The sequence below is a fragment of the Rissa tridactyla genome, chromosome 1 (assembly GCF_028500815.1).
Source record: "Rissa tridactyla isolate bRisTri1 chromosome 1, bRisTri1.patW.cur.20221130, whole genome shotgun sequence".
Classification (NCBI taxonomy): Eukaryota; Metazoa; Chordata; class Aves; order Charadriiformes; family Laridae; genus Rissa; species Rissa tridactyla.
The window spans coordinates 3313272-3457450 of NC_071466.1; the positions used below are offsets into that span (position 1 = coordinate 3313272).

At 41.7% G+C, this 144179-nt stretch overlaps 2 protein-coding genes across 10 annotated transcripts; one reads left to right on the plus strand and one right to left on the minus strand.

Annotated features, from left to right (window-relative positions):
• Positions 1 to 1216: 1216 nt before the first annotated feature.
• Positions 1217 to 72149, minus strand: PICALM (phosphatidylinositol binding clathrin assembly protein). 9 transcript variants are annotated; one of them, XM_054188881.1, is made up of 24 exons: positions 71835 to 72149; positions 42222 to 42364; positions 39875 to 39950; positions 38505 to 38607; positions 36285 to 36378; positions 35647 to 35758; positions 33967 to 34073; positions 32711 to 32752; positions 31951 to 32036; positions 30594 to 30717; positions 30107 to 30243; positions 27589 to 27689; positions 22508 to 22657; positions 20829 to 20912; positions 20404 to 20484; positions 17694 to 17801; positions 16620 to 16751; positions 16500 to 16530; positions 15565 to 15664; positions 13999 to 14022; positions 11873 to 11932; positions 9254 to 9358; positions 3690 to 3792; positions 1217 to 2714 (listed from the first exon to the last, which is right to left on the minus strand). In XM_054188881.1, the coding sequence occupies exons 1-23, from the start codon at positions 71962 to 71964 to the stop codon at positions 3700 to 3702; spliced, it is 2223 nt and encodes a 740-aa protein (XP_054044856.1). In that variant the 5' UTR covers positions 71965 to 72149; the 3' UTR covers positions 1217 to 2714; positions 3690 to 3699. The 9 variants fall into 9 exon arrangements, with proteins under 9 accessions (XP_054044856.1, XP_054044847.1, XP_054044849.1 ...); XM_054188872.1 differs by lacking the exon at positions 20829 to 20912; XM_054188874.1 differs by lacking the exons at positions 13999 to 14022; positions 20829 to 20912.
• A 52396-nt stretch (positions 72150 to 124545) lies between these two features.
• On the plus strand, positions 124546 to 142490 carry EED (embryonic ectoderm development). The gene is made up of 12 exons (XM_054183354.1): positions 124546 to 124676; positions 127425 to 127577; positions 132983 to 133075; positions 133993 to 134058; positions 134799 to 134924; positions 135043 to 135124; positions 136684 to 136775; positions 137699 to 137832; positions 138996 to 139101; positions 140603 to 140761; positions 141208 to 141281; positions 142161 to 142490. Exons 1-12 carry the CDS (start codon positions 124548 to 124550, stop codon positions 142285 to 142287), a joined length of 1341 nt encoding a protein of 446 aa, XP_054039329.1. The 5' UTR covers positions 124546 to 124547; the 3' UTR covers positions 142288 to 142490.
• The last annotated feature ends 1689 nt before the right edge of the window (positions 142491 to 144179 follow it).

Here is a 144179-nt window from a genome sequence, read left to right on the forward strand (position 1 = left end):
TAATCCTCAAGAAAATTCTCGAGCCAGTTTGTCTCTGAAGAGCAAACCAAAGCAAGGTTTATTAGCAAGGCCTCCAGCGAGAAAGCTGAACCCGCGCAGCGGCCGTGGCGAAGAACACGGAGCAGCTACGAGCCAGCGGCAGAGGACAAGAGATGAATTCATCATCCCTGCAGAAGGGGTGAGTGTATTTGTTTGGGGACTTTTGGCACCCGCCTGATTTGCGGCCCCAAGGCCCCAGCCCCACCAACAGGGTGCCAGGGATCACAAATACCTAAGTGGGCGGATCCGTCCTCGGTCAGCAGCCCCCAACCAGAGACTGAAACCACCGGGCAGCAGCTCAGACCTAAGAAGATGACAAGGTTGGTGTCTGTTTTGATCCTCACCCAGCACACTGGGAAGAGGAAGGTCTGCCTTCACCTTTCACACAAGCTCTGCACTGCGTTTCAGAAGAGTTGGTACCCTGGTAGTCACCGATTCAGCTGACAGGACACGTCCACCTTTTTTCCAGCTGAACCCTGATCCGGACAATTCACATTTCTGATACTCTGAGTGCAAGCAAAAACTACAAAGAAGTTGTTCTCCGGCGGTACAGACCCAGACCCACACCCTCGCTCGGAGGAGGGGAAAGACTTCAGCGTATGGGAACCGAGTAAAGCGTGGATGAAACTCCCCCCATCCATCTGGGCACGTGCATTATATGCTCGAGAAGTAACAGTTTCCCATTTTTTTTAATTCACGTTTTTAGAACAAAATTGTAAATCTCCCTGTCTGTACTGATCATTCCATGATGTGCACCCTTCCAGCCAAGCCCGGGGTCACTGAGCAGAGGGAAGTTCCATTTCTATCCCAGCTCCCGGCGACCGAAACGAGCACCAAAGGCAGCCGACGGTCTGCGCGGGCTCTTCGCAGCTCCGCCAGCATTAATTACCTTCTGCTGGAAGACGAGGGAAGGTACCTGAATAATCACTTGGGCGTATTTATACTTCTCGCTCAGTTACAAACGGCACAAGTTTATTATTATTATGATGCCAGGAATATTCTGAAAAACTAGAAGATGGTGAAATACCGTCCTAAGTAGGGAATCCAGCTCTGAACGAGACGACTCGTCATAGGGGGACCAAGGCCGCCTCCTGCAGCACCACCGGGAAGGTGTTGTCCGGGTCCCGTCATCCACAGATTCCCGGAGCGGCCCTTCCTCTAATACAATATGCACGTATGAAATACATTTGGTATTTTATTAAGTAAACAAAGCAATTATCAGTGCACATTTTAAGCAGCAAAAAGAAAAGAAGCACCTCAGACTTTCATACCGTAACAAAAGTTCCGTGGAAGCTGCATTTTATTTGAAAATCCACCCATTTTTGCTAACGTACATTTTAATATTTTAAACAAAAATAGAATCTGCAGAGACAATGCAGCAAGTATGCTTAATTCATGGACAGAATTGCTTTCATGTCATTGACTATTCCTTCCGAAGGCCCCACTCCACCCAAAAGTTATGATGTATTTACACAAAGCACCGATCAACAGTGCAACTTTAATTCCTCGTTAACTAAATACCCACTAGACACACGTAAGGAAGCTGCTTCCCCTTTTTTTACTTTTAAAAGGTACGTGATCATAAACGTGGCACTAGCCAAATGAAAAGGCTTCCCCCCCAACGCACGACACCTCAGTTTATATTTTTTTTTTTTTTTTTTTTTTGTACAGAAAAGAAGGAAAGTCTTAAAGTGAAAGCAATTCCTCACATTCATTTTGGAAAGGCCTTATAATGTCAAATGTAAAAATAATGACATGCCAAGCACAAAGCAATAAAGTTCCTTCCCGATGCACTAATGCTGAATTCGAAGTGTAGTGCTGCTTCTAGTCAGTTCACTGTTCCCTTGCAAAATCCCAGGCACAGAATTGACTATAAGGATTAATGCGTTTTACAGCTCTTCCCTAATTCCCACAGACACCGAGAATTCATGAGATTCAGACCTTTAAAATATTTAGTGCTCTGTATGGCAGCTGAAAAGCATTCTGAATCAGATTCATTCTTTGCGGATAAAAATCAGACATACTGTATACATCCATACTCATTTTCATAAGGAGGTTTTGTTTTTTTGATACAATATTAATGTTAAATTGATAATCATAAATAAATACAAACAATAATACATAAGGAATGTCTACTGCAAACTGAATATATAATTTTTAAAAAAAGTTAATTTCCATTACTGCTGTGCCTACGTTTGTGAGGACTGAAGAAAAGGTAACTGCAGAATTAAAGTTAGGATTCGACCCCCCCCCGCCCAAAGTCTTGTTTCGAGTTACGGTAAAGGACACGTCTCCGTTCCAGACACCAATCTCAATTTCCAGAATAAAGGCTTCTCTTCGTGTGTTACCGACTATGGATATTAGAAGCTGGAAGTATCGACGTGTTAGTCGCCAGGACAAAAAAAAAAAAAAAAAAAAAAAAAATAGATCTTAGTCTTAATTCATGGCAATTCTTGGCTTTGTATTGTATATCGATGGTTTCTTATGGAGTCGTCCCAGGTTCCTTCCTTGGTCTTCATCATTTCACTGCATCATTTAATGGAAGAGGAGAGTGGGAGAGACTGAAGTTCATTTTTCTCCGGAGGCTGGGGCGGGGGGGGGATGTTACTGATGAGCACATCTTTCTGGAGACGTTCCTTTCTCTTCTGTCTAACACACAGTTACATAAATTGAATCTGGAAAGATTAAAAACCTCCGTGTTAACATCCGTCAGAAGCAGGACTTCAATATAAACCTCTGTTTTCTTTGAAAATTTCCATTCTTCAAACGCCCAAGCTACCCCAAGATCTGAAATTTCCAACAGAAATAAAAGTTTCATGAAATCCAGGCCAGAAAACAACCAAAAGGATTGTTTTTCCAGCCATACCGGCCTTTGGAACGACTCCCTGCGTTCAGATGGGCTGCCCAACAATGAAAAAAAGCCCCCCCCATTTATCCATGCAACGCTGTCACCAGCGGCTGCGTCGCACCCATCAACGACCTCGTGAAGAGAACTCCAGGTCACTTTTCAGGCTGAACCAGAGAAAGCGCACAAGGAAAAGCAGGTGCTGCGTGCAATAAAGCCTACTCTTTCTTTGTACTACACTCTTGAACTTTTTTCGTGTTTTCACTCATTTTAGTATTTAATTTCCACCCGCCTCCGACTGATAAAAGAAGACCAGAACTCCAGTGCACTCCCGTACCAAGATTTAACCCTCGCACGCCATGAAACCGAGCGCTGCCTTCTGCACGAAGCGAACTCTTTGGTCAAGGACCGTGGGGGAGCGCAGGAGCAGACGCCAGCAGCAGTCAGGGGTTTGCCGATAGCCACGAACCCTAAACGTTTGCCTGATGAAGGGGTAAAAACCAGGCAGCACCAGTTCCTTCTCCCCAGCTGCAAAGCACCGCGTGTCGTGGCTCTTGCAGTTCAGGAAGGAACTGGAAAACTTCTCTTTCCAAAGGAGTGAAGCCAAATGACTTGACCGGGCCTTTAAACTGCCGCAGTTACGTACAGCGAGCTGCCACGTCACTTCCACAATGCTTCCAACTCAACATGACTTGTTTTATTTTCTTCAGAAGCAGTTCTAGTCACGCCAATAAAACTCCAAGCAGAACTTTGCTTTGGTTTTATATCACCAAAACCAGCATCTCCCCAGAATAACGGACAATACCTAAGTTGTTCTACAAGAAATCCTGGAGAGAGAGCTCTGCAAAGGGATCCTTTCCTGAGGCTCTGTGAGGACTCTGACTGGAAGGGCTGGATGCTGCAGACAGCTAGTAGGAAAGACGACAGAGAAAGGGAAAGAAAAAGAAAAAAAAGTCTCAGAATGACAGAATATGAAAGCTGAACGTGTAATGAAAGGACAAGGGGAGGTTAAGAGGCAAACTTGGCAGAAATCAACTACTAAAACAAGGTGTTTGGTCACATGGGAAACAGAAAGCCTCTTCAATGGGCGGTGTAATGCAGAAACAAGCTGGACGTGACCCTCCAGAAAGGAAACTTCTACTGGAATTTGCCAAATAAGCAGACACCCTCAGCGCTTTCACAGTGGTTTTCTTCAAAAGAAGATACAAAACGTTAAGCCTGACGCTCGTGGGGAGCAGGCTGGCGCCCTCCCTGCTTTACTGGCAGCGCTGCGTAGCGGCAGGGGGAGACGAGGCCGGGGCCTGGCCAGGGCACGGCAGCTTCCCGGGGGCCTTCCCCGGAAGAAACAGCTCTCAGCATCTCTTCCTCTCAAAATGGAATGTGCATAAAAAGAAGCTGGAGAGCAGACATCGGCTAACTGCCAGTTTGGAGCCCAGGAGGACAACACGGGATGTGTTCTGGGGGCAGGAAAAAAAATAAATAGATGAGAGTTTGTCAACCGCTGCGGTTTTAGGGGAGAACTGAAGACTCAGACCGATCGTCTATACTATCTGTCCTAACAAAAGTCACATCCTATAGCCCTGGATTTAAAGCACCACGCTATAAATTCAGCCATATAAAGCACATAATTTACAAGTAGGTAATACTGGCATTCCAGCTGCTGCTGCTGGAAGGGACCAATACTCTGCAGGCTGCAGCTGCAGGAGTATCTCCTATTTGTCAATTTTTTTTTATTTTTTTTTTTTTAAGCCCTTTTCCTTCTCGATTAGTGCTTTCCCATTTATAAACGGGGCTTTATTAAAAGCTATTTGCCCTCCTCCCTCGCAGAGCTCGCATGCTTTTGCTGTTACAAATAAACCAGACGACTCTGGCCCGTCGCTTTAGCAGTTTCCTCACACCGGAGTCGCTGAGCACCAGCGCGCACTTGCACTTCATACCCACTGCGAAAAACATTGCATGAAGCCGTATTTCCTTTGGAAATCCGGAACGCCTGCCAACCTCTGCATGACAGGGAACATCCTCCTGGGAACCACGTGCAGAAGTGCCCGGAGTCTAAATATTGCCAGTGCAAATTCAAATTTTTCATTTTAACATCTCTCTCAGAAACCAAGCGTGGAGAAGGAGTTTCCTTCGAGATGAGCACTCTCTACCTGGGCTGGAATCTTCCCCTCCCTCCCGAAACCCCACCCCCCGTGGGGCACTGGGATCCAACCCCCATGGACAGATTATGGAAGAGTCATGAGACAGAATGGGAAGCGCTGGAGAAGCGGTTTCAGGATGTCAGAAGTTCCCATTTTAGACTGAGTTCTTCCCTATGGACAGCCGTAGCTCACATGCCGCCCCCACACCCCCCCCCACCCCCTCTCCAGGATTTGAGCCAGATTAAGGAGAAAGCCCGACAGAGTCATGGCTCCAGCGGGGCCTCTCTGCTGCGATGTGACTGCAGGAGACGTTCTCTTCTTCGCGGTCAGATGGCTTGGAGGCACACGTTAAAAGCCCCGTTAAATCGAGCTGGCAAACCTCCAATTGATATCAAGTCCAAAGTAATGTCCCAGTTTGAAAGCAGTGTGGAAGACTGGTAGGTTTAGAGCGCTCTCATTTGTGTAACATCGGCACGTAACCAAAACCAGGGGACGTTTCCAGGAAGCCTGTTCAGGTTAAATACCGAGGGGAAAAAAAACTTGATAGTGCTACTTCCTAAGTGCCCCAGCCAAATGCAGACAAGACACAGTACCTTACAATAAATACACATTTTTAATGACATTCCTCTAATTGTTAAAAAGAAGGCCCCCCAAAAATTTGGGGAAAGTATAGTTAGACAGTTTCCTACATTGCATCTATCCAGAATATCGCTTATAAATGTATCTGAAAAGCAGAACCTACCGCAGCAGTTTCTAAGGAGAAGTATTTAGAGCCATGGCTTTCCCTAGCGCTAACACCCCTCGAGCTGCGGATTTAGTCTCTCCTCACCGCCCAGCGCTTGCGCGATCTGAAATGTAACGTTCTGCGCCGGATCGGACCCAAAGCCTTGTCTCACCTCCACCAGCCGTCACTCCGCGCTGCTTCCAGCAAAGACAAAGCCTCTCCGAAGTCACAGTAACACAGAAGAACCCATCCACAAGTGAGCGTTGTGCCGATTCCCACCGTTACCTAGACGCTGGTTTCCCATTAAGCAAGTCTGTCAGGCCGTTTTAGCGTGTATTTTGAGATTCACAGGCCAAAAGGAGCACCTGTCAAGTCTGCTTTCTGGCACGAGTCTGTCCTGAACTTCATAGCCCGTTCTTCCCCAGTTCCAAACAAAAACAACCCCAAACAAACGAAAGCAACACAAAAAACCCCAAACCGAATAAAGACCCCACAAAACCAGCTAACTTATTTGCATATTTACCTATTCTCCCTCATCACCAGCCGGTCACTTCTACTTTTCCATACAATTCGGTGCCGTTAACAACCGCAGTGTTACAGTTCACACGGATGCTGGCAGTAGGCACAGTAATTCCTTTATTTTATTTTAAATCTTGAAATTTCCACTACCCGGCAGCTTCCCCTCCTAAGGCTATGTCCTTTTGGGGTTAATCACACCGCAACTGGTAACACTTAGAGGCACAGCAGTGATCGGGCAGTGCTGCACCCTTTTATGTGAGCCAGCACGGCCGTGGGTTTGGTGCGGTGAACACTGGAGCGCTGCTGCCGTGCTGTACGACACTCAGGTCTTACCACGGGCAGTCACATTCCGGTTACCTGTCCGTCGTTCCAGTCCCGCCTGTCTGAAGTATTCCTTTGCTGTGCTGCGTCCCTCCTCTCTGCCAGCTAAAAGTCCATCACCCGACTCCAACCGTTCTCGCTGCTCTGGCTAGCACGATGTAATATTTTGCAGTGAGAAAAGCCCACGATTTTATCACGATGAAAACTACTATTTTCTCTTTCTCAAGCAGGGAAATACCGACCCTAACGCAAGATAATGGATTTCAAAGAAAAAAAGGTATACACCAGTTTCTTTTAAAACTAACTATAATTTCTGCACCTTTCAAAGAAGCAACTCTTCTAGTCTCATTCTCAATTGTTTCAAATTATTCTGCCCTTAAAAAAAACCGAACTACCCTTGCTTTTGCTAGCACCAATTAGAAATACAGCTGCAAACAGAACACTGGAAAGAGGCAAAACAGGTATGTTTACAGGTAGGAAAAGTCTATTTAAGACAAATCCTTAAGAGTATCAGGTTAGGAACTCCAGTTTAAATTCTAAAGAAACCGGACAACCTTGAGATACCCACTTTACCAGCGCGTGTACAAAGCAGGGGGAGCTCCCAACACACTACGACTCAGCAATACAATTTTTTGGCAACAACTTCTTATCTGTCATTATGCTTTTAGGTACCTTCACGTTTCTTTCCTGCAGACAGAAACCAAGATCTATGAGCAGACTAGAGGTCAGTGAGATGATCTGGTGCTTTAAACGTAAATATGAAAAACAATTTTGGTTTTTGGCAGCGATGACAGCATGGACAAACCCTGTGTTAGAATTATGGCGCTCAGTGATCCTTGTGGGATGCAGACAGTTTGAACCGTGTGCCTTTCAGATAGCCATTAGTCACTGAGATTTGTCTACTTACACCAAGAACACACATTTTTATTTCTTTATTTTCCTATTTCTAGCACAACAGGAGTATTTACTAAACCTAACCAGACAAATCTGCTCTCCGAAGAACCTCACGACTAAACGTACAGGAAGTTTAGTGCAATAACGCTGTAATTCCCCTCCGTGGCTATCGGTTAGTAAATGCCATCTCCACTGTGCCTGGGGAGGCAGCTCTCGCCCGCAGCCTTTGTTCCATTAAAGCTGCATTACTGATGGCAGACTTCTGAAAACCCAACGCCTGCAAACACCACAGACTGTGTCTCGGGGAAATCCTTCCTGGTCACACAGCAACTGCTGATTCAACGGGTGTGTTTTCTGTCAAACTAATTCTCATGGGAGCCAAACATGTTGTCAGATAAGCACAATAAACACAGCTCTACACACCTGACTTGTGACTAATCCCTCTTTCTCCTGTTCTGACAGCGGCTGGGATTCGACCCAGACCAAGCCCTGCAGCGCAAGCGAAGCAGAAAGGCTCACCCAGCTATTCAGACCCACCTACCTGTTTATAACCGACTTAGACAGGTATTCATTTATTTACTTTTTTTAAAGTGACATTGGCAACTGCAGAAAACCTCTTATCCTTGAGGATCCTTTAACTAGTTCTCTATTTAAGAAGTCTTGCAAAGACATTTTTTTCCCCTTGAAACAGTATAAAACCCACGTGAAAGACACTAAATCACTTGTCTGAAGTGACAGTCAATATGCAAAGCAACTCTCAGGAGTCCAAGAAAAGTCAGTTGAAAACTGCATTTCTAGCTAAAGAAGTCTAACAGAGGCCCTTCCAGATAATGCCTTTAAAAAAAATTTAAAATATCAATTTTAGTGAAGAAAATGGACATAGTGCCCTCTGGCAGCACACAACAAAGGTGTGCTCTGATAAAGGAGCAGATTCAGGCACTGGAACAATTTTGGAGGTTCTTTTCCTTTCCAACCCACTGCTGAATTCTTTTCCCTCCACACTCTAGTCCCAAAAATCACACTGACACCAGCATAGGCTTAAGTGAGGTTAGACACGCATGTCTTTAAGCAGTCACCCATAGAGACAGAGCTCTGTATAATAAGATCAAAAAACAGTCCCAAGACATTCCATTTTTCTAACAGAGACGCGATGTACAGTGTGAACTCTGCCACAGCAACATTTGACTGGTCATTAAAACCACACTGTAAATACCGGAGGTCCAATCTGCCAGCCAAATGTGGCTCTGCCTCTGACTACAGGTCACGAACGCAACAAGGACTTAACGATCCCAATATTTTCTGAAAACAGTATGAAGGTGTTCAAGGTTGTCCATCCTCCCTCACCATTTTTTTTTCATGTTTCTCTACTGCAAAAATTTATCGTCAGATGTACGGATATACGTATTTATAGCTGTTGAGTATCTTTGCTCTGCTGTACTTACTGCCTTCTGCAAAAACGTGGAGGGATACAGAGCTTTAGAGAAGATGACGGTTAAAACGAGCTGAACGTGCCACGTGCCTCCCAGGGAGAGCGGTCCACACTGATGACCCCCTGCGCGGCTGAAGCTTCACCAGGTTTGATACCGTGCTCTTTTCGAACCCCTCTGTAATTCAAATCTCTCTGTGAGCGGAGACTTCAAAGGCTCCACGCACCCTGTCTGTCCCCTGCGAAACACTGTCACATACGCATACAGCTTACGCTTAATAATTGTAAAGAAACTGACCCAGCTGTAATTTGTTCCCGGCACCGGTTATTCTGAATGCACTCACCTGTGCTCCCGGTACAGGGCCAAAAGGGTTTGGTGGTCTCATGACTGGCTGACTGTATATTAGAGTTGGCTGTGTCATTACTGGTATGCCTCCCATCTGCGATGGCTAAAAAAAAATAATATAAATATCCAGACAATATCAAATCACACACAGCAGTAATACAGTGCGAGTATTTAAAGAAAGGAAAATGGTAAATGGGCGAAAAGTCTTGGTAATCTTTGATACCTGCAATCACCTGAGAGCTTTCTACATGACTCTGCAAATAAAGGTTGCTGGAAAGGAACGTTAGAGCCTTTTCAAAAATACTCTCAACAACTGAGTCTATTTAATCTCTTGCTGCAAAGATCGGAAACACTCAAATAAACTTGTTTTAGCACAAGCATGTGTGCTGGCTCCTCTTGCTCCCAAAAGGGAGGTCTGACAGCGCTCCCCTCCCTGCCGCCGAACGCAGATACCAACGCAGAGCTGACAGGGTGCAAGAAAAATCAAAACCTGAGAACTCTACGTACAATTAATGTTAAGTAACGATGCAGTCCAAGTCTACAGTGTTACTGACACTCTGGCTGAGCCAAATTAAGAGTTTAACATATATTCATGGTCTTAAAAGTGAGGTTTTATTTATTGGAGGTAGATGCCCAGCCCCGGCGCTGCTGTTGGCACTGCCCTCGGGCTTGCGCTGACACGCAGCAGCGGTCCCACTGCACCCAGCCCCGTTCCGAGCAGCTTTTCCTGCACTAATCCCGGTTCTCTTCCTAGCAAGCCAAGCAGCTGTTTGGGCAGTCACATGGTGAACCTGTTCAAGAAACCCTCATGAAAACACCCTACAAAAAAAGTACGTTACAAATAACTGCTGGCACAATGAAGCCAAAGGAAGCAGCAGGCAGGGAATAGCTCAGGTACTACGGACATTGCCTGTCCCGGAGGGAAAAGCCTGCCGCTAGACTGACACTTCAAAACGACCACGCTCACAACTGCGGTACCTACTACTGCTCTTAGGAAAACTTAAACACAAGGGTTGTAAAATGGGTCAATATTTTGGAGGTTCCCAGCACCAAACGTCCCGAGAAAGGCTGAACGAGCCAGGCCAGTTTTCAGCCTCCTGGTGATTCTGAAATGGCCCATCTCACCCAGCTGCTCAGGCGTCGCACGCTTCTGAACAAGCAACAGCAACTCAGGGCAACAGAGCTGTGGCTCCTTGTAATTCCAGTTTCCATTTCACATTGGCATTTAAACCCCATGATGAAAGCCACTTTACAAAACACGCAAGATTACTTTCTATACACTAAATAAGTTACCTTCCCCACCTGCTGAATCAAAATAACTAAGAAAATGCTTCCAGTACCGTCAGTGCAAAGCTGCGTAGATCCAGTTTGAACCAACGCCAACGGTAGTTTAACCACAACGACTTTGCACAGAACATGCTACAGGAGGTCACGGGTGGGTAACGGGGAAGATGATTCTCTCCCAAAAGACCCTCAAGAACACAGCGGGCCACTCTGCAGTTCGTGTACTGAGCATATACAAGTTATAAACCATTAATCTAATTTGATTTCCCTCCAGTCCCTAAAGGGGCTACAGGAAGGATGGGGAGGGACTCTGGATCAGGGGGTGTAATGATAGGACACGGGGTAACGGCCTCAAACTGCAAGAGGGGAGATTTAGATTGGATATCAGGAAGAAATTCTTTCCTGTGAGGGTGGTGAGCCCCTGGCCCAGGTTGCCCAGAGAAGCTGTGGCTGCCCCATCCCTGGAGGGGTTCAGGACCAGGTTGGACGGGGCTTGGAGCAGCCTGGTCTGGTGGGAGGTGTCCCTGCCCAGGGCAGTGGGTGGAACTGGATGATCTTTAAGGTCCCTTCCAACCTGAACCATTCTCTGATTATATGATGAAACATGTAGCTTATTTTTATTATACTAATCTACGAGCCATTAAACAGAGTAATTGTTCTAAGGAAGTTCTCTCTCCTTTTATTCACCCAGTAAAGCTGTGCTACATAAACCCCATACTAATAACGAAGAGTTAAGGCACATCATTTCAGAAATACTTGAAATTTGAGATAAGAACAAGAGTTTGAACAATTTTTCAGAGCAACAAGCAGCAAGGTCAGGTTGATGTCAAAAGCCCTCGGGTACCGGTGTGTCACTAAGAGATTCAACTCTTGATGACACCACAGCACACGGCGGTGTCACAAACTTGCAGGTTTGCAGCATCCATCATTGTAGATACCTTTTGCTGAAGTCGGGAGCAAGTATTTAAGGAAGGTTTCCCTTCACCCATAAAACATTCCTGTTGTGAATGTCGCTATCTACACCCACACGATACACTTATTTCTATGGTACGCTTCTTTCTACACCAATCAAGCCCACCAAGAACAGACACTGTCTTTATTTTAAAAGGTTTATAAAAAACTAAGCGAGGTAAGAAAGGTCAGATTTAACTTCAGACAAAACCCACTGAAGTAGTTCAGAAAACCAGGAGTCAGTGAATTGGTGAAGAATAAATGAACAGGAGCTGAAACTCAGTCTCCAGTAAAATAGTTCAGAAAAATGACCACTACCAAACTATAAGCAATGAAACGATACACAGCATCTGCCTTCTCTGAGCTGCAGGATTCCACTTACCATGCCGTAGCCCATCATGCCCGTCGGCGTTGTGGCGGGATATGCCATTACAGGTGGCGCCTGGTGTGAAAAACAGGGGTGAGCTGAGAGGAGACGAGGTCAGCTGCGCACGGGTAAGACACCACTTGCTAAGGGTCAACTGCAGCACTTAGCTCGTTATGGATACAGCAAAGAATAAACAGGATTTGCAGCCTTGTTTAAGAGCGCATCCAAATGATTTCAGATGGAATATAACACCTCAGCTAAGGTTTCTAGGCAAATCTATAATTATGTATTTGCTTTTAACCTGTTGGGATTCTGGCTGACTAAACGCAACTGCGGTTCCCATTCTCTCAGCATCCTGCTCAAAGAACACAGCAGGAGACACAGAGAAGTTTGAGAGAAAATATTAAGGAAGCAGAAGCATTTTTTTTAAACCCATGAAATATATACTTATATTTCAAAATCAGAAGTAACGGTACACAAGGAGTCTTAAGAGAGAATGTTAAGGACTGGAGACCAAATTCCCATTGGTTCTGCTGACATTATAGGAGTTCTCTTTAGCCAGAGTGTGCACCCGATGGGGATTCTCCTGCCGTGCTTCGATATAAATTTGGCTCTAATACAAACATCCAACTTGCATTCCCCCTCCCTCAGCCACTTAGTGCAGCAAATTTGAACAGGTTAAAAGTCCTCTTCGTACTTTACAGATAGGTTTATACTACCCTTAACCTAAGTTAACTTTTAGGAAGTTACAGTCAACAGACAAAGCCTGGGGTGAAGCTATGTTTTGTAAACAACTTGGCAACATGTAAGTAAAAAACCAGCTGATAACTTAGAAAGAAAAATATAGTAAAGACAGGTCTTCATATCCTAACCATATTCTTTGTTCTACAGTTTCATTGTCCGCTTTCTAAATTGCTATTAACCCTTACAAGGATAAAGAACGTCGGATTTCTTCCCGACTCTAAATTGCTGCTTATAAATATTCCGATAGCTTGCTGTCTATGCACTCCACCTCCCACCAGTCTCTCCTTCAAGAAAAAACAGTCTATTTTCCGTGCTATTGCTGTGGGGTTTACTATTCATGACAAGACAAAGACCACATGCATTTCTCGATACACAGAAATTACTGCCACAGAAAAGAGGGAAATGACAAAATATTAATTATATTGGTTTAATTAAAGCAGATCAATTGTAATATCAAGAATAGGACATGAACAAAGCTGCTTCTGAATTCAGTTCTAAGGTATCAGCTGCCTTTTCATAGACAGCAGCCAGCATCACTGGCATTTCAGTTGCCATCAGAACAGATTTCCCCAATCGAGAATTAGCTGGACTGTGTACTGTCCGTATATGTCACACAGCTGGCAAAGCTAGCCTGAAAATTACTTTTTTGTTTGTTTTGCTTGTGTATCCACACCTACACACACAAACGCATGCTGACTGAATTCATTTTTGAGTGCTCAAGTATGGACCTACCATCCTTTAGTTACAGTTACCCTGCAATAAAACCAGAATGCAGGGAAAGACCAATATCACCGTTGCCATAAAGGGGAAAAAAAAAATTTCCTTTGAAATGAAAGGCTGCATTCCTCAAGACAGCAAGCACAGGTTATTGCTTGCCCTTTGTAAACTGTCAGCATGGATTTTCTTTTTTTCATGAGTATTAATGACATATTGGTCTCTCCCCACTAAGAAAATAAAATAAAAAAAAATAATAATCAAGATCTATCATAAACGTGGATAAAGTGCCAAGTATGACAGAAGCCCGTGAGGTTTCATGCAGTTATTTAAACACAGACATTTTTATCTTCATTCAAAATTCACCAAGTGCATTAGAGGCAGCACAGACACACACCCCAGCTCTCCGGCAGCAAATGGTACAGTTTAAAGCAAGGAAAAATAATCTCGGTATTTCCCCATGCCATCATTCGAGTCAAGTGCCTGCAGACCACCTATGAAGTTTGTGTATGCTAGGAAAAGCTCAATTTTTGGCACACCAAAGATTTTTGGGTTTGTTTTTTTTTTTTTTTTTGAAAATGAGAAATGTGTAAATAGCAAGAAGGTTATGAGATTCTGCAACAGCAGTGGTTAATATCAGCATGCCAGTCGATTGCAAAAAGGCTGTGGGTTGTTTCACTTACGTATTGTGGAAAATGCATGCCATTCTGTATTTCCCAGGGAGAACAATTACATAATGCAATAACACTGGATTAGAAGCAAATACTTACACAACGGAATATACACAGATAGCATTTTAGTTCACAAATACATTAAATGTTTACCCCAACACATTCTTGTAATTCAAGTCATTTACTGAGACAACATACACCTGCAACACTGTCATCGTTATAAGGTTTGTAATTGTTTTGCATAGTCCATTTATTTGGTATATGCCTTTTTTCCAAAGACGAGAAAGCCTTATTTTCAAAAGCATATTTATTTAGCAAGCAGCAGCAACTCCACAATAAATAGACCAGCAGAGGAAAATGGAATTTTTTTCCCCCCATGGATTATTTCCGTTTCAAGATTTTTACGTTAATAGAACAGTTTCACAGGAAGAGCAGTGTCTCAACGGCATCTCTAAATAATAAAAGCTCTTAAATGTATGACTTATCACAAGAAGATGTAAATACAAGACATGAGTTATTAAACAGATTCGAGCACACAAATAAACTCCAACCACCGGTCAATAAAGCAGGTGAGTAGTTACGGTTTCTTTAACATCTACCCCCCCCACCCCAGGTAGGGCCCACGGACATTTCTCCCTACGTAAGCACTGTGAGTCGGAACCGGACCCAGCAGGGAAGAGGCGGTGGATCCAGGGAGAGAAGCTCTCTCTTTCCAGATCCCCACCGCTCTACTACCGCACTGTGGATCCAGCCTCCCCCGGCCAGTTATAGTCAGATGCGATTAATCCTCGGGGGCTGTTTGCTACTTGTTCTGCCCACGTACAGTTCTGCGGGTCATCGGTGAAAGGGTGAGTAGGATTCACAGGCAAAAGCATTCTGTTAGCAGTGTGAAAACTACTCAGACACTCTTGACCTCTTTGGGCTTTTTTTTTTTTTTTGGCTTGTAATTAAGAACCCTCACTCTACACACTACCCACACATCCTTGCCAATGCCACCTGCTACAATAGACACTATGAAGTTGATCACCAAAACTGACATGCGTTAAAAACAACTGCATGCCATCGGGGCAAGAAAGCAGTAGTTACCGACGTTAAGAAAGCTATAAGCCCCCATCACAGACACCTCTACAAGGAATCAAGAGGATAAATCTCTCAGCCCCCGGAGCGGGCTGAGTGGAAGTGTTACACATACCTGACGTAGCACTGCATCTGAAGAACATACTTTTTCACACTTCTTACTTTTCTAGGTTGTAAAGTGCCCCCAACCTGCCCTGCAATTCCCCGTTTTACATCAGTTGAGTAAGAACACGAAGGCTGCTGTCTTGCCATGAGAAAGGCTGGTCGAACGCTCCTGAAGTTTATGCTAATCCTGCACATGTCACGTCACAAACTATTTACTAGAACCCCTCAGCTAAGAAAAACAAATCCAAGCAGCAGACATCTCAACCTGACCACTTCTTCAATTTTCTACCACCCTTTTACTGCAGCTATCCATCACTTTCAGATGCCTCCGTTATACATCAGCCTGCGCATCTAAGTTGCGGGGAACTCGCTATTTTAAAAAGAGTATTTGCTTACCAACGTTGGAGCGTTCCACGCGGTTGTAGGTGCAATCTTGGGTTGCCAGTTGGAACCACCTGTTAGTTTCTTTTCACCTGGCTGAGTCCAGTTTACATCACTTCAAATAAATTTTTTTAAGAATCGTTAGAAAACATTGAATTTTCTTACAAAACTCACTGAGTTAAGCAATAGTTCCTCTTGGAAACGTGACTTCTTTTGTTAGTGAAGCAGCTCATTTAGCAAAGATGATAAAAGGTCTCACAATGGCTTGTTCTGGCCAGGAAAAGTAGCATAAGATGTTCAACATGTGCCACCTCAGCGTTATTTAACCTCAGTCAAGTTCACCCGTAAAGTTAGTCCAGCTGACTTTCCTTGGGGCAAGATAGTTTAGTTAGGAGCAACTTAAAAGTTTAAGATTATTTAAAAGCAAACTGAAGTCTTTTACAGTTATGCAAAGTTATGTACAGTTATGCTCCTGCGAGGAGCAGGGAGTTGGATTCAATGATCTTATGGGTCCCTTCCAACTCAAGATATTCTATGAACTGCGTGCTACATTTCTGAATAATTTTGGAATTAGTATAGATGGCCCCGATAAACCTGGAATTTGCTCATCACATTCTCAGCTTTGCTGCTAGAGCAGATGTTCACCCTGCTTCAAAATTCACCTCTCCAAAGGTCAACAACACGTCAGAGGTCGTAGTTCACAATCTTTAGTACAGCTCTGCGCACCCTCAGCTCACACAAAGCATTTAAGGTGTGCTGAGATTACCTACAGTCACCTTCCAACAGCTCTCAACAACTCACTACACCTTGTATGAAAAAAACAAAGTACAATCCCAAACATGTTCTGAAGGTTAATATTATGTTGTTACGCACAGGTTTGAACCTGTACTTTCATAAAATTTTACTATCAAGAAAATCAAGAGGCTCAACTTTTGATTAAGCATACTCACTTTTTAGTAGTTCCATTCCCAATGCCCAAATCTGTCACAAAGTAGAAAAAGACAGTACTGAAATTCTATTCATTTAAAAGGATTAAATAAGTATTTTTATGGTAGTGGTTCAATACTTACTGCCTACAAGATTGGCTAAAGACGAATCCAGATCATCTGACACTAATTTGTTAGGCGGTACTTTGGCAACTGGAAGACTCTGGTTTTGAGAGGCCACTGTTGGTTTTAGGAGACCACCTAGTTCATCAAAGCCTTGGAACGATAAACAGAAAAAGTGATTAGAATCACAGGCCTCCCACAGATGTCGTGGCATTCAGTCACATAGACAGCAAGTTCAACTCAATGGCTAGAATACACAATACAACCTAGTGGTGCTACGCTAGACAAGAAGGAGAAAGCTTATTATGCCTCTAGATAAAGGAGACATTTGCTCGAGAAAGGAGATTTCACTTTACTAGTTTAACCTACATGACATCAATTTTACATAGAATGGATTCACAGTGACTGCAACGCAATCAAAATGTAAAACAAAATAAAGAATAAATATCTAAAGTATTTCAATCTTATAAAAAAGTGTATGTATTTCCTTTTAGCGGATCACTGGTTGGCCCCAAAAGAATCCAGTATCAAGAGTCCAATGTCAAAAGACCAGAAAGTATTTACTTTCCAGATGCAAAAATGAACAGAAAGAGTCCTAACTATGGCTACAATCCAAATTAACTGTCTATGTTTTGATAATTTATTATTTTCTGAAATAATCTTAACATCAAAAAGAGTAACGTGTAGGCAAAGGGCCAAAAATGCATTGCACAGATATATAAAATTAAGATGCGGCTTTAACTCTACCTCTTCTGACCACGCTCTGCAAATACCAACTTCATTTCACCTGACAGCACGTAAAACCAGAGGCTGCTCACTGTCTGAAGGTTTAACGAACAGAATACTTAAGTGAAGGAAATCAATGTAAACACTTCATCAGAGCCCGCGCAGAAATAGCGTGTAAGGAAAAATTTATTTGATTATCAAAGAAAAACTGGATGAGGAATGCTGCTACTGGCCTTTTAAAGTCAGCCTGCTTTCCTTCAGCTGGAACACCGTCACAGCAGTATCAGTAAATACAGATTAAGAGATTTATACCTCGAGAATAACAAAGAGTTGCAGGACATACGTCATCTATCTCAGTAAGTGCCTTACCACCAGAATCTAGGACAACATTAGAAGATTTGTTTCCAAACACAGACTCAAAGTCAACATTAAGGCCAGCTGATGGCTGCGGCTGAGCAACAGGAGATGGCGTGAACCCTGCGGGGAAAAAGAAATTGAATGTTTTTACACCGCATTTCCCGTGAATCCACCTTCTTTATGCAAGACAAGCCAAATGAATAAGTAGATTGTTCAAGTACTGCAGAAAGACTAGCAATACCTCAAGAGTCCAGATTACACCCTGACACCAACAAGCATTTGAGAGAAAGAGCTGGAAGCAGTTTATTTGAAGCTTAGGTGAAGTTACTCCTCCAAAGAAAGGTTTTGTCTCAAAAACTGGGCAGACCGGCCATAAAAGACACTCCTCTGCCCCTCAACTGCTAAATCTCTGGATACTCAGATACAGTTCCTGTAACTGCTCTCCTTTTATTAAATAATTACAACCAATTTATTGAGGAAGCAATCACTGCGCTTCCCCAGGCAAAGAAGGTGTTTCAGGATTACCTGCCTGAAGGCTATTCCCACCACGGTTTACATTATGAGCAGCTCCCATATACAACTGGAGCAAGATCCGTATTGTCCTAAGATGACTAGTAATGCCTCCGATGATAAAAAATGATTAGTAGTAAGAGCGTCTAATGTTTACTTTATTATTTTTGTTGCGGGAGACCATGTTTTGCAGTTAAGTTTCTAGTAATTATGGCAAGATACAGGGAGTTAAAGCCAAGTTTTAATTCCCATTCCTGTCCGGACTTAACTCCATTTGTCTCCTCCTATCTGTCTGTAAAGCAGATGTAATCTGCTTGTAACCGTTCTCCAATAAAAAATTATTGCAGTATAAAGCATTGTGTAAAATTTTAGGCAGTACTAAGTTGACGGTTCAGTAATATGGAAGTGAATATCGATTTGTTTCTAAAATAATACTTTTGAATGTTATATCTAATCATGCTCACAGGCCTATGCATACACGCGTGCATGGCATGTACAGCATCTTGATATTCAGGCAATTACAGAAGTAATTACTCCTTTATATGAAAAGCACCCCAAAGAAATGCAGTGCCACCTTGAGAACTAGCTCTTCTGGTTTCTAACATAAATTTTGATGCTACGGAGAAATAAAAGAGAAGGATCACAAATACTTCATCAGTAAAAGCATCGCAGTGAGCAGAAATAACCAAGAATACTTCTTGGATTTCATTTAGCTTGCTGTGACAGCACCTCATTTCTATCAATGTTTACCTGAAACAAGCCACATTTCACCTAGAAAATGAATAACTGTAGGATGCTATCCTTGAACATAAACTTATCAGAAAAAAACGAATTTGGATTACCTGTTCCTTCCTATTTGCCTTAAAGGACTATACAACTCATAACTCAAAAGCATCCATCTTTAAGAATTTAAACAAGGTACTTTTCATTACAAAGAGATCAAAGGAAACAGCATAGAGCAAGACATAGGAAGCAATAATGTGGGGAACGATAGGGAGTAACTAAACAACGAAACAAAATGAGTATCTTTATGACAATTATACCATCAAGTTGTAACAAGCCATTTCAGAGACTCTGCACTGCGGATAGGAATTCCTGTGATGGGATGTCCTGCAACTCTTAAAACTGTGCCTGTACCAACAGAAAAACTTGACTTAAAATAGCTCATCTTTTGCTTTAGAAAACAGCCTTAATGAAACAAGCTGAGTTTCCTGCTCTCCCATTTTAGGAAGTTTCAAGCTTTATGCAGCTAACGAGATGAGACGAGCCAGAAGACAAAACAATAAGTAGGGACTCCTTTGGGTCAGCCTCTGGAAAAGATTAAATCCTACTCCTGCTATCAGCCACCAGCCCGAGGCGTTGTGTCTCACACCAACGTTCTGAAAGGTGCAAAGGTCACTTTTAATGGAGCTCCTTCAAGAGAATAAAGCAACAAGACTTGACAGAAACTAATCATCCTGCTTTTGGATACGGAGTCATACATAGCACTTAACCTTTTGTTAAATGGCTCTAGCTAATTTCTATTCGAAGACGCTAAGCCAAAAATGTGGCTTTATGGTGATTTTAAGAACTAACTCTTTCACAAACCATTTATTGAAAGGATTCCTAAGCCTTGCGCAGGAATAACACTCCCCGTTCAATCTGGTTCAGACAGATTATCCTCTGCCAGTCCCCAGCCTGTCTAGCAAGCGCCAGGACGGGATTCCAGAACCAGTATGGCGTTACCAGACAGACATTACAGCTGCACAGATGATTAGCCAGTGATTTAATGCAGGGGATACCTCTTTCTCATGTTCTGTTGCAAAGCTTTGTACTAGTTTAGTGCACTGTTTAAGAGTAATGTATCAACAAAAATGCCTTAAGCAGCAAGAACATCCCAATCCCTTTATCTTAAAAGCAATGAGGTAGAGTAAGATGAGAAGATACTTAGAACATGCAAGTCTTTTGTGTGGTATGTTGCAACATGTAAACTACAAGAGATCCTGAAATGGAGAGATACTCATTTCATGTTTAGGCTAAATAAACCTTAGTTTAGCACAAACTGAAAAAAAATATACACCGTTTGTGACAACACACCTAGCACAAGCACATGAATAAAAGTTGGAGCTGCTATAATAATGCGCTTCTGTAGCCAATAACACACCTAGAGGTTCCAGGCACACAACACATTCAGATTTCCGTGTTTGTGGTGCAGCTGCATCCCGTTACCTACCTCCGAATAGACCAGCTACAGAAGAAGGCTCATTGCGGAAATGAGAAGCATTAGGGTAAGCTTGAGGACCACAAAAAGAATCTGATCAGGCATATCACACAAGAGAGAAAGCCAGGAAAGGAGAAGAGGGAGAGTTACAGAAAGAGAACCAAGATATACTGTTTATCTGCTATTCAAAAATTTAACTTCAGGTCACTCTATAAATCCACATATACTCTAATAACACAAAACCAATGGAATGAAATCAATACACATCAGACATACAGTAAGAAACAAGTTTACATTATCTCTAACACAAAAGGGGAAAGCATGGTTTCAAACTTACAGCTACACTAGGAATAATATTAAATTTTTTTCAAGCAAATGCCTTGTTTTACACTCTTAGAAGAAACGAGCATAAAAGCTTCAAGGCATTTTTCTTATACCTGAAGTATAAGGATACAGCCCAATAGTGGATTCATATTTGATTGCCACAAAAGGATTTAGTTCAGTAAATGGATTGTAATGATCTAAAGAACCAGAAAGAGTTATTTTAAATCCACGTTCACATTACCGTAGCACCGGGTTTGTACTACAGCTAGAACTGCATTTACATTTTGCATATCAATCTGTCGGGAGGTCACGCTTTGGTTTGAGCTATATCTTTAGAGAATGAGACACTGGAAGGGGATGCAACGCATCAATGCCATCCGCCTCCAGCGCCTTCAGGGCCGTCGCGTGATGATGTTACAGAAACCGGCGACTGCCGCAAAACCCCACCAGGCTCCTTGTTCACAGCCCCGCGCTGCCGTAGCTTTTTGTATGACTGCAGAAGAAATTATACAGAAGAAAGGTATCCGATTGAGTAACACCATAAAAAAATGCTGTATTTCAAGTGATCGTTCTCCATTCACATGCAGCCATACAAGTTTTATTGGAAGTGTTGGAAAGACTGATTGGAAGCATCAGACAGGTTATTGTGCAGCTGAAAGGGGTTGTCTATTGCCGCCTCAGCCAGCTCATCCTCCCTGGGAACTGCAGAGAGAAGTTCACAGCGAGAGTTCTTGCCCCTGAAGATCTCGCTGGCTTTCCCTCCCCACTAACCAAAGACAAACTGGGAAACCAGTTAAGCCAAGATTACATGGATGGACGGGGCTTGGAGCAGCCTGGTCGAGTGGGAGGTGTCCCTGCCCAGGGCAGGGGGGTTGGAACTGGATGATCTTTAAGGTCCCTTCCAACCCGAACCATTCTGTGATTCTATGACAAAGTGCAGGCGGTATGAATATCTTTAAAGAAACCCCTTTGTTTTATCTCTGTTAACAATTATCAAAGATATCAAATCTCTCTTTGTTCTAAGAGTCTGGATTAATTTGTTATCGATTCTAGTGGGGTTCAACCTGCAAAAAGAACGGCCTGTTATCTTTAAACCCAGCCTTGCTTAAGAACAGAACTGACACATAATTAATTGATTTTTAGTCTATGAAAGCAAACTTAATTCTTCATATTGAAAAGTAATCAAATTACTGCGTAGCTGTGCCAACAGAAATGTTAGAAGGATTTCCAATATGACAGTCATGCTGAATCATCTCCAAAGTAAGATTTCAACAGTTTTGATAAGGTGAGTCGTTAGTTAGTTGCCTGGGAGGTAAACAGTTGGAGCAGACCGTGCACCAGTGAGTGCATGGCTTTACCAGTTTTGTTAATGCCAACACGACTGGGGGAAAACGCCCACTACCAAAAAAATTAGATTAAGCTCCTATGTTTAAAAAGAACATTTCAACCTGAGGAACAAAAAAGTAGCATTTTCTTTTCATTCTCAGGCATACATAGTATTTGACCTTAAAATTCCTAAGCATAAGAGACTTGGTGTAAAACCGCGCTCAAACAACTGCTCTAACTATAACTAAGTTCCTTTACAACAGGTAGAATCCCAACTAGGTAGCCAAGAGAGAACCTTAACACCATTTTCACGGTACCATTGCTAAATCAAGCTCTAACATAGCACAAAATGAGCCCCAAATGACCAGCTTTTAGTTTCTGAAAGGCCCCAACAAATATATTTTAGAAACTGAAATAACGTTAAAATGTTTAGGAAATAGGAAATTAGTTTAAAATGGTACTTTACCAACAAACATTTCATGTGTGGGTGTCCTACTGGTGAAAGTAGATACATCAGAAGACACAGACAGATGAGCAGCATCGTTAGTTTTTGTAAGGAAAGGATTTAGGTTTGGAATGGCATCATCAACACTATCAACAGTAGCAGAAAAAGGATCTGTTCAGTTCCAGAGAGCAAGAGAAAGAAGAAAAGGGAGATGGATTTAGTTACATGCTGCTTCCTAGGCATAGGAGAGTAAGAGTTCAGAAGAGTCCCAGGAGTATAGTTTTCTCCTGCTATCTAGGGATGACCTAGCTAATTGTTTAATTTTCAAATTGTCCAGAATTATGCGTTCTCTGCTCAAGAAAAATACTACAGACACAAGCTACACATTTACTTTTTTTTTTTTTAATTAATACCATCTTGGTAGAGTGTGCTTCTTCCATAGTGTGTTTTATACTGAAAGTTAGTATGTTATTCCTCTTTAACCACAATCACTTTTTGCTTCACTCAGTCGTGTCCTGACACTTTCAACAAATCCTCGGGGGCAGAGGGTGCCTCTCAGCGTAACAAACCCCAGGTGCCCACAAGGATTCGACACAGAACCATCTGGAAGGTAGCTTTAAAAACCCGGACAAACAAAACCAACAGAGCTGTACTGTTCCTTCTTCTTCAAACTCTTCTTTATGGATATTTTTATTTTTTTTCTTACCAGGCATCGTGAAATTTTCAAGAGCCACAAATACACCACGGTAGCGCAGAGGATAAAAGCACTTTCCTTACTACCTGGGGCATGAGGAGCAACAAGCTGGTCATGGATACGCCATTAGCTGCAAGCAAGCAAAAACCTGCTCTGCTTTGAGGGTCAACAGCCAGTGAGCAGCGACGAGGAAAACGTTCCATATTAAAAAAACCTGTCAGACCCTACTGGTGAATGAAGGAAACCTGGATCTATGTGAGTCACTTCCCAAGGCGTATAGGAGAGTTTTGAGGTTTCCTGAGGATGGATCCAACTGCCAAGCTAAAATACTCCTGCACTCCAGAATGCAACAGATAAACAGGAGGGGAAAGGCAGCTACGATACTTGTTGACAGAAGGAGCTGTGGTTTAGCTGCCTGGCTTCAAAGCACACGAATCCCTGATGGAAAACTCAAGAACTCGCTAGTGAGATCAGCATGAGTCCCATCTAGCCCGATGAGATTTATCGCAGCGCCTAGAGCCGCAACTTACTCTTCACAGCAAACCCACTACAGAGAAATGTCTGAATAACAATTATGAGAGAGATTTCGCGAGTACTTCTTGAGTAGGTCAGTTTCTGGCCTTTTTTTTTTTTTAAAACTTGGTTAGATTACAGATTTATCTACAGCTCTTGTAAATACCACCATGATGTGTGCAGCAGCTTCAAACTGTAAGTTATTTCCTCTCCCCGAATCTGACCTCCCAGTTCTTAGCTATAAATCCCACACAGCATGGTAACATGTAGATTTCAATCATATGCAAGGACTGAAGAAAATGAAACTTTAAAACCATAACTGCATTATTCTTTGCAGGCTTAATAAACCCTTTGATTTCTGGCAAGCTCAAGGTATCTTATTCAGTAAGACCCGACTTCTCTCCCAAATTGCTTGGCTAAGTTGCAAGAATGAGTGAAGTACCTTAAAAAGCCTTTTTCTAAATCTTTCCGCCAGCAAAATGGCAGTGTCAAACACTGAATAAAGGACAGACAGAATAAGCTAATGTAGTATTTGTAATATGTTAACAGCAACACAAAGCTTTGTATTGTCTCATGTATGTTTCAGACAATATTATTACCACCTAATGCACTTGCGGACATGCCAATCAGCCACTCCAAACCGAGTCCTTGCTTTCAGGTACTGCTTAAAAAACTGTTGTCTGCATCGAACGCTTTCCTAGAAGCTGCAGAACAAACACATCTGACAAGAGAACAGGTCAGGTCATCCTTTAATCAGCTCCTGCGTGCTTTTGCTGCTGCTGCTTCACATTCTTCTGATTCTATTGGTTCTGCTTGTAATTGGAAAGAAATCCAGGTAAGTGAAACTGATTATTTCCACACTGATCCATTTGCCTTGCTTCTGAAGTTTAGGTACAAATTGATAGCTGGCAAATACACCAAACACAGCCAAACAGCCTCCGAACAATCCCAATGAACAGGTCAGGTGAAACAATATGAAAGAAGCTAAGAAGGACAAGAAGTTTTTAAACCATATTTGTTTGAAACTGCTGTCCACTGGAATGTACACATGCGCTCAGCAGGAAAATTACTACCTAATACTTCCCGTTTCCAAACCCCAAGGTTGTATATGGAATTTTATGTGTTTTGACTAGTAAGACAATGCAACGCAATTTATATTATCACGATTTTCTCAGAAATGCAATCTGTTCCCAGACCCTTCATTCGTCTGCCTCATTCTAATTCTAGCCAGCGCGTTCGACCCCGTCTGAGTCTCAAAACGTGCCAAATGCTAGTGACAAAGGTAACTAAAAATTAATTAGGTTTGGGTAATTTATATCCTCGCATATTCAGATTTTCAGAATTGCTGTCTCTCCTGACAGCAACACCTACACGTTTCTAAAGCCCAGTTTCATTCCTGAATCCACACGGCATCTGTTTGTGTCAATGCTCTCTGCACCTTCAGGCTATCATTAGGCATTAATGATTCAGGTGCATTTAAAAGTAATTTGAATTTTGCAAACTTCTACCTTTAAGTTATCCAACTAGAAGTATTTTACCTGAGAGAACAGTGACGATGGTTTTTCAGTGGCACCTCTTACAGTTAGAAAAAGTTAACTGAAAACATGCAATTACAGAACCCATTGGGAGTTTTTAACCTTGTTAGCTTTAACATTTTTGGAAGTGCAAAACAAAAGGCAGCAACCCAAACAATAGTTTGCAATAAGTTATCCTTTTATTACATACTTAACAGTTGCTGCATAAGATTTTTAACAGCAACTGATTTTAGTCCATTGCAACTTGTAGCTGGTTCAATTCTCTCCTCAAAGCCACCATATACACCAAATACAAGCCTCAGCACGTCAGAGAATGACCTAAGGGAGGGACGCTGCGCAGTGGTTAGAGCACAGGACTGCAAATAGATCAGGTTCCATTCTTGGCTCTGCCACTGCCTTGCCGTATGACTTCGGACAAGTCAGTTAATTGCTCACATTTCCCCATTGTAAAATGTGGAAAGCACTTCTTACCTACCCCGCCTACGGGAGGTGAGTGTTCATGGCTGTAAAACTGAAGAGATTTTTTTTTTTTGGGATAAAAAGTAACACAAAAAATGGTGATCCCAGAATTTTAGCCTACACTTTTAGCAGACAATCCAAAATCTTCACAGTTAATTAAATCTTAGAAGTATTTAGAAATCTGCCAACAGTAAGGAGATGTATCAATGACTATCACTGAAGGCTCTTACCAGGAGTAACACAACATTGAACAAGCACAAACAGACTTTCAGGCTCAATTCTCAGATTAATAAAGAATGCTAGATTGTGACGTGACCTTCAAGAGGAAGATAGTTTCCCCTTCTATCTCTCACCTGTGACTCAAATAGGGCAAGCTCAAACAGAAGATATTTTCTGGAAAGCAAACTAGATGAGCCAAAACATTTTTCTCCATTTCTAAACTCTGAGCCTATTAAACATTGAAATTTGTATGTATGACTCAATCCTCATGCTCCTCACTGCATCTTTCGCAAAAGATGCTCTGCTCAGCAAAACTCCAGGACAAATGAACTACTTTTATTCGGTTTTGAAGCTACCACATATAATAGTATTGCCTCTGTCACTCAAAACTGTGTGTTATTTCCCTACAAACAAACGTGAGAAGGTACATGAAACACAAAGCACACAGCAAAAAGTAAAAAGGGAAGTAGAATACATACACTGCTTATAATAAAGACATGTTAGATAATTGGAAAGATGTTTAGGAAAAGCGACAGCTCATAAAAAGAAACAGTCAAGTAAAATTTCAGAACAGGGTTACTCCGATGCCTACAAAACTTTCTGAAGCAGTAAGTCCCAAGTTTTCACATCATAAATGAAAGCGTTTTTGCAAGCATCCAATTTATAAGAAAAATATTCTGGAAATAGTCACATAGTTCAGGAGTTTACTATTTTATTAAGTGTCATTTATGTAGAAAAGTAAAAAGAAACCTTTTTATAAGAGACTTTTAATCCTCCACCAATATAACCACGGGTGCAAGCAGGCAATGCGTTACCTGTATCAGCAATACTCTAGAACACTGCAAAGCAGCATAAAGAAAAAAGGCTTTCAGTAAATGACTAAACACTCTAACACTCACGCTGATCTTGAATCCCAACATTCACAAATTTCTAGAACGCTCTCGCTTGCCTCCTGGGTTTAAGGACTTGCCAGTATCAATAAGGTAACCTAACATCTCATCCAGTCCCTCCTAGCAACTGGGCAGAATGATAGTTTGGATGTTCTGAAGTAAATTTCAGAGGGAAGAATTCCTTCTAAAGTTTCCCTCTTCCCTTAACAAGATCTAACCACAGCTTTTTTTTTCTAATTTGCCTTTGTAGTTAAGCGAAATACAGCAGAGAATTTGTAAAGAGGTGCCTTTTTTTGTTTCCAATAATTAACTCTGGATTTTCTTGCTTTCTGTACATATTCGTCACAACTGCCTCCTTTCAGGCCTCATCCAGGTTCTGCCCTATTATCACCTGCAATTTTGATTTAATTTTAGTCAAAATTTAAAAAGCATATTTAAATTCTATACGCAACTCCCCGTGTACGCAACACGGGCTGTCTGGCAGACACCTTCACAGAACTGACTTCTCACAGCTAACTCTGCAGCTCGCTACGTGACTCAATGGCAGCAGCTGAGGTTGACAGAGCTCGTCAACAATTGAAGTAACTTTATCAAAACATCCAAATTCTTTGTTATCACCACATTATTTTAATCCATACCCGGATTTGACTTTTTCTGCTCCCTTTGTCCACTTTTAGCTTGTTCTTGCAAAATATCTGTTTTTGTGGAATAAAACAAACCCACAGAGTATGGAAACATGTACAGGATCACCACCACAGCAATGAGAACTTTAATCCGATTCAGAATTCTTACCTCCCCAGGTACTTCCTACTTGTGGAGGAGCTGATATAGGATGTACAGATGGATGGAAAGTTGGCTGCAAATCAAGCAGATCGTTTGGCAGCTTTGAAGTGCTAGAAGACAAATTAATACAACCGTTTGAACTACATCACGGTTCTCAACACAAGGCAAACGTCAGCGACTGTCAGCAGTAAGGAAAGCTTTGTTACAAAGCGGTTGTTACAACATGTACAGAACTAAGCCCAAAATCAGAAAGTCTGGTGAACTTCACATTTTCGGTTTTGTAGAGAAGTGTTAATTTAGCACCATGAGTTCTATGTTACGCCAAGGGACTTTTGTCAGAGCTGTCTAAGGCAGAACGACACCCAGCCTTCTCATCTTCCTCCCAGTCCAACACCAGGGCTACAGCACCTTACGTTCTGCAATCTTCAGCAGCTTTGGAAATAACCTCATGAAAGCCCTACGGTATGACAAAAGCAGACTGACAGAACGAATTCTAATGGGCTGCATCACCAAAACGTTACATCTAAATTCCACAGCTTTATCTTTCCACTATCAACCACTGCCGAGAAACTGGCTAACACCTGTGAGCTCCTGAAGAACTCTGGGGAAAGCAAAATACAAGCAGCTTTGGAACACCTTGTCGCACATCAGCCGTGTGAATGAAAACTCATTCAAATGCACATTTTAGACTATCCAAAACCAAATTGAGACCTAAGAACATCGCATGGAAATGAAGAGTGAAGTCTTGAACACAACCGATGCAATGATTTCAAACAGGAACAGTAAAATTCATCCTCCTGCACAGTTCATTTCACACTTTAAATTACTCCTGGAAAAAAAAAAAAAAAGGAGTACTGGTGTTCACCCAGAACTTTTTAGCACACAAAATAAACCAAAAATTGCACGTACAGCTGCTACTATGAATAGCAGCTAAGTCACTGTGGCATCCAAGCACCTTCCAAAATGAGACTGGCACACGAGTTTAAAGGCTAGTAGCCACATCCTAGCTCCTTGTGTATTCTCTTGCTGACCCAATCACTTGTATCATTTAGTTTTTAGTATTTCAACTCTGACTGAAGTCCCATTCTGCCACTACCGCTCCTATGAAAAAGCAGCGTGGTCTGGCACAGCCCTGTACTGTGAGCAGCAGAACCAAGATTGTTTTCAAGGTAAATTTCAAGTTAGTGATAGGGATTAATCAGACGTTGCATCTAATAGCAAACAACTGAACTTATGACCCAACATACCCCCTTCATGGCACTACCTGCTGTAAAATCTGTTCTTTGCTCATCGCAGTCATGCTGCCAACAACTGAATTTAAACATGAAGACAAAATAGCATTTGGGGTTGGTTTTTGTTTGTTTTTTTTTTTTTTTTTTTTTTTTTTTTTTTTTTTTTTTTTTTTTTTAAAGAGGAAAACGGTCTTGCCTTCTCTGTGTAGCATTTCTGGCTGTTTGAAGAAGCTTTATCAGATGTTTCTATGTTTCAGACCCCTTAAGCAGCAAGCTCAGATATTCAGAGTTACTACTTCAAAGGATCTGCCCACTTCAAATATTCTGGCCTCTAAAAAGTAATTTTTGAAAAAATAAATATCCTTTTTCAAGGAACTCTTTTGGTTACTAACACTAACAGATTCTCTAGCTCCTTATACGCGATTCAGCTATTTTCCACATATCAGCCGTCAAGTGATTTCCTACAATAGCTTGCTAATAGGGAAAGAAGGCCGTCAAAGTGCTGACTGCTTTTAAAGAACAGCAGAAAACTAAAGGAGACAAGTAGATTCTTATGTGAGCTCTAACAGAACAACTAAGCAATCCTTCAGGTTTAGGATCACACCCAAAGCAAAAATACGCCTTTAAAGAGCTATTTCCTGCTGTACTGACAAAAGCACTGTACCTTCTGCTACTGCTTGATTTGACAGGTATTTTACAGACTGAAGATCACGCACTTACTCATACCGACAGTTCCTGCTAGTCAAAAATAGGGATTAGTGTGCAGTGACTACTCGTGCACTATCTTTGCAAGTCCCTGCAGACAGAGATACAACTCCAGACTCCAAAACCTGCCCCTCTTCTTTCAAACCCTGCTTCGGGCTTTCCTTTTTCTGAAAAATCTACCGAGAACGTTTGTTACCACTCAACTTTTAAAGATCTAGAAATGCAACATTTAATTCGGTATTATCTTTATGACCTCACAAACTGAATTTTTATTTGATTTTCCCCAAATTAACTTGTAAGGTTCTTTGGAGGCAAAGCACGCGTGTTTTATAGTTCCAACCGCCTGGCTCACCGACTAAGAACGGCAGTCGATTCTTATCGGAAACTATTCTGCAGACGGATGATGAAAACACACTTTTTATGTTATTTATGGCGATAGGTTACTTTTTCCCCCCCTCAATGTTACCCAAAACGTCATTTCTTATCACACCATTAACGTACTCTACACCCAACCAACCTTGCGCAGCAGAAGTTCAGAGGAAACCCTAGCTGCAGCGCATCTGACGGTGAAGCAATACCATTAAACGTACCTGTTTGAAGAGCTAGGGGTAGAAAAAATATCAATGGCTGGTGTCGTCATTATGCTTCCTGCTGCAGTCGACACAGGAGAAGCTGCAGTTGTTAAAGAGGTATGAGGTTTCTTTGCAAGTTCTTTTAGACGTTGTTCCTGTTGGGAAAGCGAGCTGGCATAAGAAATCCAGAAACAACATTCATGTGTATGACTTTGGAGAGAAGTAAAGCAGAACTTAACGAATTCTTTTTATTTATTCCACGCACTAGTGTCAGCTACTTATAGTTACAAGAATCAGTGGCACCACAAATTCTTCAGACACTATTTTAACAAGCCATCCACAAGTTGTATGGCACGTGTACATAAGAGTCTACTTCCAACGCTTTGCCAACAGCACACGCTCAGTATTAATAACTGTTTTTTCCCTTTGCTTCATTAAGACTCCTAATGAACGATCAACAGGAACGTAGGAAAAGCATTTTTGATTAAAAATTCCGCACGCCTACCTTTAAAGCTTTTAAGCGAGCCTGTTCTTCCTCTAGCGCAGCTTGCTTTTCCCTTTCATCAACTTTTGTGAGGGACAGGCCAGTGCTTGCAAGGGAAGAGACTGCATTGGAAAGGGTGGTAGCCCTAAAGTAATTGGACAGGAGAAAAAGCTGGCTGTTAATAGGTGACACGTCATAGGAAGATCTAAAGAACTCTTTACTTGTATCCACCCAGTCTTGTGAACTCTTTATAATGTTGTTATATCTCACACTATGCAATACAAAGGGATAACTTTAAATAAGATACACTGTATGAACTGCAAAATGAAGATTCCTACACATCATGTTATCTACTCTTATACACTGGATTTTCCCCCTTAAATGCTTTCCCTCCACATTCATATTTGAAGCCTTTCCTCTTTTCCATTTGCTTAAGATGGCATTATCTCTACATACATGTGAATCTCCAATAATCTGGGCTCCAATTCAAATTGTTGCTAATTTAACAGGTTTAGATAAGAAACTATCAATGCAACTAGTATATCCCAGAGGAAAAGTTTACAATTTATCACCACGTTTAAGAGTGTGCAAAAAATTTAAAACAAAAACTTTAAAAAAAACTGAAGTAACTTTACAAAAGAAAGCAAATATTCTAAGTAGCAGCTAATAAAATGGTGCTAAATCCTAAGATTGTCACTACTGTAAAAAAAGAACATATAAAATATGACTGCCTTATGTTTTGAAAATGCAACCGAGCAATGGAATTCAATTTTGCAATATTAAGCTCTTTTTTTTTTTTAAATTTAAACAATTAAGTTAGTTGCCTAGAGGGCTTCTCTGGATTGCCCTTTGTGTTTAGCAAGCACTTAAAATCAGCAACTGTCTTTCACCATATACAGTAGAGCTTTAATCCCCAATTACTTTAAAAATTCATTCTTAATTTAAGGAGTTCTGGAAGCATTTTCTTGCTTTTGACAAAAAAAGGGATTACAGTTGAGATGTAAGAGTCTAAGAACATTAATGTTGCATACCTTATAGAAGTCTAATTATTAACAGAAAATGAACACTTGCAGGCAGTAAGTGAAAAAACCCTTAGTTTCTCTTCAGAAGTTCAAGATCAGATGTTAAAAGCATAACTACTACATGAGGGATGCTACAGCAAGTGCCTGCAGCTCCTTAGAGTCCCGTTCTGTTGACCTGGAAGAAGCTGTCTTAAATACTCAGCAAACAATAGGATAACTTGCGATTCTACCAATGCTAATATAATAGAGTTTTGTCTTGAACATAACCGTCACAAACCTTAATTCATAATGAAATGGAAAATAATGGATTTAACATTCGATTCAACAATTGTATCAAAGGACAAGGCCATAAGCACCTGCTTGCAGCTGTGGAATCTTTAATTTTCTTCCCTTCTAGAGAAGCTAAATGTTGTTCCAAAGCATCAAGAAGGCTACTCGGTGCCTATAAAAAGAGATTGAAGAATCTAAGGTGAAGCAAATCAGTGGTTAAAAGACTTTCAGAGAACGCAACTGCAGGGCAACTGGTACAACAGCTCAGAATATTTATACCACATCTTGGCATCCTGTACCTATTTAATTACTTAAAATATCAAGTGATGTACATTACCCTGTCGTAATGACTCACCAGTAAGTACTGAAATATGTCAAGAGTGTTAAAATTAACAGCTAGAGAACAGCAAGCAGACAGTCGGAAGCAGTCAGTATTTCAAGAGACACTAAGAAGAAGGCTTTAGGTAAAGTCATTTCTATGCGCACGCTCTGCAAGCCTTCACAATGATTTACACGGGCATACAGCTAAAAGCAAGCCTGCTAAAAACTGCTGCTTCATAATATCATTTAGAAGTTTCGTTAGGTGAACTCACAGATACAAACTGTGTCTTCAAGCATGACAGAAATCAGGTTGTCTTAAAACTCAATTACAGTACGACAGAAATGATCTGTAAACAATCTATAAAATCTGTAAAAGCCAGACTCTGACAGAGGTTGGATTTAATCACAAAACTTGGTGACAATATACGCAAGAAAGCATAAGCGTGTGCCATAATGCCAAGTTTTCCTGATTATGCAAGCCCAAAACCAGACATGTACTGGCAAACACATAATAGGTTTATCTACCTGTGAGAGATCTGGTATGTCTCCTCTGTCAATTCCAACTTGCTGTAAGAAAGCAAACGAGCTTTAGAACCTGTTTGCATTTGTTCAAGGCAGAGATGCTCAAAAAGCAAACAACTTTAAGATGAAGTCACATAAAGAGCACAAACCTGTCCATATACATTTAAATCTCCACAATGTCAACTCTATAATGGTCGGTTATAATAAATTCTGCTGTTAAATGTATACACGTTTGAAGTGGGCACGTTAGAGGTATTTTAACAGATACAGCATTAGAAATAAAACAGAGTAAGAATCAAGTGTTTCAGAATTTTAAGGCTGGAAAAGTTTGCCTATCCCACAATTTATGTGGCAAATTCTCAGACCTACTGATATCGAGCATATATTTGCTAAAACAAAGCACCTTCATAATTCTGTAAAGAAGCTTTTTTCTAAAATGCAGATCAAACTTAAGATGCTCTGCAGCAGGATACACACTGTCGCAACAGAAAGATTCATTCTCTCAACCTGAGCTGATAGTGCCATCAACTGAAGAGGGCTGAAGGCAGTACCTCCGACAGAGAGATTCTGTCAGGACAGACAGTGAGCCAGGCTTTACTGCTTAATTTTTTGGTAAGAGTTCTGAATAACGAAGGAAAGCAAAACAAGAACAGGAGCACATCTCAACTGAGGAATTCCGTAATTCTAGGACATCAATTCAGCAATGCTTCAGAAACAAGAATGCAACAGATTAAATATATTTAAAAAAGCACACCAACAAAACATTTTGCAAGGTAACTGCTTTTTCCTCTACAAACACACCTATAGCCAAGACATCTTTAAAAAAAATAATTACATGTTCACCTACTTGTCTCAGTTTCTTGTTTGTGAAGCTGTTATTTAATTTAAATAAAATATGGCAGAATTGTGGATTTCAAACTAGAATACGGCTAGAATCATAGAAAGCAGCAGATCACCGTGAAGTTCCTTTCTTTGTTTTAAGCAAGGCTCCTCTTCAAAGCTCACAATTATTATGGAACCAAAAAAATTTTAAACGGCATATTTACACACCCTCCTTAAGTAAAAGATAAGCCAATAAATATTTTGTAGTCAGGTTTTTCAATGCAGTCCTCAAAGGAACTAATCACCAGGGTAGAGACTGACAAGATGACCCTTGAACCGCAATTAGGCTGGAAGGAAGAACTATCTGCTTTACAAGAAAATAGGCATTTTATAAGTTGTTTCAAATAAAGGGCAAAGTTTGGCTGACTAAAATTTACCTCTGCAACTTTAAGGAACTCCGAGATCCGCGTCATTCTAGTGAGGAACTTCTTGTATATATCAAGGCCTTCTTTGCACTGGTTCTTTTTCATATCGAAGTATTTTTCTATCAAGAGTAAGAATATTTGCACTAAATGAGAAGTCAAGCATTCTGCAAAGGATACGCGAAGTAAAAGTGTCTAGAACAAGACAAACAGAAAACGCCTGCAGATCTGTTTTATTACATGAAGTGCAGAAGTTACTACGCCTAACTTGTAGCAAATGACAAAAACTCGATCTGAACGCGAGCTAATAGCCACCAGCATGCAATTACACCTTACCTTGCAGGTACTAGATCTCATAAAAGCATAAGCACCCTGAAGAGGACAATCAGGTTTGAGAATGGGTCACCCAAAGAAATGTAAATCCATGCTTTTGGGGGGGAAAAAAGAGTGATTTTACAATCTGGCAGTCAAACAGCTACTCTATTCCAGTGGCCACAAACCAGATTTTGATATTCTCTGCCAGACTGATGTCTCTTGTTACAGCGTGGTCTACAATGAGGTGCAACTGATTGCAAGACACTGGTGCTGGAAGTAACAGCGTGTCAACTCCCTTCTTGAAATAACTTTCAGGCCCTGTGTTTCTGTACTAAGCTTCACTCAAAACATGAGCGAAAGCAACCGTATGCTTGTTCTTCTGGATGAGGTAAAAGAAGTAGAGACTTCAGTCCGGAAGCCTGACTGTCCTTCACTGACTAATTCAGCATTCTGCTTTCCATTTTGCAAGCACTGGGTAATAACAGCAGTCAGATAGCTTGACCTGATCGCAGAATACAACTAAATCAGGCATATCAACAGACCCTTCTTGACTTATTTTCTAGATTTAGGCTCTGCTGCATCTCCAGCGTGTGCAAGTGAAAGGGCTTGAAGCCTGAGTTTATAATTCCCCTTAAAAAAGCCAACCAATCATTAAATTATCAGAATGGCCAGGGTTGGAAGGGACCTCTGGAGATCATCTAGTCCAACCCCCTGCCAGAGCAGGGTCACCCAGAGCAGGTGGCACAGGAACGCGTCCCAGCGGGTTTGGAATGTCTCCAGAGACAGAGACTCCATGACCTCTCTGGGCAGCCTGTGCCAGGGCTCTGCCACCCTCACAGCAAAGAAGTTCCTCCTCATGTTTAGGTGGAACTTCCTATGCTCAAGTTTGTGCCCGTTACCTCTTGTCCTGTCCCCGGGCACCACTGAAGAGAGCCTGGCCCCATCCTCCTGACACCCACCCTTTAAGTATTTCTAAGTGTTGATAAGATCCTCCCTCAGTCGTCTTTTTTCCAGACTGAAAAACTTAAAAAGAAACAAAACCTGGTCTTGTTTCTTAAATATGAAACATCAATATCATGATTTGGGTTTGCCATGCAGTTCAATGAGACAAAAACACAGAAAAAATCCCAACAAAAAACAACCCCAGAACAAAGTGCGAGAACAAAATCAAGTGAAAAAAAATCTTGCATTGGCTTTGTGTTCAGAAGTTTACCCGTATCTGTATTTAATGCAATAGAAAATGCAGTTAGACAGAAAAAACCTTGGAAATAAATCTGTCTTGGAAATAACAGTAATAATTTAATGCTTTACAGTATGACTATTTTAATTTCTCAGAAAAGAGCACCTCTTTGTTGTATGTATGTAAGCAGTTGTATTTACCCAAGAGGTTAATAATCCCTTCGTTATATGCAGCAAACAGTCTAATGGCATCTTTGAAGAGGAGCATGAAGGCAGCATTAATTACACCATTTGTAAGCTCATTGCTATTGACCTAGGAAGAGCAGAAATAAGTTAATTTAACTGAATTGATCCCTTATTGAAAAACTCCTAGTTGAACTCCGGGTACTCTATCCCAAGGCACGCTTTCCCATCATCTCACTGGCTACTAGTGGAAAGTGGCAGCACAGCAAATCAACACAGATCTCTCAGCACGGAATTAAATCAAATCATTTTGGCAGACATTTTTTGTTAACTGATGTCAATGTTAACAAACGTAACTAAAAGACAGAGGGCAGAAATAACCACTTAAATGAACAAATAATTCTTAGATAAGGTAGACAATAAACAACACTAACTTAGCACAAAGCATTCTCCCCAGTGAGCACCTTATTTCTTTTATCTGGTTTCTTAGGACTGTATCAATGACCAAAATGATTTGTACTCTAAGCTGTGAGGATAACATGGACACAAGAGGATGAACATGGAACTAAGTTTAAGATCTTGCCCTATTTTACAAGTCTGGGCAGGTTTGTACAAAGTCAATAGCACTTTAGACGGGTACATGCTGCTACACTTACATTGAAGTCAAGAAGTGCATCCATCTGATTTTGTATAATTGGTACAGTTTTTAGGAGTTTTTCTGTGCTCATTGTTCTCATCACTCCATCAGCCCTGTTGTGCAAAACAAAAGAAAATCCTTCACCTGAATTTTGAAGGTAATTTTTAGTGAGAAACAGAACATAGAAAAGTAAAAGAGGTCATCAGAAAACATTTCAGTCATGGCCATTCAAAGCAGGCATTTCCATGTTTAGGAATGATCTCTAGCCAATACAACTGTAATAACTGCAATGCACAAAAGCAACAACTTTTATACGGCCAAAAGATGACTCCAAGATCAATTTTTATTCAGAGGAAGTGAAACTGATAGTGCTCAGAGACACAGCAGAGCTACAACGCATCAGGTCATCAAAAGAAAAATGCTCTGAAGGTTATTTCTGAAGCAGAATTGTTTACTGTTTTGTGTCAGATTGCGTGATTTTCTTTTCAACTAAAAGCAGTAAGAAAGAATAAACAAGTGTGGCAATACATTTTTCAAGCTTTTTCAGACGGATTATAGAGGCTACATGACACTTCCTTTTAATGGCTGACTACCAACATTTGGTTATTATTTGTTCAGATTAAAGGGACAAATTATTCAAGAAAAGCAACAACTGAGGAAGAGATTAAGTCACCTGAGCAACAAGAAACAACTGCTTTCTGTGTGATAAATCAGGCAGCCTTACAGTCTCTCAGCGCACACACAGCAAACCAAACGTTTCCTGCAAGGGCAAATCTCTCAGTGCATCTGTAGAGAGAAGGCTGTGGCTGTTCTCCAGGCTGGAAACCCACGGGGAACATGCTGCTCCCAGCTTTCTACTCCTGCTCTGGACTCCCTCCTTACAGCAACTGCACCAAACCTGACGTGGCAGGGCACGGCTCCCAGCCCCTGAGAAAAACCGAGGGGTGGAAAAGGGAGATTGCTGCCACCCAGAACAGTTATTCCTGCTGGCTCACGGATGCTGTGGGCTAAAGAATTCCCCTCGTTTGGCCTAAAACACCTGATTACAAAGCAACTGTGTGACACCCTAGTGCATCTGCAGCCACCTGACCATGCACGTACCCTGTAGGTGGAAAAGGCTGAGTGCTTTCTGTTGTTGGGACTCCAGCCATCTCTAAAGGCAGAAACAGTGACAGGAGCCCCAAAGCTCCCCTTTTACATCACCACCACATTTGAAAACAAAGTTGGCTGTACAGTATTAGCAAAGAGGCATAAGGGATCTGGACAGTCTTCTCAGGCCAACTGAGATGGCTTTTTAACACCAACGCAAGACATCGTTAGGCAGCCCATTACTGCAGTTAACTCATTCATCGGTTTCAGGTTGAGATTTTTATGGGTTTGTTAACAATTAACTTTTAAGCATCAAGGTAAATTATCCTGTGTATGGATGGTAAAGGATGCCCAAATGTAAAACTAAAATTATGTTTTTAAACTTTAATAACCACTGCATACAGAGGAAGTGAACAAAGATGGAAAGACTTTCGACCATGACCTGTACATCCTCTCCCACCTTCCCAATAGAGATCTCCAGATTAATTCCATCATTAACTATAACGTGCAATTTACCCAATGACTGGTGCTCTGCTCTGTGTTATTTTACATGTAAACAGGTACCTAATCTCAAACAACCAATCTCTCTCAAAGGAGTTCACTTTCCAGGAAAAATTTTAATTCCTGTAGACAAACTCAGAACAGCACCTACTACGATGTTCCATTACAAGTATGAACTGCACTACCTTTATGAAGGTAGTAAGCTTCATCAGACATTTTGGGACATGAACAGAGAAACACCAGGGAGGACTGCAAGGTGTTTCACGAAACACCTGTCACTTAAACATTCCAGAGCTAGAAACACAAGCAAATTGTATAGTCCCATATACTACATGCAAGACAAAGGAACTTTGTGATGTATCATGGAAGATTTGTCCAAACTTCTACTTTTTTTGATATTTACTTTGGTGTTTCATTTCTTTAAACATTAACAGTTTAATACAAAGAAGCAAAATTACAACAACCGAAGCAAAACGATTTTGCAATATACGTTAACTGTTGAGCCTTTGTGCGTCGCAGGAGATACTCAACTGAGAAAAGCAGACACTGCTGTCTGTAGAAAGCTGGAGCCAACATTGGTATTTTCCACTTGAATTACAGGACATAAGACAAAACCTCAAGATAAGCAAAACAAAAATACAGTCCTTACCCTCTTTTTACTTTTGTGAAGTCAAAAGCCACTTGCCTATAGGAAACCGCCTTTTCATTCAGATATCTACTATACCGTCTGATAAACGTTGACATGTCATAGCCTAAAAAACAAGTTTCAGAAGCTTATTACTTACCTAGTCAGTTAAAGAACAAGAACCTTACTCTAAATAAAGTGCAAGATACTAACACAAGACAGCTTCAGTATATTTTTGCCTGATTTTGTATAGTTAATCTGTGTTATGAAGAACTACGTACGTCATTGCATTCACCATGTAAATCAAACAGGCAACACCAAATATCTAGAAGACCTAAATTACACAGAAGTTTACATTTCACTTCCTAAGGGAATTACTTCCACAAGCAAACCAAAGTATTTTTACGCAATTTCTCTCATATTATCATTACTACCAAAAAAATTACACGGAGCATTCTTGAAGATGTTTGCATCAACTCCACAACACACACTCTAATTTACAACTGAATAGGAAAAAAGAAAAAAAAAAGCGTTGAAGGAAACATTAAGACACAACAGAATTTTTTTGTTATGTTAAATCAGTGATGACAGGAAATATTTTGACAACTGTCAGTCTAAGGATACAGGCCAAGAAAAAGATCTGTCTGTAATCAATACTGAGACCATGGAAGTTAAAACTCAATAAAATGAGGCAATTTGGTAGACCCTTCGTTATCACTGAGAAGGTTTCTGTGCCCAGGCAACCACTCTGTGTGCCTGTTTTAGTACCCTTGTAGCACAAATTAGAAGCAGCTATATAAAAATTAATGCAGAAAGTAAGAAACCACCTCAGGAGGAAAAAAAAAGACAGCAGCGACATGTATGATCAGAACTGCACTCCCAACTGGAGCATAACAGTTGGGAAGGGTATTTCAGTTGAGAAGTCTGAACCAGAGAGAAATTTATTTTCCCATAGGATTAGTCTCAAGGATGGATGGAACGGTCTTCAGACAATTTCCCAAAAAGTTAATTTAATTTTTTATTTTTAGACACAGTTCTTGTCTCACTGACATGATATATCCGATGTATATATGATGCATTGTTTTGAAGTTTAATGTAGTAGTCAAAATATACCTCTCCAAATGGAGAAATCTTTTCAGAAATATGAGGAATACTAAAGTCAGGTCTGCTTAGCTAAGAAAGTTAGAAGCATTTCTAAGTAAGCCTGTCCTAAAAGATGCCACAAATTCCTCCAGCTTCTGCCACGCCACAACAGCATTTTAAACTAAGAAATGCGGTCTAGGGTAAAACAGACAGAAAAATTCCTTCTTAAATTACACTGTCCATTAGAGTTACCAAGTTGTATTTAATGTCCCCCAGCACACTACTAACTTTTAATGAAAAAAACCCCTTACCTTGCAATCCACTTTTGTCTAGGAAATTGCTCAAATTAAACAACGTGTTTCTGGACGCCAGATACTGGATAAAACGCTAGATGAAAGGGAAAAATTGAATGCTTTTACTATATTACCAATAAGCTGGAAGTGAGGTAACAGTACTAGAAACCCTCCAACTTATGCAATTCAGCTTTCATTCTTTAAGATCGATTTCAAATCCAGAAACTATTACAAAAACTCAGATAAATTTTCAAAACTCAGATAAATTTTCAAATGAAGCTATTTGGTTTTTATGTAAGAATCTGTGAACAAATCAGCCATGCAGATATTACACGATGGCCTCTGACTGAAAGACTTTGTTTCTTTTAAAACTGTGGAACTGGAAACTTCTGAAAAAATCCCCCCAAATACGTTCTCATTTTACACACTCACAATTGTTTCACCAACTTCAATTTTATAACACTTGATTTCACTTTACCAATTAGCCAAGGCATCTTTGCTCAGCATATAATTGTAATGGTACTTAGCTTAAATATGAAAAGAAGGTGATATAAAGGTTAGTTTGCTCATAAATCACACGTTAAATAAACACAAGAGTCCATATAAAACACTATCACGCTCAGTGCATTTCACTAGTTACACCAGAATTCCATATTATGTTTCACAAAATGAATTATACTATTTTCACCTTGTAAAGACACATTTCAGATCACTGGCATCACACCTTAATTTAGTAGGAAAAATAATTGAGCCATTGTATCGAGAGCTCCTACAAAAATAAACCAACCATTCGCTTGCAATAACATTTTGACAGAGGAACAAATAGTTCTGATTAGCGTAACGTACTACTGAATTATTTTCATTAGCATAAATACACAGGTTATACAGTAAAAGAATGGAGAAGAGTAAAGGCACCCAGTACTTAGCTATAAATTGATTAAGCAAAAGCTGGAGGACTAAACACTTTTCAGGGGGTTTTTTGCAAAGGGATTTACAGATTCTCGATAAATTTTGAGACATGTTCATGAGCACTTGATTCCCATGCTCACTGTTCAAGAAGTATTTCTAGCTGTGAAAAGTTTCGTCTTGAACAGCAATCTTACCCTCGTCACTTCTGTAACACATTTGGCAAGTAAAATTTGTTTGGCAGTTTTATTCTTAAAATGGAAAGTATTTCAGACAGTGGTCCCATGAAATACCTTTAATTCCTACGAAGTGTATTGGTATCGGTTTAAAACGCGTATGACTGAGAAAGCGCAAGCACAGCAAAAGTGTATAGACCTTATTTTGGAAAGCATCAGTTATCCCAGTGACAATGCTTAAAGTCAACATGAGAAGTTTGCCCTCTTGTGGCTTACTTCGCTTCAAGGAATAGATTTTCACGCAGACCAGAAATACTCTGCAGGTAACCCGCAAGAGAAACCAGTGTACATATATTAAAAAAAACCAAACAAACACAAAAAAACCCAAAAACACAACTACAAACAGCCACCACACAAAAAAACCTCCCCACAACTTAACCCCCTGCCTCAACCCAGACACTCAGCCAGAGGAAGCAGTTACACAACTCTGAATGCAACCCGAAATGAAAAATTTTGGTCCTCTCTACAAAATTATACTTGCAATTTTCTGATGCTATCCCTCTTAATTCCAAAATTCATATAGCTTACATTACACTGACTGCGGTAATAAGGAATGTTTACAATCGCTTTCTAAGAAAGCCTTGGAAGTATAGTTTTGGGGTTTTAAATCCCGAAAGTTCAAGCCGCTGCTATGCTTGGTTTAGTATTTCCAAAAATAAGGCCCCACAGGAATTCAAGTTGTGGAACAAAACAAGCTTATTCCTTTTTGTGTAAATTGAGGTTTTGTTTGTTTAATTGTTCTACAGTGTTCGGTGTTACGTAGATGCTCACACTCAGAGCCAGCTCACGGGAGTATACTTGTCTTAAAAGATTAGGGAGTGATGGGGGAAACCAGTTCAGAATCGAGTTACGTGGCAGAAGAGACCACGTGGATTAGCTTGAGCATGAACCTAAAACTGCTTCCACTTTCAGCCTTCAGAATCCCATTCAAGATAATTTCTGTTGGTGTTGTTTGGTTGATTTTTTTATTGTTAGAATAACACCACAAGAAAGAGGTACCTGCAGCATTCAGGACAGTTACTTCTGATTCTAGAATTACAAACTTTAAAGTAGAAACAAACTAAGCAGAAAAACACATAAAGAGTTCTGTGTTCACGCAGAGTTAGACACAAAAAAGTACAAATAAAGATTTTGTTACAAAGATAATTAGTGGAAGCATTTAGCTGACACTTAGGGGAATGAAGTGCTATAACTGTTCTCAGACATATCATTTTTTGTATTACCTCGTTTCCATACACCATTAGATGATGGGTTGTGATGAGAGATTTGAAGACCACTACCCAGCTACTGTTGGTTGTTCTTTCAAACAAACTGTCCGCCAGCTGTGGGATGTTCACATTCATCTCATTTGTGCACTGGATTAAATCTGCAATACAGAAATTTTTGTTGTTATTATTATGAGTTCCAAGAAGGAAGATCAAGAACATAAAAAAACCATCAGTACACTCATTTTACATAGCAGTATTTTCTATGAAAAATATTTTTCAAGTAAAATAATTACTTTCTTGAAAAGAACCATGGCATGGGTCTACCAGAACCCCGTAACACAAACTCCACTCTGCTCACTGCCAAGATTCCAGGTCCTCAATTGCTTTTGCAGTAGCCTTAGAAGATCCTGGAATAGAAGTACCATAATGACTTACACTATCTCTGACTAACTCAACCCAGCTTTCAAACATCTAAAGCATTAAATAGCAAAATAATTCTTACATCATGCTACCATTTAATGAAGTTTTACTGGAAGATTATGACTAGAATTAACTGTAACCTCAGATTTCTGGCCTCTTAATAGACCAGTAAGCCCTTCTAGACATTGGTTCAATGTGAGTAATAAAAGATTCAAATACTGCTTAGTCTTGATACAAGGCAATCAACACCTCCAAAGGGGCAGAGGAAATGTTAAGTGAAAAAATGAGCCTCTAGCTACAACGCCAGAAGTTGACAGATTAATTTAGTTAAAACAAAGTGGGCTGGTAACTGAAAAGATGGTTAGGAGCACAGCAAAACCCGAGGTTGGCTAGCTAACTCAACACTATCCAATTCTTGTTCCACCTGGACTTCTAGTAGACAAGATCTAGAGATTCTTCAAACAGCTGTTTAAAAAGCTACCTTGTCCATCTTTCTTCCAGATTTGCTACCGTCACAACTGTATAACCACGAGGAGCCATGCTTGACTTAAGATCATGATGCTACAGTGACAAATACAACAGGAGCAACTATATCAGCCTCCAAATGTGATATAACACAGCTTGCTAGCATTTAATATGAAGCTTAAGTTAATGCAACATAGTACTGATGACACTTTACTACCACTACCACCCTGAAAATAAAACAGTAGTTTTCAGTCAAACTGCCAGCCCTGCCGAAAGCCATAGCTCCGTAAGGACCAAGACTCAGGTAAGCCCTATGTCTGCCTGTCTACGGGCAACTAAGGCTAACTGGAAACGTCCGTTTAATCTGAAGGCAAACGTTTAACCTTTGAAGACAGTTTTATATCCTGCTATGAACAACCATTCATCACAAAGGACTCCTGAAAGACAGGACCCTCCTTCAGCCAGAGAAGCAGGTAAACAGAGCTACCACAAACTCAGAACCAGTATGGTCAGAACAGAAAAAGCTGCTATTTATAAGTTTAAGTATTAAAGGAAGCAAGCAGGAAATGATTTCCACATTCAAAACGTAATGAGATGGAGAGATTAGCCATTCCTTTATCTACAAGTAAAACTGTGATGACTACAGGCAGTCATGACCTCATTTTTAAGTCATGGTTATCCATTATTGGAGGATGATTTGGGGCTGTTAAGACAATGGTAGGATATTACTCAGCAAGAGACATGCTCTGAACTGGATCATTAAAACCAAGCCCTGCAGCTTCTTGATCTTCAGGTCTTCCCATCTAAGCAATAACACTAGCAGTTTTGTGCGAGGCTATCTGGCAGGAGCACACATTAAATACAAAGGTATATGCATCACTGGATGTCAGGTCATCCGTTTTGGCATAAGATGTGCAAGCGCTATTAGCAAGTGAGAAATTCGATTCTTAAATGCAACATTTGCCAACTAGTCAAGAGTAACAAAGAAATAAGTGCCACTTGAAAACCCACTATCTAAAAATCACTAAAAAAGTTATATCCACTCTAGATGGTATTTTGTGCTGGAAGAAATGTTTTCTGAAACGCCATTGGACTTTCAAATCATGTTTTGGTATCTGTTGCAGTGTGTAAAAGAAAACAGGCTCTGTAACCCAGCAGAAAATCATCCCTCACAGAACTGATGAGTGGTTATGTGAAAAGCATATGAATGAAGTCGGGGGGCGGGGGAGAGAGGGCAGGCACATCAGGAAGGAGAACCAGTAGCCAACTGGGAGAGAACATAAGCAAGAACAGAAGTACGCAGGGCAGTCTAGCCTTGAAGGGGAGGAAGCAAACTGGCAAAGGCAAACAAGGGAAAGCGTCACTGCAATACCACAGTTACTACAGACTGCGTTGAGCAAAACATGAAGTTTCTTTCTCTACCAAATGCAGGTTGAACACCACAGATGCTTAATAATCTGGTATGTCCCGATAGCCCAAAGTGCATCATACACATTTCAGAAAAGCTACATCTGTCTAAAAGCTTCTTTGAAAGTATTCGCATGAGCAATGCTAATTTAAGTAAAAAAATATTTGTACAGTTAAACCCAAACGAGTTCAGCAATTTTTGTGCTAACCATAGCGTAAGCAGCATAGTACTGACACAGCAGAAGAGAAGACAGCACCCTGCATCCCACACGGCCTGTTCGAGACGACTGTCACACACCGTCGTCTTACTTATTTATCCTATTCCCACAGACACCCTTCATTAAGGGAGAGGAACAAATATATAATTATTTTCACATCCTACACCTTACACAACTCGTCTCCCACCCACCTATGAAAATACTAGCTATATATTTTGAAACGTGCCCAAAGCAACATATCTCAAGACTGCTAGTTACGGGGTGTGGTATGAGCAATACAGCAGGCAGGTGTATAACCAAAGGGCAAGGCACTAAGGGGAATAGCTTTAACCTTAGAAAAGAACAAAAAAAGATATAAACAAACAAAAATATCAAGCAAACTAAAAAGGATAACCCTTGGTGAAATCGTGATGGCTGCTTCATCTTTGAACTTCTTGCCATAGGAGAGCAGGAGAAGGACTGAATACTTAACCCCGCTGATACTACAGAAAGGGAAGTCACTCTCTCTGCTGACCTTCTGCATTAATGCCCACATCACCTCTCCTGGGGGGTACAAACCACCTTCCCAACTCTAAAAGCTGCTGCAGCTTCCATAGCATAAGACACGCAGCATAAAGATATCAAATAATAAATGTTGATCGTTGTTTCAAAGAAGGCAGCAATTAGGAATGAGAATTTTAAGTTAAGCTGGCAGCTGGCTGGGAGAGTTGTATGAGGGAAGCTCAGAGAGGAATGAATGCAGAGAGACATCCACGGATGTAGCTGGAGACATCCCAGAGAAAGGCCACCAGGATGGCCAGGGCTTAGAGCACGTGATGCACAAGAAGCAGTTGGGTTTATTCCATCTGCAGAACAGAAGGGTAAAGGCAGGGAAGGGGAATATAAACACTGTCTTCACAGTCAGACGATTCTTAGAAGTTCACAGCAAAAGGACGAGAGGCAGCAGACGTGCTGCAACAAGGGAAATTCTTATCAGATGAAGAAATTAAAAAAAAAATTCACAATGAAAGTGGTCAGGCACCAGAGCCCGTAAGCAACAAGGTCTTTTAAAGTTTGACATGGTTTAAGCAGGAGGTAGATTAGAGGACTTTCAGAGGTCCCTTCCAACCTAAAGTAATCTACAATTTTATGTTCTGCCTATGGAAAGAGAATGAGAAAATGGAGACAGATGAAACCAGAGAATTGACTTACAAAGCAAGTTAAAGTCAAAACAGTAGTCCAACAGGAGTACCTTTCTAAAGATTTCAAAACCTTAGACCTATTTGAGTGATCGATAAGACTTATGTTTTGAAGAACTCTATTTACCTACCTACGCTAAACCATACACCGAATTTCAGCAGAGATGTCAAAACTAGATTTTCCTAGAAAACAGTTCTTGTTTATTTTTAAGTAGAAGAAACTACACCATATTTTTGTTATAACAGTTAAAATTTTAGCGCTAAATGACCTTCACTTAACTCAGGTCTGTCAGGGTTTGTGGCTTTTTTCCAAAGCAAAGGGTTTGCAAGGAAATATAACAAAGGTCTGGCCTACAGATATTTCAGCAACATTGAAGATTTGCGATTGCACCTGTACAAAGGCATTCTGTTGCCTAATCCTGCTGAAGTTAACCACTATGAAATGTGCAATAAAATACCGTGTAGTACTCTGGCTCAGAAAAATAATATATTTGCACTCCCAACCAAGATATGTACAGTCTTTACAACTGCTCAGGCTTCATTACAGGAAAGAACCAAATGATTTGTTGCTTTACACAACTGATAGTTATTAGGTGAGAGAAGTATAAAGGCAAGCAATGCAGCAAGACTGAAGATTCATAACCAAGAAACAAGAAGCAATCACGTACACAAACCAGCTACTACAAGGCTAAGATGCCGATTTGAAGTACAGCTTCTACTCCACGCTAGGCGTGTCGATGGGGATTAGCCAACCCATGGTACGTGATCATACGATTCTTGAGCCACGGCACACAGGAGGCGGCCAGGCCAGACAGTAACATGCCAAAGGCATCTGCCACGAGTCATCCTAGAGAACGCGTGGGCTTTCAACAGGTGCCCATGACCCAGCTCCTTGAGCAGAACCTCATTCTGCACTAAGCAGCCTCCTAAGACAAAGCTACGAAAAAGCAGTTTACTTCCCCACAAAAAGAACCATCAGAACACATTTTTATTAATTTCTTTCCAGAATCTCACCCATATTAATTTGCAGTAAGAGTATAAAAATTTAGCTTGAAAATAGGGTTTGCTAACTCAGACTCTATCGTTTGCAGTAAGTTGAATAGTAAACTGAACATAATCCAGAATGATGTATTTCATGTACTGATCGCTTCCAATGGTTTAGCTATATCTCTCACTTTGAGCAACATTTCTATTCATAAATATCAACCTGAAAATATTTACAAGAACCAGATCTTTCAAGGCCAGAAATTGTGCCTCACATCTGTAGTTACTCCAAAATAGGTCAAGCAACTGTGACAGATTCCCATCTTGCTAACTGTTGCTTTTTCATCTATTATACCAAAGATGCTATCTATAAGTGAACGCATAATTGGTTATCGTCTCCCACATGCTAACAGGTGGTTTTGTTTGTTTTTTATAATGCAAGAGACAGCGTCCATCCAGTAAGCAAGTAACTGAAATACTGATCATTCAACATTAGTAGGCACACATAGTGTGAAGAGTTAAACACACTATATTCTTCACTAAAAAAACCCATCAAAATCGTAAAGCTTGAAAGTGCTGAACTGCTTTGCCCAGGAAGTCACCTGCCCATTTGCGACATCTCATCGAATCTGGGTTCATGTTTGCAAAAACTAAAACACATAAGGTGATTCTGGTGGAAGATACAGCAGCTGAGCTTGCCCAGGACAAACTGCTGCAAAATAAGGGGTTTTTTTTAAACACTTAAGTGGAAATTACTTGGGAACAGAAATTATTCTAGACAACATACTGCCTTCCTAAATTGGGAAGCTAGAGTAGAATGAGCGACCCATGGAACAGCAGCTCCAAGTGACAGTTGCAATGAAGGAGCTCGTTGCCCCAGTGTTGATGAAAACAGTGAAGCAAAAAAAAAAAAAAAAAAAAAAAAAAGGTAATACATAGTTCTTCCAGACTGGCTAAATTTGGTCTAAAACAGGATCAAAAAAAAAATCTTTAGAGTAAGAGCACTTTGCTCTTTGCTCACACATGTATGTGGATATTGCAGTTTTACGAAGTTGACCGGAAAATGACGAGGAAGCAAATACTACAGTCCTGGGAAGCAGCTCATATACAATATTTAGACCAACTACAACAAGAAAGTAAAATAAGTCACAGGTCCTGCCAGAAACTCAAGAAGTTTGCGTTGTAAGGATTATCCCAATTTTTTTTTTTTTAAAGAGATATTAAAAAAAAAAAAAAAAAGAGCTCCAAAAGAGCTCCAAAAGACAAGCAGATCAGTTTAAAGGACCCACTTTTCACACTGAAGCTATCCAATGCACAAGAGGCTTTGCTTGGATGGCATCTTTCCTCTTGCTCTCTGCTAGAGATACTACTGTTACAAAAACTTAGCGTCCCCCAAAACAGCTTCCGACACGAGTCAGGTCTAGATTTGACATCCACCCATGGTCCCAGAAATTGGTGTCACAAATGCAGCACTGCACCTTAGTGCAAAATTCAATATGGAAATGGCTATCTGAACAACAAAAGGGGCAAAATTTGCCTTAATGTATATCTTAACTTCAGAAACTAACACGAGAAGTCCAAGGCACAACTAAAGACAGGCATGCATACCTTCACCACATTAAATTTTTTATTTCTCCCAAGCCAACATAAAATCAACATACAAAAGAGACTATGGTTGATTAATCAAGTAAACTACAAGTTAACAGCCTGAGCTGATATATTCAGAATAGGGACATACTTAGCTCCAGGTTCAACAGGAGCCTCCAATTTATTCTGCAATCTTCCACAAAAACACATTTACACAGCAATGCCCAATAACAAGTCCGATATATTACTATTTATTTATTTAAGATTATTAAAGTACCACCCTATTAAATTAAGCAAATAGCTAATTCCTTCGTACCATTACCTTTGGGTAGATGTGCACGTTGCGTATCTCTGCCTACTACAAGGTATGGTCAAAGCTTAAAGCTCATTCTAAATAAACTGCGCACTTTTCAAATAGTACATGCTGGTTTATTTCAGATAAACTCAATGCCCAGACAAGAAAAATACTATGATAAAAGATATATAGATACATATAAAAATAAAAGTCACACACAAATTAAAACTTTCTTGAAGAATTCTTAATACCCTATTCTTGCAGAATAGTCAGAATCTAAATACTCTAAAACTACCAAGTTCGGCATGCCAGGAGGAGCAAAGTTACCCAATAAACTCTATGAAGTTGTCAGGAAGCTCTTATTTGTCTTAAGACTTCATCTTTTCTTAACAGGATGAAAGCCAAAAACTATTATGAGACTTTAAATACATATTGATGGATCCAAACTATAAGTATACATCTGATCAAGTTTACCTAATTGATAAATTTATAACAGAAGCCAAAACACACAGCAAAGCCATTTCTTTTTTAAATATAAAAGGAAATACAAAAAACTTTTCTTGAATGAGTTGAGTAATTATTCTCATGAAATTACATCCACACAGCGGAATTCAATAGAACACAACCCATTTAGCATATGGATTAGCTTTCAAACTGAAGAGGTAACGTGCTAGTGACTGTCACTCCACTTGCACGAGGAACACTTGCGGCTAATCACCAATGGTGGAATACGGGACAGTGTCTACACTTAAGACAATTCTACTCAAGAGCGTGCGTTTGCGGATGAGCAATTTCCCTTTCACCGAAGGCCACACAAAATGACTTTAATAAAGTGCTTGAGCTAAAGATTTAAAAGGCTATTTATACAGGATTATTTTTTTCCTCCTCTAGGGGAGCAGTTTCTTCACAAGATATAACATTCAAAGCTGAAACACTTTCATTTTATCACACTTTTGAAAATCACATACAGTGGGGAACATTTTGGTGTCTCCGCTTAAGAGATACAGGTATCCGCTCTGCTAAGACTCAAGTACAACTCCCTTCTCTAGCTGTCTACATTTCCATTCATATCATAACTCCCAAATTATACCACTTACCAACTATGTTAGGGTCTCAATTTTCTTATGTTAATACTTCTTGCTCTACACAAATATTTGATCACTGGAGTAGAGCAGTAAGTGTGAAGTGTTCCCTCAATTTGGTCAGCAATTTAACTGAAATTCAAATGCTGAATATAAACATTTGTTACACAGTTCCAGAGGTAAGGTATTACCCAGGGGTGGATGAGAACATCAGAGACACGGCTGTTTCCCACATAATGACATGCAGCGTAGCAGCAGCTAACGCCGGCAGCTTTCGTTAAGGATTCGGTGACAAATTTCAAAGATCAGAAGTCAGCAAATTCAAGCCAAACTTGTTAACGATCCCAAGTGATGGGGTTTATACCGATAGGAAGTTTGCCACCAGACAAAAAATTCCCTCTTTCGATTTTGTGTTAGGAATAGTTACAGCAGGCACTAGTGGCAGTGTAAAGTTTAATTTACTATTTCTAAAGATATTTTATGGGTTCGGGATGAACTTCTCCCCACTGCCCCAGCACAGCTAACATGATCTATGTACCCATGTTGATTTTAAATAGTCCCATCACAGGTTCTGGCAAGGCACGCACGTGGGCCACGTCTTTCCTTTCCTGTAGCAGAGGAAAACTGTTATGCAATAGGTCAAATAGGTGTTATTGACAAAAAAAACCCCAACCAACCAAACAGTCACTCTGGTTAAGGTAACGGAACATTTGACAGTGAATCTCCAATGATGCAGAAACTGAATTTAGGCACACATTCCAGCAGCTGCAAAGTTTTCCATGGTCAGTTTTTATTCTGTCATTTGCTGAACTAAAAATTTCATTGTGGCCTGGGCGGTTCGCATGAAGTTTAACACGAAAGATTCGAATTACCTAATCTCTCTATCATAGATTTTTTTTCTAGTTGCACTGTTTTCTTCAAATGTCCGTAACAGATCATCTTCCTACCCTGAACAGAAGGCAAGTCAAGACAGCCCCTTGTTTTCATGTGTCCAATATAAAGTACAAGGAAAAGAGCTTTTCAACTTGCTGCTGCTGACAAATATTTTGGATTACAGTGCGGGGGGGGTTTCCCGCACTCACCTTGACAAACTGATTATGAAGATAAGAGATCTTAAGTGCTTGTTATTCTAGTTTGATCCAGTTTCAATAAAATATTTAGAAAAAAAAGACCCAAAACTTGAAATTACTTCACAAATACATACCAGTTTTATTTGAAAAGTTTATGAACTGTTGCAAAAGCCCTTGAAAACATTTATAGAACATTTAACATGTACTCTTCTTCAATATTTAAACACTGGAGGATCTGGCTGTGCCTTGAAAAAATTTCTGACACTTATAAAGACCACAAGAAAAAAGAAATACTAGAATAAGAACAAAATACAGAGGTTGTCTGTAAAATCTATTATTAAAATCTGCTTCTACAGATTAACAGTTCTGATGACTGTGAACCCTGACACATTCAAATCTGATTATACATATTCCAACTGACGTTCTAAACCCAGATAACTTAGTGCATACACTAAGTTAAATTTCTAAATAATTTCCCACCTCTTCCATAGGCGTCTTACTTAGGTGTCCTTATTTAAATATGGAAAATAGGATTAGAAAGTTCCTGGATGTAAATAAATAAATTTTCACTAGAGAACCAAACAACCTGTCTAAAACCAATAATCAAAAGTAGTTCTGAACATGAATTCAAGCACGCAAAATCGACTTCTTCCTCAGAGATACATTTGGTAACTGCAAACGAAGCCTGTGCCAAAACAAAGAAACCCCAAATGGCACAGTTAAGTGATCAAGCTAGAAAAAGAAAGTGATGTTACATTTCTGTCTGAGCCAACAAACGACATTTAATCTGACGAAAGAATATCTTAACCAGCATGTATCTGAAAACTGAGTGATACTTCAGTGTTTTCACAAGTACCAGAAAATACCTCCATTTGCAGTTTAAAACAAAATATGCCATAAGCAATATTTGTCCTAAATTTAGTTTTGTTTCTCTTCTGAATAAACCCATTTGTACCCAACTGCTTTCCTAGGAGGAGTTTCTATACTGGACTTCCCAATGGCTTCACCTAAGTGGCCTCGAGGAGGGGACAAGGAAACCTGGACCACACGCTTCTTATACTGAACAATAAGAATTCCAATTGAAAATTCTTCCTCTGCATATAACTTTATTCTAAGAGCTAGATACACTGATTCAGGAACTAATTTATGGAAGAGTTAAAGAAATCTGAGAAGACGCACTCTGTTCAGGGTTTTCCATGTTTAAAAAGGAATGTGATTTAATCTTATTTATATTAGATGAGCGGGATAAAAAAGGCAGATTTAATATGATGTAGAATAACTTGTTGTACAGCCAACAATTTATATTTTTGTTTCATCAAGTTGCATCTTGTCTTTTTCTTCCAATTCAAATAAGACTATCATGTTCTTGTTCTTACCTAAAACTGCAATTTCTAATTGCAGCTCTTACAAACTACTTTAAATCTCTATCGGTAACCCTGTGAACTCAGCATTATTGCCTCGGGTATCGCTAACTGTCTAGGTTTACTGTTACGACTAACCTTTACTTCTTATGGTTGAGAACTGTAAAAAATTATTAAGATACTTCCTGTGAGAAATAAGAGTAAAAACAGGTTCAGCTGGACAACTGCTTCAATGAAGACTTCTCTGAGTAACATTAGGATTGTCTACCAAAACTCATCAGCAAACAAAGCATCAACAAATGAAACAACAGAAAGAGATAAAAATAAGGGGCAGCACAACGCAAAACCCAATAAGTAAAATAACCTGACAAAATGACAAACCAGATTTTTTTTTTTATTTTTTATTTATTTTTCATCTTACTTCCCACATACAGGTAGGTGCCAAATTACCATTTTGACCCACCATTCATAATGATTATTCAAAGTTCTCCACAGTTACAAATACTGGGGAAATGACAAGTCCGGCTAAGCTACCTTTACAGACTCAATTTTTCAAGACATAGTAGAATGTTGCTTCCCAAATCCTTTCTTATCTTTAAGCTTGCCGACTACCCTCATCCTACTTTAAAGGTTAACATTAAAATACTGCTAAATTTTGCCTCAACAGCTGCAGCCACAAATTGTAAATACAATACTCTAATTTCAGCTACGTTTTGTCTCACTAATCCAGAAACAGTTACAGGCACAATTACACACGCGTAAGCGTACCATGACGGCACATAAACAAGTTAGAGAAGTTTAGAAACTGAATATACCAACACCACAATCCTTCCTCTTATCTGCTCATTTAATCAGATTCATTTCTCCTTGGAAAAAATGACAATTTAAAACTGTTTCGTTCATCCTGCAAACATCATCACGTTATGCTTCCAGACAAGAGAAGTTGTGGTATTCTGCTAAACTCAATTTGAGAAAATAACCTGAATTGCCGGATCATCGTAGTAGAATAAACAAGTTATACGTACTTAGGAACACATAGTTATAAAATAATTTATGATGTCCAGAAGCTCTGGAGGTCATCTCCTCTAATCCCACATCTGAAACAGGTCCATTTAGACCCACTAGGTTTGCTAAATTCCACTCAGCTCCTGCAGAGTCTTGACTACACTTACAGGTTGTTGGAGCCTGGATCCCTCTGAGGAATGAGCTCTCAAAGACACCTGGCTGTGGAACTGGTATCAGTGACAACTAGTTTTGTTCAGTTTTATGGCTGCTCTTCTCCCTTTTTATATAAGGTAAAGGCTATCAAGCACACAACTGAACAGGCTTGGAGCTAACAGATCTGGCTGATGTGGCTACTGCTACAAGCTAACTCATGCCTTCAATCCCCCCATGTTTCTATTCTTCAAGTTGAATACAAACCATAGCTTAATTCATCTAGAACTTGATGCAAGTTTAACACATCACATGAGTTAGTTTTTCAGACCAACACAAATTCATAAGAACAGGTCAGGATGGTTATACGTACAATTAGACTAGGAGAACCATCAATGGGAAAACAAGAGTGTGCCTTAAATTACACTTTCCTTCTGAGTCCCTCAACTATTACCCTTTATATTATTTCAAACACCAGCTACTTTATCTTCAGAGCCCCTCATAACTTAGGTTCAGCCTATCTCAACCACTATCCAATCACAGAAATCAATAAAGTTTGGAACGGACCTCAGTTAACATGTAACTCCCCTGCTTCACCTTCGACGTAACTACCCATAGGATATGTTTTCATGACAGCTGACACAAAACAGGGTGGTCCCATTCCTATCTCTACCTTCTAACAGCCACATACTTCCATTGCTTATGTTATGCCAGCACTGGTGTACTTCTCTCCAAATCATATTAATTTCTCAGAAAAGAAAAAAACATCCTAATTTGAGTGGTGGTGGGAAGATGGGGGACGACACACAGGGGGACACAACCCTGCATAGTTTTTTCGATAGTCCTGCAAGACCAAAAATGGCAAAAGCCACTACAGAAGAGGAGATGACAACATGCAAAAGTAAGAAGAGGGAAAAGGAAAGCAGACAGGTCATCCCATTTCAGCAACAATGCGCGATTATACGCCACTGTCTAATTACAGTCATCCGCTGTTCTCCAAAGATGTCTGCTGTGGCCTTCACTGGTTACTCCACATCTCCATAATTCCAAGTTTCCTTAGACCTATCTTATATCCCAGAAGCCTGATGTTCTGGTGCAGATTAAAAAAAGGAACTACTTATCCTCCTCAGTGGAGACAGAATATCCGCCCTCTGCATAAAAGCCATCAGCACAATGGAAAAACATTATTCTCTATCTACTTTCTTAATAAAATACCTATTTTTCTTTCAATGTTTCCTAATTTTCCAGTCTTCTTTCTTCAGCTGGTCTCCTCTGGATTCTCTACAGTTTTACTAATTTTATTTTTTTTTTTTTTAAATATAGTACACCAAGCTGGATACTGAAGCTCTCCACCACCAAATATAATGGAAACAACTTTCTGTCTCATAATACATTCTTCTACAGACATAAAAGAAGGATGTCCATTTTTCCTGCAGCCTCACATTAGTGGTTTACAACAAAAATGAAACAACCCAAAGCCTCTTGTAGTACTCCTGCACTTTCAGATAATCCTTTATACTCAACTTTGACACCTTCCTTACCCATTTAGAACTTTGCACTTGAGAGCATTCACGGAGTACTACTCCAATTTATCAGCATAACTTTGCCTTCTAATCTTGGTCTGAAGAGCAGCTGCAAACATTCCCACTACCATACTACTCTCTTTTAACACGTGGTGTATTCCAACATATCGGCTAGTAATAAAAAGCATCATCAGAACCAGATACGGACATATTCTCCACTTTAAATAACCTCCAATTGGATGGCAAAGTGATGTAGGCAGCCTGTATTGAAGCAGATCTCCCATGCGCTACTTAGTTTAAGAGTCATGCAGGAAAAAAATATGCCCAAACACATGCTTGTTACCTGCACCCATCAAGATCAGTTGTTGTTAACAGGAGAGAACTCTCTTTGTTAAAAACATTAATCAATATAAAAGCATCTAAAAGATATTAGTTATCTTTCTAAAGATTAATTTTCCAGGTCCTCTCTTCTCCCTACAATTCCTTTTAGTCTGCTGTTGTTCAGTATTCATATTTTCTTACAGACAGACACCAAAATTTTACAAGATTATTTAGGCTAGAATCAGAAATTTCGTTTCAGAAGATGTTTACCAGGTCCTTACAATATGAACTCAACTAACATAAATAAACATTCGTCAGCATAGCCTTCTGGAGGAAGAAAAAAAAAAGAAAAAAAAGCATTTAACTGTACTAAATACCTGGTCACAATTTTCTCTCTTGTGAAGCTTAAAGAAAAACGCCTGTTAATATTTAAACCATGTCAGCATCATTTTCTCTGCTTTTAGACAGGTATGTTGTCAAGTTAATTATTATGAAATTAACTTCTTATGAAAATAATTAATGGATATCTGGAGTAGATGCAGCATACCAGCAAAAAATTCTTTAGATGAATAACCATCAGTAATTCCACGTCCTTCTGCAAAAGAACTGTTCTGACACAATGAACTACGTCCCCACAAGGGATTTTTGCTGGTATTGTTTGGTTGGTTTTTTTTCATCACAGCTCTCTTAGTATGCCATTTTAAAGAGTGAGTTATAAGCTCTTTTTCAGCACAAAAATACACACGTTTTTATTACAAATCCAACACTCAGAGACAGCTTTAAGCACACATATACAGTAGTGTCGTTTATATACAGTGTAGTCATGCTAAATGAACGCAAGCTAAAAAGTCCGAAGACGAGGAGTCCGCAGCTATACTGGGAACAAAATGCGAACAGCAATTCCCAACTCACGTTCATAGCAGCAGCGGTTTCTGTCAGCTCAGCCTAAAGCAAATAATCCATGGCTCGCTAGAACTGTCTTGGCCGAGGATGTGAAAGCCTGACTTTGAATCCTTTCATACTTCAAAGTGATAATATTGCTCTCCTTCTACATACCATGGTAGCAGTCTCAAAGACCTCAAAAATCCAGCCTCCCACATGCAACACTTATTTAACCGAAACACGTATACAAAGTTTAACAAATTTAAAGTAGGGAGAGGCCTATCAGCATAAGTGATCCAGATCAAAAATAAAAATAAAAAAATAATTCTACCAGACACTCTTGTCAAACTTTTCCTGCACACCATTTATACGTTGTCTGTAATTTTCAAGAAGTTTGTGGACTTTCAATTGCCTGTATTTCATATAAAGAAGAGATGGATGTATAAGATTGCTTACACAGGTAAGATTTTTCTCCCCCTCTAATTTAAGTAACACTTCTCGTGACAGCTTTTCAGATATTCAAGCGTTTTTCTTCTGCTAAAGCATTATCCTTGCAAAGTTCCAAGTTTTATCAATATTGCATTACTCTTAGAAACTCTAAGTTCTTCCTCTAAACAAGACAAATCAGCACCCCAAGGCTGAGAAATATGCAAGATACGCTAAAACTACTGAAGACTTTTGCTCTATATTCGATTCCTACAGTACCTTTTAAAAGCATTTTATCATGAAATCTAATCCAAAATAAGTACTAGCTCCCACACATACACTAGCACATTATTCCCACTGAAAAATACCTGTAAACTTAGAGCCTTGATCCTATCTTTACAAACATGCTTAGTAATGAGCCTATGAATCACATTCTAAAGGTGATTCTTGATTACAAGATGAAAAATGCCTGTATCGGCCAACTAACATGACAATTCTTGCATAAGCAGTACGTTCAATCTCAGTATTTAAGAGGGAGGAGAAACAAATATTCTTTTTCACGGATCACGTGCTAGTTTCAATGCATTCATGAATAAAATTATGAATACTTGTTTGTTCAGCATTAAGTCAGTATTTTCAGAGCACATAACTGCAAACACTTGAGGATGCATCCACTTTTTTAGGTTCTGATGAGCTAGAAAGCAGATACATACCTTAAGGGTTCTGTATGAGTAGTGCTGTTGGAGAATATATTAGGACAGGTGGCCAGGCAGGCTTTGCTTTTGAATGGCAGCCATTTGATTCAATATTGAAATAAATATTTAAGTTTAGTATATTAGAGTATAATATTAAATTACTATATTAAATATTATAATAAATATTTAAGTATCCAATATAATAGTTACAGTGTGGATAGTCATACACAGTGGATGGATGGAAGCACCATGAATTGCATTAGGTGGAACATTTTTATTTTGATGAAGACTAATTACTTTGAAAATTGTGCAGCTTTAACACTACTTTTATGTCCTACTGCAAACAGGAAGCTATTTCAAGCAAACTGTCTACATACGTGCAAGTTTATCCATCGATTTTACCTTAAGATACACGAAGAAGGCACATTACATGGTTTACAGATAGTTGAGAGATCAGTACATGATGCTAAAGATATTAACCCTCAGGTCTCTTCATCACCAAGTACATATTGAATACATTATCATGTTGTTCTCTATATCGTTCTCCCTGACAAGAATAGTGCCCAAGCCATCTGCCTTCACATACTCTAAATTTTTGGCTATAGTACGCACTTATAGCCCTTTTCTTCTGCTCCAAAGGAATTTATTCTGTAAGTATTCCATAGCTATTACACCTCCATACAATAAAAAAGCTGGGCTAATGGAAGAGCGTTAAAAACAAGACTTGTGAAACACACGGATGAGCTGCTGTTGTACTGCCAATAGTAACAAGCCCTTGCAGACTGCTCTCAAATATCTCCTAGACTTACACAAAGTACTAACCATGTGCCTTTACCTGGCAGCTTCCTAGCAGCACTGCAGCAACACGATCATAGCCCAGCCTACTGAAACGGAGAAGCCATTTTTGTTAACAGCAGACACTGCAGAACAAAAAGTCCTCAATAAGTACAACTCTATAGTTGTTTTGCAGCAAGACAACTTTTTTTTTCCAAGAAGGTGGGCCTTTAACGTAACTGGGATTTACCTCAGTATTTAACCTTCTTCAATCCTTCCTGATCTCAATTTGTGGGAGTGAGTCCCACAGTTGTTCATGCCACCATCTGTGATCAAGTTCAATGTTCTCTCTTTAAAATTTCCAGTCCCAGAGCTCACCTGGCCCATATGGGATTCAGATCAAACCTGCTAAAAAGCATACCCTAAGGCAGCCAAAGTAGCCCGGCCACCTTCCAACATCTGTGACTTCCTTAATCCTGCATTACAGAAAAACAGAGAAAACACACCTGACTTCATGCACAGCACATTTTGTCAGTAAACATCTCTAGCACAGTTTCTAAATCTAAATATACGTGTCTTCTAAATACACAAAGTATTCACAGAAGTGTAATTTAAGTGTTTTAGATATTTAACTTCCACATCACTTTATTCTAAAAGATGCATTGGAGAGTAATTTTGCAGTAGTGGTGTACATTCCATAGCGTAGCGAAACCAAAACCGTCACTGAGCGTTAACGCCAGCCTGACCTCCTGCCACATCTCACTGAACAGATTTTCAAGCCAAAAATTTCTCCTGATCTTTGTTATTTTAGAACTATTCACACACACGTGTAGTTCGCGTTCTTCCCCTTTGAATGGCAGTGCTGCATCTTTAATTAGACAGTTTAGTAGACAAAGATAAAACAACCAAACCCATCTGATCTGAGTTTTTCCTACTGCAATACTTGTCTCATTTCACTAGCTCAAAAGTCTTACTCGCTCTAGCAAAGTTGTTTGGGATACATGGCATTCCCTCCCATTTTAAAAAAGACTCTGGAAGTTAGATTTCCTTCTAAATAGGATCTATTTCAGAGCAAGAATAGCACGTTTCACCTGAATGCCTTTGGGAGCTGTCAGGCAACATGTATTTGAGTTAAAGGAGTTATGCCTCTGTATTTGCCTACCTCCATCAGCGCTGAAACTGCGGATAAAGATGTGTATATCCCCCTCCGCAGAACAAAGCTTTTTGGTCAGACTATGACCTTCTCTAATCAAAGGTTTTCCAGTTTCTGGAAAGCGCTCATGCCAAAACACGTCTTCTACTATGCAGCCTCCCAGACTGCGTAACGCCTGCAGCACACCAAGCGTACTGGTGTCCTCAGCAAACCGGAAATTATACAGCACAATTAGTTCAATGTAATTAAAGCTGTGCATTGTAAAAAGATTTAAACACATGGCAAGACATATTTCTTGGCAGATACTATCCCCTACAGCTTCACCTTCAGTATAGGGTTATCCAGTTAATTACTGGCAAAAAAAAAAAAAAAAAACAACCCTGACATATCATTTTGTGGAAATATGCCTTCTTTGGTCAAAAGTTCATGCTAGTTTGTTGTGCAAAATAAGCTGTATTGTCAAGAGGTTCTTGATAATACATTTAACTGCTTTTCACGTACTTGCACAGACTAGCAAAATTGAGAGTTTAACCTGATAAAGGGAAAAATCTGGGAAACTTCTGTACCTAGCACCAAAGAAGTTTAAGCCATACCCTAAAATGGTATGATTATGAAATCATGTTCTTCCAACATCATAAAGATGCAAAAATGACTTAAAGTAATTTAGGTTCATTTTAATATAGGAATATCAAAAGCTCAGTACATAAAATTACTGAAAGTGGTGCACTTTCTGGTATATAAGAAACAGAAGTCACATTGATTCAGATTTTTTTTTTTATATTAATAGTACTTATTGCAAGACTGTGCTATATGTTTTTCCTGATAAATAGCACAATGCTGACCTATTGGAGCAGAATTCCTCAGACAGCGAGAATCCGGGCTGAAGCCTACTATGAATAAACTTTACACACATCATGCTACAATCCAGTTATGCAGCATTTCCTATTTTGTATGGAAAATCTGTATATCTTACTTTTCTGTTGATCTCTCAGGAAATACCTATAGCAGTGCCCTGTCAGATGATCACTCGCTGCTTTAGCTGACTAAACGGAGCTTAACAGTTCTTAATGAAAACTGTAGCTCTGACTTAAGAGCTTATAAACCATGACATAAGTAGCAGCCTAACAAAAGTGGAAAAAGGGGAAAAGTAGGAAAAATAAGGCAAAGTCAGGAAAATCACACTGCTAATAAGCCACAAAACAAAACACAGATTTCATGAGGGAGTTTTGCTGAGGAATACATTTTTTTACTGTAATTTCTATAAAAGAAGCTGGTCAACCCCAAAGCAGTAACCCCCAAGATTTTACCATAAGAGCTCTCTCTCCACCGACAGTGCAGGGGCAATAAAAACACTTACCCGAAGCTTGCTGCAAAGCTTTCCTTACCAAATCTCAGTTAACAGACCAAGGAGGAAAGCAATTTAAATTATTTGCCTATTATATCCTATGATGCTTTTCCTTAAAGGAAAAAAAAATATCCTGACAGATGATTTGAATGTGCAAAGCAGGAAATCCTCAAACTTCAAATACTTATCATTCAATTAAAATCAAACACTAACCTTCTCCTACAAAGCGACTGGCAGAAAAATCACACAAGACAGCACGGATTTACACAGTTGGGTACTTGGGCTAATATCTCAGAGATCAAACAGGCTAAGTTTTGTACTCCCCGATGTTATACAAAACAGTCTGAATACACAGTTTTGCAGAAAGTGTCTGAGATTTTTCTTTCTCTATGCTGAAAAACTGAAAGAAAAAAATCGGCTTCGTAACAAGCATGGGGACTGAGATGACAGTATAAAGTCTGAAATTAATTCTAGACATGAAATTGTGTTGCTTTCCCTCTATTCCTTGCTCCTTCCCCTAGATCTCACAAGTGATTTCTTCATGTGAAAGGCCATCTACATACCAGCCATCTCTATATGACTTCTGTCTACTCCTCAGTGGGACTAATCTTCACTTTTCCCAGCAGAATAGGAGAAAGAAGCGGAACAAAAAGCATGAAGCTGCTGCTTCCATGCTAACATATCTGGTGACGTGCAACATTCTAGTAGTTTTGGTTAAAAGTGTCACTACTTTCTAAATTATAATTTTTAAAGCAACTAAAATTCAAGGTACCTGGATCTAGAGTACTTCTTTCAGCCATTTTAATGCAAGCGCCATCAATTCCATACCATCTGTTTCACATTTTGCACTTAAAGCAGGTGAACTCCTTAAAGGATGTTTGCCACTGACAGCCACTTTCATACCTTTTCTTTCGGCCAATACACGAACTGTTAGCAAACTGGACAAAACAAAGCACCAGAGCTTAAAGAAATAAAAAAAAGTTACCTTTCCCCCATCAAAACACAGGTATCTTCACAAAACTGTTTCAACTGACACTCATGTACCGTAAGCGTGCAGCTCTCCCATGAAGGGAGGCAGCTGAAGTAAAGGAACAGCTAAAATCCTCCATGCTATTAATAAAAATGTTGGAAATGCCTGCCTAATTTAGCTTTTACTTCCTTCTTCAATCTAGACTAACATCTCCCATGAGATATTTGGAGCTCCCTGAGCAAACAAAACTCATCCTGGCTCATCCAAGTAACGCTTCAATGCCCATTTGACCAGCACCCTTTTATAAGGGCACAACAGCTGAAGGATCAAAACCATCCTTTACGGCCCACATCGAAGCTGCTCAGAGCGAAAGTTTTAAAATATACCACGATACAGGTAGGGTGAAGCAGAAATGGTTTTCATTGAACAGGGAGAGAGAAAAGGAAGACGTATTGTCCAGCATCGTACATAAAGCTTTACTGATTTTCAGTAGATAAAGCCAAGCATCTTACAAAGGGGAACCCACCCTCCTACAACAATGCTGTTATGTCATTTTCATAAACCCAGATCAGCTCTTTCCTTCACCCCCCAATTTTAAGGATCATTCGTGGGCACATTCTTAGTGACTGTGTGGTTACTGAGTTTCACAAAGTTTTAGAGAAAATACAGAGTTTCAAACCCTTAAGTTTGAAACTAGATGAGTAAGGGAAGTTGAACACAGGAAGAACTCTGTATCCCACAGCTTTCAGACAGGAATTTCTCTATTTACCATGCACAAAGACACATCCCTATCACAAACAGCCTCTAAGATAAACTAAAGCCAAGAGCAGAAGTAAATATAATCTGCTTTTGGTTCTCAGTGAAAGAAAGATGAGTTCAGCCAGATTCTATCTTTAAAATGGAATTGTTCCGTAAAGAAAAGCTCTAATAATGCTTTCGCACTGTGATTTCATTTGCTTCAAAGTAAGACTTGTTCACTGGTTAAAAAGTCAGAGAGCTAAAAAGAATACGGAGCTGCAGTAAAACTAGGTGTTATAACATCTCGTGTCAGCCCCGCTACATACCAAGAGGCTGACCACATTCCTGTCTACAAAGGCTCCTCATTAACAGTTTAAAATAAGGACGGAAGTATCTCCTCTGTTGCACTGTAGTTTACTTACAGATAATTAAATCTGAAGAAAGTCTCCTCGTAAAATAACTGTGTGTAAACAAAAAGCAAAACCCAACAAAACAGAATATCAGCCCCTGGAAACGTAAGGGCTTCAAATTCATAACAATGCAATTCCATACATCAGAGGTTGAACTCACTGTGCTGTTCCTTGGCATCTGAGAACTAACGCAAAAGCTTCTCTGGATTTCCATCCATTCACATGCCAAATTTGGCACTGAAACAAACTGCACATATATTAGTAATGCAAAGTAATCTGCTAGGAAGTTTACTTAATTTATGGTTTAGCTTTAATTACATTTGGTAGGCTTAATGATGCTACTGTTGTGGCAAAGCATTCCAACTGAGCAGGTCAGGAAGAAAGTCTGAGCTAGCTCGCTATTAACTACCAAAAACTTAAAAACAAAAGTCTGGGTCCAGACCATCATCTTTCCCCAAAGCACAACATAGTGTGCTAGTCCCTGTGTTTCCAACAGTTTACACCTCGGAGTTGTGCATCCTGAGTTTTTCCATCAGACAGCTAATCAAATACAGCAACTTACTATGCATTTCATATCCTTATTATAAATAACTACAGCCCAGGAACGCAGAAGCATTCCTACTTGGTTTCCGTTGACTTTTCTTTCATTCCTGTGATTAAAATCCACTTCACGTATGTTTTTGATACTTAAATTTTATTCTGCAATGCTGTACTGTGACACTCATGACTGAAATGCAAGCACTCCAGGGAGACATAGCTCCTATTAAATTTATCACAGGTTATTAATCTATTATAGAAAATTTTATTAAAAGGATAATACAACTAAATTTGGTAATTTGAATAAAACCCAGCTAATTAGAGCATGTCTACATCAATGAAAGCAGAGTGACATGGACTGTCACCATGCGAATTAATTCAAAATTAAAATCTACCGAAGGGTTACAGTATATTTCTAAATAGTAAACAAACTCAGTTTGTCAAGAGGAAAAAAGGACACAGGGACATTGTCCAGAAAGGCCTTTTTTCCTGTTTAACTGCAACTACGATTTGAACAGTACTAGTTGTAGCTCATGATGAATAAACAGTAATTGCAAGTAAAATACCTGAACTTCGCCCTTAAAACTTACAAACCGACAGATCAATTATGTAAATATTAAACTGAATTACTCCTTGTAAGACAGAAAAAAGGATAAAGGCATTTCATAAAATAGACTCTATGAAGCGGGCTTTACATCAACACAGAAAAGAACTGCTTCTGCAGCTGTATGTAGGTGCTATATACATAATGAAGTAAATATTCCAGACTGATTTTTAAATGAAAGTTATTTTTATTCTCTTCATAACAGTGTATTTGCTGAATTAGGAGCACCAATGGTTTCTGGCAAATAGAAAAAGAGACAGACAATTAAATCCAATCAAATTGCATCACCATTCTCAGCATGGCGGCCTAACCATCACAATAGTTTAAACAACTTTTAACATTTCACATCAAAAATTAGGTCAGGTCAAGAATATACAGAGTTGCAGATCAGAAAAATTCATAAAGTTTGAAATAGGCTGCAATAATGGCTGCAACTATGATGGCAATACTGGGGGGTAAGGAAGGGGATAAATCAAATTCAAGTGTGACCTGATTTCCAATTAAATATCGACCCATTTGTCAGCAAGAGCAGAGATACCAGCCAAATAAATCAAGTGCAACTGTAAACAAATGTAGGTAAAATGCTGATGTGATTTCTGAACATATGCGGAGAAAGGGGGGGCGGGGGGGAAGAGGGACGCACCGCTACATAACAAAACTAAACCCAAAACAAAAAGCACACACCTGAAAAAAGGAAGAGGCAGGTACAGAAACATCACAATATCACATTACAGCTCATTACCCACCCCAGAGGAATCCAAACATCGCCAACAGCAAAGCAAGTTACAAGCAGCCCAGAAGAATGCCAAAGAACACGAAGACACCCACTTCTACCTTTTGATAGCCAAGACACCCAACCTTCTGATCTGGCAGACAGAGCAACAAATCACAGAGCTGCTCTCAGTGGATTTACTACCAGATTAAAGGCATAGAGAAATCTAAAAAAATAATAAAAAAATATTTAAAACATGTTTACTTCTGTTTGTAACCTGAGTTTAGTTTAGAATTCTGAATTCTGGGTCTTGAAATCCAGTTTACTACTGTACCTTTAGAAACTCAGGCCACGCAGCTGAATGCCAGTGGCTTGGTTTTGGTTTGTTGGTGTGTTTTTTTTGTTTATTTTTGAACAGAACTAATTGAGGAACGATATGAATTTCATTATCACCTTTTTCAATAGGATTTTTAAAAAATCAGTTTTTACAAGCTATTAAAGTGGAACTTTTTTTAGACACTAAATATTTGACTAGGAAACAGTGCTATTAAGGACTCAAATTAATACAATTTAAAGCACAAATTATAAGTATTAACACCTGATGAAGGTTATAAACAATAGAGATACTTTGTTGATGTCATAGTACACGTCTGGCAACTGAGCTCCATGCTACTGCAAGTACCACGTTTAGAGTAAATATGTGAAATACCAGAGTAATTTCAACCCGTGCAAACTTGTCATTTCCTACATAAGCAAAAGAATCTGTGCTGCGAGACAGGCACCGCTGCTTGAGCGTACAGATGTTGTGACTGAAGAACTGCTTGCTTGGGAGGAAGCAATAAAGAACATTAAGTGAAGATTTCAAGAGTGCCTTCTGAGGAGAAAGGGAAAAAGAAGGGGTTGATGTGGAGAGCTCTTCCTCAGTAAATTAACATAGGTCTGAAGGAAATTATATGGGAGAGCTCAGAATGACTATAACAGACACCTTTTGTATTTTTTATTTTACAGACCCTGTATAGGTCATGACATGAATTAAAATGAAGCCACAGGATTCCCCTTTATGCCACCACTGGTCACTTCAGTAAATTTTCTTATGCTTGATGCTAGGAATTGGCACTCCCAAGTTTGGTGTACACTCTCTGCTTCAAGATAAAACTTATAAAATCCTAATTTACTCATGCTTAATATTGCAACTGATCCAGATAAGCATTACTTTAATAAAGCTCCTTTAGCAAAATAGCACAGAAGATGTTTAGTCACAATAAGAAAATCCAGTGTATTTGTGAAGTCTTTATGAAATGCTTAACTTCATTAAGTTATTTTCACACAGTTAAATACAGCTTAGTTCCGTAATTTCTCAAATCTCAATACCCGATTTGTCACATATTACTCATAACTTGGATTTGCCATTAGTAGACTTGAGTACCACAAGATTGCACTGAATTTACTAACATTATTTTAAGGTTTAGAAACGACTGGCTAATTAATAAAGTTCTGATGTAAAGCTAGGAGTGAAATACAAACCCACAAATTTTTGTATCAACATCAGCTTCTTTCCTTTCCACTTGGTTGCAGCTTTTTGGTCAGTTATTTCTTCTTTGCTTCTAATCTGGTGCAGATGTAATCAGTAATAAAATCTCTCCTACCTAAGCCTTTGCAAGATAACATTCAGCTCCAAGTTACAACTACTTCTAGCATTAACCACTGAGATTTCCTGCTGGTTGAAGCCTTAAGCTCGCATAGCTATGTACAAAAAAAACTCCAGTTTGACACAAAGCAGTTTTCATTGCTGCAGCAGTTGAGTTTGCTAAAATACTCAGAAGTAAGAACACATACTTGAGATTATTCCTTTAAACTTGTATTATCAACTATTTAGAACTGTTTAGTAACTTTCCCACTACAGGACTTCAAGATTTCATAAATAAGTCATTTACAATACTTACCTGATTTCTTCTAACATGCTTGAGGAACAGCTTCTGCACCGTTTACAGAAAATACATGTGTGCATACCCAACCAGTAGTAGACAGGTGAGCTACTTTTAAAGAATCGATGTTTGAGAATTAGTGAGTGAAAAGATTTTAAAGATACTGAGAAAATTAAGAAGGCTGTTAAAAAAAAAATAAGCTTTCAAATACAAAAGGTGTCTCTGCTTCAAAAAAGGTCCTGCGTTTTCCATGGAGAAGATGATGTCAGTAACATTTTATAAGTGAACTTTCCCAGCATTCTACCATCATCAGTAGTTTACTGATCATGTACTTCACATAAGGCAGGATACACAAAGCAAAAAAGGGAAGCTTTAAATTCCATGTTGGATAAGTCATCTCTTTTGTATTATTATGCAAACTAGTGTTACTTTGTGAGCCAAGTCACTAGGAACAGCTTAAAACTTTCACATCTACAGATCAAAAACCGATGTTAAGATTAGGAACTAAAGACCGAAATAGATCATTAGGTCACAGGCTGAACTGCAAAAGAATGCCTCTTCCAAGCATCACTTTTAGAAGACACAAGAGATGACCACACCATTTAAAAAAAAAAAAAAAAAAAAAAAAATCACCATTAGAGCCATAGCCCAAAGTTGCACGACACCTGAATAACCACAGCTGATGGGAAACAATGGCAGCATGAAGATTCATAGTAAGCTGATTGCATGTGTCCTACAGCTTCTCCTCCTTAGATCCTGCCTCTTACTTCATCCGAAGTAGAATACTGCTTCAGGCTAAGTAAAATAAAACAACAGCTGCAGAACTAAATGGCGATTCTTTCTGCAAATGAGCAGCTGTGGTAGAAAATTGGCCCTCTAGCAGTTTAGAGGAGTACAATAGTTCTCGTACTCTACTAAAAGGCACAACCAAATATTCCAAAGGAATTCTACTAAAAGGTTAGGAAAAGTTGGCTAAGGAAGAAGTGATAAAGGAATCACGGAAGAACTCAGAGAAAAATGAATACTTCAAAAGAAAGTTGTAATAATGCAATTATCTGTATTTAAAATAATTACAGTTAGGCAGAACAGTTCTAAGCAAAAAATAACAAAGGACTGCCTCCAGAAACTGAAGTCAACAATAAAATGGGAAGCAAAGCCATGAGAAGCTTCAGGTAATCCTGCCAAAACCAGAAAGAAAATATGGATTTGGTGAAGTACTACAGTACCATAAAAGGAACGCAGATAGTCTACTGGAGAACACAGTAGTATCCACAGACAGCAGGAGTTAACTCGCCACATCGCCGAAATAACCCAGTTACGCTTTAGTATGTAAAGGCAGGTGCTCACCTAAGGGGCTGTTTTTTCCCAGCTTTACTACAAGTTTTGTGAGATAGAGGGAAAAGCAATGATCCTTGTCCCTCAGTTCTACAATATACCCTCTGCGTACCATCTCATTTGGAAACAGAAGCTGTCCCTAGCACAGATAGAGAGCAAGTCTTTAGCTGGACTTTCTTTTGTACTAGTGGCCTCTAGACAAAACCAAAACAGCTGACACTAGGGACTTGGGAAATAAGTTCCGAACAGGCTCAATTAAGTTTACTTTCACTTACATAGCTTCTCACAAACATCTACGCAACACAATGCAGGGTGCTGGTTTACTGTCTTCCTTAAAAATACAGATTTTTCTTCACAATAAGAAGTCAAGGAAGTTACACTACACTCTGGCATAACTAGAGAGAGATTTCCTGTTAAGAATGGATAATTACAGCATTGCTACTTCCTTCCAAGCCATCCATCCACATTCTCCTTTAAAGAGCACTACTCCATTAGCTACAAGCTATACCATTCTCATTCAAGAGCCCAACCCTAAACGTGTTTCACATCAGAGCTGTTTTAACCACGCTCCACAACACACACCGGTACACAAACGTTTTTATGCTACTGAGATATCACTGCTACAGCAGTTTCACTGAACTGACCTAGTGAAACCTACTTGGCATTAACTATGTATCTTCTGGTTTTCTTAATATGAATTATCCACCATGCATATATATGCAAGCACACACACTTCCCCCCCCATTAGAGTCACATGAAAAAAGAGTGAATCCTGGCAACAAGTTTTCCAGCAACATTTACATTCAAACTACCTAAAACACTTGTTCCTAGCATCACCATAAAGCACTGAACAGAGCAACCAAAAACTAAAAAAGAAAGTGCTGCGTAAATCACAGCAGACAAGTTAAACCCACAAACCAGTTTTGAGCTATCACTGTGCAGAGAGGTGTGAAAACTAGGACAGAGTCCTAGTGAAACTAGGTTTTCTGTAAAAGAAGTTTCATGAACTATTCTTGGAGGGTTTCAAGGCTATTAAACCTGTCTGATGACTGTAAAAGAAGTAATCCATCATTACAAAAGCAGCACCTACCTTACAAAACAGGGAATCCTCCATCCCAGCTATAAAAGTGGACCTCCAAAACAGGAGAAAAAAAACATATCCTGAGTGCAAGTATATGACCGTAAAATGATTGTTGCTACCTATCGTAGGCCAAGTCCACTTGTAAATCAGAATTCTAATTATTTCTCCCTCAAAACAAAGAAGCAACTAAGCTTTGTAATGGGAGAGAAAGAACATTCTTTGGAGTAGATTAGATTTTTATCATTATGGGCTAAGAATGCCTTTTTTTGTTTTTTTTAACATTCTTTGATTATTAAGGTAATGGTCACTGAGGGAAATACATAGGGAATATACAAGCCTAGGGTGGGGAGCACTTCAGTTTTGGAACTCCATAGACAGCAAGATAAATAAGGGTAGGAGTAATCATGCACACAGCTACCTATGTTGGATTTTACCCATTTGTATTAGTTAATGTGAGGGTGAGCTACTTAAGTGTGTTCATGATGGCTCAAGCTTAATTAAAAAAAGAATTTCAGAAACAGGACAATCAAAGATTTTGACACCTGTACAAGCAATACAAATACCAGATTAACAAGAATATATGTCATGGTCACAGAAAATGCTACAAAACCAAGACTTTATCCCAGGACAGTATTAGAAAACTCAGCTTATCAACTCATCCAGGATACAACCTTTAACAAAGTAATTTTTAACTGTCATAATCGCAATAAACACTAATTAGAAAAATATTTAAGAAGCATGCCACCTACGAAGACTGGTATCTTAATTGTCATTCACAGTGAGATGTCAGTTCATAGGACTTATCTAGTAGTTAAATTGTCTGTTGTAAAAGGAAGACGTGCAAGTAATTCAGAGGTGGGGCTTGAGTCACAGTTTGTGCAAAAAGTCTTCACTTTTAAACACACAACCATAAACGGCATGAAAAAAGAAAATTTTCAAAATACAAAACTGTGTGTCATTTCCTGATCTCAGGAACAGAGACTCCCAACAAACTTATTACAGCATACAAAGCTTATCTACCCATGATCTATTTTAAACACTAAAAAAAAAAGTGACTAGTAGTAAAACTAACAAAAAATAAGATTGCTTGGCTCTGATACAAAAATACTCTGAGAAAGAGGCAGGAACTGGAACCTAGAGTAGACAAGGGAAATTCAGAAATGAGCTTCTCCTGCAGCAACTACCAGATAGCTTTCTAAGGAAGTTCAAGCACCCTTCTACAGCAGCATCCTATAGGTCTCAGTTAGGATGTCCCCTATACACAGTTCAGAACACCGCCCTTTATGCACACGTCAGTCTGAAGAGCAGTTGTCTGATCAGTTTGACATTCCTTTCTGATGTTCTTTTTCATAAAACTTACACCATGAAATAACTTGGCTGCTAAATGCCCTATTACTGTAACTGTACTTTTCGCACTATTCCAAGCTAAACCTGACAAAGTTTTTTTCCAGAAAGCCTCCCTTCTGTTGTGTGAAATCCAGTAACACCACGACTTCATACAGAAGCCATATGTCAAGGTGTTTTCTCTACCTGTGACTAAGTTATTTAAAGCCCAAAGATTTCCTCAGCCTTCTGACACCCTGGGCTGACCAAAAATAACAAAGCCACTCAGTTACTACTCAGCCTTCAGGCAAGAAATGAAATGGAAGAGGGAATACCAGAAGGAAACTAAGGCAGCTGTGCAGGGGCTACCCTAAAAAAATTGATCGCATCCCTCTCAGGTACTCACAGAACAAGAATTCCTTAAACCTTTTAAGTCAGACTTATTTTGGCAGAAAGAAGAAATAACCAAAATACAATTAATCCTAGTACTGTTATCTAGTATATAGAGCAACTCAGAAGGCACAAATTCCAGACACATGAAGACCCAACCTTCTCCTCACAGATGTGGGTGGGGGGAAAGGAGAAAGCACACATACACAAGGCACAGCCACTCATCTCTCTCCTGTATCTTTTGTTACTTATTGGGGGAAGGAGGGCAGGAGGGAGAAGCATCCTTAAGAGGCCTAAAATAAATAGATGCAAGATAATCAGGTATTCAAGCCAAGAACATCGTCAGTCCTGTGACCTTACAGCTTAGTGGAAGACACACTAATATGAACTTCAGTGCTCATCATTCTCTTCAGAATCACCTGGATGGAACAGAGTTGATAGGAAACCTTTTAAGCCTTCCCATCTTGGATCTATTTTTAATAGAAGGTGAAAAACGGCCAGTCCTATATGGGATGTTAAGCTCAGGTACTGAAGGTATAAAGAAGTCCTCTTAGGCCCATCTTCCCAAGCGAAGGAGAAAGACTAGGAAGGATAAGACTAGGAAAAACATCCTTACTGACAGAGATTAGTTCCTCAGGCTCTCATTCACATCTTCTTCAACACGGAAGGGTTACAAGAATGATAAAGAAACAATATTTTTTTTGTCTAGTAGACTACCTGGGAAAGAATTAAGATAACCGATCTGCTATTTGTTCTTAAAACTCCTGCACCTCCTCTACAGAACAGGCGAGTGCTGCCGTAGCAAAACACAAATGAGATCAATTAGTAAGGAAATTACAGCCCACTCCTCTGCTTGGCCTCTGTGGTTCCCTCTCTTCAAGGAAGGGGTACGAGGACAGTCCTGTCCTTCAGGAGCTCACATTGTCCAGGGCCCTGTGCACAGGGAAGAGCTAGTAAGGCCCCTTCTGGAGAGCAGATACGCTGAACAGCCTCTCCCGAGCTCTCCATCGCCACGTCCCCGATCCTACACCCCCCCACCCCCCACGCCATGAGACCGTCCTATGCTGAAACACACAGAGCTCCTCCGCCTGAGGAGGCTCCACGTCCCCGCGAGGCCGGTGGGAAAGGCGGCAGCCCTACAGCGGGAACTCTGCTCCACAGGACCCCGGGACAGGCCGGGCGATCCCCCCCGCGCTGCGCAGCCCGGCGGGACGGCGCGGAGAAAGCCCCTCGAGCGCCATCCCTCCTCCCCCGGTACTCACAGTCCAGGTGCTTCTTCTTGGGCCCCATGACCTCGTGGGTGGTGGCCTTGCAGACGGTCTTCGAGACCGCCGAGCCGGTCACGCTGTGCTGCGCCGCCGTGATGCGGTCGGTGAGGCTTTGGCCGGACATGGCGGGTTTGCTGGCGGCGCTGGCAGCGAGAGCGGCTCCGCTCCCTCCTCAGGGGCCGGGGACGGGAGGACTAGCCGGGGGATGGAGCTGTACCGACTCCTCACCCCGCCGTGCCGCAGGCGGCCCCCGCTCCGCCCTCAGGGACGGACCTGTCACCCGAGCAGGGACCCCTCCTCCTCCCACCCCCCTCCCCCAGCCGCCGTCCCCTCCCCCTGCGCGCCTTCCGCTCGGCCGGGGACAGGGGGGACACACACTGGGCGCCGCAGGAAAATGGCGCCCGGCAGAGCTCCTCCTCGGATCTTTCCGGGGCCGCCCGCATCACGTGATCCCACACACCCGGCGCCCCGCCCACGTGACACCGGCCCGCCGCGAGGCTCCTCGGTGCAACAAAGCGGGGCGGGGGGACACGAAGGGGGAATGTCACGTGGGGCCGCGCGCGCCCCTGCGCGGGCGCGGCTGTTGCGGGGCGACCGTTGGGGCGGGGGGGCGGTGGCGGCTCCGTCCCCTCAGCGCTGAGCGCGGAGACGGGGCGACAGGGACAGCGACAGCCCGCCAAAGCCAGGCCGTGCCTGAGGGGGGGCGGCATCCCCTCCCCTTCTCGAGTGGGTGGGAGCGATGGTGGGCCGCTGCTGGGGTTAAGCGCTGTGTAAAAATCGGGTGGAGCGACTGGCGTGTCTCCGGCCCTGAAGGAAGTTTTGGGGTTTTTTTTTTGTTTGGGGTTTTTTTTTTTTCTTTATTTCTCAGCTTGGAAAGTTTTGTGGAAACTCCTTCAAGTGTCACCTCAGACAATGGAAGTGTAAAGGGAAAATCTGCTCGCAAGCAGTGAGGAGTTTGGAGCTGTGCGGCTGCTGCCATGGTGCTTCTCCTCAGAATCATAGAATGGTTTAGGTTTGTAGGGACCTTAAAGATTATCTACTTCTAACCCCCCTGCCATGGGCAGGGACACCTCCCACTAGAACAGGAATTATTTTTATTTGAAAGCTTGCCAAAGATTTCTCGAATGCACATTACAACAAGCATTAAAAAAAAAAATAATGGTTGTTTTGAGGTCTTTCATGATCAGCCTCCTGCTGTTCTGCTACTCAGCTAATGCTTCTCAGGGGTCTTGGGCTTAGTCAGTGGCTTTGTCCTTGGCTTGCTGGGATTTTGTACAAAGTTACTTAATGTTTCTGTTCATAAAAGTTAGCTAACTGTTCCTTAAGGTGCCTTCTGTAAGCCTGGTACTTATATGACCCAGACGCAGTGGCAGACAATGAGGAACAGTGACTGGAGTTGTTACCTCCTCCTGTGCATTGCCAAAGTGCAGGCATTGCAGATAGTCCCAGCTATCTGCAACTTTCATTACTTGTTACAACAGGGCTCTTCTCCTCCTTCCTCAACACACAGCAGCGAATAATACAGTGAAACCACAGGATTCCAACAGACAAATGTTCTTCCTCTCCCAGAAGTGCCTCCTGATGAGTTGTCTTGGAACTGTCCCTCATCCATGAAGGCACTGAAATATTTATTAGGCAACTTAAACAGATGCAGTATACAAACGATACTCAGCTCTGTCTGCTTGACAGGATATATAAGTAGGATTATCTGTTTATAACGCATAAGGAAAATCGGTGTCAGAGGAAGGGCATCTGGTGAAAGCTGAACCCAAATAATGCCATTGCTGTGTGTGTGGAAGGAGCGCTTGCACATGTAGAACTTGCTTCCTTCATAATGCCAGGCTCTTTGAAGATACTGTTGTGTTTGTATTTCTTGGCTCCTTCTGAACTGCTTCTGGAGTCCCAAATATCCATGCCGGGGAAATAAATCACTGACATACACAGCAGCGGACTCTGAGATAAGACAGCTTTAGCATAAACCCTCGCACCATGAAAACACTGAGACTGCTATAGGCTATTGATACGACAACATGTATCACTGTGAATACATCGTATTTTTGTATTGTTTCCAAATTATACTGTAAATCAGAGATATAAATAATTTTGATGCTGCTGGTATTTTTTTATGTGGTCTTCAGCTAGGACCAGGATTTCAACACCCCTCTTTGAGTAGCTATTTGGAGAAGTTCCATGGATTTGGCCAAAGTAATTTAGGCTCCATCAGTTCTTCTCTGATTACGCCTGTCGCTTTCTCCAGGAACACTGAAACTACCCAAACAGAGGAAGCTTGCAACTCTAGGAGTTACTGAGACCAGATTTGGACAAAATATCTCATTCCTAAGGGGACAAAAAGTGACCTCAGTCTTAAAGGTCCAAAACCAAAAATAAATTTAGCCTTTTTACAGCTCTTCATACGCACAGAAACCTCATAGTTTTACCCACTCAGTTAAAAATTCTGCTCGTTATTTTTGTTCATAAGCAGAAATGGGAGAGAGAATTGATGGGAGAACTTATTTTTGTAATTGTTTGTTGCTTTTTAATTGCTTGGGAGCCACTTGACACCATTACAGTGAGGAGCTTAAAGCACTGTGATAGATAATATCTGAGCACCTCCCAAAGATTTGGAAATTGAAATCAAAATATTATCTCTTTTCCTTTCCAACCTGAAGAAAACAAGTTTGATTAGTTTACAACTCATTTGGTTTTGTTTGTATGCCTGGGTGTGCTTGAGAATGAAAGGAGAAAGGAGTATGTATCTGAAGGGAAACTAATGCAAAGATAGGAGTCCTATATTTAGCGAAGTGGCAAATCTAAACAACATTCTTTTCTCTTGTGAAAAGTTCTTCCAGAGTCTGGATCCAGCTCCTGCGAAAATGTTCTATCTTGCATTCACAAGCTCCCCAAAGTGTCAGTGTTTCACTGGCATCCAGCTATCCTGGAAGGACAGACAAGCTGACAGGGCTCTTTCTCCCCATGTGTATTGTATATGTATTGTATAGAGCTGAAACCCTTGCCTCAGCCTGACCCCTGTAATTTATTATGTATATCACTTTCTTGCAACAGTGTCATTTCTACTCTGTGTGGTGCCTGCCGCGCTGCAATGCCTGCAATCTGACTGGGTGCTTTGGTGTTCACAGTGCTGCTGGCATCCGCGCCTTCCTCTGCCCATCATACTATCGCAAAGGATGAGGAAAGCTGTGGGTTCGGGGGCACTCTTAATTGGATGTAGCTTCAGATTTAGAACAGGTGTTTTGGCTGAATTTCAGGTCTATTGGAAAACAGCTCTTCTGGGGCACAAAACTGGTGAGGCGCAAAGCCGAGCACAGGCGAATAAACTGTAGCAGGCTCATTACCAAGGATTTGCTGGCGTATCTGGAAAAAGCAACAAAAAACCCCAGCAACCATAATCTGGGAAGTGAAGGAGGCTGATGAAGAAAAGTTGCAGAGAGCCAAAAAATATGAAATAAGGCTGGGCCGATGGCACGCTGAAGGGAATGGTAAGAGGAACAGCGATGGGGCAAGGAGACAAGGGGGAGGAAAGGCAGAGGCAGCGAAGCCGCCTGAATAAGGTTGGGAAACACTTTCAGTGTTGTATAAATGATTTGGAAACATGCTACAATCCAGATGTTTCCCGTGACCCATTTCAGGGATCACCATAGTTTCATTTGCTGTTAAGGAAAGGTGGATTTGATGTCAGCCCCAGGAATTTAGCACCTGTTTGAGTTAGAGACGTAAGATATAGAAAAGAATAGACTGTAGGAAACAGAAAACACCAGCTCTTAGGCTTCTGGAATGTAGTTAGCTATGACTTTTCCCCTGTCCATGGCCTCTTAGGACTACATATATGGTTCATTTCTCATGTACCTCTGGCAATGTGGAGCTCCAGAGCAGCTGCACGGCTATAACCAGGCCACGCACTGACTGTATACAGCAATCTAAGGTTATTGATGGACTTCTGCGTAGCCTAATTTTGCCCAGCCTAGTAGAACTCTGCCCATTTAATAATTTCAAAACCATTTTCAAAACGGTTTGGCAAAGATTTACCCAATGTTGCTTTTCTATGAAAGACATTTAGTCATACTCCAGCTTGACTATAATAAGAATTCAATATAATTTGCATCACCATAGCAACTTCATCAAAGAATTTTATGGACAATAATTAATTTGATCTTGTAACACCTCTAAGAAGATAAAGATAAAGAAGCAGATCAGGCAGGCAGCAGAAGTATGCAAAGATGGCAGATTCCATGTCGGGGGAGGAGGAGGCATGACCAGGACTGCTGGAGTATCACAAAAAAGCCACAACACGCAATGGAGTTGGGATGCTTTTTTCATTGATACCTCTTTCCACCACTCCAGATGTGCTTTTTTACACCTCCAACAGTCCTCTTGCCCACACGTAATATGATGACACACCAGATTTTACTTTTGCTTCTCTCGTATCCAATCTGTATGAAATGATGTTTCTGATCCTTCAAATTTTAGGTACTCAGCTCCTTCCTCTCCTAATGATAGTTATTCCATGCTCAGTTCATTCCTGCTCCAAATCCATCACCCTCTTCCATCTAAATACCCACCTTGAGCCTACCCAGAATGGTGCTGCTGAAATCACCTATTGCTCTGCATTCCTCTCACAGCACCTGCTTTTCTTCTAGCTCCTTGCTGTCCTCATATCTAGTCCAGATCTTGTCCTTGCAGACAAAGCCAACTTCCTCAAGTCCATGTTGAAGCAGGCATCTCTTCTTGAATGTTCTTCCCTCTTTCTGGAAATGGTGACAGGTTTGATGTTTCTTTTGTTCCTCTCACATTTCCTCTTTTGTGCCTCTATGTAAGAACAATATCCACCATCCTTCCTCATACGTAGTGTTCTGAGCTCTGCAGCTTGTGTCACCTTCTCATGCAGCTCCTGTAGCTCTTGTCCCTTGCCGTTCTGTTCCCCAAAAGGAAGCTGACTTTGTCAAGGAAGAAAGCAGCTGCCCGAGAGCTAATGTAACACTGACATGAGAAAAGCAGGTAGGAAGGGAGAAAAGAGAGTCAGTACCGTTTCACAGGAGGGGAGCAATCAGAACTAATTTTACTGCCTTCACTTAGGAGCAGGATATCTGGGTAGGAGCTCCCATGCCATAGGGAAGATCTAAGTAGAGGTGGAAAACAAATATGGTGCTTCTGAATTCTGTTGTGTGTTATAACACCTTTCTCTCCTTACCTTGACATGAAACTTGCACGTTGCAAAACTAATCGTGTCATTAATGCTGTAAGCAAATGCCTTCAAACCCAGGATTGCTACCTGGCAGACAAATGCGCGTAACAAATGCCTTTCCGTGCATGAGAGAGAAAGGAAACAAGCTCCCCTACATTTTGTTCACACTTACCGGTGGATGTGTCAAACGCTGACACCTCTGAAGAGCGAGAGGTGTGCGGTCCCCTGTGTCTGCCATACGTTGCCCATCAGCAACCATTCCTAATGCACTCCTGCTGCTTTTTCCTAAGGACTTCTTTTTACACATCCTTTCTCGGCATCGGGCACTCTCAGAGTAACTCGCTCAGATGCTCCAAGGGGAAAAATAAACCTTGCAACACAGCCTTACCAGCATGATAAGCACACCAATATACTTCCCCAAAATTTCGGGATACCATCTTTCATACAGGAAAAACAAGTGGCCCGGTCCCAACTAGTGACACTGTCTCCATCCCTTCCCCCTTGTTTCATCTTGACAACCTCGGCCCTTGCTGCCAAACACTTCTCCCTGTCGTTCCAGGCTGGCAGTGTTCGTGAGAGTTGGCAGGAGATAGCGTTTGATAAGAATCCTTCTCTGGGCACTTCTGAGAGGGCACTGTCATTCATTTCACTCCCCTGCCAGTTCACAAGCACCAAGCCAGCAGGGCGAGCGCAGCAGGAACCGCATTCCTTTCGGGCTCCTGTAACTCCGAAGCAGCTCCTATCATTTCTGTCGGTCACCTTTGAGCTAAAAGCAAGGATAACACACTTCAGCCCCAAAGGAATATTTTTAAGGAAAGTTATAAGCAAACGCAAGTGCAGGGTATGAATGGAACAGCCACTTCAGCCTGCTGCCAAGCTGTAATTGGTACTTATGCTCACACTCTTGCACACGCATACGTGCAGCAGAGCTTAATAGAGTCCCTCATTAATGGTGAGGCTCATGTGCTCGTGCTCTATGTCTGGGAAAGCTTTACACCCACATGAATTTTGATGTGGAACTGAAACAAAAATGTTGATGCTGGCAATGCCAACTATAGAGAGTAAATAGCTGGGTCCAGTCCTGCCAATGCTGACTTGAATGGGGCTTCTCACCCAGAAGAAAACCTATGTGTGAAAAGTATTCTCACGACCGGGTCCGTGCAGCAAAAGTAAATCCTGGTTCCCTTCCTCAAATGAATAAATCCATTTATGCCAATGAGCTGGTTCCAAGCCTTGTATCGGTAGGTCCCGCTCCCTGGTCTTTATGTGAGATCGGAATCTTGCCCGCCGGAGTGAGTCAGGCTATCAGTGTTTGGCTCGGTGCTTCAGGGGTCAGTGACTGCATTTACATGTGGGCAGACTTCATGCTGATTAAATCAAACTGCTGCACTGAAAAGGACATTAACTAAATGCCTCCCAACATTCTGATGGTGTATAAGCTATTCTGAATCTTAAAATCAATAGCGGATTTGTCCTAATTCGTTCTAGTGCACACGAGTCCATAAATGAAAGTGCTTTCCATTCCGTGAAGTGGAGGAAATGCATAAAACCCAGAAATGAACTAGATATTTAAAATCGTTTTGTTTTTCAGGATCTGAGAAGCAAAGAATTACAAGGAATATCGGAGAGACTGTTCTCACCTTCTCTGTCATCCTGTGTCTCCTAGTTTTATTTCTTAGAGCTCAAAAAGCAATACTTTCTGAGTAGCAGTGGTGCAGGCTTGTCTTGATAATGTGCTTCAGCCACAACCCCTGTCTAGAAGTGATCGGATTAGATGTTCTGCTTGTTTCCTCCGCTGAGGCCAGGGACAGATGCAGGCCAGATGTGAATGGCAGGGACACAGCGCTGCCTTTCACAACCATACGTCAGGCAACCCACCTTTCTGCCAGCTCATCGGCCTCGGGGAGATCTGCCAGCGGAGGGCCAAATGCAGGAGAATATGTACTCGCCGTTCTGCCCCAGGTCGTGGCTCCTCTCTGGCTCCCCACTGCTTGCAGATGGACTTGAGGTACGGGAGAGAGGATGGGGTGATACGCTGGGAACAAGTGAATTGCCAGCATTGCAGCAGTGGAGTGGGGGAGGGGCTACAAAAAGGCTAAAATTCCCTTGGTAACCTCCTGGTAAATCCATATTGGTTTAAAGCTTCAAGTGAATCTGGCAATAAACTTCTCTGACTTTGGATCAGAAGACACCTACTGTGTTGGAGGCTGTGGGATGCAGACCTTTCCACTGGGAACTGGCTGCAGGCCAACACATTCGCTTTCCATGGATCGCAAAATCACCAGAATTTTTACTGGTCATTTTTATCTGAATTTAGGAGCAAAGAGTGGTAAAGGATGTGTATCTCCTTTCTAATGCCTCCACCTATCCACTTCTTCTCTTCGGACCACTTCTGTGTGGTTTTGCTAATCAATTAAGCCCTCCCTTGCCTTTTCATAGTGTCCCTTTTCATTGGAAAGCCAGACATGTTGGCAGTGCTTGCTACCAAAGGAATAAAGAAGGAAGAATGATCCAAAAGAAAGGATTATAGTCTCTCAAATTGCACTGGGATATTCTCAAGTCAGACACTAACCCTGCATGCGTTGCTATTCACTTTTAACATTCTCCAAGAATGTTAAAGACTTCATTGCTAAAGACCGTGCAACAGTAGCTGAAACCCAGGAAGAACTACAAAAGCAAGATGCTGAGGAACATTCTGCACACCTGTGTTTTTTTAGCCCTCACAACGCAAAAAACAGCGGAAGATAAAGAACAAAAAATGGTTATCAGCTGCATTGAACTGATGCAGACCACATAAGCCAGTTGGAGGAAACGGGAGAAGATAAGTAGTTTGCGCAACAGCTTGTTGACCTGAAAGATCAGGTGCCTAAAAGAACATTTAACTAAGAGCACTACAGAAAGCAGTAGCGTAGGCAGGTAAAACCAGAGATCAAATACTTTGCAGGTCCATATTTCATCACAGGCAGTATGCTTTCAGATGCCAAATTCTGTTCCTACCGAATCTATGGCAAAATGCCCACCGACTTCAAACAGAATAGGTTTTGTCCCTGTAAGCTAAGAGTACGGCCAGCAATACCAACGCAGTAGAGAAATGGGTTGTGTAGGTGAGGAGGAGGGAGTTGGTCCTGCAAATTCCGTGCCTGCCTGATCTCAACACTTTTATTTTCAAATTAACAAAGCTCTTTCACTCTTGGAACATTATATGAATCAATTTCTTTTTTTTAGAACCCCTATATTTTAAAGTCTGTTGGCTGGAGTGCTTAAGGCTAATAACATCATTTAGTAAATATTTTTTAAATGGTTAAAGAAAGTGTTCAGAAACATTAGAAACATTCTTTTTGAAACAGAACTTTTTGGTATCGTAGCAAGTTTTGTTCAGTAAAGGTCTTTAAACCTTGGCATTGCTGTTCTCTTTCTTTTACCTTTTCCTCTATCCCATGGCACTCTGTTTACTGAAGTTTATCCAACTCTATATTCTTCAGCCTTAGCCTGAAAGTGGATTTGATAAATCTTTATAATTGTTAGCATTATGTTATCTCTTAGCATTATGGCGTATATCTATCTGAGCCTGGGTCTGTGCATGGATGTGAAAAGGAATAGCAGAAAACTACTGAACTTTTGGCGCAATTAACTAATTTTCCATCAGAACAAGTAAAATTGCCAGCAGTGTATTTGTAGTACTTTAAAATCAGATAAAAATAGGATTGCTCTATTCTTTAATTAGCATAGCTGAAAGTTTGCCAAATCAACTTCGGACACAGCAGGAGACGTACAGTTTGTCCTGATTTTGTAGGGAATGGAAAAATGTAATACTTGGCACGTGAACTAACTATGCTAACCGAAAATGTTAAAACATATTCAACTAAATCAAATATGGTGGTTTACCAGAGACTAGTCTACATATTTTAACAGAACAGAAGAGCAGTTTTGAAGTTGTTGAAAGGCACAAAATCTAGAGAAGTGATTATCAGTGACATGAAAATTTTGAGGAAAACTACTTACATATTGAAATGGGCAAGCTCCTTTTGCCAAACCCTGGCATTCTTACTGGCACCGAGTCACACCATCGCCTACGAATAGTTTCGTTTATTTGGGAATCCAGTCTTTTATCGCAAATGAAATTGCAACATTTTCAAATGTTAAGATGTTAAAAGCCACCACTTTTTCATTTCTGTGTGCCCACTTGCATAAGATGGGTTTTGGTGAGGTTAGAGGTAGAATATTAACATGGGATAAATTGTTTATTAAACAGGAACAAACATCGACTGAGTAAACATCTTATTAGTGCTTACAACGTCTAGCCTAGATGTATTCCCTCCCTGGGCATGAGGGAACTGCAGTGTCTTACTATGTAGATACTTTCCTGTGCAAATTTAAGGGCAGAATTCTGTCATTCTCAAACACAAATCCTTAAGCAAAGATACTCTCAAGAGTCATGAAAAACTTCGGCAAAATCCAATAAGAAAGCCTCTGATGAAATCAGATGCGGGCTTCAAACCGGTCCTGTTACAAAAAGGTAAAACTGATTCTTCCTGAGGCAGCGAGGACTGAATCCAGAGAAAATCCTTGAGGGGGGACATTACTACCCTCCCTGCAAAGTTTTACTGTTTTAAATTGCCATTTGAATTCCTGCCAGTAAGGTTATGAAGGATATGGAATAAATCAGTGCATGTGGCAGCTGCTCTCACCATTCACTTCTCTGTAGACAGCCCAGCTCCGTTTGGGAGCAACACCGGCCCCTATACGAGAAGGCTACGTGCAGGCAGCTACAAATTTACATTTATGGCCTTTTCTATCTTTAGCAATGCTTGCTTTTCTTTTCTTTTTATTTTTTTTTTCAAGAACTTAATTATGAAAATTGCCTCATTCCCAGATGTGACATTTCACTGCTTCAGAAGAAACAGTTACCTGAAGAACTTTTCCAAATTGCATCACAGAACATACTTTGAGTACTGCGTTCAGTTTTGGGCCCCTCGCTACAAGAGGGACATTGAGGTGTTGGAGCGTGTCCAGAGAAGGGCTACAAAGCTGACGAGGGGTCTGGAGGACAAACCTTATGAAGAACGACTGAGGGAGCTGGGGTTGTTTAGCCTGGAGAAGAGGAGGCTGAGGGGAGACCTTATCACCCTCTACAACTACCTGAAAGGAGGTTGTAGAGAGATGCGGGCTGACCTCTTCTCCCTGGTGACAAGTGATAGGACGAGGGGAAACGGGTTCAAGTTATGTCAGGGGAGGTTTAGATTGGATATTAGGAAACATTTTTTCACTGAAAGGGTTATTAAACATTGGAATAGGCTGCCCAGGGAGGTGGTGGATTCACCATCCCTGGAGGTGTTTAAAAAAAGGGTAGATGGGGCACTTAGGGACATGGTTTAGAAGTGGCTTTTGTCAGGGTAGGTTAGCGGTTGGACTTGATGATCTTAAAGGTCCCTTCCAACCCCAGCGATTCTATGATTCTATGATTCTATGATTCTATACCTCTTGGTGTTTCTCTAATCCAGATCACTTTGTTTCCTAGCAAGGACAGCTCATCGTTTCATAGGACTGACTTTCCCCTGCACAGATGGTTTGCCTGTTAAAAGCTATCCTTCAGAAACCACAGTAGAACATGAACCCTGTTGGGCAGTAGTTCCTAAATTTGGGTTTCTGACCCTTCAGGAGGTTGTAGCAGTCCTGAGTGAGATGGTGATTATAGCCAGAATTAAATAATTTCGGTAGTTCTGGGGCTGTGAGCCAGATTGAAGGGGAACTTGCAATGAGGAGAGGAGTTACTCAAAAGCCAGCTGGACCACATCTTACTCTTGTTCCATCTTCTGAGACTGTGATGATTATACACATCAGACTGTCTATAAGATGTATCCGATAGTCACAGTGGGTGAAGATTATTGTAGCCCATCCATTTTACAGACAATAAACAACAAGACAGGAGGCACAAAGACAAGAAAGGCCCCAAAGACTTGAGGATGAGACAGAAATCTTGGCTTTCCTGAAGCCGATGCCACTGATTCCCTTTGCAGGACACTCTACAGAGCCGTGACCTCTTTAGGTGACAGACATTTGTTGGGCATCCTTCTTCAAAGATCCTCAGATCCCTTTTCTACCCCCAACCCCATATCCCGTTGGTGGGGGTAGGTAGGATGGCTCAGTCACCCCACAGGCTCTCTGTCACTTCTCCCTGATAACGTACTCTCAACAAAAGCAGAATGCATCCAGGTTCTTTGGTAAACAAAGGGATGTGTGGGAGCATTTGTCCCCTTAGAGACTTGCTAAACATCTCATGGGTAGATGGAGCATAGCTGAAAACAAAGACCTAATTCCAGTGCTCTTGCAAAAACTTCTGGCCAGCACTGTCTCTTAAAAAAAACCAGACTGGAGGAATGTAAACATGTGTTTGGCCAGTAAAGGAGTCGTTATATAAATGTTAATTACCAAGAGGATTTCCCATGAGTACAGGGCTTTTGACACAACTTTGATCCCATGCAGGACACGAGTCACATGCTCTGCCTTGGAACTGTGCTGACACTTCCCTGAGGCCCAAGAAACTGCAAGGGCATTTGTTGTAGCACAGGAACAGAAGAAGCTTTGACGATTGAAACTGAAGCTTGCACAGCATCATGCTGAAGCAACCCTCTGTTTAATTAAAAAGTTCCATTGGTCAGAACATGTGAGTATCTAGCTATGATCTCTGGGTGGCCCACGCATGACAAAATACAGGAAAAAATTTCCTAATGAGCCTCCCAAACTCTCTCGTTCCCCGTAATCTAGCTGAAACCAGCCATAAAATCCAAGTATCTCATCTGCTCAGCCAGCTATTTTCTTCTCCCCAGGTTTCAGTGCCTTCCTTTGGTCTCCCCTCACCTCCCGCATCTTTCCGGAGGTCTTTATTTTTCTTTCCAAGGTCAATACAATCCAGGCTACACCTACAGAGCAGCCTATAGCAGCCCACTGAGCAGGTAGGTGTAGCCATGAGACGGATTGCTGAGCTAGAATACCTACTCTGTGTGCTGCAACCCAGCTAGTTCATTCATTCCATGGAGCAAATGTACCCTTAGGTCTTCTCTGTCTCCTTCCTGACATTTCTTCTGTCTTGTCCTTGCTTTCCACGCCCTTCTCTTCCTTCCCTCTCCCCCCTTCCCTTCCTCCCAAAACTGTTTGCCCCTGGGTCTTCCTGTGCCCCCAATCCTGTTCTACACTCTGTTGCTCTCTTCTTGGCACACACTTTTTAAAGTAGGATGCATTGAAAGCTGCTTTTCCCTTAATGAACAGCAAACAAAATAGCTAATATAAAAGAATTAAATAAAAGCCATACATTTGGCGTAGCGTGGGCTATGGAATGGTTACATTTTTTCTGTTATGGGTATGAGATTATTCTCTCTGCTTTCAGCTTTTTGAGCTGTTAAGGTATCACTTTCATGCTTTTTTCCTCCACAGCCAGGAGGGACGCAAGCTGAACTGACCTTTCCAAAGGGATGCTGAGAACCTCACATGAGTAACATGACTCCAGGCTCCCACAAAAATCACAAGAACTGGGGACAACCTTAGGGTTTCTTTGCTGTGAATAGTGCCATTTAGTGACAGGACTGACTCACCATGTCTAAAGCGAAGCCTGTCCACAGACCATCGGGGTGAAGGCTCCAGACGACTCATTTAAGAATCAGCCTGTCGGCATTGCTGGTGGCTTAAGCGGACACTGTGACACTCCTCTCCTCCTCCCACGATGGCCATCCCTTCCTCGTGCCCTGCCCTTGTGCATGCAGCATTTGCGCTGCTGGGTGATGAATGCGACCGAGGAACTTACCTGACCAAAAAATACCACTGGCCCTTTTTGGCAGGGTTATTTTTGCAGTTGGATCAGAGTTTCCTGATCCAATTTGTGATGTGGCTCCAAAGTGTGTCAGTGCAGAGGAAAGGCGATGAGAGGTGGGAACGCGCAGGAAAGGGTGGGAGTTTGGGGATATGCAAATTGTGCCAGTGGTCTTTGGCAGTCCAGTGACTGAATATTGAACCACGCTTCAGGACCGAAACCTTCTGTCTGCCCTGCCGGTTAAACTTTTGTTGCGTGTGGTGCTCTATAAAGAATGTCTTTTGAAACTATTGCAAAGCTATTGAAAAAGAGAGATGCAGTTACTGAATTTCCACTGTGATTTATCTTCCAGCCGTCCTCCCTTCCCAGTCCCCTGCGGCTGATCATCTCATTTATGTATTTAACAAACGCGAAACAGAATACGCCACTGCTTTTCTCCCCATTCTTAAATAAAACGGTGAGAATTCGGCCTTTCAAAATGACTAAGCAAGGCACCAGGACTTCTGTTGCTGAGAAAGAAAGACAGAGATCTTCATTTGAGGCTTTAGAGGGTTTCAAATAGCGAGAAAGAGTTGAAGCATTTAAAAACCAGAACTCTTAAGTGACCTTTTAATCGAAGGAGTGTTTTATATATCAGAATTCCTGCCCGTATCCAAAGGGCTGTACAGGAGTTCTGTACTGGCATTGGAGAGAGTTTGTAGTCACAAGGTAAAGTGGTAGTTACGATATTAATGTTGAAAATAGCATTTTTATTCCAAGGAATAAAACGTGAGTTACAGTTCTGAAGATGACAGAATTGGAAGCGTATTTATTTGCAGTAAAAATCTGCCTCTGAAGGAGGAAATAATGGTTTGTTGATAATATTGATTCTGAAATAAAGACACTCAGCGGTGTCAGAGGCCCAGCTTTTCCAAGAAGGCGATTCTGTGCGTGCCATCGGTACCCACAGAGCAGGTGATAAATTATGCATCCCTGATCTATGGCTTCTAACCAGGTTACCTTTTCTTCTAGTGATGTAATAACAAGCTCCAAAAGGGAGTCAAAGCCTCAGCTGTATTTAATATTGACTCACAGGCTTTTGTCACAGGCGAGCATGACTTCCTGATGCCTTTGACACCCAGGAAAGAAGGATGACTGAGAGACCCATAAATCTCAAAGTCCTGTTTTAGACATAACAGAGCGAAGGAGAGAAAATTATGACGACGTAGCATTTACATGGTCAAAGTACTACAGTTGTAATAACAGCCCCAATACCCTTGTAAAGCTTAAGGAGTAAACACTATTATCTCCGTACAGAAGCTTGCCAAAGGTGATATGCCCTGGAATTTATTTTAAGTAAGATTGAACTCTTCAGTTCCTCTCTAGAAACTAATAAGCAGCTGCAAAGCAAGCCTGTAGCAGAAGTAAGAATAGATCCTGGGACCTGCTGGGTTTCAAGCCCACGCCACCTCACAACCATCCAAATTCCCTGTACAAGAGGTAGCTGGAAGCTATATTAAAACCTGGGGTTTATTGTCTTCTTGCTGCAGAGTGGACCGGTTGTCTGGAATTTGGCTCCTGCAAATAGTCCTTCATTTGACGTGTCCCTGAAAAGAAGCAATCCTTGTTTCCACTTCTGATGACAAACCACAAGTTAAAACAAGCAGGTTGGTTTTTGTTTTTTTTTTTTTTTCTTGAATGCCAACGAGCTATTATTATACGATTTGTTATCAGATCAAAGCAAACATGACCTTAGCCCTCGGACAGTGCATGATAGCGCCATACCTTTCCCATGGAAAGGAGGAAGGGGGAGGAGAATCCATACCCTGCTTGGCTCTGCAGATGTGACTGCAGGTATTTTAAAACGTAATTATGGAACCGGCTAAGCTCTTTGGCTTTCAGACTGATTGGGTGTCTCGCCTCCTCAGTCTGTTTCTGGGTGCTGTAAATATTGCTGTTCATGTAGCAGGAAAGCAACTGAGCCCACAGCCTTGCTGGCTAACGGCTCAAAAATGTGAGGACAGATAGAAGCCATACCTGTTTCTGAAGTCACTTGCTCAGCAAATCAGTACAAATCTCTGCAGCCTTTATACCTTAGCAATAGTCCTCGCCGGGTAGAGCTGATTTTACATGGGAGGGACCGTGTTGTGAGAGGTGTCCTTCCCTCAACCTGCCCTTTTCTGTGCCTTACGAGAAGCAGACAGAACCAGAGCCCAAACTTGCCACCTGTAGGAAGCTTTTGCCAAGAACAGGGGATACTTGGCCAAGCTGTTAGCTCTGCTCTTGACATTTCTAATTCTTTGCATTTTACGTTAAACCCCAGCTTCTGGAATTGAGTGGTTACGTGAGAAATACTTTTGTTTATTTCCTGGGAAGGTTTCTCCTGTTCAGAGTTGAAAAGAAAGGACTGACGAATGCAGGGCTGAGGAGTTAGAAGGAAGGGGAACCCCTCTCCACAATTGCTACCTATAGGAAATGTCGAGATTTTTAAGCAAATTTCATGGTAATGGAATCTGAGTCATGATGTTTCCAGATCTGGGCTGCTGATAGTGCCTCTTTTAGTGTCCTTTGCATAGTCCCACAGACTCCTTCACATCTGGTCGCCGGCCAAGCGCACGCTTAGTGCTGCGTAATAGCGGTACAGCAGGTTTCCTGATACCTCCTTACCTCTCAAGTCACGGCAGTTAGGCACCTCTTGCGCCTCCACAACTAGTTATTTTCCTTCTGAGCAAAGGATGAGCTTTAGGCCAACGCGGACGGCTCTTCCCGCAGGCGGTGGCTTTTCCCCACTTCCATCAGGACAATGTTTTCGGCAGCGTTAGGAGTGGGCTCAGTATCCAGCGCTGCTGTTCTTAAAATGGCCCTTTCTGTAAGGCGTCACTGGGGCTCTGAAGGTGATCCCTTTTTCACATGCTGCTCACACTTCTCGTTACAGCATTTTGAGCAATTACAGAACGCTTTACAGGCATTAACTAATTTATCCTTCACAACAGACGCAGATGTGCAGAGGTGTTTTATTACCCTTCTTTTACTGATGGGGAAAGCAAGACCTGCAGATTCAAGGCGATATTCTCTCCTTTGTTTCCACTCTTGGAAAAGAGCCAAATTTATTAAATTCTGGCTGAAGTTGAGGGTGGGAGGAGAAAGTCAGGGTGTGGGGGCTGGTCTGGGGCAAACTCCGACCGTTCCTTGGAGCCTGTTAAAAGCAGCGCTGCCGCAGCCTTCGGAGGTCAGGTCTCTGTGAGGTCCTGGGGATGACAAAAGGAGGGAAGAGGGAGTTTTGCGATGGCATAAATTTTCCATCAGGCTGAGCTGAAGGTTGCAGTTTGTCACTGCAGAGACAGGAGGCAGCCAGTCAGTGACACAGAGTTTATAAGGAGCCTGTATTTACGGGGGCAGCGAGGTGGCCGTAAGAAGTGACAGGGCTTCTTGCAAAGTTCCCCGAGCTGAAGTGGACCTTGAGAGGAGGAGCTGCTGGTAACGGAGCGGGGAACAAACACCCTGAACAGCGGGATGGTGGACGGTTTGCTGTGACACCAGTCAGCCCTCCCTGCTCTCGCTGCAGCTGAAACCTTCCTGGCTCACAGAGGGAAAGGCCAATCCATTAGGGAAGAGAAAATTACACTGATTAAATCAAGCAGAATTTGGAATGCATTTACAAAGACTGTAACTCCTAGTGAACAAGATATGTAATCTAAGTACAGGGGCTGCAACAGGGCCTCAAACTTGACAGGAAGACTGTATCCTAGTGGGTGAATGTCACAGTGACAGATAGGCATCTTCCCCTCACCCTTAGGACAAGGCATTCCTTGTGGGAGCTGTGTAGGATTCCCCGACAGAATTATGAACTCTAGGTTAGGTGAAGCAACTCCTATACTTAAAAATCATCTGAATGAGTCTCCAAAACAGCTGGTACCTGGCAAAAAAAAATAATCTGTGTTCTTGTACTTTAATTTATGCCACAAGCTGGTCTTCCTCCATCCAGCTGCCTGTCTCAGTAATGACTCCAGTTTCCGGAAAAGGAAGGAGATGCCTCCATGCATCATCTGTTTAAGACTCAGTTCACCTACCACTGTCATTCCAGAGGAGCAGAGAGAAATATGTGGTTCCTCTGAACTCTAGGACATTCTGTAATTTTGGTTGGGGTTTAGAAAACAAGGTGATAGATGTCTTCTACATGTCATGGCTAAGACAGATAGGTGTTCCCTCCTTAACCTACCATTTTCTTTAAAGTCTCCCTGTCAGTTTATTGTCTCTTCTTGTTTCTTGTATTCATTGTGAACTTGAGAGCTGAGGCCTGCTGGCACATACAGCACTGACAGCCTTGTGGCCAGGATCCCTGACTTCTCAGCACTACCAAAACTGTAGTGGTAACAGTGCCAAGCTCTGTTGGAAACACATGCAAAGAGAATCCAGTCATCATTCTTGTATCTCTGTGCCGTCACTTCCTATATCCAGGGGAATCACTAGCCAAGATGTTCTGTCCTGAGAGTGAGATTTCTTCTTCTCTTTGTGTTTTCTTGTTCACTGATCTTAATTAGCCTGGTATCCAGTCTCCCCGTTTATATTCTGATCTAATCCCTCTGATCACTATGGACATAAAGTGGAAAATTCCCACTCAAGCTGTGAATATTTTTACGATGAGGCTGGTGAGACACTGGAACAAGCTGCCCAGAGAAGTTGCGGATGCCCCATCCCTTGACGTGTTCAAGGTCAGGTTGGACGGGGCTCTGAGCAACCTGGTCTAGTGAAAGACATCCCTGCTCATGGCAGGGGGTGAACTAGATGACCTTTAAAGGCCCCTTCCAACCCAAACCATTCTATGGTTCTATGACAGAAATATGTTCATAGAGCAGCTCAAGATGTTTCTTGACTTATGCCCTTTTTGCAACATGAGGCCTAGCACACATTTAGATCCAGTTTGCCAGGCTGCATTCCCTCTTTCAGCTTCCCCAGAACCTCTTCCTGAGACTCCACTTTTTTCCTCACCTTTCTATTTACACGTGTCCCAACTAAGACCCCACCACGTTGTGGGACCTCCTCACCTACCTCCTTCTGGCCTTGGCCAAGCCAACCAGTTGTGTTAACAGGAGGATTAAGCTTGACTGATCCCCAAGCCTATGAGGCTTGTTTCCATTCGTCCTTCTGCTCCTGGACAGAACGGCACTGCTGTTTTGGCAGTTTACCAGAGTGGTGGTGCTGTTGGAAGTCATTGCTCTTTGTCCCCCTGCAGTTCCTTACTTTTAAATGTTTAAACTTCTGTTGCCATCCCTTTCCTTTGTTTCAGTCACTGTTCCCAGTAGCCATTTGGCTTCTTTTCTCTGCCTTCTCTTTCTGCAGCCCTTCTTAGATTCTGAGGGAGGGCTTCGAAGTTGTCTCAAGAGTTGGGTTAATCCCTGTCCCTAAAACACAGAGACAAAAGGGACAGTGGCCAAACCGTTGAATGAAGAACCATCTCCTTTTGTTTGTTCCACACCTGGACTCTCCGAGCTTCACCTGATGGCCCCATGCTCTTGCACGGGAAGAGAAAGTGGAGAGTGGCCTAAAGAGCTTGTCTGCTCAGCGTCACGTAGGAATTGTAGGAAGGCTTTAAGGAGCTCTCAGCCCTTGTGTGATTTAGAACAGTCCTCTTGCTGAGACCACGCGATGTGAAGTTTTTGTGGGATGCAGGAAGGAGGACAAAGACAACACTCAAATAAAAGCCAGAGGTTGGGGTGACATGAAGACATCTTCTTCATCTCTGCGCTCCATTCTCAGCTGCTTCTTCTCTCCTTCGCCTCTCTCCCCACCAAGGCCAGACTGTCTGTCCAGCGCAGTGGGATGCTCCTGCTGACACGGGTAGAACAGCTGCCATGGAATAATTGCAGATTTTCAAACCCCTTACACAACTCTGTGTCAGAGGCTTTCTCTGCAGATTTACGTGCACGGCTCTTAAGCCAAGATACAGTCTCTTGACATCCCTTACACATGCTTGTGTGCCTTCTTTTTCTGAGCTAGATTTACCAGGAGGTTCTTGTGCTGTTTATATAACATTGGGCATCCCAGTAGATCCGTGGTGGCATCACTGGAACAGGGCATCCGACACGCACTGGGGCACCCGTGCAGCTGAAGGAAGGATAACTTAGTTTTCTAGTTTCATTTTCTGGTATTATGTGTATATGCAGTGCTCCATATGAAATAGCTACATATTTGCAACAGGCCAGTCTTACGCCAGTTAAACAGCTGTTTAAACAAAAGCCCCCAACCTAAAACCACTTAATTCTGGCTGCTATGACATTCGATATCCACCTTTGGTCACTGTTGGAAACCTATCGCTTTTACAGCAACTGCTAATGACTGATGAGGTGCCCGAGATGAGCTATTCCTCCAGTTGTATAACCCCCGCACTGCTACTGGTCTCGTTAACATAAGATATTGGCCAGTGCAGTTGAATACGCTGCCTTGAGGTCGCCAAGATGTGGCTTTTAACAGATGCTAATCCTGAGCTACCAAAAAAACCCCGTAGGTACAGGAAAGGCAGATCGTGTTCTGCAAATCGTACGCTGGGATCTAGCCAAGTACAAAAGAAACCAAACAAAAGCCACGGCCAGGCCTTTGAAAGTCAAACTGTGTGAAATATTTGCTTCTGTTAAAAATGCTCCAATCGCGCTTTTTTTTTTTTTTTTTTTTTTTTTGGTGTCAATCTTCCTGCAAAATCATTTGCCTCTCTGGCCTTTTTTTCCCCAACTTTGGACACAAAAGCCGTGCTCTGGGTGCCTGCCAAAATGGTGAGGTGGCTTCCCTTAGGTCGCTGAGAGAGGACATCTGAGCGTCAGTGGTTGGATTTTGTCACGCAGCGAGAGGAATACAAGATTCTTCTGCTTCCCTCATGGAACAGCCTCTTGCAATACTTCAAGCAAACTGTGTTTTCGTTGCTTTTCTCAGAAGGGGCTGCGTTATGAGCTAGCCAGAAAAGTAAAGCCAAGCTGGTTATCTCATACAGCTTGCAACATTATGAAGAAGTCAGTTCCCGCGTGGCTAAGATTTTCCAAAGATACTGGTGAGTTGAATGCACCAACATCTTTAATATCTGAGTGGCCTCCTTGAAATATCTCAGAGAGCCTGTTTTTGGAAAAACTGTGCTCCTCAGCTGTGAAACTGAGCCCTTTCCAGTTGTCACAGTGTATTACCAAAAATCATAGACGCTTTTGAAAATCTTGGGAAAGTTAATCTTCGACTTTGTAGTTATCGTGTATTTTTTTTAAAAGATCCTGAAAGGTTGTTTGTATTATTGGAATCCACCAACATTAATCCTGAACCTTCCTCAGGCCTGTCTTCTTTAGATATGGATTTCAACAAGCAACTAAGAGGCCATTTAATATAGAATATGGGAGTACTTCAGCAGAATTATCAATGCTGGCTTTAGCTTATTTTCTCAGGTAGACATGAGTAGTATCTTCCCTCTCCCATTAACTTCCTAGCTCCTCAATAAAACACTACAGAGAATTAGATTCTTCTCCGTTGCCAACTTGAGCAGGAAATATTTAGTGCTGGTGAATAAGAAGTATTTCCCATATGCAAATTTGCTTATTTGCTGCCCCTAACTTCTTGTTAAGGGAAAGGGTCATTTATTTTGGGAGCTATTCAAATTAACAAGATGCTAAGTGCTTTACTGAGGAGGGTCTTTAATTTCCTCAGCTGGTACAGCTGGAAAATCCATGTTTATTTATTCTGTGCTCAGAAACTACTGGGACACAGACATATATTTGCTATGTAAAATATATTGTTAGTGTCTCAGCATGTATCATCATGCTGGGTCAGAGTTAAGAAGGTTAATGAAATGTTTAAAGTGAATTTTTGCATAGCATTTTCTTAATATTGTAATGGATAAACCACAAAGCCAGGAGCGTGTTTCTGTAGGGTATCTGATCAGTTGTTTTCATTCTATATAATGCATAGAGGCTATTATTGAGATGTTCTTACACCACTTGGACAAGATTATGCTCTTTATAAATACTCTTTTACAAATTTGAAATGTGCTTGTAAGGTTGCTTTGCTTCAGTAACGAGCAGTAGAGTTGATGTCACTCTTTGCTTTAATTTATGCTAGAGGCCAGACTGGCTGTCACTACTCTTGGGGTTGTGATTTTTAGAGGAGGCACACCTGTGTCACCCCTGTTGGTCCAAAATCAGTGGAGCTCAAGGGTTCTGAGTCCATCCCGTATAATAAGGGCAGTATTTCTGGCTAGCTTCCCTGGTCCAAGACATCCAGACCAAGGCACTATGTAATGGTGATTTTGTCTCCTTGTGTTTCTTTGCAGAACGCCTCAAGCAATGGAATTTCTCAAACGTCCTCGAAAGAAGTCAAACCCAGATGTGGTCTGCTCCTGCTCGAGATGTCAGAAGTGAAAATAACTTTCTGTAGCTTCCCCATGCGGCAGCGAGAGAAGGATTGAAAACTGAATTATTTGAACACCATGAAATTAGCCCCAAATGGAGCAGTGGATATGTTCACAAGGACTTTTTGCAAATAAACAAATAAAAATGTCACCACTTTCACACAGCGAAGCTTGAAAGGAACATGCCAAGATCAAACAGCAGCTGTACCCGCTGGAGCTGGAACTGAAACAATCTGATCCACTTCGTTTGCTACTTAACAAACAAGACGCTTGACTGACAAAAATGCTCTTAAGCCTTTCTAGCTCTGTGGTAGATACAAGATCACACCAAAGTGGCTTTACAGGAGCAGGCTGTACTGGCAGAGCATGGTGACCATTTGACTTTTTCTAAGCAGAGTGTTTGGCATCTACTGAACAAATCACAGAATCATAGAGTCATAGAGTCATAAAATCATAGAATCATAGAATGGGTTGGGTAGGAAGGGACCTTAAAGGTCATCTAGTCCAAGCCCCCTGCAATGAGGAGGGACATCTTCAACTACATCAGGTTGCTCAGAGCCCCGTCCAACCTGTCCTGGGATGTCTCCAGGGATGCGGCATCTACCACCTCTCTGGGCAACCTGGGCCAGTGTCTCACCACCCTCAGTGTAAAGAAGTTCTTCCTTATATCTAGTCTGAATCTAGGCCCTTTTAGTTTGAAGCCATTACCCCTTGTCCTATTGCAATAGGCCCTGCTAAAAAGTCTGTCCCCATCTTTCTTATAAGCCCCCTTTAGGGACTGGAAGGCCGCTACAAGGTCTCCCCGGAGCCTTCTCTTCTCCAGGCTGAACAACCCCAACTCTCTCAGCCTGTCTTCATAGGAGAGGGGCTCCAGCCCTCTCATCATCTTCATGACCCTCCTCTGGACCTGCTCCAACAGCTCCACGTCTTCCCTGTGCTGAGGGCTACAGAGCTGGACACAGTACTCCAGGTGGGGTCTCACCAGAGCGGAGTACAGACATGAGGACCAGCGCTACAAGACAAGCACATAGTCCAAAAACCTCTTGATTTTGGTTTTATTTCCATCCCGCATTCAGAGGCAGAAGCTGCCATCTTCAGTGAACGTGTCATTAGCACTGACAATGAGAGGGGGCAGGTCTCTGACCTCGATTCAGCTACTGTAAAGCTAATGCCATTCTGACTGGAGGGACGTTTTTCTGTGGATGAGCACTTTTTAGGCATTTAACTGTTTATTTAGCCCCTTCAGTAGAATCACTGATGTCACCAGCAGCCAAGCATGGCCCCAGTTGGCCAGTTATTAGATAAAGAAGACAAGATTGCAGTTTCAGGAGAATTTGGCACACACACAGAGCACCACTGATCTCACACTGGTGCAGTGTAGAAAGATAAACTGCCCTGGGCTTAGCAATATAAGAACCAGGCAGCTGAGACGGAGATGGTTTCGCTGGCACATTTTTAGAGCCATGACAATCTATTTGTTTGGGAATTTGTTTGATTGTTGTTTATCTTTTAAAAATGTGGAAATCGGCTTTCTCCTTTGTTTCAGCAGAGCATTTTTCAGCAGTTTCAGCTAAATAAATATAAGGCGTGAGATCTTGAACAGATACGGTTTTCTTCAGGGTATGTGCCAGAAATTTAAGTTAATTGGTAGCAACAACAGAAATAAATGAAAATTCTACACTTTAAACAGTGGAAAAATACTTTGTCCTGTTAAAACTCATTTTTTGGCTACTCCATATAAGACTTTTGCAAGTTTTCCGATCTCTTTTCCAGGATAAATGTAAAACAAACTCTTTTTATACCTTCTGCCGTCATCGTAAAGAAACAAAGAATGACGTCAGCCTTAAAAATATCCAGGTGACCTAGATTATTAGCTGAGAAACACATTGCTAGGACCAATAATTTGGCCAGCAAATTTGAAAATTCTGGTAATTCGTAAGTGCAAATAACCCCGCCACAATAGTCAGAGCACTCAACACTTTTTAACATTATAACTGGCTGCGCACAATAAGTCAGTGTGTGCCTGAGTAAAACTGGACGACAGGAATCCACCAGCGTGAAAGGAGGATTGCATCATGCACAAAGGGGAAAAACCTGTTCAAGTAAACGGTTTCGTTTGTATCTCACCGCGAATTAGATTCCTTCAAAATCTCCTCAAGGGAGTGTGGCATCACGAAGCCTTTCATCAGGGGCCCCAGACTGGGCTCTGCTTCAAACTTCTTCAGAAGAACAGAACAAACATCCTCCTTCCACTGAGCCGGATGTTTTCTGAAGGTGGAACAAGGTATCCACTGTAACTCAAAGGGAGGAAGGATCACATAACACCAGGCGTAAATGTGGAGTTACCAGTTTTCACCGGCTTTTTTATTATTATTACTTTTTTAAACCAGGAAACTTTTCCACATCCCTGTTGGAGCTATGAAATTTTTCGTGTTTCCTCTGCTTTGGATCTACTGACATTCAAATTCCAGGCTCTCAAACAGCCATTATGTGCTGGGCATCTTAGCAAAGAGAATGGTTGGTAGAACATTTCACTCTCACGACAGCCCTATGGCAAGTACAGAAACAGCATACCTGGAAAAATATTTATCAGGAAGCATTTGATGTATTTTTAGGTTCTCCTTTAAAGCAAATTAGTGGCTGGAAAGCAAGGGAGAGGAGAGCAAGTTCCCTGCACACTGCCAATAACTTCTCCGTTGACTTCAGCTTTGGACCCTGGTGTTGACCAGCTACACCTGAACTTCTTAGGAGTTGCCAGCAATTCAGATCAGGGTTGAAGGACCTTTCCTATGGCACCATGCAGGCAGTGGTTCCTGCTGTGTTCTTCCCTGAACTCAGCGTCCTGTTGTTAGGCAATACAGCAAAAGTTGTTTCTATGAACCTCTTCCAAATTTGATCACTCTCCAGAATTAAATAGGTTTGTATTCCTGTTGTAGAGTTCTCCAGGACAATGGAACAAACCATGGAAAGGGCCTCCTGTTACAGAGTTCTCCAGGCTGATGGAACGAACCATGGAAAGGGTCTCTTTCTCTAGCAAACTGCAGAATTTTCAAGTAGGAGCCTCTGTGACATTCTCTCACTTTAAAATAGCTCACATTCCTCTGGACTTTTCTGTCATTGCTTTAATGGGTTTGCATGGTTTGCCTGCATATGCAAAAATACTTAGATGGAGATGTTTTTAGCATTCTGGAAAATTAATTTTTTTCATTCATGCCCAAGAGAGGAAAGGTCCTGATCAGCTCAAGGGATTAGTAAAAAGGGGTTTGAAGTTTTTCACCTCCTGGTGACTCACTTGTAGACTGGACGTTGCAGTGATTTCAAGACTGGCCAGCAGCACACTGAAAGATGTTGGGCACTTGCAATCCCCTTTCCCTACATGGGAATGTCTGACACAAACCTCATACCGCCTGCCATTTTCTGCAAGTTTGCGGGCATTTCCAAGCTAATAGACTAAAAAACACATGGCGAGGAGATGACCTACCTCTTTACCTGTGGAGGGTATGACTCAAGGACAGAAGAAAGTCATTCTATAGTCCTTTGTGATGGATTTATTACACTGGTAATGAAAGTTGTTTTCTCTTTTACACCATCAGGTTGCCGCTCTGATAAACTCATATTGACAGAATAATGTGTCTTTTTGGACTTTATTAAAAACCAAGAACTTTACATTATCTGCTAGGAATGAGGTGCAATTCTCTTTGTAGAAGCTGAAAAAGATAATTGCATTTTTTAAGTAAGTGCCCACTTAGCACTGTGAATTACATTCCCAGAGGTAAGCACTTATGTCTTAAGCTATGAGGAGTACCATAAATTGAAAATATCTTTCTATACCTAGACCATAACCCAGAGACACTGAAGTCAACATGAATCTTTCCATTGACTTCAGCGAGTATTAGACTAGAACAAAATTGTGAAGTTCAGCACTTTGACTTTGGAGGAGTAACCAGGTGGAGCAGTACATGGGTGAAAGGAAAGACAGGTGGAAGAATAATCAATAATAACTGAGATTATTAGTCGGTTAAAAGCTTGAGTCATTTTTTCCGAAGATGATGACCAAGGTTTCTACATGTGCACAAGACACAGTCTGCAGCAACAAAATGAAGAAGCTACAACAAAATTAGAAGTGATGTCCTGAACCAAATCAGAGCAGTTTCCCAAGCAGTCCTAATCATCAGCTTGAAGTCCTGTGTGGAACTGGTATGAGAAGGAGAGAACAGACCAAGAAGCACTGATAAAGAACAGACTCTTGGCTCAGCTGGCTTCAGAAGATAATCACAAGCTTTCTGGAAGCCAATTTAAGTGCCATGCCAGAGCACAGTCTAATTTCTCTGTTAAGCCCTTTGCCAGGAAATAAACTATTTCATTCAAGAGGTTATTGCATTAAGCAGAAATGACTAAGGCTGAGATTCTGAGATCCAGTTCAATGCTGAATGTCACCTCACTTGACAGGCAGACCTTAAATAACAAGAAAGTCATTCAAAAAGTGAGCTTTTAATTTGGTTATATTTTTAGCTGGGCCTCCTGCTTACCTCTATATATCTTGTTTCTTATCAGAATGAGTTAAAGCTTCATGGAACGTAAGATGGAGGAAAGCTGCGCTCCTCTGGTGCATGACTTTATTTACTGAGTAGGATCAAATGGGATGAGAAACCGGTGACGCTGGATGGGAAATAGGATTCCCTTCTCTTCACAGAGCAATGCCCAAGTGTGGCAGTAAGCAGAATCTATTGAAAAATACAAAATACCAAACGTATTCACAAATACTTTAATGAGTTTGTTTTACTCTGGCTTTTGCAATCAGAATAATTTGCAAATAGTTGGATGACGACCAGATTTTTTATTTTTTTTTTTTTTTAAGAAGAATGCCGTTTCATTGTTCTGCTTTAAAAATTTCCGTCATTCAATTAGGGAGCCGAAACAATGTCTTGGACAAAAATGACATGTTCACTGCAAAGCAAACAAAAAACAAACACAAGCCCAGTGGTTTTTTCCATTAGAATAGCTGTCTTTCTCCAGCTGGCTATCCCAGTATAAATCCTAATGGAAGCAAGGCACAGCGGTTTCCATCTCTGTAAACGCAAGGAAAAATGCAGCTGGGGGAGCGAAGCTGATCTGGCCCAGGTACCTCCAAGCGAAGAACAGATTCCTTTTGCAGCAAAGACGAAGCCTTAAGCACTCGGCCACACAACATAAGTAATGGGTAGTAAAGTATGCAAACAAATGATTCACAAATAAGCTGAGAATTATTAATTGTTTTACTCACAGGATTCTGACACACGCCACATTTTAAAAGATTTCCTAACCAAAAAAGGTATCCTATCTGTTGCACATTTTACCCAGAACTTCAGCATGCCTAGAAAGAACTGCATTGCTCTGAATTTTGATATTTTTTTTAATGGAAATTAAATTGAAAAACCTTCCTTTGAATGAAACATGAGGCCTTGACCACTTTTTTATCATTACGACTACGGCACTTTTCACAGAAGGAGGGTGTTAACCTCCGAGACGTGGCTACCTTCCAACTCAGATGTTTTTCTTTCTTCCTGAATTTTCTCTGTACTTTCGGTGGGATGACGTATTCCTCACTTCCCTTCCTTTGTGTAACCCTGGTGGCACAGAACGGGAAAGGCTGCTGTGTTTCCCACCGCAGAGATTGCCTGCTACTGAAATGCGACTCGGGAAGGGTATCTGTACAGAGAGAACCACACTCATCCTCTTCGATGCGGGTAGAAGCTGCGTATCTGAGAGGCAGACCTTGCCCACAGTTTATTAAGCACGCTGGTACCCTCCTTGGATAACAGCAGTGCAGAAATGGGGAGCAGTGTTATCCTGAGGGTTGTTAGTTGTCCGTTCTTCATCCAGAAAATGAGGATGTCAAGCCTTGAATGTCAAGCCTAGAAAGTGACAGAGAGGACCACAATTAGCTGATGAGCTACTAAACTCCAAATTGGGGGAGAAAAAAAAAAAAAAAAGGCAATTCTGCAGCATAACAAAGCACAAAAACTCCAGAGGAACAGAGAACTTACAGATGATCCATCTTTATGATATATAAAAGAAACCTCAAAGAATTAAAAAGGAGTCCCCTTTGGTGTCCACTCCTCTCTTTTACATTAAACCTTCTGCTTATGAAAATCTTTAACACCTTTCTCTGCCATGATGCCTTGTCGGTAAGTGGTGCCTATTGCAAGAAAACACATATTTCTCACATATTCCCACAGTACTGTTGTAAGGTGGAAGGCTGCTTCTCTTTTTCTATAGGCAGGAATCTGAGACTGGCCTTTCCAAAAGGTCTCCGGAAGGTCTGGGCTGGCATTTTTCCACTGCACCACAATCTCCTTCCTAACGCAGCCACTTATCTGCGCCTGGAATGAGCTTGGTTGATATTTTGGCAGCCCTCAACTTAGAAGTAAAGGTTGAAGAAGCACTGAAGATGCTTTCCAGAGCCTGAGAAGCCATTCAATAAAACCAGGGCAAAGTCAGTCTTGATATTGCAAATATTTCACAGAAAATCCACCTCCATCCCAAGATCTTATTTTTATAACCTTTCAGGATTTCTTTGTATACTATTAAGAGAGACACAGCCAGAAGTCCTTGAGGATAACTTCTAAATCTGCTTCAAAGACACAGTGGGGCGATACCCCAGGATCTAAATGCTTCAAACTTTTGAACAACCCGGATCTGACATTTGCGGCTTAGGCCCATCTCTGCTCCGAAGGTTAGAAAGCTATTCCCATTCCACCGGTGTGATTTTAATTCTAAAAGCAGTTCTCCTGGCAGGCTGCTCTGCCCTCAGCCGATTACGTAAAGTAAACTATTGACATATGCAGACCAGTCGAGGCCATTTTCTCCATCAAATTCAAACCTTGTTTTAAAAGCACAGTTTTAACATGTTGTTCTTTCTGAAATATTCCACAATATGTGCTTTCACGTTTGGTTATATAACATTACATTCTTTTACAATAATAAAGCCGAGTGTATTTTGGAATTGTGCACAGACTGAAGCAGTTTAGCAAACGGGACACATCCAGATGTGAAAACGTTCTGCGGCTTGGCTAGACATGTTACTAAACCTTTGACTCAGACGTCCAAATGATGCTCGGGATGAATTTGGATTTCCTTTCCGAAAGGGACCTTGCGCTTTCTTAGCGTGCACAGAGGGAACCAGGGGTTCCTGTTTCTGATGTTGGGGTTCTGCAGTTCAACACAGCATAGCATAAATTTAACCGAATGTTAATTTAAGATGTTAAAACTGCTCATGAGCTTTGTTTAGGTACTTATATAGTCTGCTAATTGCCTTGATACAGGAGAACACATCATTAAATAATAATGCTCTATTGAATCCGAGGTCTTCAAGCTTCAGAGCAGGGGCAGAGATGACAGATAGTAATGTGGAAAGAAAACTCTGCCTAGTAGTTTTTCACGTGTGGGCAACTTGCTACGACTTTTCCAAATTCATAGATGGGTATTAAAATGTATACTATTCTAACAGAATAAATAAAATAATTTCTAAGCACGTGGAGTTCTTCTGTTTCTAGAAGCTCACGAAAGGATGTGACGTAGGCAGGGCTACTGCTCTGCAGCACCCTCTTGGGAGGACATGGGCAGCCAATGTGCTGCGATGGGAGGTTTTGCCAGGGGCCACCTCTTTCCTATGAAGGCATTTTCATCACCCTGTGGAACAGAAGACAGCTCAAGCCAAAGCTGTGGTCTGCATCTCCAAACAGACATTTGAGAGTATTTACAAATCTCTACCAAGGGTGTGACATCATCAACATGAGTCTTGGCACAGGGGATCTCTTGCCCAGGTACCACCATTGTCTCCTTCTGCACTGTCATACGTTGCCATCCCTGGTGCAGCTACATGACCTGCACACTGAATTGCCGTAGCGTACTGCTTCACCCTGGCCCTGTACTGTCCTCGGCGCAAATTTAGGCTTATGACCTTACAGGGTAGATCCCGCAGGATTTATATATGTTGGTCCTGTATTGTCTCTGCACAAGGAGAAATTCGATGGGCTTCAGGAATGTCATTGCAGCCTCCGCGTGGCACTCACTGCTCTGGTCCTTCACCGTATCCAGCTACCTGACCCTTGATCTATCTACAGCCTGGGGAAGTTTGAGGACTAAAAGTTCTCCACTAGGATCAAATAATCTGCTTCAGTCGGCTTATTCCAATATCAGATTCTGGTCTGAATCAGTCTGGACCTGTCCCGTTAACTCGACAGCATTTCCGCTGGTATGAAACAATGCGTCTATGTCAACAGCGTGTTGGTCTGGCTTTACATCACGTTGAAATCAAAGCAGTCATCATGTCATCGGCCTGTAGGAACACAGTGGTGAGTTCATCCACAATAGTTATTTTAAGTCTGCCTTTTTTTTTTCTTTCTGAGCTGACTTTGATGGAAAACTCTGGGCTGACTGCCTTTGAGTTTGCTATTTTATGTTGTTTGTTGTTCTACTTCCTGGTTATTATTGATATCCCATCATTACCCAAATACTTTCTAACCACAGGAATTGGTGAAGCAACAAATTTTTTTTTTTTTCTTTCTCCCCTTTGCTTGTAACTGATGAATCTTTATTTATTTGTAGAGGCCAAAAGTCCCAAAGTGTTTTCATCCTTTCCCTGCACATAGGCATGATACGGTGATTTACCAATGCAACCAAAGACTGTAGATTTATTACCTGACAGCATTTATTGCTTTAGTTTTTCACACAGTTCTCATTTATCCATTCAAAGGATTCATCCTGGCACGATTCAGTTTATTGCAGTGGTGAGATTCTAATTCAAATGTTAAGCTTTGGCTTTCTTTATCAAAGTTACTATTTTAAAAACATGCTTCTCTCCAAACACCCTTCATCCACAGCTGGGAGATATCTGGGTGGGAAATGAGAGACAACTTCAAATTTCGTGCCACATCTGCTTTATTTACAGATGTGCCACGTGCACAGGATGCTCACCTCTCCTTGCCAGCAGTAAGAGAGACGTATATTGGCTGCGCTCAGCTTTGCAACGACAAAAGCTTTCTTTTCAAGGAAAAAAACTCTGGACATTTCATGCACTTATATGGTATTTTGTAGCCCTAGTAGTTTAGAGCCAAAGGAAATGTGCATGTCCAAGAGAGTTTGCTGGATACACAGACAGTATTCTTGGAACTGGGCTTAACTGTAATCATCAGGGAAATCACTTTGTTGCTTTCCTTATGCTAGTATAGCCAACGTGCAATGCAGCGCGAGACTCCGTCCAGAGCAGGCACTCTTCCATTCTTTCTGAAAGCACCTATTTCACGCATGACAGATCGACGACCCGCACATACACACACAAACATACAGACCTCTGTTCTCTTCGCACTTTATCTCTGGGAAGTCTCACATTTGAAGTCTCTATTTTGGAGACTTCCAGTTCTGTTCCAGATCTGCCTCAAGGGTTGAGAGTCATCTCACCTAACATTAGGCATCTGTAGCGTAGATGTCTGCAGCTAGATTAGGCATCTGAAGCGCCTTTTGTAGGCACCGGAGAGAAACAGGCATTTTTAGGGACCAAGGTTAGGGACCTTTTTATTCAGAACTGGTCTGTGTTAGATATTTAGCCTGAATGAAATGAATTTTGCCCTCAAATCCACTTAATAGATCTCCATTGTCTATAAAGGGAGCTTGGTGATTGGCTCACGTGTAGATATACATTTAATAGCGATGTCTGAGTCCTCTCCCTTGTGTCCAAAGTGTAGGGGGTTTATACTCCATCTAACTAAGGGAGACATTTCAGCCTTTGGTACCAAAACCCATTTATCATTTTTCTCAGGTCCCCTGTACCGTATCATGGCTTTGTGTGCCAATCGATCGGACCCATGTGCTGGGTATCAGTTTTGAACTCTTTGCCCTCTTTTGAATTCATTTAAATACAGACGGTCTCGGTTGTTCAGGTTCCCCTAGGAGAAACGCTTTCCTGTGCATCTCAGACAAAAATTCTGTGTAAACTTTAGGTTCTTTTTCATGAGCAAGGTGCAGAAATTGTCTAGAATCAAACTACTTAAGAGTATGAAACTCATGGATAACTTTACTCAGACTATGGGTAACTCACTCTAACTATGCAGTTATTATGTGCAATCCAGGTATTATTTGCGTAGCCACATCTATACTGTTTCACTGGCTTCCCCTTCTGTGCTCATCAGACCTCAGCTGTGTCTCCTCACCTTCACTGAGGCACACAGCTTTTCCTTCCTGTCTCTTCCGATCATCCACATTGAGAGAGCGGCTCCTTCTTCCTCGTATTTGCCATGTTTTCAGAAAAAAACCCCGTTCCCATTAAATATCTATCAGCCCTGTTCATTGTTCTCCTTCAGATTCCTCCTCGTAGCTCTCCTTGGCCCTGATGCCTAGAAAATACTTGGCAATACGTGCTGTCTTGCTGACTAATGCAGCTGCATTGTTTTCTTGCTCTCCGTATAGGTCTGCTGTCTTTCGTCTTGGATTTAGATTGCAAAGGTATTTGCCCACGTGTACGCAGTGCTGAGCTCAACGGCTCCCAAGCCACCATAGCACAACGAGTAAATAAGAACAATCAGATTTTGAAAAAATCCAGGGTAAATAACTTTTCACCAAAACTTTCCGGTGGAGATTTCCACTGTCCTCTTTCATAAACACTAGCCTTGTGCTTCCTTTGTTACAAATTCTTCATTCTCCTGGGTTTGATTCTTTCATGCTTCTACTTGAAAAACTTCAGCTGGGTTCTGAAGCCAACACACTGTCACAAGCATGCACTTTGGGGTAAAATTCTTTTACTTTGTTTGTGTCTGTAAATTACCGCATTTTAGGGAAAAAAGATCACTACCCTCTTGAATATGCCCAAGGGAGGCAGAAAACTTCCAGCCTGCAGCAGGTTTCTACCATCTGTTGCTCGGAGAGAAAGGATTACGCTTCAGTTGGGTATTGGTGAGACAAGGTTTATTGGTAAGCTCTTTTGTTAGACCAGCTGGTATAGCTTGAAAAATTAGACAACTTTCCAAAATATAAGCCTTTCCTATGTCCCAAATATGTCCAAAATGTAATGTATATAAAATGGTCTAACATATCTCATGCCATAGAAACAAGAAACAGATAAAACACACCAGAAAAGGTGTTACATACAGCCAAACCCTGAGATACCACCACATTTGATCTAGAAACAACGCAGTCAATGCTACATCAATAATCTAAGGATTATTTTTACCGAAGGATGCTATTTCACTTAAGCAGATGGAGGTTTTGGAAATAGGTATTTAAACACCTCATAAGGAATTACTTCAGAACAGAAATAAAACCTCCACTGATTTTATGGAGTGGCTGACAAGTGCCACCCTAGCCTGGAACCCCCCCAGAGCAGTTACGGCTGTGGTTACAGTTCTATGAGATAAATATCCTACTTCGAAAAAGTCCTTCTAGACCTCCTACCCTACCCTCAAACAACCCTCCTGTTTGAAACTAGGGTGTCATTTACAGCGATGCAGTTCCTTCAGGTCTTTCATTTTGTGTGGCGTCTCCTCTCTGTTGTTGCAATCCAGGCGAGGAGATAATAGGTGGAAGAATTAAACGACTACCACGGCGGTAATTAATAATGCAAATATCTTTGACAGGCGAGAACTATGTATTCACCAAACTTGCTTTTCCCAAATATATGAAAACTGGGCGCTGCCAGGAGGCAAAAAGCAATTGATGAGGGAAGTAGCTCAGGTGCCCATCACCATTAAACATCTATCTACGCCTGCTCTGGGGTTAAAGCACCTCTCAATGTGGCTGAACGGAGCTGCCAGAAATGGGTGTAGATGGCTACAGGGGCTTCATCAGGAACAGAAATCCATACAAACTCTAGCCCAGTGAAATCTGTCAGCAAAGTGAAATCAGCCAGCGTTCCCTCTGAACTGAACTTCTGTAGGCGCCTCAACGGCTTTACCTTCCTTGTGTGCCCTGTTCCTCTGGATAACTGTTTTTCACCCTATGCTAAACGTGCCTTGTGTGTTGGGAAATGCTGTTGATCTGGCATGACGTCTGAAAGCTTTTGCAGATGGGCAGGAATGGGGTTTTTTTTGATAAAGAAAGGGCTGCAGATGCAAGAATATCAATTCTCAGGAAAAAGGGAGGAGAATACCTGCTGGAATGGAAATAACCCTTCTTTTCTCAAGGACAAGGGATGTGCTTCATGGTTTTTCTAACTCTCTTTTGTGCTCAGCAGCAGCAGCTTGTGCTCTACCCATTATTTTGTCTGTGGGCGAGGACCTAACCTTCAGCTTGCTGCTTTGTCACCCGCACAAGTAACTTTTAGGAGAGGCACTGAACTTATCTGGTGTTTGTCATTTGATTGCAGTGGTTGTTGTTGCCTCAGATCTGTTGATCCTGATGTTTTGGTAACATCTACACCCGACTTTCTCTTTTACAGTTCCACACACTGTCACTTTCCTTCTCTTCACCAGCATCTTGATCTGCTGCAGTGTCTGTGCAGCACTGTGAAATTAGTCACCTTTATGTAATGCAGCCCTGCTCCAAAAAGCAAATCTTTTTCGATTAATACTTCAAAATTTCAAACTCTGTTTAACAGGATCCACTCAACAGGGGCCTAGTCACATCACGTATGAATGTGGTCTTAGAGGAACTAAAGATTGTAATATTAAGCCCTGAGTTAACCTATTATTTTTCTTTTTCAATTCTAAGATTAATAGTCTTGGGATTGTACTGCACCCCTTTACTACACTCTTAGTGAGACATACAGGACAGAAACCGCCCCATCCTAAAGTAAATGTCTAAAACAGAGCAGATGAACGGTGCTTCCTCTGCTGATTCCACGTGGACCCCAAGGTGATCAGCTGAGACAGAGTCACCTCTGCTACGGACACTGAGGGCAATGAATCCCACCTAAACTGCCTGAAAATCCCTGAAAATATGTGAGTAACTGTGTTCCAGCACAGAGTACGTATGTTGACAGTTGCTATGGGACAATTACGCGTTTGTACTAACAAAGAGTATATTTTGTCCCTATAGCTCAGGCAGCCTGAGCAGTCGAGCAGATGGGTCAAGATTCACGATGGCTCTACATGTGCAATGCTTGTTTCTTTCTTCACCCATGAAAACCTGCAGAATAAGGGTACTAGTTGCTCAACTATAGCATATATGTTAGGATTACATCTTTATTTACATAATCATATGCTATTTTGTCCCACAGAACAGGGTACAGAATGATTTCACAGGAGGAAGGAATTAGGACAACCTTCCATCTGGCATCTGCTTAGCTTTCCAACCTATATGCATGATGTTTTGCATAGGAGATATAGGAAATGTAATGGCAAGTTGCCTGTGAATCCTGTTCATGGTGCAGTCAGGGACCGAGGGGAATGGTAAAGGATGAGAAGACAGAGCAGAGAAATGAGGTTATTTTTTAGCATCAGTTTTCTTTGCAAAGCATTCTGGGAAACGAGAGAACGGGAGAAAATAAATGAGGTTATTAGCAAAGACTAAGGAAGGAAGTCACAGAAGTATAGAATAAAATGGTAGCATGACTTAAGAACTGTGGATATTCATTGTAGAGCTTTAGAAGAGAATAAAATTATCCAGCATGCTCATCCAGTGATTTAGTGCTGAGAGGACAGGGGAATTCATGTTTATTTTGTGTCTGGAAACACCAATATTGGCCTCTGAAAAGGAGCATAAGCAATATGTGCTTCATTTAACCTTTCACTGCTTTCTTAGGTGTAAAAGAGAGGCACGGTCAGGCCCATCCTTGGTTTTCTAGTAGGACATCCTGGTGGGACTTACGTGAAGCTCATCTAGCTCACAGTCTCCTGCTGAATGTTTGTCTACATCATGCAGACGAGCATGGTGTAGAGCGTCCCCTTGTTAGTGCTGCTCCATAGTTGCAGATCCGTAGAGTAGAGATGTTCCTGATCTTATCCACTGTCATGTCACTGATGAGCCATTTTCAGGAGATTCAGAAGATGCCCTTCAGAAAGCAGAAGTAGGAAAATGCATCCCATATGAAAGTCATATTGGTAGACTGGCTACTAGGTTGAAATCTGGTGGGATGTTTTATGCTCTTTCCAAAAACTTATTTTGGCCTTACCAATGGCAAGTCTGGATGACCCTGGACTGTGTGTACATGTCTAATTTTTATAGAATCATCTTTAACTATTGGTAAAAGTGATATACTGTGGCTATAAGTGTTCTACCCAGCAACGTGCCTAGTTGTGAATGTTCCTCAGGGCTAAATCCTCCCAGCTGAGAACTGAGAGTCCCTGTGCTAACCAGTAACATAATACAAATTCAGTGTCACCTCTAGTTCATTCCTGTTGTAAGGCTCCAGGGAGACCTTATAGCGGCCTTCCAGTACCTAAAGGGGCCTACAGGAAAGATGGGGAGGGACTCTTTATCAGGGAGTGGAGCGATAGGATGAAGGATAACGGTTTTAAACTGAAAGAGGGGAGATTTATATTGGATATCAGGAAGAAATTGTTTCCTGTGAGGGTGGTGAGACACTGGAACAGGTTGCCCAGAGAAGCTGTGGATGCCCCATCCCTGGAGGGGTTCAAGGCCAGGTTGGACGGAGCTTTGAGCAGCCTGGTCTGGTGGGAGGTGTCCCTGCCCAGGGCAGGGGGGTTGGAACTGAATGATCTTTAAGGTCCCTTCCAGCTCAAATCATTCTATGATTCTATGATTTTATGTACACAACCAGTAGCAAAGCCATGCTTGGGTGCCTGGGATACTGGTTGAACTACAATTCAAAACTGAAAGATAAACTAGAAAGACAACCAAAATATGACAGTTCTTCACACATCGTCTAAAAAGAAAACTTCTGTCTCACCCTTACATTATCGTACTCTGAATCCATCAATAAAATAGGAAGAGGGGAAGAATCACGTGACAGAAAGTTGGACTTGAATGAGCCTTTGAATCAGTTACAAGCAATAACTAATCTCTCTGAGAGATCACAGGCCAGAGATGGGAGAAATCAGTAAGTACTTACTCCACCCTCGTTCATCACAGCCAGGAGTTAACACTGAGTAGCCAAAAAGTTCAGAGTAGAAGCTGCAGTACTCAGCATGGCCTGGCCGCGCTGCCAAAAGGCAGGAGACATCCTGGTCCTCACAGCTTGGTGTCTTACTGCAGAACTTGCCCTCTTGCTGTAATAACATGTGATACAGCCCTGGGAGTGAATGGTGGGGACAGTGTCACCTATGTCGTAAATGCCAGAAGCAATGCTGTCCCAAAATCTGTTCTGGTGAGAAGGACTAAATGAGACAACAAATGCCCTTTCTACTCACCATGACTTCTCCAAAGGAAAAGCATCATAAAACTGACATCAATAAAGCATTTTCTACCCAAACTAAACTCGCGCTTATGTAATATGGAAAACAACTCGCATTATTACCTGTAAAATTGCCATCTGGGGGCTAATCACATTATATTCCTCGTTTGGAGTGGTATCCATGGATTTATTTTTGAATGTTCATTACCGAGCTGGTTAAAGAGGTGAGAAGTAGGGAGGCAAAACCTGCAGACTAGTCAGTACTATTTAAGGAAGGAGAGACCTGGAGACAGTGCAAAGAGTTTCTGAAGGGATGTTCATGGAGTAATGTGCTCAGCTTGGCCACTGTGTCTAATAAAGGATATAGCTAGAAGAAAAAGGTTGAGAGATGGGCAGTAAAAATCACATAATAATGGAAAAACACGGGTATTAAAGGAAAAATGCTGAAACTTAATTTTAGAAACAGCACAACGAAGGGAGACTATGATGAAGTGCATGAAATGAACGCTTGAAAGAAGCACACGGGGATTCTTCCATTCATGTGCTTTTCTCAAGAAGTGATTCACTGAAATACAGTAGTGGTGAGCGTAGAAGAAAGAAGGGAAATACTATTTCAAACACTACAACCTCCACTGACTTACATGGTATTAGGGTGAGAGATTAGCTGGGCTGAAGAAAGCATTTTTTGAATTTTTCATGAGTCTTTTCTGAGTGTTTTCATGAAAAATGCAAACATCCCCACTTAAAGAAAGAGGGATCAAATTGTGGTATGGAAGAGATATATGGAAGAGACATTCACGCCTAAAATTCCACGGCGTGGATGCAGCCAAACTGCAAGTGATACTGTTAGGGAGAAACCACTAACCACAAGTATCCATGCACCTGGTTTTATAGGATCTGGCAATTACCAAGGATAGAATATGTAACTAAATAGATCACAATGCAGATCTAGTATAATTCCTGTGCAAGCACCTAACACTTCGGTAGGCACCCGGATTAAAGATGATGCATCACTGCCATAAAAATATAGACATCTCTGTCGAATCACCTTGGTTGGCTTTGAGCGCCAACAGCATGAGACAGTGGGATCTGCTTAATCTTGAAACGATGTTTGTAATTTCTTCGTAAAAGATCTTCAGATCCTCCTTCTCACTACAGTGACGCTTGATGTGTTTTGTGCTGTATGTGGGAAAATGCATGTAGTAAAACCTTTGTCTTCAGATGTCTCCAAAGTTGTACACTCTCGATATGAAATAAGGCTCTCACTTAAGGCAGAATTTCCTGGGGGCGTTTGATTTCCTTCTTTTGGCCTTTTTGTCTTTGCAAACTGGAATACACTGAAGTTCCAATTCAGCACAATGTTAAACTCCTTGATGGAACTACGGCATGTAATTACGGCTGAGAAGGTGTGGAAATGCTGTGTGTACAGTAACTCCACATGTATATGCATTTAAAGTTAGCCACATCTTTAACTGCTGTGAACTTGCAAAGCCAAGTACGATCTGGTTTTAGCACTGGACACATTTCTTCAACCTACAAACCAGGTAGGTAACTCTGTTTTGATTGTTTGTGGCAGCTGGCTGCATTCCAACATCTATTTAATGAATAAAGCCATGCCAATATGAGCCAAAATAATTCCTGGGATTATATTAGAAAACAGCGATATGTGAATTATTTTCTTTACTCAAAAGCTTTTGAGACTTCTTCTGGAGGATATGTCACCGCCTTTCCGTAAGGACTTTATCACTTTACAAATTGCTATGAATCAGAACTGTAGCGCATATGAGAGGAACGTGCAAAAGGGGACAACAGACGATGGTGACCAGCAGCCTGACGGCCAGTGCCTCTTCAGCTACTGTGGGAATCTGTACATGAGCGTGAGTATCATGAAGATATTACATCTTCTTTATGTGTGAAGTGCCTTTCCCTGGGTAAAACAAAAGAAAGGCTGGATTAGGTGATCACCATTGTCAGAAATCTTAAACCAAAGCAAGGCAGGCTTTCTTTTCCAGTATTTAAACATCTCGTTGTTGAGCCAAGAGTAACATAAGGCTGTTCTGCAGAAGTCTACACATTATCCTGATGTGCCGCAGCTGAAGATTTAGCCAAGGTTGTTAACTGGGACCTTCTCCCTAAACCACTGGCCTCCAGTTCAGGTCTTTAACAAAGTGGCTGCATTCCAGTGGGTATCTTCAGGCACCTCGAAAATACGCTGGTCTCCAGTTTTCTTTGTAGTCTGTAGTCCAAGATGTAGGCTGGGCTCCTCCAGCAACAATTTGAAAATACTGTCCTAATATTACCACTTCCGTGTGTCTGTATTGTATCGAAACTTGGCTTTATAAATAAAATGGTCAGCTTTGAGGTGGTTTTAGCTCTACGGATGAATTGCGAGACTGGTGTTGGACTGTGGCGTTTCACTATGAGGTCAGCGAAACTCAGGGCTGTGACTCATGGTCCCAGGCAAGATTAAAAATGGCTGTAGGGGCTGACATCTATAATATGAACACAGATTTCAATGTCTTCCACTGCACTGACACTGGCATTTGTCCAGTCCCTTGATGAGCTGGTTCTGGGCACCAAACTGGTAGGAAACTACTTCAGGGGAAAAAAAAAGTGAAAGTTTTCTGCTGATTTATTGCCTTGGAGTGGGTCATCAAGGGTCATATCAGCATTAGAGTTGGCACTAGAAACAGGGTGGGATCATACAGCCAGGGACTGATCAGGGTTGTGGCAATTAGAGTGGCTCAAATCGTCACAGAGTTGTCACCAGAGTTGGACTAGCGCTGTGGGTCAGAGCCCCATGGCTGTGGGTGGAGATCCTTTCCTGTGCTCAGCCGTGACAGCCGTTGGTCCCCAGCCTCCTCCTCCCACCAAAGGGTGCTGTTGCCCCAGATATGCCAGTAGAGCTGCCCCCTCCAGTCATGCTGAGCCAAGACACTCACCATTAAAGGAATTAAGCAAACCAAACTATTTGGGACTGAAGTGGGCTGGGAGAGAGGTCTTGCCAGAGCACAAGGGACAGTAACCTCCAGAAGAGAGACAGGGCAAGAGGGTACACAGGGCACTCACAGCAAGTACTGCTGTGGTCACAGCTGTTTACAATACGCATGCTGGTTCCTACCCTGGAAGAGCCTGTATATTTTATCTTTAAAAAATAAAAAATAAAAAAAAAAAAAACAGAGACAGACTACTAGGTGGCCTGATAACAAAATTTATCTAAGTGGCTTGATAAAATTTATTCTTACCAGGGAAGAAATACCAGGTCTCTTTATTTTAGCAGAGAGAGACATAGCAAGAAGAGATGGCAAGAGCTGGAGCCAGGCAAATTTCACATGAGAAATAAGGGACAATTGTTCAACTGTGCGAGTGGTTAACCAGTGGAACAGACTACCACAGGAAGCAGTAGATTTTCCATTTCTTCAAGTCTTCAGCCCAGGACTGGATGTCTTTGTGGAAAATACTTTTAATAAACATGAGATTTTGGGCTCAACACTAACCAACTCAGTAAAATTCTGTTGTGCTTATTAAACAGGAGGTCAAGGCGGATGATATAATACCCCTTCTGCTCTTAAAAATCCATGAAGTGTAAATGAAGCAGCTATTGAGCTCCACTATGGAACCGGTTAGGGCAGACACTCATACTCTTTCCTTGTCAGTGGCAACGTTTGGGCTGGAATATTGCAGCTCCCGGTGACCTGGTGTCCAGGACAGCATCCTACTCCTGCCGAACCCTCCTCTGGGGTCAGTCTGTCTCTGTCTGAAGGCCCTTAGCTATGATTACCTCCAATTCAGCATTCTTTGTGTCTGACACGGGTTGTGTTATATAAAAGCAGAACTACAAATGATGGGAAAAAGAAGTATGCTTTCGTGCCAAGGGAAAGGTAAGGAGAGAGAAGCAAATTTAGTTGGATACAACAGATGCTACATGTGAACGAAGGCTGAGTAACACGCTTTTCATGCAGTCTTAAATCTGCAATTTTCTCAGCAAGTCATCTCAAAAGCTCTCTGAGTCCTTAAAAATCCGGGCTTTTTTTCCTCCTGAAAATAATAAAGCAGCTCTTAAAAGAGAACTCTCCCTCAACAATGGTCCAAAGCCCATTAGTGAGGAAATCAGCATTATAATTTCCTTCAGTTTTATACATGGACGTGAAAAAAGTGAATTGCCCATAGCTAGTCAGGCGCTAGTGAGTGATCCTGCTGTCTATAAGCAGCTGACAAGATTATTAGTATACGAATATCTTTATTTTATTACAAGAAACCCAATTTATTTTCTTAAAAGGTTTTTCTGTGGTTGTCTTTTGATAATAATGCTGAAGGAAGCAGGCTAAGGGACTTTCTGGTTTATAGTTGGATCTGACCCTGATGATTTCCACCAAATACAGTCAAACAACAGACAATATATAGTTAAAAGCAGTAAGCATTTCTGGTACCCTCTGGAGTGTCATTTCCACCCATTTAATGTGTCCTTTAGCTGTAGTCAAGATGTTAAGAGTCGATCCATCGCCAGCAGTGTGGGTCACGTGCAGCCCAACGGCAAAGGAATGATAGCAGGTGGGAGAAGAGTAGATGTAAAGTGCCTGACGCTCAGCCCGAAATTCAGTGCGCAGCTGTGCAGCTGCTCTGCACGCGCAGAGAGAGATGCCTGCCAGTCTGCTGAGTTTTTACATGAAGCCAGGAATAGGAACGGTGAGCATGTATGCACTCGGACTGTCTGTGCAATTGGCTACACAATTTAAAAGCAGGCCTTCAGCTCAGGAAGGCTATTCCTATAATTGTTTTACAATATTACAACAGCTTTCATCCACAAAAGAGCCACAGCAAACAGCCAAGCATAGGCCATGGTACACAGGAAGGATCTGAAGGCTTCATAGTCTTCACAGTTGGTTCTTTCTACCATCCATTTTTTCCTAACCATCCACAGCATACTCACTGTGGAAATATTAACTCTTGAGTTTCTTAAGGATTATCAACAATATGTTACATAGGATCAGTCATACCTAAAATATTCCCAATTGGCATTTCTCTAACCTTAAAGTCTCCATATACCATCCTCCACAGCAATCTATCTCTATCCATTATCTATTCCTATAGTTTTTCTATATGTAAACTGAATCTTCTTTACTGTAATTAAAGCCTATTCCTTCTTGTCCTGTAGAAAAGAAATTATTTTTTTCTTTTCAATGGCCTTTCTTTTCCTTCATGTCTATTATCATCTCTCTTCTCAGTTTTCTGTTGTTTAGGGTAAGAAGTTCCAGTTTGTTCCATTTTTCCATTTCAGGTCACAGTTTCAGCCTTCTCATCATTCCTGATGGCTCTTCTCTGGACACTCTCCAGCTGAGTCATATGGCTCTTGAAGTGCCTGGAACTGGGTAAACAGAGGAGCTGCACTACTTGACATTATTCAACTTTTTATCTGTTATAATTCCCTCAGCCTCCTTCCTGAATCCTGGTCCTTACTTCTGTGTTCTCTGTCCCGTGCTGGTGCAGTTGAACATTTCTGCCTAAGCATAGTATCTTGAATTTATCCCCATTAAAAAGCTATTTTCAGACCCTTTTAGAAATATGTGAAGAGCTTTTGGAATTCTAATCCTATACCCCAGTGTATTTTCAGTCCCCTCCCACCTCTTTGTCATTTCTGTGTGGAATGCACCCATTTTCCATTCCAGCAGCTAAATTAGTATTGAATAGATTGAAAAAAGACTTCACAAGGGAGAGTCCCACTCGGTAATGGGGCTATACTAATAAAGGATGGCAGCAAGGAACAGTACGACGCGACTGCAACAGCACTGTGCTAGTCCAGTAGTACCCAACACAGAGACAGACCAGGTTTGTGTCACCTCCAAACCTTTTAAGGTCTTCGAGCGGAAAAGTGGTGCAAAGCCATGTTGGGCCATGGTTTAACCTGTTATTTTTAAAAGCGGCATCAGCTTTTGTGTTCTGTTCCCTAAGTTCCCTTTGGCACTTGCTCGTACCCCTGCACAGGCTCTCTTGTCAGGCCAACGCAATTATTTGTGCAGCCAAGTGGTAAACCAGGTTGGGAGAAAACTAAAACGGCACAAAGAGAAGGTATGTCACCCAGGGCTGGATGCGTGCCCTGCACCAGGTCACTGTGGAGCTTGTGCCCACACAAGGAAGAGGACAGGAAAGCGTGGCTGGAAGTGTACGCTCACAACAGGTTTAGGAAAAACTCAGCCCTCGCTGCTGCTCAGAGAAACGGCCCCGTGGAGCTGTCTGCTCTTGTCCCCTCTCCGATGCTGGGTGTAGTACTTAAAACTACTCTATTCTCTTTGGCTTGGTTAGTTTTCAGTCTGATCAGATCCCTGATCTCGCTGACTGCATATCTAAACAGTCAGTAATGTTGGCTCAAGACAGGCGCTGAACATAGGAGAGGGGTCCCTAAGAAGTAGTTTCCCGCCTGGCTTTCGGCTAGCTAAAATGATGCTTTGGCTCAGAAAAGATTCTCCTTTATTGTGCCTTCCACCAGCTCAGTGCGTGGCTGTGCGACTGATAAAAAGTCACAGCAAATACCAGCAGTGTGTGCTGGGGCTGTGGCACCAGTGCCTGGAGTGCCTTAGCCTTCCGTGCTGCTAAGGGCCTTCCATCATAACTCCATACCTGCTTCCCACCCCCAGCTCTGTGTCCTCTCACTCCGGCTGCCTTGGCAATGTTTCCCAGGGCCTCCGGAGCAGTATCTTTCCCTTGTTTTTCTCATGCTGTTGTTCTCATGCTGTTATTCTCATGACCTTGCACCTGCAAACCTCCTCGATAGTGTTATCGGCAGGTTCTCATGGGAAGCGATTGCCACCAGTGTGAGAATCACCCCTTCTTCCTCCCTTCTCCTGTCCTTTGCTTGCAGCTTTTGGTTTACATTACGAGGGGCACAAAGCACAACAACCACCCAGCGTGTGGCACCTGCACCAGAAGCGGTTACAACCAATAGCTTTTAAGCGGCTCCCAATAAACATCATATCTTTCCTATGGGAAAAGCACTACGGGGGGGGGCTGGAGAGGAGTCCAAGAGGGGACGCTTTCTGGGTACCCCCCCCTCGCTTTTTTCTCAGCTGCCCACTAAGAAGAGTTCTCCCTTTCCCTTCTCTTTCTCAGTCTCTATTTCACTATTAGAGTCGATGTATGCCCTCAGCTATGAACTCCACTAATAAATCTTTGTGCATGTGAACTTGTCCCCAGGCCCTGTGCATGCCAGGGGAAAAGCACCGAAGGCGCGACACTCTCTTTGTAGAGAGTTAACAGGTTTACGCGAACTGGTGTGACCAGAGGAACGGTTGAGGAATAGAAAGCTGCCAGTCACCGCTGAGACAGGCAGACCCTTGGGGAGCAGGGTTCTGGGGAGAAGAAAGAGCAACAACAAAGCCATGAGGTGAAAGGCCCCAGGAGCTGCTCCAGCAGCTGCTGGTGCGGATTGTTACCCCCTTAGCGCTGCTGGCAAATCTGCGCCTCCACCCTGTTACGAGGTTTCACAGTTGCTTTGGAGTTTTTCCAGTACAACTACTGAAAAATTAAACTGAAATATGAGCTGAGAGAATAACCCATTTATTTAAATATAGATTAACCTTAGGTGCCAGACCATATTTCCCAGCAAATAATTCCCGCACTGTGCAGCTAAAGAAAGCCTGAATTAGAAAGAATAAGTATGTCTGTAAGTCATTTCTAAATCATCCGATTTTGTTGCAGCTAATCATTGCACTGATATTTTAGCGCTGCAAGTAGCTTCTGAAGATGATGCCAACACAGTCATCATGGCTGTGTGTGTTTCAGTGGAAAATATTTTGGGCTAAGTGTTGCGCGGGGCTATTTCAATAGAAAAATATTTAAGGGAAAGTGTATTGTCATGGTAAATTACATAGAAAAACTAGGGTGGGGCATGGGAAAAAAAGCAAAAGCTATGTAGAAACAGGAAAAGGCAAAAGCCACATTTTGCAAAGTTTTATTCAATTCTCCATATATTTTCTGCATTAGCTGCACCTTTGCTGAGTGATGATTGCCCAGAACAGACAATGCGGCGCAAGGCCTGAGTCTGTCCTAACTTCCCCACAAACTCGCTGTGTAACAGAGTTGTTTATCTAAGAGAATTCCCTGGTGTTAAGGGGAGAGCCAGGCCAAGAGGCGCCAAGAGGTAATCATAGAATCATAGAATGGTTCAGGTTGGAAGGGACCTTAAAGATCATCCAGTTCCAACCTCCCTGCCATGGGCAGGGACACCTCCCACCAGACCAGGCTGCTCCAAGCCCCGTCCAACCTGGCCTTGAACCCCTCCAGGGATGGGGCATCCACAGCTTCTCTGGGCAACCTGTTCCAGTGCCTCACCACCCTCACAGGAAAGAATTTCTTCCTGATATCAAATCTAAACCTACCCTCCTTCAGTTTGAAACCGTTGTCCTTCATCCTATCACTCCACTCCCTGATAAAGAGTCCCTCCCCATCTCTCCTGTAGGCCCCCTTTAGGTACTGGAAGGCTGCTATAAGGTCTCCTCGGAGCCTTCTCTTCTCCAGGCTGAACACCCCCAACTGTCTCTGCCTGTCTTCATAAGAGAGGTGCTCCAGCCATCTGATCATCTTCCTGGCCTCCTCTGGTCCTCATAGGAGAGGTGCTCAAGCCCTCTGATCATCTTCATGGCCCTCCACTGGACCTGTTCCAACAAGTCCATGTCCTTCTTGTGCTGAGGACTCCAGAGCTGGACGCAGTACTCCGGGTGGGGTCTCACCAGAGTAGAGGGGCAGAATCACCTCCCTCGCCCTGTTGGCCACGTTGCTTTTGATGCAGCCCAGGATGCAGTTGGCTTTCTGGGCTGTGAGCGCACATTGCCAGATCATGTTGAGCTTCTCATCCACCAACACCCCAAGTCCTTCTCCTCAGGGCTGCTCTCAAGCCATTCTCCGCCCAACCTGTATTTGTGCTTGTGATTGCCCTGACACATGTGCAGGACCTTGCACTTGGCCTGGTTGAACCTTCATGAGGCACAGGCCCACCTCTCCAGCCTGTCCAGGTCCCTCTGGGTGCCATCCCTTCCCTCCAGCGTGTCGACTGCTCCACAGAGGAAGCACGAGGCTTCCCTTGGATGGTCCTGACCTGTTGCATCTTTCCCAAGTTGAATGCAAATCTTGGTGGGGATCATCCTTGTAGTGTTTTCTTGGGAAGACGTGGAGAAAATTCTAGGGAGGTAGGTGCACATACCTCTGTTCACGATACAGACAGGGCAAGTGAAATACAGTTTATCTGAACATTAGTTTCTTATACTGGCCTTTCAGATTCTTTGATGCCATAGTGATAGATTCAGTGCTTTACTGTTCACACTTCTAGGAACAAGTTCTGGGATGGCCAAAAGGATGGTCATCAGCCCTTAGCAATTAGGATATTTTTAATTGCTGCTCGTACAGGCGTATCATGCCAAACCAGCAGCTGAATTCCTGTTGATGATGGAGGTTGTATTGTTATTGGACTTTGTCTCAGAGCAGTGAGGGGCTGCAAATCCCCCACATTTGTTCCATAAACTGGGGTCTAAAGTCCCTTTGGAAATACACTTCACATGCTGTGAATGTGCCTTGCTGGTTCAGTGAGAGCTCCTTCACACACAGAACAAGCTATTCTGGAAGAAAGGTCGCTTTAAACTAGACTAAAGGCTCTGTTCACATGAGCTGTGGGTCCATGAGGATTTATTTGGTGACGATACTGGCTTAAGTAATTCTGGCTTTTTTCCTCCCACCTCCCTCTCTTCCCACCAATTGTTCATGTGCCCCTCCCTGCGCTGCGCCAGCAGAACTGTTTGTGTAGCTACATCGTGAACAAACAAGGGAACTGATCTAATACAACTAGGCAAAATGGAGAAATGTTGTTTGTTTTCTTCTGCCAGATCGTTTGACCTGCGTGATTCATTACACAGCTACATAAATCACTCCCTGGCAGAGAACGGGAGGGCAGGTGGAAGCAGAAGAAATCAGTTGGCTGGGCAGGAACAGGACTGCCTGAGCAGCGCTGCTGCTGGCCACGAAGACACAGACTGAGTTTAGGCTTTAGTGATGCTGACTGCACATTGCTGCCCCTCTGTCACCATTACAGCAGAGTTGTTACAATAGGATAGATAATCCTACACCTTGGGTCAAACTCTTTCACCCTTGAAGAAAAACCACAAACTGAAGTGGCACACAGGGATATTTCAGGAGATTGCTGAGCTTTATCTCACCACTGCCATCAGGATGAGATCTTGTTTCCCAGTCGTCTTCCACTCCTGGTTGCAGCTTCCAGCCTTCCTTTGCACCAGTTTTGGTGGTCATCAGAGAGTTTGCAGAGGTCTGGTCTCGTTCATCAGCTAAAGAGAAAAGATCAAGTTACTTTGTGCTTATCAATTTTCTTCTGGATTAGTGAGCTGAACTGGCTCACTGATAGCCTTTGGAAAACCAGAGCCCATGGAAGGGACATGGTGGAAAACCAGAACTAAGAAAATGGAGAGGGTTTGGAAAGGGGGGTGGGTGAAACATCCTTCCTTCAGTAGTGTTGAGTTGTTAGATCAACTCAGCTGTCTCATTTTCTGATGCAGATACACCTTCCATTTTTATGCAGGTTGTTAGCTCTAGCAGATGGATAAAATATATGCCTTTTATCCACATCATCCTGAACAAGCAAGCAAGATTTAAATGTGTGAGCTGTTCCTTGCTTTCAGAGCATGAGTCAGCTAAAGGTTTGACCCATTAATCTTTCAAAAGTCAGAGGGGGAAAAAAGACTGCAGCCTTTCTGGCTGTTGCACTCCCATTACGCAAAAGGGAGGCTATGGGTTTCTGTGTTAATGCTTTTTCATTGGTTTCTAAATTTGCTATGTTCATAAGGCAAAAACTATGATTTTAGCTGTCAGACTTACAAACTCCACTGGTGTTCTGAAAATCCAGCTGTGTTTTCAGATTCTTAATAAAAATACCAGTAAAACAGCCTCTGTAATTGGAGATTAACTGACAGGGCTCTTGACAATACAGGAAGCAGAACAGAATCCACCTCAGTTGCCATGGCTATGTTTTCCCATCAAGCTAATAGAATTAAAAGAATTACTTTCTCCAGTTAATTCAGCAATTCTGACCTATACACACACAGAAAACAGTTAATATCAATAAGAAGGAAAACTTTTTATAGAGCAGATGCCAGCATCATGTAATTTAGGTGCAGGGCTATCTCTGTACATAGGTAAACTAACTGTTGCCTAAGGCAGCATAATACCAGGGGCAACACAAAGGCCAGGGCCCCGCTGTAAATGCTGGAGCTTTAAAAAAGCCAGACTTCTATCTGTTCCACTGAGTAACGGGAGAGGTCTGAGGGCAACAGGTACTGCCTGGGGAAGCAGCTTCGTTTTCCAGGGCTCTGCTCTTTCATCTCTCTGCCCACTAGCTCTCTGTTTCAAGTATCCTCCTTTCCCAGCACAGGCCTTTCATCTTTAGGATGGAAAAATTCAGTGTTACCTACACGGCTGAGAAACCCTAAGCTAACTCTTCGTCTCTTTGAACCACCCCTATTTCTTACACTCTTTCTTAAGTATCCTCTATTGCCTACTCTTGAAGAAAAAAAGTTCTAGGCTAGCTGGACCAGCTGATTGCCAAAATCACCACCAGAAGAATGCAGGAGGATGAAGGTCCTTCTGTTTTATATAGACTACCTGAAGCAGATTGAGGAAGAAAAATGCCAGGGGAGATGTCTTGCTGGACATGTTGCAAACAAGAAAGAACTGGTCAAATATGTGAAGGGGCAGTCTTGGCTGCAGCAAATGCAAGACTGTAGAGTTCAAAATCTTGAGAGAAATGAGCAAGGTAAGTAGTAGAATCACAACCCTGAACTTCAGGAAAGCAGATTTTGATTCACTCTGGAATCTTCCTGGCAGGATCCAATGGGAGACTGCCCTAGAGGGCTTGGGGCCCAGGGCAGCTGGTTGCTCTTCAGAAAACCTCCTGTAAGAAAAAGAGCAGTCCGTTCTGATGTACAGAAAATCAAGGAATTGTGGCAGGAGGCCAGTATGGATGTACAAGGGACTCCCAGCTGAGCTCCAACACAAAAAGGAAGTGTACAAAAAGTGGAAGCACAGATGGGCTGCCCAGGAGAAATACAGAGACATTGCTTGAGCATGCAGGGCTGGTGTTAGCAAAGCCAAAGCTCAGCTGGAGTTGAAACCAGACAGGGAGGTGAAGGTTAACAGGAAAGGCTTCTGTAGGTACACTGGCAGCAAAAGGAAGGCTGAGGAAAATATGGGTCCACTGGTCCATGGAGCAGGGGACACAGTGGCAAAGGACGCGGAAAAGGCTGAGGTATTCAATGTTTTTTTTGCCACGGATTTCACTGATATCGTTTGCCCTTAGGCTTCCCAGTTCCTCAAAGCCTAGTAGCAGTCTGTGAGAGTGAAGCAGTACCCAGCACGGAATTGAGGGAGCACTGAAGCTAACTGGACAACACAAGTCCACAAGACCAGATGGGATGCAACGAAGGCTGCTAGAGAAGCTGGCCAATGTCATTGAGAGGCCACTCTATCGTCTTTGAAAGGTTATGGTGATCTGGGGAGGTTCCTGATGACTGGATATTGGTCACGCCTGTCTTCAAGGAGGGCAAGAAGAAAGATCAAGGGAATGACAGACGAGTCTCCCTGGGAAGGTGATGGAGCAAATCCTTCTGGAAGCCATGTCGAAGAACATGACGGTCAAGAAGGTAATTGCGAACAGCCAATATGTATTTACCAGATGAAAGAGATTGCTTTTACAATGAGATGACTGGTTGGGCAGACAAAAGGGGAGCTGTGGATGCTGTAAAGGTTTTGCAAAGCTTTTGACATGTTTTCCTGTAGTATCCTTACACTCAAATTGGTGAAATATAGCTGCATAAGTGGACTATGAGGTGGGTAGAAAGTTCGCTTGGCCATTGGCTCAAAGAGTGATCAATGGTACAAAGTCCAACTGGCTGCATGTTACTAGTGGCATCATTCAGGGATGCATACCGGGGCCAGTACTGTTTAATGTCTTTACTGATGACCTGGATGACGCGATGGGGGACAATAACAGCAAATTTGCAGACAACACTAAACTGGGGGCGAATGATTGATAAGTTGGAGGTCAGGGCTTCTATGCAGAGTGTCCTAGACACTCTGGACCCACGGGACCCACGGGAACTTCATGCAGTTCAACAAAGGCAAATGTGAAGTCCTGCACTGGGGGAGAAGTAGCTTTATCCAACAGTAAAGGTTAGGGGTCAACAAAAGAGCCTAGTGGAAAAAGACACAGAGGTCCTGGTGTACAGCGAGTGGAACATGAGTCAGCAGAGTGGCCGTGTGGCAAAGGTGGTTAACCACACACCAGGCTGTTATTAGCAAGAGTGTAGCCAGTAAGGTAAGGGAAGCGGGTTTTCTCCTCTATATGGCACTTGGGAGACCACATCTTACAAGTGTCCAGTTTTGAGCTTCCCAGTACAAGTAATATACTGATATGCTGGATTTAGTCGAGGGCCACCAGGCTGGTCAGGGGACTGGAGCTCATGATGTATGAAGAGAGCCTGAAAGAACGGGGTCTGTTCAGCCTTAAGAGAAAGCTGAGAAGGGAAATTATTGCTGTCTACAGGTGCTTGATGAGAGGATGTAGAGAGAACAGATGCACAGAAAAAGGATGAAAGGCAAGGATGAGGGGAAAGGGACACAAATTAAAGCATGGGAATTTCTGACTTATTACAAGGAAAAAAAAAAAGATTACCATGAGGGCAGTCGAACACTGAAAACAGGGGACCACAGTGGCTGCCAAATCTCTTGCATTGAAGGTACTCAAAACTGAACTCAACAAGGCCATGAGGAACTGTCTTTAAGTGGCCCTACTTTGAGCAGGGGTTAGAGATGATGAGCTTTGGAAGTGATCCTTTCTGTGAAGAAATGTGGCTTGAAGAGGATGAATTAAAGGTGTGAGTCTGATTTGCTTTCAACTCACATATATAAAAAGTATTTCAATGGCCCTGAATGACCCAGAAATACTCTGGTGTGTGAAAAAATCCCCCAACAAAACAGCTCATCTCTTAAGATTCCATGTCTTCAAGGCATTCCAGAAATTCTTTATTTTGACATTTACTATTGCAATCCTATGAGAACTCACATTTGGCAAAATCCTCCCATGTATATCAAATCTAGCCCTCCCAAGTATCCACCGTGTGCTTTTAAAATACCACTAAATCATCATTACTTGAAACTAACATCAGTTTTTTAAAATATTTTAAAAAAATATTTTATTGTTCTCCCATTTTCCTCTATACACTATGTCAAGGGTCCTATTACTTCTTAGTTAATATATGTATGGTAATTATATAGCAGTATCATACTAATTAAACAAATCATGAACAATACTATATATATCTTTTCATAACGCCCCCCTGGGATGTAAGAAATGCTTCTCCCATAATGCAGCTGAGAAACTGAGGTACAGAAAAGCACAGGGGCTTTCCAAAGGGAATCTTGGCAGAGCACAAATTGAAGCAAATTCTCTGAACTGTCAAGCTTGTGTTTAACCACACAACTAATTCTTTAAATAGAAGCTTGATGAAGTGTACTATGACTTTTGGAAACTCAGCTCCCCATGTGTATTGGCTTTTCATGTCTTCTGAGAAAGACAAAAAGGCAAGTGGTTTAGACTAAGAACTGTCTAGAGGGGCCAGCAGGATTGTCACCTGGTAAAGGAAGCCCTCTCGCATCCAGAAGAGAGAAGGCACAGACCAGTCTGGGCCCAGTAAGTCGATGATGGAAACTGAACTGGTTGATTCTGGGCACGGGTGGGGAACCTTCCCGCATGCAGGCCAAGAAGCACAGCCGAGCTGAGGCTTTCGCTTTCCTTATGTTTTGGATGAGCCAGTGAAATGTGGTGAATGCGTAGCTGGCCATCTGGAGGACGTCAGTTGACAGCTGTAAAATGAAGGGGAGCTGTCTTCTCTCCAGTAGCTCAAGGGCACCCACGGGGAGAAGTCAAAAACTCTCACCGCTGAAACCTTTGTGTCTGCCCTTCTTCTGACATATCTGCAGCACAGTGGTGATTTAGTCTTAGTTATGATGCCAGTCTAAAAACATCCCGTCGTATTTTAAAAACAAGCCTATTCTTTCTTTGTATATTTTCCCACAAACACTTTTATCACAACCTTGATCTTACAGCACAGACCCGGGCAGAGCTTTTATGAATTGTGAACTACAACCTTTTGCTATATATTATGTAATGCTTCATTGGAGCCTTCAGTTCTGCAGGAGAGGCTGTTTATGGCTAAAACCACTATAGTACATGCACCGTTTTGAGCGTATCTCCTTTATCTCTGAACGTTATGCGAGATTAAATTTTACATACAGGGCATGGCTCACCTCTGTCACGGCCCTCAAAGGAATCGCTTTTCGAGACTGGAATATCTCCCTCAGGGAGGAAAGACTTGTTTCTGCCCCTATGCGAAAAGCAGATAAGACGCTGTGCCTGTGGGCAGTTTACTTTTCCCCTTTGGTAGAGGTTTTTTTACTGTTCACAATTATTATGACTCTGGGACCTGTGGTTTCTGAAATAAATAAATAAAAATCTGGCAACTTGCTGTTACTTCATTTATAGCTGCAGTAGGAACTTGCAAGGGAGTACGGCAGGCAGCAGAGCACAGCCTATTTTCATTCTCCGGCAACACTGATTTCATGCTAAAGGACTTTTGTAGAAAGAGAACAAAAGAAACCCAAACCCACTCGGCAAGAGAAACGGCCCTGGAGAACCGCGCGAAGACGGACAGAGGGACCATTAACACCCATGACGACAGGGACCGCTTGTTTCTACCTCACAAGCATCCTCGGCCAGCCCTGCCTGGCCTGGCAGCGATATAAAGTGCCATCTTTAACTGTTAAAAGATAGGTTAATTTAAGGCCCAGCCCCGCCGCGGCCGGGCGGGGGCGGTCCGTCCCCTCAGCCCGACGCCGGGCGCGGGAAGAGCGCTTTTTCAGCAGTGTGGCAGCCCGCCGTGCCCGGCCGGCGGCGGGGACTTGCTTTACGGCAGGCGTTTCGACCTCCCCGTCCGCGCTTTGCGGCTGCGTGGCGGGGTTGGGGGGCGGGGAAGATGTCTGAGCGGGGAGAAGCCCCGGCGGCGGCGGCATCGGCGGGAGCGGGGGGTGAGATGCCCGCGAAGAAGCAGAAGCTGAGCAGCGACGAGAACAGCAACCCTGGGGACCTGTCCGGCGACGAGAATGTGAGGCTGGGACGGGGGAGTGGGGGCGGGGGAGGGGCGGTGAGGCGGGAGCCCGCGGGGCCTCGCGCCGGGGGCGGGAGCGCTGAGGCGAGGGGGAACGGCCGGGCCCCGCCGTGAGGGACCTCCCGAGGCCGAGCCTCCCCGTGAGGAGGAGCCTCCCGGGGTCGGGCCCCTCGCGGCTGTCTCGCTGGCTGAGGTGCCCGTCGGACCCCGGCGGGACGAGGGGGGCCCATGCCGGGCCGGAGAGGGGCCGGGGGCGAAGAGGGGGCGGAGGGTGTCAGCCTGCCCGCTCCGGCTCGGTGGCCGCCCCTCCAGGCAGGCGGGAGGCCCGGGTGGGAGAGACCGGCGTGGGTCTGGGGGTGAGACAGTCACGGTTCCTCCACGTGGGTGAGGGAGAATTTGAGGCCCAAGCTCTTGAAGTCCGCTTCAAAATGTCAGACTTTTTTTTTTTCCTTTTTTTTTTTTTTCCCCTGCAAAACAGCAAAATTTCCCATTTTTCGTCTTCACCATCACGTTTCAGAGTAACCTGCAGCATAAATTTGTACGTGCAGCCCTTTGGTGAATGAGGAATAGGGGATAGTGCTCATAAGCTTCTGTCAGCAGAAGGCGGGGGCTGAGGGCTGTAATCTCTAAATTCGCCTACAGTCTAGTGTTCAGAACAAAGGTAAAGTGATTGATACAGCATAGCTTGATACTTGAAAGACAAACAGTTTGAGATATTTAGCAGTCATGTTATGTAGTTACTGAGCAGGGGATATTATTTGGGTATTAGCTTTATGCAGTGTGGGTTTTTTTTCTAGTTATCTAGAAAGTGAAGGATCTGGACCACAACCCCCATAACCCGCGGAAGTGCTTGTGAGGCGACAGACAGGTTCAAGGTGCTCCATACTGCTGTTACTGAATCTTTTTTTACTGCTCAGCAGCTTTTGTGAATCCAAGTGTAATTTGGTGACAAAGGCATTCAGGTTTGCTTTGAGTGCCTGTTGAAGGCTATCAGTGGCCACTGAAGGTGGGCTGTCTAGTTATTGAAAACGCGATCTGGCTCAATGATGAAAGGACTCCTGTTTCAACAGTTTGTTACTGGACTCCACTACTCCTGAAAGACAGGGATTCTGTTTATAAGTTGGCTTAATGGTGTTGATTTGGAGAAGGGATGTATTTTGTTCCACAGGTATCCTGGGTGCAGGTTTGTTGGTTGAGTTGTAGTTGCAGGTACTCAGGGTAGTTGCATCATACCAGGTTCCTGGTGTTCCTATATTGACAATATCTGACTAGTCCAGAGAAAACATCAGGCTTGTGAAGTATTACAGCCCCGGCTAGCAAGTGTGCTTGGGAGATGAGAATTTGGCAAGCTCTGAAATTTCTTAGGGTAAAGGAGGAGAAACTGGAAGCCATAAAAATTGTTAAACTCACTTATGTATATTAGAGGAGGGTTGGCTTTTCTAGGGGTGCAACATGAAGGGAGTAACTCCAGGTTTGGGCAGTTCACTTACAGCCTTGTGTCTTGTCTCTCCTGCTGTTTCTCCTCTCAGTGTCCTGATTTTTCAGAGTTGTTGGGCAAAGAAAGACCAGTATGCCTCTCCTGGCTTCTGATGATACAGATATAAAACTGGGACAGAGAATAAATGTTTGGTGGGAATTAGTGTATTAATGTTTATAGTTGACCTTATTTCATGTTCCTAGTGGAGCTCCTGCTGCAGCTTCATGTTACACTTAATCTCTTCCAGTGGCAGGCTGTTGTCTGCCTCTGTCTCCCTTAGTTCAGATCTAGAAGTCACATGGCTTTGGGATGAGTTCTTTTCCCTCCTTACTCCGATGGAAACTGAACAGACTATTTTGCCAGAAGAATAAAAAAGGTTGATTTTTAACAACATGAATTTACTTACATGGAAGCACGGGGTTGCCAGTTATGATGCAAGTGAAGTGCACTGTGATGGGTGATGCAGAGAATAGAAATGTCCTTTTGAGTAGTGCCCTGCAGTCAAATGGCATATGAAATTGTAGTTTCTGTTAATTGCCCAAAGCTGATGTAAAGCTGCACAGTGACTGGATGGGTTGTTTTGCACACCCCTTTCTTCAGCTCTCCCCATCCTTACCTTAGCTCTGGCTGATGGCAGTTGGAAGGCCCGTTGGATTAGTTAGCTGATCAGACAGCAAGCTAATTTTATTTTTGGTTTTGTTTTCTTTTAACTTAGCTTTTAGTTGAAGCAAGTATCTATAGGAAAGAGCAGAAGGGAGAGGTGGGACTTCCTCTTCCAGTGGCAGTGCTGACATTGCAGAGCTGTGCTGTGTCTGGTGCTGCTGAGGGCGTACACAAGTGTCAGAAGGCTTAGATTCTTGGTATGGCTAAACATAATGTTTTTACAGAAACAACCTCTTCCTTGAGTACTTTTAAAGTACTTATTTCATCTACGTCAAAGATATTTCCTAGGGAAAGCGACCACTTACTTTAGGCATTTTCTTAAGAGCAGCTACTAGTATTCTGAAGAAACTTCACTAGATCACAGTTCACGTCTGTCCCTCTTGGATTAGTCCTCATGTGACTCATGTTCTGTTTCTAGGGAGGAATGCTATTATGTTAGTAATAGGTTTAAATACGTGAATCTAAATAACACCATGTCCTAGGAGATCTTCTGTTCTTATGGAGGAGAAGGAAAAGTGAAAAGGCCAAGTGCTGCAAAATTAGTTGAATTTATACAGCAGTTAATGATATCTTTATTACATTCTCTATAATTTAAATGGTTTCAGGATGATGCCGTTAGTATTGAAAGCGGTACTAACACCGAACGCCCTGATACACCAACAAACACTCCAAATGCGCCGGGAAGAAAAAGCTGGGGGAAAGGAAAATGGAAGTCAAAGAAGTGCAAATATTCCTTCAAATGTGTAAATAGCCTAAAGGTAGGTATATGTAAGCTTTAACATGGGAATGCTGGGCACCGCTTGCTGGCGGTAATGTTAATGTTGACTGTGAGACAGTATCAAGATAGATATGTTTAAATATCCATATACAATTACGTTCCATGCTTATTTGAAGAAAGTACTTTTCTTATTTGGAATAGCTGAAGTTTTGAAGAAAGGGGATACTGAGAAATAGGAAACAGTAGGTAGTGCTGCAGTTAACCCAAATTTTATACAGGTTTGCAAAGTTATGTGTGATATGTTACAATTATGTATTTCATTGAAGCTGTAGTTGCTTGAGATAAAGATAAGAAACTGGATAAACAAATTCAAATAAAACAAAATCTGTGACAACTTGATCCACAGAACCTGTACAGATTTTCCCACCTGTTGAAATGTAGTTTTAAAAAACCAAAACCCAACACAACAGTCTTGGAGTAGCTTTTTCCTCACACTTATCAGATCAGATATTTTCTGTCCTCTGGCAGTCGTCAAAAATGCTATACAGTGCAATTTGGTTAATTTATTTTGAGCGTTGTGATTATGTGTTTGCACCTGATCTGGGTCATAGTGATTTTACCATGTAATACCCGGTGGTGTTAAGGGATGTGGATTCATGGTCTTTACTCCCCATTCTTGTGTTTTAGGGTATTATTGTTTTCCTCTGCACTGGTGACAGACTATGGTGAACTGAATGAATTTTCTGTGATTCTTTTACGCTGTCAGGATGTTGTTCTTTCATTCCCCAGCCCTGTGTGGGATATTTATGTGGCAGAAGCTGTAAATATGCCATCTGATTTGATTTTTATAAGATTTCTAAATAAAGACTGTGTCTGGAACAAGATGGGAGTTCTGTTAAACTTTATATTTAGCTGACAAGAGGATGTGTACAGTTCCATAGTGGGTATTTTCTGCAGAATTGCTTTAAGAGGTTTTTGTCATTCCCCCACGCTTAACTATTGAGCTCTGCTGATGTAGCTGTTTTTGAACTTTGGCTTCAGAAAGCCTTACTGAAACTCTGGGGTAGCCGAGCAGGAGGGGATGAGAGATTTGGAGCATGGAAACCTCATAAAGGAGCTTTGCCACTGGAGAAACTGTGATCTGAAGTTATACTGACAAAAGTATCTGGGAAATAAGTTGATCTTAATGTGTTTTTTGAAGTATAAGAATTATCTCCAGTCCTTTCGGGGTGTAGGAGGAAGGGAAAGTCTTTCATTTTTGCCTAGGTAGGCAGCTGTTCCTGCGATTCGCATGAATCGCCCCCGCAGGCAGTGCTTTTTGTGGCTTCAAGTCATGCTTCAAATACAAGCGCAGGCCTTTCAGCACCCAAACATTTAACAAGTTCTGAGTTTTGCTAAGCATATTTGTTTTCTATCTGCAGACCAAATATTCCAAAGTAGCTAGTGCTTTTCAAGTGTCTTCTGGGAAAACAGAACAATCCCTCACCCCAGCTTTAACCCAGGCCCCACTGTAGGGTGACCCTATGAAGTTAAGCAATCCCTGACTTCTGCGGATTTGGATCAGGGCCTGGGAACAGATTCCTGTGCAAGTGGAGTCAAGCTGTGAGAGAGTAAATGTAGCGTTTCAGCTAAGTGGGATATTTCTATTATCTCCCCCCCCCCCCCCATTTCTCTTTGAACTGAAATTAATGCTAATAATAATAAACGTGCGTGTTAATACAAAGATTATGTAGCAGCCAAATTTGGTAACTCCTTTTTACTTCGTGTTTGAGGAAGCCTCTCTTTTCTTTATCCTGTTCCTTCCTACTAGTTTTGCAGATACTGTGTAGATAAACTCTAACAATTGAATGTTGTATGTGGGTTCAGAAAGACACTTCTGGCTCTTTGGAGATCACATCATATATCCCATAGTTTATATGTCTTTGAACTGTGCTGCAATGTGCATGTACTGAAATTAATGAAAAGTCACCACAATTTAAAACCATGAACATTTATTTTAATATTCTTTAGGAATGTATAAACTATGTGGTTTTCCACGTTCTTGCTCTTGTTTTTCCCTCTTATTTTGCTTTTTACTTTGCTTCCTTGGAGAAGCAAAGAAATATGGCCATTACTGTCTGCTTTGAATGTTAAATGGTTATGATTCAGCCTGAAAGAGTCAGTGCTTGCTAAATATGCTTTTTAAACACTACCGTGGAAGTTATTTTGACTGAAATTTAAGCATCAGGAAAACAAAAATATAACTTGGAAAATGACAGGCAATAACTACCTTTTTTTTTTTTTTTTTCCTTTTTGAAGTACTAAATTACTGTAAGGTGTACTGAAAGTTTTTGCTCTGTGGGCTGAATGGAAATGTAGTTTATAAATTAGCATATAGAGCTAACAGATGCACATCCTCACATACATCCATGTATGTTTTGCTTATAGATCTTCAACAAAGAACAGTGTATATTCTGCTTTGATGTGCTTTGTGTTTAAAACAGTGCTATTATTTGCCCTACCCTTTGCTCTTGCTAAGGGTGGGGCTCAGGCATTGTTAGCAGTCCGGTGGTGTCTCTCGGCTTCTACTCGCTGTCCCCTGAGCTGGGAATCAGTAACCAACCACACGCAAGATTCTACCTTGTTGATGTGTAAAGGAGAAGTAACTAAAGCCGCTGGCAATAATGGCTTGCTTCCACTTCTGGGAACTGGAAATGCGTGTGTGGTCAGTTGGTTCCCTGCTGGCAGCGTGGGTGACAGGGTACTAAAATGTGTTCGCGTCATTGCAGGTGATTATTTTTTGTGTTGGCACAGGATTTACTTTGCTGCCTTCAGTCTAAGAACAGGTCTAGTCTTACGATCATAGCAACAGCCAATTCTATGGTTATTCTCTGACTGAACCTGAGTTGGCATTGAGTGAATAAGGGCAGAACTAAACCATTGATTATTTATTTATTTGCTTTTGTAACAATTGTAGGTCTATTTTTTGCCTCTGCTTTCTTTCTTTGGTGCACGAAGAACCTGAGTACTTTGGTGTTTGTGCCCTTTATTCATACTGGGGTCAAGATGGTGTTTCACAGTTCTACTTTTGGACCAGTATCTGGGTGAAACTCTTCTGTCTGTACAAACCTGTGGTCAGATTGCTTGGTATATCAGGATAACCATAACGTGCAGCAGCTAGAAGTATAATGTTTTTAAAAACCTGCTTCATTGTTTAGCACTTGGGACAAAAATTTGAGCAGACAGGTATCAAAATAGCTATATGCTCTCTCTGACCGGTGAGGATGGTGGTAGCTTAAATGAGCTGAGCATAACTTCTTCAGATACCTTAGTGATGTCCTGCAAGAACCTCTGCCTCACTCCTTCATCCATTAAACACCAAAAAAACGGCAATATGTGCGGACAGGCTCTTCGAGGTTGCAGCACTCAATGTGGGGAATGTAGTGCAGATGATGTAAGAAGTCTAAAGACATTTGTCTCGCAGAGTAATTTTTCCAGGGAAATAGGTTGTCTTTGAAAAAGCTTACTAAATACTTCAGGTATGTACTCAAATATAGAAATACAGAAACAATATAGCCCTCTGTTGTATCTCTATTTATAACATATCACCCTTGTTTGGGTCTTACCTAGAAAATCACAACTTAATCACAACTTTATCACAACTTATGCTGGAAAAATATCCTATCTTGAGGGAGAAAAACATCTTCCTCTTAACTTTTCCCATTTCACTAAATTTATCAGAAACAGTGCATGTGGCAAAGAACAAGGTTATTCCAGAAAAACAAGGGCAAAACTTGATAATATGTCTCTGTAATAAAGCAGTAAGAATCCATGCATTTTACTTGTATTACCTTCATGTAGTATGTCAGAAACTGTGGTATTCACCATGAATTTTTTGAAACAGAAATTCAAACCCAACTAATTATTAGTGGATTTTTTTTTAAAGTATTCTGTATTTGACCTCTCAGCCGTTCTTTTCAATGAAGACTTAAATACACTCAAAAAATAAGCCTAGAGAGTAAAATTCATAACTTTATTGGACACTAGAAATCATGGCCTTGTGTATGCAGTTTTCCTCATATCTCACTCATTGAGTTCTTACTGGTTCTTCATGTCTAATTAAACTATAATACTTTACAGATGATGGATACCTGCTTTTTCCCTCTGTCCTGGGGTCACTTATAACCTTGCTACTTTTCTGTTAGCTAGTAGCCCATATGCCTCATCAGAAAACCACTAGTCTGTTCTGTCATGTTACGTTATGGAGCGTACTACTTTGAGTTAAACTTCGAACAATTCTTTTTAATCTGTATTCAGCTTTGAAAGTAGTTACCAACTCTTTGAGAATTGCAGGAGGGCCTTCATCTCTGAAAGATTCTCTCCTTCCTTTCTAGCTATGTCTGTTAGTAACAGATACTGCCTTTCTCAGTAAATAATGCTATTTTAAATTCTTCCAGACTTACTTTTTTTTTTTCTCTGAGTCGCGTTGGGCTCCTCACCCACACCCCCTCCTCAAATTTATTCTTTAGTTCGTGGATAGGGCAGAGCTGCCAGGGCTAATATTTCTCCTGTTGCCTCTGAAGCACTGCCATTTGAAGGCTGCTTAACAGCCGTCATGAGACACTTCCTTCCTGCCTGCGCTGTCCCAGACAGTCCCCTGTGGGGAGGCACTTTAATGAACATTATTCTTACTGAAAACATCCTGTCAGGACAGGCCAAAATACTGTTATCAATTATTAACAAGCACCACCATATTCATCACAATTCATAAACATATCTGCTTCTTTTTTCTCTATTAAACTGATGTAAGCTGTATAAAAATAATACTTGGCATTTCTCTGGTAACTGTTTGTGAAGGCAACCTGAAAACGCTTTGTAGACATGAACTTTGCAGCAGCATTGTGACACGCTGGAGAGAGTTCGTCGTGTCTCTGATAGAGTTGCAAGACCTAACTGTGCTATAATAGTTCATTGTGGCCCTTCTCCACCCTTATACCAGTATAATTCTTCTCTGAAATTGTGAATCTTTGTGTGGAAGTAATGGTAACAGTATAAAATGCATGTAGATGTGGCCTTAGACGTGGGGGTTGCCTTGTTGGAAATTGCAAAACAAAGTAGCGGAGCTGCAAATGTAACTCAGGAGTTCTGCCAGCTTCTGGCCATGACTATGAGACAACAGTCCTTCCTCTTCATTTTTTTTAAAAGCTTGGGGGGGGGGGGAGAAAAGAAGGAGGGGCATGTCAGAATATTCCTTTAAATTCCCTTGGGACAGCCATGTTAAAATGTGATGTTACAAAACTGTTCTTTTTAACCGTTCACTATCTGAAATTATACTGGATGTGAACCCAGTATTTTGATGAAGAAAACATATCAGTTCAACTGTTTACCACCACGGCTGAATTTCACTGAAATAATATGCTTGTGGGTTTTATTTTTTTTGTCTCTACTCTTACTTTACATCTACAGGAGGACCATGGTCAGCCTTTGTTTGGAGTCCAGTTTAACTGGCATAGTAAAGAAGGTGATCCTCTCGTTTTTGCCACTGTAGGCAGCAACAGAGTGAGTAATCTGTTTTTAACCATTCTGTGTGGTTCTGCTTGCATTCTTTTTTTTTTTTTTTTTTTCCCAACCAATCCCTTTACCCTTGTTTAAGACGGACACAGGATACTTCATATAGAAAGCTTTATTTCTCAGGTCTCTAGCATCTGTTGTCTGGGAGAGTTGCATCCTCTGGATTGTTTTATGAAGTCACGTGTGAGCTATTTAGGAAGTAGCCTATATAGTAAAGCAAAAAAAAATAATCCTTCAGTAGTATAAAATATGGGCTAAAGAAGGGAGGTGGATAAATGTATCTTCTTGCTAAAATCACTCTTCTTAGATGTTATTGTTTCCAAAAGGTCATATGCTCTAAAATGGGATGAGAAGTGTCTGCAGTGGTGCCAGGCAGCTCAGTAGCTAAATTAGTGGCCTGTATGGAGTGAATTTATAGGCTTTTTCTGAACAAGGGTCTATGTCATTTCAGTCTTGAAAATAACTCCTGAAGTGCATTCTGTGCAAGTGATGTGAATAAACAAGAAACCTTTCATTTCCAGGTTTGTTCCGCTTGGCGGTTACCAAAAGTGCTAAACTAAGATTGAACAAGGTATCCAATGGCTCATTAAAAGACCAAGTCATGTTAGAGATGGCTGCAGTAACTAATTCCAAATAGAGTATAATCTTACTAAGACAATTGAAATAATAAATATCTGGGAAGGACTGGTGACAAGTCTGGAGCGGTGCTTTACTGAGATTGCTGTGAGCATTCTTTTATTAGACCATTTCCACCTGTTAGAAATAAAGGGATGATGGATGAGACCTAAACCATAAAGGCACACTACCTCTCCCCATCAGGAAGTCAATACACAGGTGCATGTGATTTCCTTTTGAAATATCACAAGTAAGCAGCAATCTCTCCCACTTTTTTTTTTTTCCTCCAGGTTACTTTATACGAATGTCATTCCCAAGGAGAAATCCGTCTGCTGCAGTCCTATGTGGATGCTGATGTATCCTTTAAAGCCACTTGTTTGCTTCCTCTTTATCAAAAATGAAGAGGCTTTGTAAGAAAAAGCACAAGAAGGTTTTGTCTGTGATTTAATACTTTGCTCATGTGGCACATTCCTTATGTTAGGTCCAAGTCTCGCCTCTTTCCCACATCCTAGAGTCCCTCCTATTGAAAAAATATTAAAAATGCAAACTCATGGACCATGCTGTATTAAAATATGTGAAAACTGATTCTCCATCAGTTTAATCTTCCCAACACTAATATTTGTGTAATGTTTGACATTCACTGCTTTACGGTGGTCTCAGTTTCCCTGTGAGTTGGAACTGGGTTTAAAGCCCAAGAATCACGTTTCATGCTCTGAAGTGGTAATAACTTGTGTTAATCATTTGCAGTATACGCATCAATAACTTTTGAACTCAGTCTTGAGTCATCCTCATTTTATTCCCAATCTTCAAATGTTTTGGAGAAAGAGATTGAAAAGTGATGCCATGAGAGAGCAGGTGTTCCTTCTATGTTATGGAATAGAAGCGAGGAAACTGGCATCTATGGAAAAGGTGGTGGTGTTTGTGTTTGCAGATGTATAAACAAATATGTATCTTTTTTTTTATTGGGTCCAGCAGAGACTCCTGGGCATAAAATAGCAACAAATTTACTTTAAAAAAAAAAATCACATTGTTTAAAAAACAAACAAACAAAAACCCCTTCTGTTTCTTCTGTGTTCCTTAACGTGAGATGTTATAGGCAGATGAAAATTTCTACACCTGTGCGTGGACATATGACAGCAATACGAGCCATCCTCTTCTGGCTGTGGCAGGGTCCAGGGGTATTATTAGGATAATTAATCCTATTACAATGCAGTGCATAAAGGTGAGTGCTCCAAACTTTGAGATACAGCCCATGTTTCAGTAAGGCATGAAACTTCTGTCTTCTAAATGTATGTAAACATGAGGGGAAATGATAACTTGGTCTCTGAATTCTATCCCAGCACTACGTGGGCCATGGAAATGCAATCAATGAACTGAAATTCCATCCAAGAGATCCAAATCTCCTTTTATCTGTAAGCAAAGGTGAGGAAAAATAATACTTTTTTTTTTAATAAATTTTGGATTGGATTTTGGTCTTGAAAATGGCCAAAACCTCAGTGAAGTTTTTTATGAATGGCACTGAACAAGTTTACCTTGAAAGTCTAGAACAAGTCTTGCTCTTTTCTGTCTATATATCTTGTACGTAGTAAATCCATGGCCTACAATTAACATAACTCCACCTGTGGTCCAAAGGGATCGTGAACGGTGCTGCTTTTAGGAAAGAAGAAACATGAGCATTGGGGTTGCTCTCTGCTTTCCAACAGTTGAGTTAAATTTTTTCAGTTGTTGAATCGTGTTGCCATCTAGTGGGGATGTTTTAATGTCGCGGACAGCATTCACTACTGTGTTCATGGGGAAAACTTCGATTCTCCATCGCTTAGGAGCAGCTCTGACCTAAATTGGACTTTGTGTAAAAAGCGTATTAGTGAAGGGAGAAGTGAGGTTTTGGTATGGTGTCTTAAGGGCTTGTCCACAATAACTAAACAGTCACAACTTCCTGATCTTGACTGTTTTGTTAAGTTAGGGAATATTTGATCTGCCACAAGAGCAAGCCTTCAGGAATGCTAGAGGGGAAAACGTTCACATAAGGGGACTTCCGACTTTAGCGTATGTGGTATTTCTGATGAAGCTACACGAGAACAGGAGTTGGGAACCTCTATGATTCTTGCAACTGTAACGTTTGTGCTGTGGGTCTGTAATGTTGAATTTCTTGAGTTCTGTATATTTTTTAGGTTCTCTTTTTAATAACATTATGGTATCAACAGCAGTACTACAAATTTTAATGTGCAGTCTCTGGACTGGGTACTATTTCCGAGAGGGCACGAGGCAGTAGATATTAGAGTCTCGGAACTGCTTGGCTGAGAGATGAATAGAAAAAGAGGGAAATATTTGGGATTGCGTGGCCTTCCAGTTGGTGTACTTGTGGAACCCAAAAGGGAAATACACTAGAGGTTCCCACTTCCGAATAGGAAATGCAGTAGAGGTTCTTCATTAGAAATTGTTAAAACTTTATTTAAACAAGTGGATTAGTCCGATTGACTTTGGAATACATATTGTTTATAGAAACAGTTTCTCCATCCCTACAGTCTGTGGTTCATAAAGAATAACATTTTAACGATTAAAAAAATGGAAAATCAAAACTTCTCTGAATGCTGGTGTAAAAATGGCTGAAAGGAATTCTAGCATTTTTTGATATAGACAATTATTTTTCAGATAAGACTGAATAAAAGTATATGTGTCCAAGATCAGGCTCTTCTTTGCTTTTTGGGTGATCTAAAGATCCAAGTGTATTTTTTGCTAGAGGCTGGCCCTAGGGAAGGGTGGTGGGTGCACTTTCCAATTACAGAATTACTCTAACAGGAGTTTAGTTGTAACGGCAATTTTAGTTAATGCAGCTTTGTTGTTTCTAACAAGTGGAGAAGAAGAATTAAGTGCCTTTTTGATGTTTACATGAACACCCTTGATTGAAAGTGGTTAAGCTGAAATATATTATTCATATGTACCTATAAAAAGCAGCATGTAATTTTATTTGTTCTTTATAGATCATGCATTGAGACTGTGGAACATCCAGACAGACACGCTGGTTGCAATATTTGGAGGAGTAGAAGGGCACAGGGATGAGGTGTTAAGTGCAGTAAGTGGAAGACTGTGGGGCAGTGATTTAGATTTACAGAGGGTAGTAAGCTTACAATATGCAACTCTTGTGCACTGTTTTTGATATTATACCTACTTAAGAAAAAACCTAAAGTGCATAAATACTGTTTTAAGGGGATAGACAAGTTTAAATCTAAGGTGGTTTGCTTGATCTGGCCACCTCTCAATAAACAGGACAGGTGTTCACTCTCTCTATGTTTTGGTAGCTAGTTTTCTCACAGTGCAGCCTAGAAGTTAAAAAAAAAAATAGAGCTCAGTGGGGCTAGAAAGAGTAAAAAGTTTTCATGATGGTCCCACTTTTGAAGTTCTTGAGGTCTTATCAAAGCAGCAAGAGAAAATAAACCTTGAGAGACATGGTAGTGAAGGAAAGAAGTTATTTCAGGTGAGTTATGCTGCTTTTCAGTGGCTGTGAACAGACGCTGGTACCCAGCAAATACCAAATAGAGTAGTGGACTTTTAATATGCTGCTTTTAAGAACTGTTTCCATTCCTGTTGTGTGACCTGAAAAGTGAGGGATGCATCTATATAAGACCCGACACTGTATTATTCTTTTGTGGTTGTAAATAGTCATCACCCATGTTGTAGCCCTGGAATTCTGCCAAAGTTGCTCCATAAAATGAAACCTAGGGAATTTACTGAGGGGAGAGCACTAGCAGTAGATTCATGGTCTGTCAGTGCTGTTTAATATGCCTCTCTTTCTTGAGAAAGAGTAAATATAATTATTAAGATACTGTGTGGCTTTGCACTGAGCAGGATTAAGTTACTAGTAGTTCTCTATTTGAAATACACAGTTGTATTGTATTCTCTACGCCAGAAATGCTGTTTTGATGGAAATGATGGAATATTTCGGTTGATATAATGCAGCTTAGGCTGGGGGTCCTCAAAATTATTTCATATATATAGGATTATGATCTTCTTGGTGAAAAAATCATGTCCTGTGGGATGGATCACTCTCTAAAACTCTGGAGAATTAATTCCAAGAGAATGATAAATGCCATCAAAGAGTCTTATGAGTACAACCCAAATAAAACCAACAGGTATGTGGTCTGCATCTTCTTGTCTGTCTTTGCAAAACATTAATATTCTCATCAATGGCCCGGGCTAATTTCTATCCAAATTGGGAGTTCTGGGGGATAGTGAGTGACCTGGGGATTGTGCTGGATATATAATCTCTCTAGACGGATGTGTTTTATTCATTTTTGCTTTGGTTGAATTTTATTGAATTCAGATTTAAAGTCCTGACGCTTTTATTTTTAAATGTCTTGATTCTTTCTTATCTGCTTGACTAGAAAATGTCTGGAATTATTATCTCCATCATTCTTAATTAAAGCTTGTATTTCACTGTGTTTCAGGATGTCAGTGGCTTTTCTTTCTCTCATTTCATAATTTCTAGTAAGGAATCAAATCAGTCTAATTAAATATAGCAAAAGGTTTTATATTGAGCAGTTATCACAATTATGGTATCTGTTTTCTGACTTAAGGGTGGGCACAAAACTGTTTCTGTAGTAATAACCCTAATTTTCGTGATTCTCTGATCTGACCTCCGATATGAGTAAATTGTCAAGTAAACATAACAATTGGGTACATGATAGATAAATCCTGCTTTATGAAGTTTGCCACCTTTTTAATCTTAACTTACAGTTAAACCATTGAGAGAACTGAAGAGTTTAAAACACACTGACCATGTTCAGCAATGAAACTAGCTGTTAAAATACTCTCGCTTTTTTTGGTAATGTTACCAAATAGTAAATGATGCTTTTTTGGCGTGCTTTCTTAAAAAATGATGGGGTTTTTTTAGTGTGCTTTTCTATTTAATAATTTAGATGTTGCAGAAGCAGCACCAGGAAAACTGGGCTTTAGTTCTTGAAGTATTTGGCAATGAAAGCTGTATTCAGCATCGGAAGGAGTGGTTTTGTTTAGCACTGTCTCTGCACAGTCTTGTACAGTGGGAAACATTGCTTCAGTAGGAACAAGGATGAAAACAGGGACTGTTCCCAATATTAAAAAAAAAAACAAAAAACAAACCGAAAAACAACACAAAAAACCCCAACAAAACATGCAGACTTTGCTGTAGAACTGTTAAAACAACAAAGACGACAGGCTTGTCCTTTTAACATGGAGATATCTTAAAACTGGCCATTAAAAATTAGACTTGTGCTTCTGTGTTTCTCTGGACCTCACTTGGTAATTTTCTCTATAGGCCTTTTATTTCCCAGAAAATTCACTTTCCTGACTTTTCTACGAGGGACATACATAGAAACTATGTTGACTGTGTACGATGGTTGGGAGATCTAATTCTTTCCAAGGTAAAGTGGCAGCTTTTTCAGCTATGTTACTGATATTTGCTTGTTTTGAGGGTCTTAAACAGTACAAGTTTTACTAGAATTTGGGTCTTGGGTTAAATTGGTATGCTGTGTCCAATGATTTTATGGAGTGTGTTGTGAATTTTATCAACTGTTACTGAGAGCAGCCATGCTGAGAAGGACTTGGGGGCATTGGTGGATGAGGAGCTCAACATGAGCCAGCAACGTGCACTTGTAGCCCAGAAAGCCAACTGCATCCTGGGCTGCATCCCCAGCAGAGCGGCCAGCAGGTCGAGGGAGGTGATTTTGCCCCTCTACTCTGGTGAGACCCCACCTGGAGTACTGCGTCCAGCTTTGGAGTCCTCAGCACAGGAAAGACATGGACCCCTTGGAGTGGGTCCAGCGGAGGGCCGCGAAGGTGATCAGAGGGCTGGAGCCCCTCTGCTGTGAGGACAGGCTGAGAGAGTTGGGGAGGTTCAGCCTGGAGAAGAGAAGGCTCTGGGGAGACCTTATAGCGGCCTCCCAGTCCCTAAAGGGGGCCTACAGGAAAGATGGGGAGGGACTCTTTATTAGGGAGTGTAATGATAGGACACAGGGTAGAGGTTTTAAACTGAAGGAGGGTAGATTTAGATGGGATATCAGGAAGAAATTCTTTCCTGTGAGAGCGATGAGCTCCTGGCCCAGGTTTCCCAGAGAAGCTGTGGCTGCCCCATCCCTGGAGGGGTTCAAGGCCAGGCTGGACGGGGCTTGGAGCAACCTGGTCTGGTGGGAGGTGTCCCTGCCCAGGGCAGGGGGGTTGGAACTGGATGATCTTTAACGTCCCTTCCAACCTAAATCATTCTGTGGTTCTATGAACCGTTACGATGTGTGGATAAGCAGCTTTGTACTTAAAAAGTTAAGATGTTACTAGAGCTGTACCTCTACTAAAAGTACAGGGATACCAGCTAACCAGAGTCTGCGTGGAACGCACACAAAGAGAATATAGAGATGCCGATGAGGGATCCTGCTGCTAAAGGGAGAAATGAGGGTTCCCATAAATGGAGTAACTTTGATTAGAGTGTTGTGTCCACTAGGAACGTTGGCTTGCAGATATTAAACTAGGCGGTCCAACTGCCTTGTTGCCAGAAATTGGTGCGTGCGTGATCCTTTTGGTCGAAGGGATTGGGCGAACAATCCTAAAACGAAGGTTAATTTAAACTGCTCAGGAAAGGTGTTGGAGCACATTGGGTTGAATTCCCCTGAAGCAGGTGAGGGAGGGCAGGCTCTTGCTGTCCTGTCACCTGGTGAAGCTGTGAGGGCAGCAGGCTCCCAGTGACGGGCCGCGATGTGGTGTTGGTGACCTGACTATGATCTCAGGACAGAGGTGAGATTTCCAATTGTACTTTTTTAATGTCATCGGGGAAGCTGTGAGATTAAACTTTTGTTTACAAGTATAGTTAAACTGAATGTGCAGTATAAATTATAAATATAGGTGATTTTTTTTTTTTCCATTTTTTCACCCCAGTCTTGTGAAAATGCCATTGTGTGCTGGAAACCTGGCAAAATGGAAGATGATATAGATAAAATCAAGCCCAGTGAGTCAAATGTGACCATACTTGGGAGATTTGATTACAGCCAGTGTGATATATGGTACATGAGGTTTTCGATGGATTTCTGGCAAAAGGTATGTGTGAGCTCTGACTCGGCTGTATTTGGAGGTGCGTAGCTTTTCATTAATTCCATGTTTATGGGCATGGGAAAAGTCTTGGTTCCTGTGATGTTGAGAAACAAATGGTTTGCTGCCAGGGGCTTTATATGAAACTGGAGGAGCTCCAGATTTTTCATTCAGGGTTCTGCCTGGTGCAAAAAGTTCCACGAAATAAATATTTATTTTCTACCAAAGCTATGTTTACTGATCTCTTCCTCCCCCATCTGCAGAGATGGATAATAAAGAGGGGGAAAAGGAGGCGAATTTTATAGCGTTTTTAACCCCTCTAACAAAGTCCTGAAGTCATTCATGTTCCAACATTCACACACAATTTTATCAACTGTAGAGCCTTTATGAAATTCTGACTTCCATTCTTTGTGATAGTATTTTAAAACTAATGTGTCCTCTGCTTTCTTTTAAAGATGCTTGCTCTGGGTAATCAGGTTGGCAAACTTTATGTTTGGGATTTAGAAATAGAGGATCCTCATAAAGCCAAGTGAGTACTTAAATATTCATTTATTTATTTATTTTATTTTTAAGGCAGGGAGTTGGGGTACTTTCCTTTTTCCTTTACTGATAATGGTAGAAAATCTTTAATGGTATTAGTCACTTCCCATTTTACCTACTAAGTAAGAAACATTCTGAGCCTCTGAAGGTTAACATTTATTATTTTTTGCTGATTTATTATTTATATTACAGCAGGGCCAAGAGGCCCCAGTCAGATTGTGCTGGGTACCAGAGGTAGATACAGTAAAAGACAATTTGTTCCACAAAGAATTTACAAACTAATTAGGTGGAATTAAGATGCGCTGGGTGGGTGAAAGGACTAGAGTAATGAGAATATAAAGGAAACAGTATGGCTTTCCAGTTCCTCACCTGTGTGGCCAGGCAATTTTACAGCATGTCTTATATATACATTTTATACATATAACGGGTTTGGTATTTGTACATTTTTATATAATATATGCACTGTAAATCTATATGAATAGGGGTGTGTGCATATCAGTATAGATAAACATATGAACTTCCTGAAAATGCTGCAGTCTTTAGTCACACAATTACAATATTTTATTCCTAACCACTGGGAGAGAACACTGATTACCAAGTCCTAAATAAAGTGATTCAGTAAGCCTTCAGTCAGCGCTTCTGTACTTCCAAACGGAAATTTGGGTGGATGAGAAATGGCAGTGAACAGGAAATTACTGCTTTCCCAAGTCCACATTTGGAATACAAAATACATCATGAAGGGCATAATCCTGTTGCCCTTCAGTTCCTCCTAGGTCACATAAGGAAGAGGTTGGTGAAACAGCGCTCCGTAATGTAGTAGCAAGTGCAAATTTAATGCTGCAGCTGAATAATTTTCTTCTATTTACAGGTGTACGACTCTTACTCATCCTAAATGTGTTGCTGCCATTCGACAAACCAGTTTTAGCAGGGATAGTAGTATCCTTATAGCTGTGTGTGACGATGCCAGTATCTGGCGCTGGGACAGACTACGATAAATTACTTTTTCTTAATTCAAAGTAGAAAATATATTTTCAAATTCTAATATAGTCTGTTAACTCGCTAGTACGGTAGATGCATTTAGTGTAGACTTTCTCAAAAGGTTCGGCAGGCTGGAGCTGAACTTAGTGATGTTTACATTCTGTGTATTGTTCTGCTTGAAATTGCTGCTTTTAATAAAAAGAAGTATTTTTGTAAAGTTTTCTGAATTGTCCATTTTAATTATTTCCCACAATGAGTTTTGGCTTATGGCCTGTGAAGTTATTTTGCATACGGCTAGCACATAAATATATGGCAACTTGCTAGAAGTTTGGTATGTGTATGCATGCAGCTGTATCTGTGCCTTTTTGATTGAAAACCTAATGACGCTATTTCCACATAAAGGAAATACTACACTTAAGAATATAGTATAAATAAATGTTAAATCACTGCTAAAAATATTTTGAGCTCATTCCTTAAGTTAATCAATTTCAAGGTGCAACAAAGTTCTAATAACCTGAAACTGGGAAGTGCTTTTCACCATTTCTGTTACTTGAATAGGGGGAAAAAAAATTGTATTGGCTTTTTTGGGGGGGATCACATTGCTCTATTGTTTGGATTCTGGCTGTTCAGTTCCTGTGATTATCTTAAATCAAAGTTAGTTGTTGGAAATATATTTTAACTGCCTGTATTGTCATTATCCCTGAATAGCCTCATCAATGTTTTACTTGCCCTAAGAATAATGACTTCTAAAATCAATGCTATTTCATATAGGTTTAAAATATGTACAATTAATAAAAACGAAAGGGGGGAAATTGGTAAAGCGGCAAACATCATTGAGAGAGAGAATCTGTGCTCAAAACACTTGCGTCTGTCGTGTCAGCGTACAGTTGAAATGTTCGTGTTTGTGTTTGGGAAGCGGCCCAAGGCGTTGCACAACGGCTTGTGTGTACCTGAATGAAGGAGGAGGTGGTTAATAACGTGTACGGAACCTGAACATTTACATACTTTCTTTCCTTCTGAGCTCTTCACCATAACACATAACTTGAAAAGAACGTATTAGAATATTATATAAATACACATACACTATCATTGGTGTGCTTTGATCAGTAGATTAAGTTAAGTAGTCCTCTTTGCTACTGACTTCTCAAGTGCATATCTGACTCTTATCTTTCAGGATATTCCTTTTTCCTGTTTGTTACGGTTTGGGAGGTTTGTAAACGCTCTGTTTAGATAAACTACCTGTTCAGTTTGAAGTAATATGACTAAACCAGTTTTGATTTGTGTCCTTAGGAGCCTGCAAAAAATGAGATCCAGAGCTGGCAAGTAGTTTACAAGTCTTTCTCTGTAACGTGTGATTTTGTTCCCCCCCCCCCTTTTTTTTTTTTTCCTTTTTCAATCCTCGCCCTTACAGCTGGGGAGGTGCGGTACTAACATCATAGCACAAGTCTGTCCCAAACCGGCGTTAAATTGAGCTGGCTTCTGAACCTTCTTTTTCTCGCACAAGCCAAGTGGGCAACATGTTTGTTTGCAGGAGGGGTGCCCTTGACTGGCTGGTTGTGGGGACACGTCTATGCACCCCTAAGAGCAAGAAATCGGCCAAGGGGCGCAGGAGACCTGCATGGTTGAGCAGGGAGCTTCTGAAAAAGCTCAAGTGGAAGAAGGAAGTCTACAATAAGTGGAAGAAGGGACTGACCCCTTGGGAGGATTACAAGAATGCTGCCAGAGCGTGCAGGGATGAAACGAGGAAAGCCAAGGCCTCCTTGGAATTAAACCTGGCCAGGGATGTCAAGCTCAACAGGAAGGGCTTCTACAAGTATATGGGAAGCAAAAGGAAGACCAGAGAAGTTGCGGGCCTGCTGTTGAATGAGACAGGAGCCATGGGGACGGAGAAGGTGGAGTTACTGAATGC

What these genes read in the sequence shown, in the direction of transcription:
- EED (XM_054183354.1), top strand. Translation starts at nt 124,548, where the DNA reads ATGTCTGAGCGGGGAGAAGCCCCGGCGGCGGCGGCATCGGCGGGAGCG. An exon ending in AACCCAAATAAAACCAACAG is followed by an intron (nt 137,833 to 138,995) that starts GTATGTGGTCTG and finishes TTTTCTCTATAG; the next exon opens with GCCTTTTATTTCCCAGAAAA. An exon ending in GAGGATCCTCATAAAGCCAA is followed by an intron (nt 141,282 to 142,160) that starts GTGAGTACTTAA and finishes TTCTATTTACAG; the next exon opens with GTGTACGACTCTTACTCATC.
- PICALM (XM_054188881.1), bottom strand. Translation starts at nt 71,964, where the DNA reads ATGTCCGGCCAAAGCCTCACCGACCGCATCACGGCGGCGCAGCACAGC. An exon ending in CACACATGAAATGTTTGTTG is followed by an intron (nt 20,913 to 22,507) that starts GTAAAGTACCAT and finishes CTGGTTCTTTAG; the next exon opens with ATCATTACAATCCATTTACT. An exon ending in GCTGTATCCTTATACTTCAG is followed by an intron (nt 20,485 to 20,828) that starts GTATAAGAAAAA and finishes ATGCCTGATCAG; the next exon opens with ATTCTTTTTGTGGTCCTCAA.